The sequence below is a fragment of the Salvelinus namaycush genome, chromosome 3 (genome assembly GCF_016432855.1).
Source record: "Salvelinus namaycush isolate Seneca chromosome 3, SaNama_1.0, whole genome shotgun sequence".
NCBI lineage: Eukaryota > Metazoa > Chordata > Actinopteri > Salmoniformes > Salmonidae > Salvelinus > Salvelinus namaycush.
Window position 1 is genome coordinate 20998944 of NC_052309.1, and position 144179 is coordinate 21143122.

The following is a 144179-nucleotide window of genomic DNA, read 5'->3' on the forward strand; positions in this document are numbered from 1 at the left end:
TTTTTGGTGCAAAATTATCATTATCTGGCTAATAATAGAAGCCTCAAGGGAGGGAGGAAAAAATGTGGGGGCCTCAAGAAAAAAAATGGGCCGGTGTGTTAGAAATGTCAGGGCCGATTTTTCTTCCCTGTTGTCCCTGCAGCAAAAAGGAGGAAGCATGTAAACCCCCCCCCCCCCCCACCCACCCCCACCCACCCACCCATCCCAAAAAATACTACAAGCCAAGAGCATTTTGGGGCGGCAGGTAGCCTACTGGTTAGAGTGTTGGGCAGATCAACCAAAAGGTTGCTAGATCAAATCCCTGAGCAGACAAGGTAAACATCTGTTGTTCTGCCCCTGAACAAGGCAGTTAACCCACTGTTCCAAATAAGAATTTGTTCTTAACTGACTTGCCTGGTTAAATAAATAAAACATTTTATATTAGAATGTGCACAAAATCGTATCACTACAAAAAATCCCCCACCAAAACACCGAAATGAAAGCAGTGATTGGAGCGCGGAACATTACCCCAGCTTGCCCTCCCAAGACACTTTGGGGTGGTGGCTGACTAGAGGGGAACAGACAATCCACAAGATTAGCGCAAAGGAGCGAGAGCTGTGATAGTTGGCTACAGGAACAGAATCTATCTGGGCAGCACTGTTAATTCAAGCATTGAAAACATACACCATTCAGTCACACATCTACAGTGTATATATGCATACTCTAAAAGGAAATAGTGTTTGGTACACGCTTTGCAAGCCCTGTACATGCCCCTAGACTGGCTCCCTTTTCACCATCCCTCCTATTGGTTTGGAGCTACGAGATGAGATAAGGGCCGAGTCCGGCCGTGTTCTGGATCGGACGATTCCCTGGCATACCCTAAACACAAGATTGGATTCATTCACATTACAAAGCTTTACACGTTGCAACATAGAAAATGTATGTAAATACAATATCTCGACTGCAGATCTACACACACAACCCCAGCACAGCAGCACATTCCCTCGCTCTTCTTTATGGCGGTCAGCAAACAAGCATTAGAGGTGCATGCCGCCCCCTACTGTACGAGTGGTAAATTATAGAAATAATATCCATTGTAGGAAAACCTGACATCATACAATAAAAAAACGAAAACAATTATAGCCTAAGATCCCACTCCTTAAGTCACATCCAATTCAAGTCACATCACTTCCTCTTCAGATGAGGAAGGGGAGGGCCATCCTCCTCAGTGAATTTCATACAAATAATGAAACATTTTAAAAGTATTTTTTTTAGATAAAACAATACTAAATATATTCAGATGTCCCCAAATAATGATAATTGATTAAAACACACTGTTTTGTAATGAAGGTCTACAGTATCCTCAGTATCACTCTCTAAGGGAGCACCATGGTGTAACTGGCTAGCTTCTGTCTTCCTCTGGGTACATTGACTTCATTACAAAACCTAGGAGGGTCTTGGTTCTCACCCCCTTCCATGGACTTACACAGTAATTATGACAACTTCCAGAGGATCTCCTCAACCCTATTAGAGCTCTTGCAGCATGAACTGACATGTTGTCCATACGGTCCCGTGTAGCTCAGTTGGTAGAGCATGGCGCTTGCAACGCCAGGGTTGTGGGTTCATTTCCCACGGGGGGCCAGTACAAAAAAAGTATGAATGTATGTACTTGTAAGTCGCTCTGGATAAGAGCGTCTGCTAAATGACTTAAATGTCCACCCAATCAAAGGATCAGAGAGTGAATCTAGTACTGAAGGTATAAGCTACAGCTAGTGCATAAAATGTGGTGAGTATTTGATTCAAAGAGAGAGAAAGACAATATTTGAACAGTTTAACAAATTAATTTCTTCCAAAATTAAGGAGAAGCAAGAGAAAGAAAGAGATTGAGAGAGCTATATATTATTATTTGGTTGTATTTTAAAAAAACTTTCACTTAGCTAGCTGGATGCAGCTAGCTAGTTTAGCCTGCTCAAACACCCAGCTCAAACAGAGAGGGATGTTATGTTAGCTAGCTGGCTATATAACACTGGAACTCTTACAAGTCAAGGTAAGCTTTTGATTTTATTACATTTATTGCCGTCGGGGCCGTCCGGTGTAACTGCTAAACTGCTTTCTGACTGTACACTGTACTAACGCGTTAGTTATAGTAGCTACACTTCATGAACAAAAGTAGGTGGACACCTACTCATCGAACATCTCATTCCAAAATCATGGGCATTAATATGGAGTTGGTCCCCCCTTTGCTGCTATAACAGCCTCCACTCTTCTGGAAACAATTTCCAATAGATGTTGGAACATTGGTGTGGGAACTTGCTTCCATTCATAAGGGCACAAGGTGAGACCCTAATGCAGACACAGGAGGCAGATGGTAGACCTCCGATATTTATTATAACAAAGGGAGTAGGCAAAGGTAGGTCGGGGACAGGCGAGAGTTCATAAACCAGGTCAGAGTCCAAGCAGTACCAGACGATAGGCAGTCTCGAGTTCAGGCCAGGCAGGGGTCAGAAACCAGATCCGAGTCCAAAACAGTACAAGGGGATAGTCAGAACAGTACAAGGGGATAGCTGGTAGTCAGAACAGGCAGATTGGTCAGGCAGGCGGGTACGGAGTCAGTACAGGCAAGGGTGAAACCAGGAGGACTAGAAACAAACAGAGACTGGGAAAAATAGGAGCAAGGAAAAACGCTGGTTGACTTGGCAAACAAGACGAGCTGGCACAGAGAGATGGGAAAAACAGGGATATATACACCGGGGATAATAAGCGACACCTGGAGGGGGTGGAGACAATCACAAGGACAGGTGAACCAGATCAGGGTGTAACACCATTCAGCCACAAGAGCATTAGTGAGGTCAGGCACTGATGTTGGGCGATTAGACCTAGCTCGCAGTCAGCGTTCCAATTCATCCCAAAGGTGTTTGATGGGGTTGAGGTCAGGGCTATGGGCAGGCCAGTCAAGTTCTTCCACGCCGACCTCGACAAACCACTTCTATATGGACCTCGTATTGGGCACGGGGCATTGTCATGCTGAAACAGGAAAGGGCCTTCCCCAAACTGTTGCGACAAAGTTGGAAGCACAGAATAATTTAGAATGTCATTGTATGCTGTAGCGTTAAGATCTCCCTTCACTGGAAGGGGCCTAGCCCGAACCATGACAAACAGCCCCAGACCATTAATTCTCCTCCACCAAACTTTACAGTTAGCACTAGGCATTCGGGCAGGTAGCGTTCTCCTGGCACCTGCCAAACCCATATTAGTCCTTCGGACTGCCAGATGGTGAAGCGTGATTCATCACTCCAGACAACGCGTTTCCCTTGCTCCAGTGTCCAATGGCGGTGAGCTTTAGACCACTCCAGCCGACATTGCAGCATCCGGGTGTCCACTACAGAGGACATTTCTTGATAATCTCTTATTTAGCTCTTATTTAATGTGAAAAAAGTATTACACTGTCCCGGCAACTCACTTAACTATTCCTGGAGATATTCACTTACTAGAAACACTTTGAATACCAAACACAAAAATTATAAATAATAATTGCACACTTATTTTCAACTTTCCATAACATTTTCTAAAGTTGTCAGGGTCACACCCCCACACATATTACCACAGAAAAGCAAAACTTTAATCTCGAAGGGACAACAGTGGCTTGTATGGCCTCAGAGATATGACCAAGAACTGATGGACAAAAATGTATTGCTGGGTCTCAGGAAGAGCTCTTAATTGCCAAGAAACATTCACTGATGCAGTCTCAATTACCATTGGGTCTTCAATGCCACTTGCTCCTCCCACTCTTCTCACTGCCTCCAAATAGGAGACCCACTGGACAACCCTTTTTCTCACCACCTCTGTCTCCTTCACCCTAACAAGGCAATTTGGGGATTCGGGCGCATGTTCGTCAACACAGTTGCAGGATATAACCTCAGCTGGTATACATTCAAAACATTTTGAAGAATCTTAGGGTTCTTGGCACTGAAAATGGCCCCCAAAAGGTTGTTCCAAGAACCCCATAGGAGGTGGGGTTCAACGAGGAACCTCCTTAGTTGGTGGGGGTTCTTGCAGGAACCTAACTTCCCAACTGAAACATTTGGATTTTAAAGGACAGCAGTTGCAGGCACTTAACTGAAAAATGTAAAGATCTCCTCAATTTAAGGTAAGGTTTGTCACTTATATGATCTAAATTGATATTGTTTTATGATGATACCATCTATCTTTTCATATTTGTGCAAATCTTTCGAAAACAGAGAATGGACACAATTCAATGGATATGAATCAACAAAGAGGTAAGAATATGTAGGTTATATGTAGGCTATATCCAGGCTGTATCACAACCGACCGTGATTGGGAGTCCCATAGGGCGGCACACAACTGGCCCAACGTCGTCCAGGTTTGGCCGGTGTAGGCCGTCATTGTAAATAAGAATTTGTTCTTAACTGACTTGCCTAGTTAAATAAAGGTTAAAAAATAAATACAAATTTGAATATGTTGAAGGCTAGCTGTACTGGGTGCAGATGACTGAACTGTTCACTTTTCTGTCTGTGTCTGCAGGTATACCGACAAGGAGGCATACAAAGGTATGTCAATTGGTATTGGTATGTTATGCAGATCACATTTACCATCCTCCTCCTTTACCTCTTCAATGACTATCCCATATGCCTCTACATTATGGACAATGTGTGTGTATGAAAACTATTATCAAAACAGTTTTTTTCATTCACATTCACCACAAATACCAAAGGTATGAATACTGTTGTGTGTTTTGTTAATCATCTGTATAATTATATTTTGTGGATTTCCAGACTTCACCCTCTCTACATCTCTGATTAATATAACAGGAAACCTGTTCAATCACCATGCACTGCAAAATCATTGTGGCTATGGATACGGAGAACATCAAGACATTAACATGCAAGAGGATATAACCATTGGACTTGGGGCTCTGCTGGGAGTTTACATCATATTAGGATTTTTAAATGCTGCTTTGCCACTAAAATCATAATAAACACTGAGAACTAAAATATTGTGTTATTGTTGTTATTGTTATACATATTATTATAATTAATAATAACAGAGGGGTAGTTTAAAAATTAACCCCAAAAGGTTCTTCAAAAGGTTCTTCGAGGATCCATTAAAAGGGGTTCTTTGAAGAACTTATAGGGGTTCCCCCACAGTTTCAATTTGAAGAACCCCTGAAGGATACTCCAGGAACCTTTTCTTTTTAGAGTGTACATTATTCTTCCCTATCTGCATACACTGGATACATGCCCAAATATTTTGCATTTATAACACTGGAGGGGCTCGTTGTAACGGTCGTCGTAATCCTCCTCCTCGGACGAGGAGGAGAGGCGAGAAGGATCAGACCAATATGCGGAGTGGTTTGTGTCCATGATTATTTATTAACAAAAATAACCGGAACACTAATGAAACAAAATGACAAAAGAGAAACGAACCGACAAACAGTCCCGTGTGGCACGAATACAGACACGAGATACAAACACCCACAAAACACACGTGAATCCCAGGCTGCCTAAGTATGATTCTCAATCAGGGACAACGATTGACAGCTGTCTCTGATTGAGAATCATACCCGGCCGAACACAGAAAATAACACATCGACAACCCACCCCAACTCACGCCCTGACCAACTAAATAAATACAAGAAAAAGGAAAAACAGGTCAGGAACGTGACACTCGTGCACAAAAGCTCTTGCAGGGTATCTCATAAAGCCTAGCTTTACATGAGAAAACAGTAATATGGACAGAATGGGATTCCTTACTCCATCCACCATACAGTCGACGTGCACCAATCACTTCATCTACTTCTTCTGCGTACACTTCATGCGCAACCCCAAAAATAGCCCCCTTGAGAGGGGCTCTGCTTCGGAAATCCATACACAAAATATTCCAATCGCAAAGCATGCTACTTCTGTTCCGCGGACACGCAAAAAAACTGAATAAGAACACCTCTTGTGACTCTCACCCAAGCCACCTTACCCAACGCCTCCATGATACTCTTTGAGACTTCAAACAGATCCCCCAGGTAGCATTGAACATTGATCCAAAACCCTCACTATAAACAAATCTAGGAATTTCTTAGTTTCAATCACAACTTTACTTCTTTTGTTTCCTTTCTTTTTCACAACTGTAACCCACTCGTTCTGAAGCTCTGTACTCTCATCGTCGCCCGACCCACCATCAATTTCCAACAGAATATCTGTTTCCGCCATCTTCCCTGAGAGGCGTCACTCCATTACCTCTCTCTCAAACCAAAGCAGAAATGCCTTTCAAATACTCGACACTGCCCACTCACTCACACATCTAGGCTATTGGGTCTTGGGTGTCTTCTATGGGTGCACTACTGTGTGGGGACTGTAGGTGTCAGCCTGGACTGGGCTTCTTCTTTGAGGTTTTATTGCAGACCTATTGGTGTATTGCCACCAACTACTGTACACTACAAAGTCCACTTTCTTAACATGCAACATGTCAGGGTCCTTCTGTTGACAGGAAATATTCTCTGGTGTCTACTCCTACCACCATTATTTATTCAACATCACTCCTTTCATTGACTCTTCTCACAACCGCCAGACAGGAGACATGCTGGACAGACTATTTCTATTTAATTGAATTAACATTTAACTATGCAAGTCAGTTAAGAATAAATTCTTATTTACAATGACAGCCTACCAGGGAACAGTGGGTTAACTGTCTTGTTCAGGGGCAGAACAACAGATTTTTACCTTGTCAGCTCGAGGATTCGATCCAGCAACCTTTTGGATACTGGCCCACCGCTCTAACCACTAGGCTACCTGCCACCCCTTTATTCTTTCCACTTTTCTCCTTCACTCTAACAGGGCACCTCAGGAATTAGGGCGCATGTTCGCCACCACAATTACAGCATTTAGGCCCCGTCTACATACCTTGACACATGACCAAATACTGTAATTTGCATTTATCACACTGCATGGGTTTGGGCCCAAAGGCTCTTACAGGGTATCTCACAAAACCCAAATACACGTGCGAAAGGAGAGACTCTTCTTAAAAAAACAATAGAATGGATGGAGTCAGTCGGTTTGCACCAACCACTTGATCTAATTCTTCAAGTTCATCCTGTGCATTGTACGGATACAAAAATATAAGCCCACTTCTCGGTACTCTCACATACGCCACGTCATCCAACGCATCCACAATTCTCATAGACACTTCCAATGGATCTCCCAGGTAACTCCATTGATCCAAACCCCTCACTCTGACCAAAAAATAATCAGCACTAAGCTTGGATTTACTAGATACCACTATCACTTTATTTCTCTCATTTCCTTTTGAATTCGTCACTGCAATCCTTCTTACTCTCATCTCCACTCGACGCGCCATCTTATTCAAACTTCCAATACCTCCCCTCCCTGGACTGGGCTTGGGCACCACACTTAGCTTATTACAGAGTTATTACACCACATAGATCACATCCCTGTAGCAAGGACTATTTATAATCGCATTTATAGCAATCCTGGTAGGTAGACTGCTCTAAAGGTTTCACCCCGTAAGATGATGGGGAACAGGAAAAAATTACTGATCAATTAGACAGACAAGGTATTGCAGTGTCTGTAGTCACCCAATTGGCAATATATCTGATCTTACCATAATATGTCTGCTGGCTCTGGGTAAGTCATTAGGGTCAAGGCTGCATGTTTAGTGGAGACACAGCGGCCTGTGGCCAGCCAAACTGTGGTGCATCAGCCATGTGGTTCCAAAGTACAGTTCAGGTTCTGTAAAGAGTAGGACAAAGGGATAAATACACCAGGGAAAATAAGCGACACCTAGAGGGGGTGGAGACAATCACAAGGACAGGTGAAACAGATCAGGGCGTGACAGTACCCCCCCTCTAGGGACGCCACCTGGCGTCCTACCTGCGCGCATACCTGGCTGACCGGGGTGTCAGCAGTGAAAATCAGCGATGAGGGCCGGGTCCAGCATGTCTTTCACCGGAACCCAGCACCTCTCCTCCGGGCCATAACCCTCCCAGTCAACCAGATACTGGAAACCCCTGCCCCGTGGTCGAACGCTCAGGAGGCGTCTCACCATATAAGCTGGCTGGCCATCGATGACATCGGGGGAAGGGATGGGCCTAGAAGCAGAAGACAGAGGACAAAGAGACAAGGGTTTAATCATGGAAACAGGAAAATTAGGGTGAACACGGAGGGTACGGGGCAACAGCAAAAGGACAGCAGTGGGACTAATGACTCTAGAAATGGGGAATGGACCAATGAAACAGGGGGAAAGTTTTCGGGATTCTACCCGGAGGGGTAGGTCCCGAGTGGACAGCCATACCCTCTGCCTGACCCGATAGCGAGGAGCCAAAGTCCGGTGCCGGTCCGCTTGTCGACGATACCTGGAGGTGGTCTTGAGAAGAGCCGCCCTAGCTCTTTTCCAGGTACGCTGACAGCGGCGGACGAACATCTGGGCTGAAGGTACGTTGACCTCAACTTCTTGCTCTGTGAAGAGCGGGGGCTGATACCCCATGGGGCATTCAAAAGGGGATAGTCCAGTAGCCGAGCAAGGGAGAGAGTTTCTGGCATATTCCACCCAGACCAATTGCTGACTCCAGGTGGTGGGGTTACTGGCAACCAGACACCGGAGTGCCGTCTCCATATCTTGATTGGCTCGCTCCGACTGGCTGTTAGATTGGGGATGAAACCCACAGGACAGGCTGGCTGACGACTCAATAAGAGTGCAGAACGCCTTCCAGAATTGGGACGAGAACTGAGGACCCCGGTCCGAGACAACGTCAACCGGGAGGCCATGGATATGGAAGATGTGCTGCACCATAAGCTGGGTCTCCTTGGCTGAAGGTAACTTAGGAAGAGGGACGAAATGGAGGGCCTTGGAGAATCTGTCCACCACCGTCAGAATGGTGGCGTTGCCATCTGACAGAGGAAGCCCAGTGACGAAATCCAGAGAAATATGGGACCAGGGGCAATGAGGGACAGGAAGTGGCTGTAGGAGGCCAGACAGAGCTTGCGGCGGAGTCTTGATTTGAGAAACCATGATAGGCCACCAGAAGCGTTGACAGCGGAAAGCTTCTTCCGGTCTGACGAGTACCAGCATGACAGGTAAGCCTGAAGGAGTGAGCCCATTCCAGGATCTTAGACCGGACCGCATCAGGGACAAACAGACGGTTAGCCGCCGCTGCCCCCCCCCCCCCCCCCCCCCCCCCTCCCCAAACAGAAGTCATCAAACAAGAGGCAGGGAGGATGGTCTCAGATTCAAAGGGAGTGGCAGAGGAACTGTATAGACGGGAGAGAGCGTCCGGCTTCACGTTTTTGGACCCTGGTCGGTAGGAGATGGTGAAATTGAACCTAGTAAATAAGAGCCCATCGTGCCTGCCTGGAATTAAGGCGCTTGGCTGTGCGGAGATATTCCAGATTCTTGTGGTCGGTCCAGACCAAAAACGGATGTTCAGCTCCCTCTCCACTCCTCCAGTGCCATCTTGACTGCCAGGAGTTCTCGGTTACCCACGTCGTAGTTTCTTTCTGCAGTGTTGAGTTGATGGGACAGGAAGGCACAGGGATAAAGCTTTTGGTCCTGGGCAGATCGCTGGGACAGGATGGCCCTCACTCCAACATCAGACGCATCAACCTCAACCACAAATTGACAGGACGTGTCCGGATGGATGAGGATGGGTGCTGTTGTGAACCGATGCTTCAGGTCCACAAAGGCTTTGTTGACAGCTGGAGACCATGTAAACGGTACTTTGGGAGAGGTGAGTGCAGAGAGGGGGGCCGCCAGGGTGTTGTAACTAGAGGTCGACAGATTAATCGGAATGGCCGATTAATTAGGGCCGATTTCATAACAATCGGAAATCGGTATTTTTGGAAACCTTTATTTAACTAGGCAAGTCAGTTAAGAAGACATTCTTATTTTCAATGACGGCCTAGGAACGGTGGGTTAACTGCCTTGTTCAGGGGCAGAACGACAGATTTTTACCTTGTCAGCTCGGGGATTCAATCTTGCAACCTTACAGTTAAGTAGTCCAACGCTCTAACCACCTGCTTTACATTGCACTCCACGAGGAGCCTGCCTGTTACACGAATGCAGTAAGAAGCCAAGGTAAGTTGATAGCTAGCATTAAACTTATCTTATAAAAAAACAATCAATCACTAGTTAACTACACATGGTTGATGATATTACTAGTTTATCTAGCGTGTCCTGCGTTGCATATAATCGATGCGGTGCGCATTCGCAAAACAGGACTGTCGTTGCTCCAACGTGTACCTAACCATAAACATCAATGCCTTTCTTAAAATCAATACACAAGTATATATTTTTTAAACCTGCATATTTAGTTAATATTGCCTGCTAACATGAATTTCTTTTAACGAGGAAAATTATGTCACTTCTCTTGCCACAGAGTCAGGGTATATGCAGCAGTTTGTGCCGCCTGGCTCGTTGCAAACTAATTTGCCAGAATTTTACGTAATTATTACATAACATTGAAGGTTGTGCAATGTAACAGGAATATTTAGACTTATGGATGCCACCCGTTAGATAAAATATGGAACGGTTCGGTATTTCACTGAAAGAATAAACGTTTTGTTTTCGAGATGATAGTTTCCGGATTCGACCATATTAATTACCTAAGGCTCGTATTTCTGTGTGTCATTATGTTATAATTAAGTCTATGATTTGATAGAGCAGTCTGACTGAGCGATGGTAGGCAGCAGCAGGCTCGTAAGCATTCATTCAAACAGCACTTTCGTGCGTTTTGCCAGCAGCTCGTCGCTGTGCTTCAAGCATTGCGCTGTTTATGACTTCAAGCCTATCAACTCCCGAGATTAGGCTGGTGTAACCGATGTGAAATGGCTAGCTAGTTTGCGGGGTACGCGCTAATAGCATTTCAAACGTCACTCGCTCTGAGACTTGGAGTAGTTGTTCCCCTTGCTCTGCATGGGTAACGCTGCTTCGAGGGTGGCTGTTGTCAATGTGTTCCTGGTTCGAGCCCAGGTAGGAGTGAGGAGAGGGACGGAAGCTATACTGTTACACTGGCAATACTAAAGTGCCTATAAGAACATCCAATAGTCAAAGGTATATGAAATACAAATCATATAGAGCGAAATAGCCTTATAATAACTACAACCTAAAACTTCTTACCTGGGAATATTGAAGACTCATGTTAAAAGGAACCACCAGCTTTCATATGTTCTCATGTTCTGAGCCAGGAACTTAAACGTTAGTTTTCTTACATGGCACATATTGCACTTTTACTTTCTTCCCCAACATTGTTTTCGCATTATTTAAACCAAATTTAACATGTTTCATTATTTATTTGAGGCTAAATTGATTTTATTGATGTATTATATTAAGTTAAAATAAGTGTTCATTCAGTATTGTTGTAATTGTCATTATTACAAATAAAAAAAATAAAAAAACGTCTGATTAATCGGTATCGGCTTTTTTTGGTCCTCCAATAATCGGTATCGGCGTTGAAAAATCATAATCGGTCGACCTCTAGCTGTAACCACGAATGAAACAGAGGTAGAAGTTAGCAAAACCTTGGAAACGTTGCAACTGCACCCTGAACGTGGGTTGAGGCCAATCCACCACTGCTTTCACCATTCCAGGATCCATCTGGACATTTCCCTCAGCAATGACATATCCCAGAAAGGAGATGGTAGAGTGTTGAAACTCACACTTGTCGGCTTTTACGGACAATTGGTTCTCCAGAGGCATTGAAGGACCTGTCTGACATGCAGACCATGTTCTTGGGCGGACCGGGAAAAAAACAGGATGTCGTCAAGGTGAACGAACAAAAACTGGTTTAGCATGTCCCGGAGCACATCGTTTACCAGGGCCTGGAAGACAGCGTTGGTGAGTCCAAACGGCTTGACCTGGTGCTTATAATGTCCGCTGGCTGTGTTGAACGCTGTCTTCCACTCGTCTCCTTCGCGTATCCGAACCAGGTGGTAGGCATTCCGAAGGTCCAGCTTGGGAAAAATGGTGGCCCCCTGGAGAGGTTCAAAAGCCGAGGATAGGAGTGGTAGGGGTTAACGATTCTTAATTGCAATCGTAATCATTAAGACCCCGGCAGTCAATGCACAGACGCAGGGTATTGTCCTTCTCCACAAAGAAAAACCCTGCGCTGGCAGGAGAAGCAGATGGACAGACAGCCCCAGTAGCCAGAGACTCCTCTATCTACTCCTCCATGGCCTTGGTCTCCGGCCCAGATAGAGAATATAACCTACCACAAGGTGGTGTGGTGTCTGGGAGGAGATCAATGGCACAATCACAAGGACGATGCGGGGGAAGAGAAGCAGCCCGTGCCTTGCTGAAAACCTCCAGGAGGTCGTGGTACTGTGTGGGGACGGTATAGAAATCCGAGACTTAACTTAAGCCCTGAGGAGGCTGTCTCGGGGAAGGCTGCTTTGCTTTGAGGCAATGGGAATGGCAAAACGGACTCCAACCCAGGACTGAACTTGTGGTCCAATCAATAACGGGGTTGTGTTTCTTAAACCAAGAAAATCCCAAAACAACTGGAACATGGGGAGACTCAATGAGAAGCAGTTGTATTGCCTCACTGATTTCCTGAAACCCGTAGATTAACAGGAACAGTGCTGTGGGTAACTCTACCAATAGATCATCCATCCAGTGCTCTAGCGTCCATGGGAACAGAGAGAAATTGAGTGGGAATAGCTCATTCAGAAACTAGAGTAGCATCCATAAAACTCTAATCTGCCCCAGAGTCAGTGAGCACCCTTAGAGATTTAGACTGGTCTCCCCATAGCAGTATAACAAAGGAGGAAGTGCGGTTATTAATGGAATTAAGAAAACTCCCAGTCTGGCTCACCAGAGTACTTGTGCCTACTATAGAGATAGGTCTCTTAACTGCGCGGGTGGCTATATAATGTCCTGCAGCCCCACAGTACAGACAGCTGTTGGAACTCAGCCTATGTGAACATTCTTTCGGCGATAATCTAGCTCTGCCCAGTTGCATAGGTTCCAGAGTACATGACTCACCCGTCGCTGATGATTCTTGAGGGAGCTCGGGTGGCTTCGGATCCTCTCTGAAAAATAGCCTTCGGGGACTTCCGGATTCCTTCGAAGGTGAGCGAGCCACTGCGGATGAACGAGTGTGACCCAGGCTAGACCTCTCACTCCTGCGTTCCCTTAGCCGCCCATCAATTTTAATGGTGAGGGCGATGAAGGAATCGAGGTCCACCGGCAATTCCCGAGTGGCTAGCTCATACTTTTTCTCCTCAGATAGTCTGTGAAGGAAGGTATCAAAAAGGGACTCCGGATTCCAGGCACTCTCGGCGTCCAGCGTGCGAAAGTCAACAGCGTAGTCTGCCACACGACGAGAATTTTGACGTAAATCCAGCAGTTTATGGGCCGCCTCTCTGCCGGATACCGGAGAATCAAAAACCTTCCTCACCTCTGCCATAAAGTCCTCCAGATGACGACAAACAGCGGATTGTTGCTCACAAACTGCCGTCGCCCAGGAGAGCGCCCTTGCCGACATTAGCGTAATAATATATGCTATTTTAGATCAGTCCAAAGGAAACAAAGATGGCTGTAGCTCAAAAATAAGGGAGCATTCAGAAAGAACCCCGGCAGGTACCAGGATCCCCAGAGTATCGCTCAGGAGGAGGTAAGCAGGGGATGGTCTAATTTACTAATGGGATGGTCTAATTTACTCAACAATCAAAAACTGTATCTGTTTAGATTTCTTAATGAACCAAAAAAATATATAGTTATTTCCAGTGGTGTAAAGTACTTAAGTGAAAATACTTTAAAGTACTACTTAAGTAGTTTTTTGGGGTATCTGTACTTTTACTTTACTATTTATATTTTTGACAACTTTTACTTTTACTTCACTACATTCCAAATGAAAATATTATACTTTTTACTCCATACATTCTCCTTGACAATCAAAAGTACTCGTTACATTTTGAATGCTTAGCAGGACGAATTCAAGCACTTATCAAGAAGACATGTGGTCATCCCTACTGCCTCTGGCCTGGGGGACTCACTAAACACAAATGCATCCTTCTTAAATAATGTCTTGTGTTGGAGTGTGCCCCTGGCTATCCATACATTTTCAAAACAAGAACATGTGCTTAAGGAATGTTGAATGATTTACACTTTTACTTTTGATACTTAAGTATATTTTAGCAATTACATTTACTTTTGATACTTAAGTATATTTTAGCAATTACATTTACTTTTGATACTTAATTATATTTAAAACCAAATACTTTTAGACTTTTACTCAAGTAGTATTTTACTGGCTGACTCACTTTTACTTGAGTAACTTTCTAGTAAGGATATTATTCCCATTTTATTTGGTGTACCCCTGCTGTCGTGGGTACACCAAATAAAAAATGTGATTCACATTTTAAAAATATATATATATAAAAACATTTTTTTTATCTGCAACTATATTCAATGTGTGGGACAAAATTGAGACTATGACTAAGAAGTTGGAGCTCTTTTCTGTCTGCATTAACAAGGACAACACACAGGTCTTTCCATAATTGTATGATTTTTTTTGTGTGCAAATGAACTCAAGCTTACAGACAATGTCAAATGTGATCCTGTGAAGCACCTGAGTGAGCTGGGTGCGCAATTACGCAGGTACTTTCCCGAAATGGACGACACAAACAACTGGATTCGTTATTCATGCCCTGCCTCCAGTCCATTTACCAATATCTGAACAAGAGAGCCTCATCGAAATTGCAACAAGCGGTTCTGTGAAAATGTAATTTAATCAGAAGCCACTGCCAGATTTCTGGATAGGGCTGCACTCAGAGTTTCTTGCCTTGGTAAATCGCGCTGTTAAGACACTGATGCCCTTTGCAACCTCGTACCTATGTGAACTCGGCCCTCACTAGCATGCAAACTAAATACAGGCACAGACTGTGTGTGGAAAATGATTTAAGACTGAGACTCTCTCTAATACAATCCAACATTGCAGAGTTATGTGCATCCTTTCAAACACACCCTTCTCATTAACATGTGGTGAGTTATTCACAATTTTTGATGAACAATAAGGTTTTATATGTAAGATGGCTAAATAAAGAGCAAAATTATTGATTATTTTTATTATATTATTTGTGCCCTGGTCCTATAAGAGCTCTTTGTCACTTCCCATGAGCCGGATTGTGACAAACTCACACTCATTCTTATTTTTAATAAATGTATCATATAGTGTGTGTGTTGCAGGCTTACAATGATGGCAAAAAACAACATTTGAGAATGCACTGACCCTGGTGCAGCTGGAGGTTGAAAGTTTGAAGGGGTACGGGACTATAAAAAGTTTAGGAACCACTGTATTAAGGTATCTATACTTTTACTCAAGTATGAAAATTGGGTACTTTTGACCCATTGATTCTACTATGTAGTATACCACCCCAGGCCATACTGGACCAAACACGTGGGACAGTACAAAGGTTTTCTCATTGGGCACACCTCCTCCCAGTCAGTTCCAGTTATGGCTCTTTCTGCCCTCCTCCTGAAATCGTCGCGCAATCCGATTGGTCCTCCGCTGCAGCGTGAGGCCAGAAGTAACCCATCTTCGTATCACACTATTCGTTGCTGTCAAAAACGTATCTTGTAGTTGCGTTAGGTCATCATAGTGTGATTTTTGTTTGGAAATGCATGCCTGAACCAGAGTGAATAAATAATCACCCATCCTTTGGGATAAAATATCCAGGATTGCTTGTCGGTTTATTTCACACGGTGAGTATCTTAATTAAGCTCATTACGAGTACACTGACTGCCTGTGTACAGTATAACGCTAACTAGCTAGCTGCCTGTATATAGCTACACCTTGCATGCCATTGTGCTAGCTAGCAAGATGCCGGTCTGACTAGCTAGCTTGGTGCAAATGTCAGTAACCAACACTTTCTTATATGATACGCATTCACATCCACCAGATTTGTATTGAGACGATTGCGTTTTGATGAATTTGATTATGGTAGTTAAACCATAACGCGACACAGAATTAGTAGTTACTAGCCTGATTTGATGTAGCTAGCTAGCTAACGTGTGTTACTTTGCTCGACATAGGATTCCCATCCATAAGATTCACCAGTTTTGGGCCAGTGCGGGGGAGACATTTATTTCCCATCATTAGAGTCAACATGGACTCGGGGGTAGACGTAACATAGTAAAATAAATCCGGAATACTCCATTTAGTTTGCTGTTTCGTTTAGTTCTTATGGTATGTATTAATATGTGGGTAATCATCCAATTTGTATGCTATGCTGCAAATGTCAGTTTGTGAGCTATGCTCCAAATGTCAATTCGTTTTGGCTAATGTTTATTAGGCTAGGAGTTAAGGTTAAAGGGTTAGGGTTGGGCAGTGGTTTCTACTAGTTCTGGGTACTTTTTAGCCGTGTACTTTGTCCACTTAAATTAACTATGCTACTTTTTTACAAGTCAGCCAAGCCCTCTCCCGCTTGAATGAATGATAGGCATTAACTAGGCTACTTTTCAATTGTCAAGTCTTCAGCTGAGCGCTCTCTCGTTAGAATGAACGATATGCATCTTCTAGCGGTCTATTGATAGGACAAGCGCTTGTCAGTCACAAAGTGAGCGATGACATGGAAACACTACTGGTTTGACAGTCTGCTGTCTGTCACGCCTCACTACCTGGGTGTGTGTTGTGTACGCTGTGGTTGCAGTCAAATTTCTTTACATGGATGGAGAGGGCATGATGTTCTTTTAACGTCTGTGAGTCCCGTATAATGTAGTAACAATGAGTCCAAATCCACTTAGCCTATTGTTTTTTGGCACATTCATTTATTTTCTTTTGCGTGTTTCATATGCAGCCACGAAATGCTGGTGCGTAGGCTTAGTGTGATTTGATTTACGAACGGCAAACTTTACTAGTATATAAGTTATAGTTATAAATGGGTTCGAACTGATTAAATACAGTCTCATATCCTTGCCATTCATAAATAATAGAACGTAGTTATGTCTATGGTATCGTAACAGGACAAGTAAACGAAAGATCTTGTTTGTATTTTTGATATGAAGTCCATCAGGACTTTCCAGACAGACGTTAAAGTGAGTGACTCGTCAGTAGCCTACCAAATCGCATTGGTAAGAGCCATTCATTTGACTCTCTAATTTGTAGCCTTTTTGGTGATTTTATCTGCAGATAAATTATGAAAACATTAGATGAAGATGAGTCCTCCTCACTGCAGTAACATAAGGTAGGTTAGTGGAGCAATAGCCTCACTCTGGCCCAAAATATGATAAAATAGATTGAATTGTATTAAAAGCTAATGACACTTATGGTATTTTCAGAGATATTGATATAGGTCTACTGATTTAATCAAAGTGTTGACAATGGACTGCTGTTTTCAGTGAAGGAAGGCCCATGATTAACACCTGCTTCATTCTTCATTCATACCTGTATTGCAGATAGCTGAGAATTCCTCTTAAAAGGAAGTTTGAAGCCTGTGGAAGTCAGCAGACTCTTAAAATTATTTAAGAAGGAATCTGTGGGTCAGTTGTTAAACAATTACTTTTTTTGAATAAATGACATACTGCAGTTCACTTGTTGAAATTCTTTCAATAATTTAACTGATGTTCAATCTTTTCTCTTAACATGTATGTACCCAAAACTTAATTGAGCATCTCTTCTGTTTATTTTAGAGACCAATTTTTCTGTTGGTGAAAAATCAGGTCCTATTAAAAACCTACTTTATGTAAAGTTGTTGGTGCTATAGCTTGCAAAATAAACAAATGTGACTGTAAGTGACATACTGTTTGTTTCTAACAACTGTTTTCCTCAAAGTAAAATCTGCTTCATGTTTTATTTCCTTGCCACGATACTTCAGAGTATTGCAACAACACTGCAATAAAGTGTTCAATAATTTCACTGTGTATTTAGGATGGAATCAAGCTAAAACACTGAAGTTGTCCGTGATGAGATTTGAACACACAACTTCCTATCCACCCCGAACCATCGCCCTACTTTAGTTTTTGCCTTAAGTAAACTTCTTTCTTATGTAACCATATCAAACGTAAGATATCATACTAATTTGAGTGTCCCTGATTTACATTTACTATGTTATGTCTTGTCTATGATACCAGGCTGTTAGAGCCCTGTTGTAAAACATAATGTATTATCATGCTGGGTAGCTATGTCTATGATCAGTGCTGTTCACTCACCTTCACTTAAATTATGTCTGCGATGCTGGGCTTGTTTTTCAGGTCCAGCAGCTAAAACTGCTGCTGATAAGGTGTGTCTGTCTTCTGGTGGCTCTGCTCATGCGCAGTTGCAGTTTCCAGAAATTATACCCCCTCAAAGACTAATATCAAGGCAGACCATGCCTCTCAAACCAGTCAACTAGCAGTAGTTGACTACGTGGTTTTGGATTGGAGTTTGTTGTAGCTATGAGATATATTACAGTAAGCACTTTATTTAAGAAGGATTGGGAGGTATTGCAATCTGTACCATTCTTTTGCAATATGAATGCAGCGTCAGCATAATTGTTGTGCAACTCAACTCACTGATGAAATCTGACTAACAGCAGCCCATGCCAGGATGACCCTGTCATCATGCTGTGACCTCACTTACTTGAGGACTCAGTCCTATCTCCTGCTTTATAAATACATGTGGTTTTGAATCCCCTCCTCTCCCTCCAGTGTTCACAGCCTGCCAGGGTGGTGACAGTCCAGTCATGGCACAGCAGGACACGCCTGCCAATAAGGCCGCTGCCCCGAACCTGGCCGTGCTGCACTCCAATTTTATCATCGGCTCTGTGTCAGAGGAGAACTCTGAAGATGAGTTTTTGGGGAAGCCAGACCTGACGCTGGGCCTGGAGGAGAAGGAGCGCTCCATATCCCCCACCTCTAGCCTCAGTTCAGAGAACAGCAGCTACGAGATGGGCTTTGACAACATTGACGGACCCCACATGAGGTCAGAACCCGGGCTTTTCTTTCTTGTGTTACCTGAGTCTCTCTGTTTGGTTTGTATTGTGTATCCAGGCATGGCGACCGCACAGGTGTTTAATCATAGCATGATCTTTACGGAGGTGACCGTTATCTCAATAGATTATACAAGATGGTACTGCACTAGTTTTGATTGCAGCAACAATCTGGCCCCAGTCATATGGGATGAAGAAACCTCCAATACAGACCTGTCTCCATCAGATGAGTCTGGAGGGGAGTATTCTGAAATGGCAGCAGCAGGAGGAGAACACTGGGTTCAGTTCAGTGCTAACCCCCTGGCTGGCTCCCTCTTCTCTGCTGTGTGTGTGTTTAAAAACGTGGCCTGGCCAGCTTCACACCCTGCCTATCTGCTATAGAGGAGCTGTGTGTTCTGGGAGGACTGGCCTCCCTGATGCTGCTGTCCTTCTGCCAACAGCCTCAGCCCAGAGCTCTCCCTGGAGCCTGGTTTCACCAGCTCTCCTTTGTATTCAGTGGCTCTTTTTTACAGCTACTGGGACTACAGCCACACTCATTGTGAATGAGTGTGGCATACATCAGACTTGATTTGTATGATTAAGTGGCAGATATGGTGCTGGCAGGAAGAATATGGCTACATTTGTACACATAGTAGGCTTTGGCTGTTCATTTAGAATGGTGTTCAGATTTGTTTCTCACTGTTTTTCTTGTTGCAAACTCTGTTTTTTTTTTGTGTAAGTTATTTGGTCTAGTGAGGTTAAGCTAGAGTATATGCCTGCCTCAGGTCTGGGTTGTTGTTGGCGATTGAAGCATTGTAATAGAGACTAAAGCTGTGACAGTCATGGAATTTTGGATGACAGTTATTGGTCAGCCAAATGATCGCGGTCACCGTTATAACTGTTTGAATAAATAAAATGCTATATACATTATATTACACATTTTCTCATATCATCTGTGCCTGATTGCATGTGGTCCTGCTGCAGGGAGGGGTGTGTTGCCTAGGCAACCAAAAACTTGTTAACTACAACACCTTGCTTGTTTCAATAAGGAGCAACACATTTTCATCACGTTGTAGAGCAGGGATCATCAACTAGATTCAGCCGTGGGTGGACTTTTTCTTCTCTTCTCTTGAGTGGATTGTCAGGGGGCAGGAACATCGTTGCAAATAATTTGTATACTGCAAATGGACCGCAAGAAGTCCAAATATATATTAATGTATTTATTTAGGCTTTTTGCGGTCAATTTGCAGTATACAAGTTATTTGCAACGATGTTCTGGCCCCCCCTGACAATCCACTAAAGAAAACAAATCGGCCCATGGCTGAATCTAGTTGATGATCCCTGCTCTACAATGTGATGAAATATTATATTTGACTAGAACATATTCATTTCAAACCTTGCTTATGTTTGTGTACGGTCACATACACTGAGTGTACAAAACATTAGAACATGCTCTTTCTGTGACAGACTGACCGGGTGAATCCAGGTGAAAGCTATGATCCCTTATTGATGTCACTAATCCACTTCAATCAGTGTTGATGAAGGGGAGAAGACAGGTTAAAGAAGGATTTTTAAGCCTTGAGACAATCGAGGCATGGATTGTGTGTGTGCCATTCAGAGGGTGAATGGGCAAGACAGATTTTAAGTGCCTTTGAACAGGGTATGGTAGTAGGTGTCAGGCGCACCGGTTTGTGTCAAGAACTGCAACGCTGCTGGTTTATTTTTACGCTCAAGTTTCCCGTGTAAAATCACTGAATTTGGCCAGCAGGCCACCAGCTGGGGAACCCTTTTTTAGAGTCCATGTAAAAGCAGAAACGGACTCTACCGCACAATTGCCCGGCTGTCCAGTCTTCAGTCAGCTTTTTTAGAATATGTAAATGGTATCATGGTTATTTTATTTTCATGCTGGTTTTCATCCATAATCATCGGTTACAGTTATACGGTAATTGTTCCAGCCCTAATAGAGACTGGTGAGTCAGGCCTACAGTCACTCTAGCAGTAAGGTTTTAGTGTTGTAGTTGGCCAATACCCTGAAGTAAATATTCACACTGCTGTTCACCTGTCAGCTAGGCCTAACTCTTTCATACACCTCGGGCTACATGCCATAGCCATGGTTGTACAATAGCAGTGTACACACTCCTATATTAGCCTGTTGGCAATCGTTTGGTGGGAGGATAGAAAGAAAACAATTGAAATGTACATCAGATATCAAGTTAAGTTTAACTAAACATCATGCCAAAGTATTTACCTACAGTCTATTTGGTATTGACAAAGCTTTCAGACTGTTATGATGTGCCAGTTTGACAAAGCTTTCAGACTGTTATGATGTGCCAGTTTGACAAAGCTTTCAGACTGTTATGATGTGCCAGTTTGACAAAGCTTTCAGACTGTTATGATGTGCCAGTTTGACAAAGCTTTCAGACTGTTATGATGTGCCAGTTTGACAAAGCTTTCAGACTGTTATGTGCCAGTTTGACAAAGCTTTCAGACTGTTATGATGTGCCAGTTTGACAAAGCTTTCAGACTGTTATGATGTGCCAGTTTGACAAAGCTTTCAGACTGTTATGATGTGCCAGTTTGACAAAGGAGGCATGTTTTTGTTGTTGATCCTTTTTTAGTGATCAGTTGTAGTTTCACAGCTCTCCACAGCTGCCCTCATGTCTGGTTGGGCTTCAGGGGACAGGGGAGGATGTGATGAGGGAATGTGAGGGTTGATGGTGAAACTGGAATTACTGGACAGTGGGAGGGGAGACTCTCCTCCCCCACCCCTCTCTCCTATAGGGCAAGGGGGAGCTCAGCTTAGCTCTGTAACGGGAAGTGCCATTCTCTGGGGGGCTTCATGCAGAAGCCTCTGTCTGTCTGCCTGTCTGAATGTAACATGCCTGCTGAGGAGAGCACAGATCTCGCCAATATCCAACAGTGCAACAGTGCAGTGTCAGGCCACAGCAACCAGCCAAACGCAGACTGGGGGCTCTGCCTCTGCCACACCCTCCTGGGTGAATGGATGCCTGCTCATCCTCCCACTGGCTCTCTGGGTGGAGCCTAGTTTATTTTTCCCTCAGTGGAAACGCAAGAGTGTGCAAAGCTGTCATCAAGGCAAAGGGTGGCTACTTTGAAGAATCTCAAATATAAAATATATATTTTGATGTGTTTAACACTTTGGTTACTACATGATTCCATGTGTAATTTCATAATTTTGATGTCTTCACTGTTATTCTACAATGTAGAAAAACTTTGGACTGAGTAGGTGTGTCCAAACTTTTGATTGCTACTGTACATTTTTATGATAGATTGTGTTATGTTTATGCTGGGAAATGGTGAACCTCATCAACTGTACACTCTTAATGCGGAAATAATGTTAGTTGTTCACACAGACCAAGCATGTCTGGGCTGCACCTGGTCAAGCAGGGACGAGACCGCCGCCGCATCGACCTGCAGAGAGATTTCACTGTGGCCTCCCCCGCCGAGTTCGTCACCCGCTTCGGAGGCAATAAGGTCATCGAGAAGGTAAGACCAGGGCTTCTTTAGCGTCTGTTTCCTAGTTTTACCACATTATTGACCACATTATTGAGTATTTCAGAGACTAGTCCCTCACTCACATCTCTTCCTGTCTCAGGTCCTCATTGCCAACAATGGCATCGCGGCGGTTAAGTGCATGCGCTCCATCCGCCGCTGGGCTTACGAGATGTTCCGCAACGAGCGCGCAATCCGTTTTGTTGTCATGGTAACCCCCGAGGACCTGAAGGCCAATGCAGGTGTGCTTTACATTATGGTAGCATCACCACTAGTAGCAGCAGAGTGACTCTAGTCTCTACCCATCCTCTCCTAACTCTGCTTAATAAACAAGCAGACCCTCGAGGCTCCCAGGGATGGACCAGAGCAGGCTGTCTGTTGGTTTTGTCCTGCAATGCACTGAACAGCCAAGCATGACCTAGTTCAGAAGAAAATGCTCTGTCTGATGGTGTAGAAAGACAGTGCATTCTGAAAGTGCTATCTTGTGTAAATAGTTTGACACTGATGGTGAGGTTTAGATGAGATGATATTGAGAGACGAAAGGTCAGATTAAATGTTGGACTGTTATACACGCTATCTTATGTGCAGAGCGAAATGGTTTTCACTCCACGATCTTCTACAGAGTACATAAAGATGGCCGACCACTATGTGCCGGTGCCAGGAGGGACCAATAACAACAACTATGCCAACGTGGAGCTCATTCTGGACATTGCCAAGCGAATACCTGTGCAGGTACTGCTAGACATTCATTTATTTAGGCCTAGAGTAGACCTTCTTTTAAATAATGATTGAACTTTCTTGAAATCTGTATTTGAACTTGTGTGTGTAATGCTTGTCTTGTGTCTCCAGGCTGTATGGGCTGGGTGGGGCCACGCCTCAGAGAATCCCAAACTCCCAGAGCTGCTCATGAAGAATGGCATTGCCTTCATGGGTAAGACTGTGTTTTCTACTGAGTCTAGTTCTTCTTCACACACAGAGCCATGGATACTGCTTTTTGCCCTTCTGTCCTGTGCCTGAGTTGGCCTGTAAGATGTGTTCTGCGGCCCACTTCCAGGTCCTCCTAGCCAGGCCATGTGGGCTCTCGGGGACAAGATCGCCTCATCCATCGTGGCTCAGACAGCTGGCATCCCTACCCTGCCATGGAGCGGAGCAGGTATGTCCGTGCACTTTAAAATATATATATATAATTCTTTAACCTTTTATTTAACCAGGCAAGTCAGTTAAGAATTAAGAACAAATTCTTATTTACAATGACTGCCTACCAAAAGGCCTCCTACGGGGACGGGGGCCTGTGATTAAAAAAAAATAATAAATACAATATAAATATAGGACAAAACACACATCACAACAAGAGACACAACACTACATAAAGAGAGACCTAAGACAACATAGCAACACATGACAACACAGCATGGTATCAACGCAACACAACATGGTAGCAGCATAAAACATGGTACAAACATTATTGGGCACAGACAACAGCAAGAAGGTAGAGACAACATTACATCACACAAAGCAGCCACAACTGTCAGTAAGAGTGTCCATGATTGAGTCTTTGAATGAAGAGATTGAGATAAAACTGTCCAGTTTGAGTGTTTGTTGAAGTTCCTTCCAGTTGCTAGCTGCAGCGAACTGAAAGGAGAAGCGACCCAGGGATGTGTGTGCTTTGGGGACCTTTAACAGAATGTGACTGGCAGAACGGATGTTGTATGTGAAGGATGAGGGCTGCAGTAGATATCTCAGATAGGAGGGAGTGAGGCCTAAGAAGGTTTTATAAATGTGCATGAATACTTCTGACGTCTTAAGAAGTAAGTGTGTTGTCAGACTGCTCCCATAGTGTGGGTTAGGCTTGGGCGGTATACCGTATACCGGGGTATTTTGAAATACCCACGGTGCATATATTTTTGTTCAATAATTGTTTTCACAAAAATCTAATTGAGCCAGTCACATGGTGTTTGTCTCAAAGAGCACACAGAAGTTTTGTGATGTGATGAACCAGTGCGAGAAAGGTGATCAAGTTATACTTGAAATTCACTAGCTACTAATGTTTGGCAGCTGAATATCTTATAACTAACTATAAGTTAACTATCTAAGATGTGCCAAATAAATGTTTTCCAGCTCAGGGCTCCAGCTATGCATTTGGTTTGCTAACTTGCTAGCTATAGGTGGCTAACTTGCAAGATCAAGCTTCTTGGTTACAGCAGAGACGATCAATCCCCTCCAGGATGAAGTGCGAGTAGCCCGTTGAGTTAGTTGTAATAATTTATGAGCTGGGTTTTCTGTGCTTGCAATTACTTTATGTCCGCTTGCATTTGTTAGCATTTAGCTAGCGTCCGCTATGGGAATTCGCTAGTACTTTGTTTACATTTGTTTGCATTTGTGAGGGGTGAAAGAAATAGAGCCCCTTGTGTGCGCTGCCGGTAATACCAAACACACTGGTATGGTACAGGAATGGTATGGAAATCTGGATACCCCCCAACCCGTGTGTGTGTGTCTCAGGACTCACAGTGGATTGGACAGAGAGCGATCAGAAGAAGAGGATCATCAACGTTCCCCCTGATCTGTATGAGCTGGGCTGCATCCATGATGTGGAGGCAGGACTGAAGGCTGCGGAGGTGGTGGGCTACCCCGTGATGGTGAAGGCCTCCGAGGGAGGTGGAGGAAAGGGCATCCGCAAAGTCAACTGTGCTGATGACTTCCCCAACCTCTTCAGACAGGTGAGAAGTCCAGTCTAATTCCAGTATCAGTAGAAGGTTATGATGAGCTGAAATACATGATCAGTATGTGTATAATTATCTAAACTACGTGATCAGTATGTGTATAATTATCTAAACTACGTAATCAGTATGATTATGATGCCTTCTCTCCTTGGCTCCTCAGGTCCAGACCGAGGTTCCAGGCTCACCCATCTTCGTGATGCAGCTGGCCAAACACGCTCGTCACCTGGAGGTCCAGCTCCTGGCTGACCAGTACGGCAACGCCATCTCCCTGTTCGGCAGGGACTGTTCCGTACAGCGGCGACACCAGAAGATCATAGAGGAGGCGCCCGCCACCATCTCCACCTCAGACGTCTTTGAGGACATGGAGAGGGTATGGCACAATTTGTGCTATTGGATGGGAAGAGCTATGCCAATATGTTTAATTTGAGAGAGACTGACCAGAGGGAGTTGTTGACCTGTGGTTAAGTTGCCGGGTTGTGACAGTGTCTATTCCTCACTCCTCAGTGTGCAGTGAAGCTAGCTAAGATGGTGGGCTACGTCAGTGCTGGCACAGTGGAGTATCTCTACAGCCAAGATGGCAGCTTTTACTTCCTAGAACTCAACCCTCGTCTGCAGGTGGAACACCCCTGTACTGAGATGGTGGCCGACGTCAACCTGCCTGCTGCACAGCTACAGGTCTGTGTCTTTTTGGTTTTACTATCCTTGTCGGTACCAGAAGTCTTCACAAAGATAGTAAAATAAGGACAATTTGGGTATTTTAGGCTTAGGTGTTAGGTTTAGGGTTAGGGAAGCTAGGATTGTGAATGGGAATCAATTGTTTGGTCCCTACATGGATAGTAAAATAAACACGCGTGTGGTGTCCTGCCCTGCTCATGTTCAGTCTGTTGTACATCTCTGTTGATTAGGCACACCTCACTGTTCTCGAAGGTGAGTTTTATCCCAGGCCTCTGTCTCCATGGTAACTGGCTAGGTTAGAGCGAGCTAAGCTACTCCGCAGCGTGTAGACAGACAGAGCTGTTGCTGAAGAAGGCAGGCGTCTGTCTGTGCTGTGGTGGAGGGATCTGCTCTCTGTCAACCTCTCTGCAGCATAGACATGATCTAATCTCACTAGGCAGGAAGGTACAGACAACAATGGGATACAACAGCGCTTGGACTCTGAGTTACACAAAGGAGAAACTTCATAACCGTGTTCTAAGTGAGAGAAAAATATCTGTTTCATTCAAGATACAATGTTCCTCTTGTCAGCCAAATAAAACCCTAGCACCATTTTGGAAATAAAAGGGACATTTTCCTTTGATAAAATTGTTAATAATGATCATGTCACTTCTAAACATTGGACTTTTCTCATTTCTTTAAAGTCCAATTAGTATGACAGAAAATCCTTAGTTCTACAGACTATAATGGTCTTCCTCCTCAGATTGCCATGGGGATCCCCCTGCACCGTATTAAGGACATCAGAATGATGTATGGGGTCCAGCCCTGGGGAGACTCTATGATTGACTTTGAGGGTCTGTCCACGGCCCCCTCCCCACGTGGACACGTCATCGCTGCCCGCATCACCAGTGAGAACCCGGATGAGGGTTTCAAGCCGAGTTCGGGCACGGTGCAGGAACTGAATTTCCGCAGTAACAAGAATGTGTGGGGATACTTCAGTGTGGCAGCGGCCGGAGGCCTGCATGAGTTTGCAGACTCCCAGTTTGGCCACTGCTTCTCCTGGGGAGAGAACCGAGAAGAGGCCATCTCGTGAGTACACACGCGAGCCAGTCCGCACACACACTTTAGAAATAGTCATGTAAAGTTTGTTGTCAGTAACACCCAATGATGTACTGTATGGTAACACCTCTCCTGTGTGTGTGTAGTAACATGGTGGTGGCCCTGAAGGAGCTGTCGATCAGAGGAGACTTCAGGACCACAGTGGAGTACCTCATCAAGCTGCTGGAGACTGAGAGCTTCCAGCACAACACCATCGACACAGGCTGGCTGGACAGGCTCATCTCCGAGAAGATGCAGGCGGAGCGTCCTGACACCATGCTGGGCATAGTGAGCGGGGCTCTCCACGTGGCTGATGTCAACCTGAGGAACAGTGTCTCCAACTTCCTGCACTCTCTAGAAAGGTCAACACTATTTTAAGCATTGAAGAATGTTACAACTTTAGTCCAGCGAGAAGCAACAGTGCTCCGGTGACTTTGGGATTGCTATTGATTGTGACCCTACACATCTCCACACACACACACACACACACCCCATCTCTCCCTCCTCTCTCCCCCTCTACAGAGGTCAGGTGCTGCCCGCGCACACTCTTCTCAACACCGTGGATGTGGAGTTGATCTATGAGGGTACTAAGTATTGTCTGAAGGTGACGCGTCAGTCCCCCAACTCCTATGTGGTCATCATGAACAGCACCTCTGCCGAGGTGGACGTCCATCGCCTCAGCGACGGGGGCCTGTTGCTCTCCTACGACGGCAGCAGCTACACCACCTACATGAAGGAGGAGGTGGACCGGTAGGATGGATGGATGGATGGAAAGAAAGAAAGAATAAATGCGTTATTTTATTAAAAGGAATATTGAGGCGTTTGCTTGGGGTTGATTTTAGAATTGGGCAATAGACTGAAAGAGAATTTCTCCCAGGTACCGTATCACCATTGGGAACAAGACGTGTGTGTTTGAAAAGGAGAACGACCCGTCGCTGCTTCGCTCGCCCTCAGCAGGGAAACTCATCCAGTACACCGTGGAGGACGGAGGGCACGTGTTCTCTGGCCAGTGTTATGCTGAGATAGAGGTGTGTGTGTGACATATGGTTGAGGTTTGGTTATATAGGTGAGATGTGGTTTGGCCATGGTCACACACTCCATTAGTGGAGTGAACAGGCATGTAAACCGTGTGTTTGTGTCTCTGTTTCAGGTGATGAAGATGGTGATGACTCTGACGGCGCTGGAGTCCGGCTGTATCCACTATGTGAAGAGGGCTGGTGCCGTGCTGGAGCTGGGCTGTGTCATCGCCAAGCTGCAGTTGGATGATCCTGGCAGGGTACAACAGGTCAGTGTGGCAGGGTGTGTCTGACACTGGGGAATTTAGCAATATTTGACTAAATATGCTCCTTGTATTTTGTACTGGAAATATGGAGTAGGTATACAGAACGTTCCATGTGAGACTTTAGAAGTATTTTGTAACGTGCGTGTCTCTCAGGCGGAGCTGCACCACGGGGCCCTGCCCGTCATCCAGGCGGTGGCGCTGAGAGGAGAGAAGCTCCACAGGGTCTTCCACAGCACCCTGGACCACCTGGTGCACATCATGAGTGGTTTCTGCCTGCCTGAACCCTTTTTCAGTGGAAAGGTAAGTTGTCCACTACTACTGTACATACAGACACACTATTATCCGCCCAAAGATATACAAACAAAAGATGCCAATATTCTGTGTTCATACATTAATCTGTTTAAATTGGTAATATTGTGTGTTTCCCCAGCTAAAGGAATGGGTGGAAAGGCTGATGAAGACTTTTCGGGACCCCTCCCTGCCGCTGTTGGAGCTGCAGGACATTATGACCAGTGTGTCAGGCCGGATCCCCCTCGCTGTGGAGAAATGCATCAAGAAGGAGATGGCCCAGTACGCCAGCAACATTACCTCTGTGCTCTGCCAGTTCCCCAGTCAGCAGGTACACACACACACACACACACACACATTATTCAGGTTGGTTATTACATTATTTATGGTTATATGAAGTTGTTGATATGGAGAGTGCATGGGGAATACACCAGACTGATTGTGCATGTTCTTTGGTCCAGATTGCCAACATCCTGGACAGTCATGCTGCCACTCTGAACAGGAAGTCGGAGAGAGAGGTGTTCTTCATGAACACTCAGAGCATTGTACAGCTGGTGCAGAAGTGAGTCCTGCCCTCAGCTTCAAGGATTTAAATTGCTGATGATAAATACACATACTGTGTTCACACTGATTCTCTCTGTGCCAGACCATGTCCATGTTGTCTCTGTCCAGGTACCGCAGTGGCATCCGTGGTCACATGAAGGCTGTGGTGATGGACCTGCTCAGACAGTACCTCAAAGTAGAGGTGCAGTTCCAGCATGGTGAGGAACATTACACTCTACTGCCAACATTTGCAGGCTATGTTAAGCAATGGGTATCCTGGGTTGGTATAGGGGGAAAAGGAAAGGATGAGCCTTTGTTTTTTTAGTCCTGTTGGTCTTTGATTTATAAATAGGATTCAAAGGTCTTCTCTCAGGACTGCAGTTGATCTATTTGTCCATGTGAGGGCACTGTTACACAACACACATTTCATTTGCGCCTTACTTTGGGCTCCGGTTGATTTTCATTTTCCTCTGAATCCTGTATACTGTGTGTGTGTGTGATTCCAGGACACTACGACAAGTGTGTGTTCACACTGCGTGAGGAGAACAAGGGCAACATGGCCAACGTGTTAAACTACATCTTCTCGCACGCCCAGGTCACCAAGAAGAACCTCCTGGTCACCATGCTTATTGTAAGTCCTTCCCTCTTTAGAAATACATTGGTCATGATTAATTGCTAAGTGTTTGTGTGACACAGTTGACTGTGTGTGTTTTCCTGTTTGTCTAAGACCAGAGTTTGTGTGTGTGTTGTAGGACCAGCTGTGTGGTCGTGACCCCACCCTGACTGATGAGCTGATGGCCATTTTGACAGAGCTCACCCAGCTCAGCAAGACAACCAACGCCAAGGTGGCACTGCGCGCCCGCCAGGTCAGCACTCATCACTTCCTGTCTCTCTGAAGGGTCTCTTCCTGTTTTTGTGATTTATCAAGGTATGAGTTATCTTCTCACTCCCGTCTGTTTCCCCCTCAGGTGCTGATTGCCTCCCACCTCCCCTCCTACGAGCTCCGCCACAACCAGGTGGAGTCCATCTTCCTCTCTGCCATCGACATGTACGGACACCAGTTCTGCATCGAGAACCTGCAGGTAGGGACAATGGCCATTGTTGACTTTTTATTGGCATTGCTGAAGGCAGTAAATTGAGGATCTTTGTTACTTTTTCACAGCATTTAAGATTCTGAATTCTCTCTCGTTCTTTGTAGAAACTGATCTTGTCTGAGACGTCCATCTTTGATGTGCTGCCCAACTTCTTCTACCACAGTAACCAGGTGGTCCGGATGGCTGCCCTGGAGGTGAGAGGAAGCAGACCGTGGTTTTTGGATTCAAAGCCACCGTAGCTGGTTGCCCAGAGAATTTAACCGTATTTGCCAATGAACTAAGAGGGACATTTCAGGGGATTAAAGGTAACGATCCTCCACTGTAGCCAGATCTCTACTGTGTTAACTCTGGTGTCTGTGTTCCCCATCCCAGGTGTACGTACGTAGAGCCTACATCGCCTACGAGCTCAACAGCGTCCAGCACAGACAGCTGAAGGACAACACCTGCATTGTAGAGTTCCAGTTCATGCTGCCTACCTCCCACCCCAACCGGTACGTACGTGTACACACACACACACACACACACACACAGGAGATGGTTCTATATAGGAGGTGGTTCTACGGTGCTTTCGGAAAGTATTCAGACCCCTTCACTTTTTTACATTACAGCCTTTTTCTAAAATTGATTAAATTAACTGTTTACCTTATCAATCTACACACAATACCCCATAATGACAAAGCGAAAACAGGTTTTTAGACATTTTTGCAGATTTATTAAAAATAAAAAACAGAAACCTTATTTACATAAGTATTCAGACCCTTTGCTATGAGACTCGAAATTAAGCTCAGGTGTATCCTGTTTCCATTGATCATCCTTGATGTTTCTACAACTTGTTTGGAGTTCACCTGTGGTAAATTCAATTGATTGGATTTGGAAAGGCACAGCGCTCCAGAGATCCTCTGTGTAGATGGGAGACCCTTCAAAAGGACAACCATCTCTGCAGCACTCCACCAATCCGGCCTTTATGGTTGAGTGGCCAGACGGAAGCCACTCCTCAGTGAAAGGCACCTAAAGGAGTCTCAGACCATGAGAAACAAGATTCTCTGGTCTGATGAAACCAAGATTGAACTCTTTGGCCTGAATGCCAAGCGTCAAGTCTAGAGGAAACCTGGCACCATTACTATGCTGAAGAATGGTGGTGGCAGCATCGTGCTATGGGGATGTTTTTCGGCAGGGACTGGGAGTCATGATCGAGGGAAAGATAAACAGAACAAAGTACTTGATGAAAACCTGCTCCAGAGCTCTCAGGACCTCAGACTGGGGTGGAGGTTCACCTTCCAACAGGACAACGACCCTAAGCACACAGCCAAGAAAACACAGGAGTGGCTTCGGGACAAGTCTGAATGTCCTTAAGTGGCCCAGCCAGAGCCCGGACTTGAACCCAATCGAACATCTCTGGAGAGACCTGAAAATATCTGTGTAGCAACGCTCCCAATCCAACCTGACAGTACTTGAGAGGATCTGCAGAGAAGAATGGGAGAAACTCCCCAAATACAGGTGTGCCAAGCTTGTAGCACAATACCCAAGAAGACTTGAGGCTGTAATCACTGCCAAAGGTGCTACTGAATAAATTGTCTGAATACTTATGTAAATGTGATATTTCAGTTTTGTATTTTTTATACATTTGCAAAAATGTCTAAACCTGTTTTTGCTTTGTCATTATGGGTTATTGTGTGTAGATTGATGGAAGAAAACAATTGAATCCATTTAGAATAAGGCTGTAACCTAACAAAACATGAAAATAGTGAAGTGGTCTGAATACTTTTCCAATGCCCTTTATATGGGAGGTGGTTCTACATGGGAGATGAGCACTAACAGAGACCAGAGTTCTAAGGAGAGTACTGTCTTTCACCATCTCCAGAAGGGTCCAGTTCTCATCCATGGTGCCATGCTTCTTTTACCCACATTCCACTGTGTTCAACCCCTGAACGCTCCTCATGTGCAAAAGCAGGTGTTCTGTGAGAGCTCAAATACTTTCTCTGGTTTACAAAAAATGTGTGAGTGGAAACTGTAACTAGTCTCCTGTCAGCATAAGAGTCCCACTTTTGTCGATCTGTCCACTGGATGACTACAAGATGTACATTCTGTTTCAGTAACACACAACCAGAGAGCGACTCAGGACTTGTACCGTACAAGTTCAGCGTTTGTGTCGACTGCCTGTTACAGATCCCAGATACATAGATGTTCTGTGTGTAATGTTGTGGATGATCATGTCTTTGCTTCTTGCTGTTGTACCCATGTACAATTTGATATGTATGGCAATTTGATATGGCTGATAAATAACTGTGATCCAGTGTGTTGACCCCTCAGACATGAGGGGTCATCTCCCATTGACTGCTATGCTCAGATTGTTGCATGCACCTGCTTTAACCTATTTTAAAATGTGTAACCCGGTTGCATTAACCAACCATGATTGGCTTCCTCATTGGAACTAAGCTAGCTGCGTGCATGTCTCCCACCTCGGGAATGAACCAATACCCTGAACAAATAATAGGCTTCTCTGGAGGTTTAGGACTATTGTTGCATTTCTGGAGGATCAATCCTAGAGTGCAATGTGTATGTTTATGAGACAATACATTCGCTGTATGACAGTGCCCTAGGGTGTCACATTAATGTCTTGTTGTAAAAGGGACAGGATCTGACACCACTGAACATCCAGCCCATGTGCTGCCTGCCATTTGTAATACATTGTTAGTTCATGAAGCCCTTGAAGTCAACAATAAGGCCTATGTCATGAGAGATTGTTACTTCTGACAACCTAACAAATTATAACAATGTTCAAAATGTACCATATGAGACGCCAGCCATATCCATAATACATAGTCTCACACTTGTATGATTCACACACACTTCTCTGAGCCCAGACTGCTTCCTTAAACTGATGCCTGCCTGCCTGCCTGCCTGCCTAACTAACCAATCAGTGTTGTTTGATTGCAGAGGGAACATCCCAACTCTAAACAGGTATAGTACACATTCTTCTTATTGCAACCAATATGTAGACCTCAGTGGAGGCTGGTGGGTGGAGCTCTAGGAAGACGGGCTCGTTGTAATGGCTGGAATGGAATGGGTGGAACGGTATCAAACATATGGAAACCACGTTTGACTCCGTTCCATTTATTATATTCCAGCCATTACAATGAGCCGGTCATCCTATAGCACCTCCCACCAGCCGCCTCTGGTAGATTTGAGACGCTCTAGAAAGCAGCAGGGTCAACAATCTGCAGAGAAACGTTACTGAAAGCCTTAATGCCTGCAACATTTAGAATTTAATCGAATTGTAATTCTACCATTTACACATAACAAAAATATAAACGCAAGATGTAAATTGTTCTTTTTTTTTTCATGAGCTGAAATTAAAGAACACAGAAATTTTCCATATGCACAAAACACTTATTTTTCTAATTTTGTGCACATTTGTTTACATCCCTGTATGAACTGTAACTAAGTAAAATATTTTAAATAGTTTCGTATATATTTCTGTTCAGTGTGGGTGTAGATTATATATAGATAGATTGCATCTTGTGGCAAGACAAGATAACGTTGGGCATTATTGAAATGTTTGGCTAGACTGCTTGTTCTGTAAAGTGTTAAGTTATTACAAAAATAAATCAGATTTTTACAATTGGAGCTGAATATGTTTGATCATGGATCATTTACTAAATCAATGGTAACAGCATGGCATGATGCAGCATACTGAGAAGACTGAGATTCTGTCTTTCTGTGGGTGTATTGTCGGTGTATGTACGCTACCTTGTGTGTGTGTGTGCAAAATCATGGATCTTGTGCTGTTTTCCGGTGAGAAATGGGGAGTCAAAAGATGTTGGGTACATGTACACTAACTGTGTAATATTCTGGGACAAAATGTTATCAAATAGTGCTCTGTGTGAGATCAGATGTCCTGTTTTGTGTTGTGTTAGCTGTGTTCTGAATGTGCTGCTACTGTCCTCTCAGGAGACTGTCTGCCCTGCCCCTGCCTCTTCTACTTAAGCCTGTGTCTGTGGACAGTAAAATACAGGACACTAAAGCACAGGATGATAAAACAAAGGATGATTCTAAAACGGAGGAGAATAAACCTCCAGAAACGGATGACTCTGTGGACAGGTTGTTCCCTATAGCAGCCTCTAGGCTGTATATCATTCTGTGGGCTAACAGACTTCTGGGCTTAACCTCTCTAAAAGGGGACTTGGCCTCTGTGTGGAGGGGAGAGGAGGACCTCTGAATACTAAAAACACCTGGGGGAACTTTGGGTCTTTCTACTATGTTTGGCTGAGGGAAAATCTGCAATGCTTCCATGTCCACTAACATTATACAGATGTGCTCTTCCACATAATCTACAGTACCACTTAGCGTTTGAACACTTCTGCTGGGCTGCTCCATGAGTATTACATCCAGATCTATAAGAGGCATATTTAGTTCTTATATTCCGATCCTCATTCACTGATCTCTGTGAGAACACGGTGCTATATTACTGTTATTATGGAAGTGAATGAGGAGTCAATGTTCCTTCTGTCCCAGCAGCTTATCACAGAGTTAATAAATACTGGTGTGTGATAGAAGTGGCTGGTGGGGGGCTCTTAAAGGTGACTCTCCTTTGGGCCAGAAATGGGCTCTGCTCTGGGTGGGTGAGTGAATGTGTTTGCTGCAGGACCCCAGTCTAATGGCTGTCTATTGTGACCCCAGGATGTCGTTCTCGTCCAACCTGAACCACTACGGCATGGTGCACATGGGCAGCGTGAGTGACGTCCTCCTGGACACTTCCTTTACCCCACCCTGCCAGCGCATGGGAGCCATGGTCTCCTTCCGCTCCTTCCAGGAGTTCACCAGGTGAGGGCTGGGCTCTTTGACCTTTTCAAAATCATTACATTATAACTTTATTATTATCCCACATTGGGAAATGGCGTTATTGAATTAGAGCTGTAAAACCTAGATTTTACCTTAAGTGTCTGTTTGTGTGGTGTCTTAACGGTGGTCCTTTCCACTCCCTCAGGAACATTAAAGACGTGATGAGCTGTTTCTCTGACTCTCCTCCTCACAGCCCCACCTTCCCAGAGGGAGGGAACCCTGTGCTCTATGGAGAGGAGGACACCAAGGTCAGAATGTTCTGCTTCTACTGATTCTGAGCTGTATTGCAACACTAGAGTATTATGACTGAGAGCCCTTTGTTCACTGCTACAAAGTAGAATGACCTTGCTTTTCTTCACATAGTCGCAATATTCACGACTGAAATGATCGACACCCTTGATAAAGATGTGCAACAAAGACTGTGTTAAATAAATAATACAAATACTGAGCTACACTGCTCAAAAAACTAAAGGGAACACTTAAACAACACAATGTAACTCCAAGTCAATCACACTTCTGTGAAATCAAACTGTCCACTTAGGAAGCAACACTGATTGACAATAAATTTCACATGCTGTTGTGCAAATGGAATAGACAAAAGGTGGAAATTATAGGCAATTAGCAAGACACCCCCAATAAAGGAGTGGTTCTGCAGGTGGTGACCACAGACCACTTCTCAGTTCCTATGCCTTCTGGCTGATGTTTTGGTCACTTTTGAATGCTGGCGATGCTTTCACTCTAGGGGTAGCATGAGACGGAGTCTACAACCCACACAAGTGGCTCAGGTAGTGCAGCTCATCCAGGATGGCACATCAATGCGAGCTGTGGCAAGAAGGTTTGCTGTGTCTGTCAGCGTAGTGTCCAGAGCATGGAGGCGCTACCAGGAGACAGGCCAGTACATCAGGAGACGTGGAGGAGGCCGTAGGAGGGCAACAACCCAGCAGCAGGACCGCTACCTCCGCCTTTGTGCAAGGAGGAGCACTGCCAGAGCCCTGCAAAATGACCTCCAGCAGGCCACAAATGTGCATGTGTCAGCATATGGTCTCACAAGGGGTCTGAGGATCTCATCTCAGTACCTAATGGCAGTCAGGCTACCTCTGGCGAGCACATGGAAGGCTGTGCGGCCCCACAAAGAAATGCCACCCCACACCATGACTGACCCACCGCCAAACCGGTCATGCTGGAGGATGTTGCAGGCAGCAGAACGTTCTCCACGGCATCTCCAGACTCTGTCACATGTGCTCAGTGTGAACCTGCTTTCATCTGTGAAGAGCACAGGGCGCCAGTGGCGAATTTGCCAATCTTGGTGTTCTCTGGCAAATGCCAAACGTCCTGCACGGTGTTGGGCTGTAAGCACAACCCCCACCTGTGGACGTCGGGCCCTCATACCACCCTCATGGAGTCTGTTTCTGACCGTTTGAGCAGACACATGCACATTTGTGGCTTGCTGGAGGTGATTTTGCAGGGCTCTGGCAGTGCTCCTCCTTGCACAAAGGCGGAGGTAGCGGTCCTGCTGCTGGGTTGTTGCCCTCCTACGGCCTCCTCCACGTCTCCTGATGTACTGGCCTGTCTCCTGGTAGCGCCTCCATGCTCTGGACACTACGCTGACAGACACTGCAAAACTTCTTGCCACAGCTCGCATTGATGTGCCATCCTGGATGAGCTGCACTACCTGAGCCACTTGTGTGGGTTGTAGACTCCGTCTCATGCTACCACCTAGAGTGAAAGCACCGCCAGCATTCAAAAGTGACCAAAACATCAGCCAGAAGGCATAGGAACTGAGAAGTGGTCTGTGGTCACCACCTGTAGAACCACTCCTTTATTGGGGGTGTCTTGCTAATTGCCTATAATTTCCACCTTTTGTCTATTCCATTTGCACAACAGCATGTGAAATTTATTGTCAATCAGTGTTGCTTCCTAAGTGGACAGTTTGATTTCACAGAAGTGTGATTGACTTGGAGTTACATTGTGTTTAAGTGTTCCCTTTATTTTTTTGAGCAGTGTATATTGGATGCAATTTTGAAAGAAATGATTAATACAATTGCTCAGAGAAAAAGATTTGGTAGAACAAGTAATATTTTATTTTCTCAAAGGTAGGGGTCAAAATGATTGGCACCTCTGTTTTCAGTACCTGTGGTTTGAATTAAAGGGGGGATAGAGGGATACATAATGAGTTGTCCAACTGAATGCATTCAACTGAAATGTGTTTTCCGCATTTAACCCAACCCCTCTGAATCAGCGAGGTGCTGGGCCTGCAACCTTTAGATCCAGCAACCTTTCAGTTACTGGCTCAACGCTCCTACCCGCCAGACTACCTGCCGAGCAGTCCATAAGTGCAGACTAAGGATATCAAGGATATGGAAAGATGCTGTTTTCAACTCTCTAGAGATAGCAGGAGCGGTAGAGATACTCTTAATGATCGGCTATGAAAAGCAAACTGACATTTACTCCTGAGGTGCTGACTTGTTGCACCCTCGACAACTACTGTGATTATTATTATTTGACCATGCTGGTCATTTATGAACAGTTGAACATCTTGGCCATGTTCTGTTATAATCTCCACCCGGCACAGCCAGAAGAGGACTGGCCACCCCTCATAGCCTGGTTCCTCTCTAGGTTTCTTCCTAGGTTTTGGCCTTTCTATGGAGTTCTTCCTAGGCACTGTGCTTCTACACCTGCATTGCTTGCTGTTTGGGGGTTTAGGCTGGGTTTCTGTACAGCACTTTGAGATATCAGCTGATGTAAGAAGGGCTATATAAATCAATTTGATTATGTATGGAGGAATGATCTAAGATCCCTCCCAATGTGTTCTCCAATCTCATAAAACATTTTAGAAAAAGTCTGTCCCATTATCCTTGCAAGGGGAAGGTGCTGGAGTATTGAAAACAGGGGTGCCAAAAATGTTGACCCCTATCTTTTTGGGAGAAAATAAGTATTACTTGTTAAACAAAATCTATTTCTCTGAGCAATTGTATTAGTATAAAATAATACGTTTTTCAAAACAAATTTGAGCTGACAATATAGCTCAGTGTATGTATTGTTTATTTCATGTAGTATTTTTTTTGCTGATCTTTGGTTGCGTTCCCCTGCTCAGGCATTGCATGCGTCAACCATTGAGTGCGTGCCACGTCATCGACAGTGTCATCGACTGACGGATTTCTGTAACATATGTGGTTAGCTGATACATAAAATACCTATCCAGGCATTGTAAATCTGGCAGGTGTCCGCAACGCCTAGGCAGAGGAACGCGCCCAATATCAAGGGTGCCAATAATTTTGGTTGTGACTACTTTCTCTTTGAATTGTATGACTGAGGTTTGCCTGCATGTGTTTGTGTCCCAGAGTATCCAAGATGAGCCCGTTCACATCCTCAACGTGGCCATTAAGACTGACAGTGACATCGACGACGACGGCCTGGCCGCCATGTTCCGGGAGTTCACCCAGTCAGAGGTCAGATGAGCCTTTCAGGAAATACAACTGGACACATTGGCATTTGAGTCATTTAGCAGACACTCTTATCCGGAGTGACTTACAGGAGCAATTAGGGTTAAGTGCCTTGTTCAACGGCACATCAACAAAAAAAATGTACCTGGTCTGCTCGGTGACTCAAACCAGCAACTTTTTGGTTACTGGCCCAATACTCTTAACCGCTACGCTACCTGCCTCCCAGTTGCTCACACTTTCTCTTCCTCTGTCTTCGTTCCCCAGAAATCCCTGCTGTTTGAACATGGCATCCGCAGGCTGACCTTCCTGGTTGCTCAGAAGGTGAGGACTAAGAGTCCCACTCTTCTACTCTACCCTCGGTTTTCTAAGCAACTCTCTGCCAGTCAACTATCTTATCTTAATCACAGTGATACTGGTTGAATCTCCAGACGGCATGAGAGAGTCACTTTTAATTTGGAATGGCCTATAATTTGACAAATTTGTATCTCAAATTTGGCTGTTTGTTTGCTTGCAATCTTTTCCCCCTCTGTATCCATGTCTTGCCTTTGCTGTGGTGTTTGTGCTGACAGGATTTCAGGAAGGCAGTCAACTATGAGGTGGACCAGAGGTTTCATGTGAGTAGCCTGGGAGGATGTGGATGACTGAAACAGTACAGTTTGTCTTCCTGTATTGTCAACTCTTTCCTTTAAGCACTCAAAGTAGCTTTTAGATTCTGAGAGAAAATGAAAGCATTTGAGACTAAAGGCATTTGGGTAAATGCCAGGTTCCCTTCTCTCTCTCCCCGCATCGTGACTTCAGCCCTTTGACTCTGTCGTCACTAGTTAAAACAGCTACAAAGTCATCATAATGGCTAAACCCTGCTCATTTATACATTTTATTTTCTTTAAATCTGATTTTAAACCTAACCATAACCTTATGCCTAACCTTAAATTAAGACCAAAAAGACAATTTGGACTGTCGCTGTGGAATCTGACTTTGTGGCTGTGTTATCTACTGGAAACCCTTTAAGAGAAGAACGGGTCCCGATGAGAGCTAATTACTGCCATTGGTGTGGCTGCCCTCGTTATGTGGGTTTGTGTTGGTGTGGCTGCCCTCGTTATGTGGGTTTGTGTTGGTGTGGCTGCCCTCGTTATGTGGGTTTGTGTTGGTGTGGCTGCCCTCGTTATGTGGGTTTGTGTTGGTGTGGCTGCCCTCGTTATGTGGGTTTGTGTTGGTGTGGCTGCCCTCGTTATGTGGGTTTGTGTTGGTGTGGCTGCCCTCGTTATGTGGGTTTGTGTTGGTGTGGCTGCCCTCGTTATGTGGGTTTGTCTCATACAGGGGAGACACATCCTCTGAATATTTGTATTTATTTAACTAGGCAAGTCAGTTAAGAACAAGTTCTTATTTACGACATCCTACACCAGCAAAACCCGGACGACGCTGGGCCAATTGTGCGCCGCCCTATGGGACTCCCAATGACAGCCGGTTGTGATACAGCATGGATTCGAACCAGGGTGTCTGTAGTGACGCCTCTAGCACTGAGATGCAGTGCCTTAGACCACTGCGCCACTCGGGAGACCAAGTAGCCAACCCTCTTCAGACTATACAGACCAGTGTATTCGCACATATTAAATTGTGTATTCTCTGTTATAGATAGAATAGGGGATGTGATGTACTAACACCATTGTGTTGTCATCAAATCAGTCCTGTATACAGGCTTGTAGTGGGCATACTAGAACACAGCTCTCTGACAGCTCTCTTGTTACCATGTACACATTGAGTTGATGAGTGTTTGCAATTAGGCCAGTATTGTTTGGCCAAGTGGGGTACGATCATCAAAGACAAACCTGCCAACCAGGCTTCTAGCTTGAGCATTCAGAAATACAAAGCACTCCCTGTTGGAAAGATGTTTTATTCATTGGTTAAGATGTGACTGCTGCATGTTGCGGTCTGTCATTATGTAAAAAGGCAGTTTTGGGAAAATACACTGTAATTTCACCCTCGGACACCAGGCCAAATAGGAGATTAGGGCTGTTGAATGTTAAACAGGCTGTTGCTGATCACAGACTGATGCCATAGTGTTCCTCTTCAAGCTCACAGCAATTCACATGATAGCGCTCATCACAGCTTATTGAGGGAGAAATGTAGACCCTTAGAAGGAAATGTAGCCGCTTAGTCTTGTTAGAATGTCGCTGTCATTTTCACCTGCAGTCATTGGGTTCTCTAGATGTCATGTCTATTTTTAGTCTAGATGGTTCTGTAACTTTAGGTTTCTTTCACACTTGGTCCCTTTCAGACAAAACATGTTTTACCCCAGTGCGGTATGCTTAATTTTTTGGTGGAGTGTACAATCCAAAGGAACTCCGACGCCTCAAAAGAGCCCCCAAAGAGAACCGAACTGAGGGTTTTTTCACATATAGTCCTCTTTAAAAGAACCAATCTCATTCCTCTTTAAAGTGAACTCTGGGGCAAAAAACAGCAAAATAACTCTTATCTTTGTATTCACACTGCCCTTGCCTTTTTGCCAGTTCACTTTACCTATGTTGTGGTCCGAGTTCTCTTTACATTCACATTGCTATCTAGAAAGGAACCAAGATCTTTTTCCAACATTCACTCAATGCCATTCCATCAGAATGTGTTATCAGACAGCTAGATATACCTACTTACATTTGGGAAGCTAATTTTGGAAGCTTTTAACTGCGTTTAGTTAGAAGATGAGACAAAATACTTTTAATCAGAAGATGCTATTAACAGGTTTTAATAGTGTGAACATATTTGGTGATAATAGGGCACAAAATCAATTATTGTTCTTAAAGGGGCAGTAGCCTACATTGGGTGTACAATTGTCAATTAGAGCATTATTTAATCTGTAGTTATTTGCGAATAAACAGTTTATGAAGCTCTCTTAGCCTATAGATCACATATTGCAAACAAATAATCTGAACCTGCACGTTATCATCTTCTCTCTTTTGTGGCACCAATGTGAGGGGTTATGGCAGGGGAAACGGTGTTACAGTAGTCTAGTGTGAGGGGTTATGGCAGGGGAAACGGTGTTACAGTAGTCTAGTGTGAGGGGTTATGGCAGGGGAAACGGTGTTACAGTAGTCTAGTGTGAGGGGTTATGGCAGGGGAAACGGTGTTACAGTAGTCTAGTGTGAGGGGTTATGGCAGGGGAAACGGTGTTACAGTAGTCTAGTGTGAGGGGTTATGGCAGGGGAAACTGTTGCAGTAGTCTAGTGTGAGGGGTTATGGCAGGGGAAACGGTGTTGCAGTAGTCTAGTGTGAGGGGTTATGGCAGGGGAAACGGTGTTGCAGTAGTCTAGTGTGAGGGGTTATGGCAGGGGAAACGGTGTTGCAGTAGTCTAGTGTGAGGGGTTATGGCAGGGGAAACGGTGTTGGAGTAGTCTAGTGTGAGGGGTTATGGCAGGGGAAACGGTGTTGCAGTAGTCTAGTGTGAGGGGTTATGGCAGGGGAAACGGTGTTGCAGTAGTCTAGTGTGAGGGGTTATGGCAGGGGAAACGGTGTTGCAGTAGTCTAGTGTGAGGGGTTATGGCAGGGGAAACGGTGTTGCAGTAGTCTAGTGTGAGGGGTTATGGCAGGGGAAACGGTGTTGCAGTAGTCTAGTGTGAGGGGTTATGGCAGGGGAAACGGTGTTGCAGTAGTCTAGTGTGAGGGGTTATGGCAGGGGAAACGGTGTTGCAGTAGTCTAGTGTGAGGGGTTATGGCAGGGGAAACGGTGTTGCAGTAGTCTAGTGTGAGGGGTTATGGCAGGGGAAACGGTGTTGCAGTAGTCTAGTGTGAGGGGTTATGGCAGGGGAAACGGTGTTGCAGTAGTCTAGTGTGTGGTGCGGGAATGACAAGCGAACCTGGGGAGCTTTGTGTTCACATTGCCCTAAAAAAGGGAGCTGGACAGAGGATTTCAAGCGAACCAAACTCAGACCACCTCTCAATGGGTTTGCTTCGGGGGCTCTTTCGAGAGGTCTGAGTTCCATTGGAGTGTTCATACTGGATAAAAAATTAAGCAAACAACACCGAGTTCACAAAAATTGTCTGAAAAAGACCAAGTGTGAAGAGGACTATATGTGAAAAAACCCTTAGTTGCAGCATAGCAGGGATCCTTGAATTCCTGGACTCAAAGCCCTAACTGTCATTCTTAGCCGGTCTTAACCAGTAGAACTGGTAGGTTGGTAACGTGTGTTCTTCGTAGCATGAGAATCTGTTTAACTGTACTCTCTCTCCTCACCTGTCTGTCTCCCACACAGAGAGAGTTCCCCAAGTTCTTCACCTTCCGGTCCAGAGACAAGGTTAGTGTCATCACACTGTCTGTGTGTCAATATGAACACTGGCTTTATGGGCTACCATCAAATAATAGGGAATGGTCTTCTCAGTGGTAGTGGTCAATAAACTGGTTGAATCCATCCCAAAAAGATAAGGGAATTCATATTTGAAGTGCAAACGCAGACTGAATATATTACTGAGATGAAATATGAGCCCAAATGACCATGTTTCTCAATGTGTAGACTAGAGTTACAGTGGAAGAGGTAAGCCAGTTTCAACTAGGCAAGTGTCAATTTCACATAATGACTACAATTGAGGTGAGGCAATTTGAATAAGATAGTTGCAGAAGTACCTTCCCGCTGTCCTTCGTTGGCACTGAAAGTCTCTCTAACATGATCAATGACGGCTCATCCCCTGCCTAGGCCCCTGATAGTCTCACTACAATGGCACCACAAACTCATTACCGTAATTATCTATTTAATGACGTCTCCATTTAAGAGAAATTACACCCATTAGCAGGCTGAGATTGCCTTTGATTTAATTTACTTAATGCAGTGTATGGCTGGCGGGCACCCTCTACTCTTATATAAACCCAATGCGCCTGAAACAGCCAAGTTCCCTGAGTTCTGCAGTTATTAATGTTGGGGATGATGGTAGAACAGCCTTAACTGGTTAAGTCATTTCTAGGCCTTGAGGAAAGATCATTCCCATCTCTTGAACCCTCATTGGTTGGTGTGACCGTATCTTGCTGTGGGTGGCTGTGTCCTGCTGTCTGTGACGATGTCTTCTTGTGCGACTGCTTTGCTATGTAACGGACTGTCACCATGCGTCTCCAGTTTGAGGAGGACAGGATCTACCGTCACTTGGAGCCAGCGCTGGCCTTCCAGCTGGAGCTGAACCGCATGCGTAACTTTGCCCTGACTGCCATTCCCTGTGCCAACCACAAGATGCACCTTTACCTGGGCGCTGCCCGTGTGGAGGTGGGCACAGAGGTCACAGACTACCGCTTCTTTGTCCGGGCCATCATCCGTCACTCAGACCTGGTCACCAAGGTGAGCGCAATAATGACACACTGCTTTGTGTGTGTTTTGATTGTTACACCTGTTCAGTTTGTATATGAAAACGTGCCCCTCTCTGACCTCTGCTTCCATCCTGTGTCTTATCTTCAGGAGGCGTCTTTTGAGTACCTCCACAACGAGGCCGAGCGTCTGCTGCTGGAGGCCATGGACGAGCTGGAAGTGGCCTTCAACAACACCACCGTACGCACTGACTGCAACCACATCTTCCTCAACTTTGTCCCCACCGTCATCATGGACCCCTCCAAGGTCAGTGGCAGCACACCCAAGACCTGTACATGCACTGTGTACATTGGTTTTGTACACTGTACATGTAGTGATGTGTTTTGGTATTGTATATGTTTAAAACAAACTTCTCTCTGTGTAACCATGCTCAGATTGAGGAGTCGGTGCGCTCTATGGTGATGCGTTACGGCAGTAGGCTGTGGAAGCTACGGGTCCTGCAGGCTGAGCTGAAGATCAACATCCGGCTGACGCCCACAGGCAAACAGATACCCATCCGCCTTTTCCTCACCAACGAGTCAGGCTACTACCTGGACATCAGCCTGTACAAGGAGGTCACCGATTCCCGTACGGGACAGTTGGGGCCTAAAGACCGACAGGTGGGGCACTCGCACATCCCTCACGCTCCTCACTCCCATCCAATCACAGGCCGGGGAAGCAGCTTCATTCATAATCCTCAGCTCCCAAAATGCACCTTTAATGGGCCACTCTTGGTTCTTGCTCAAGTATTTTCAAGTTTAGCTAAGAAATAAATTACATGCCAACTGTGGATCAGTCAGTCCACTGTGTAAAGTGGAGCTGAGGGTTCTATAAGTGGTCTGGCCAGCCTGTTGGACAAGACTAGCAGTGATCATGATATTTTCCTTTTATATAGGAGAACAGGTAAGTTACAGCCATCTATATGTCATCCCATTCCAGGGTAAATGATCCATAAATCAAATAGTCATTGGCAGAGAGCATATGCAGAAGCTAAGAGTGGTTAAGAAAAATAATACCCCCACTACTACAGTCTGTGGACCATAGTTGAGAGAGGAATACTGAAATGTAACGCTTCCCATTTGTATTCTGGGCAGGTACCTTTATTCATTTAATGAATCTGGGTTCTATTTTGGAGGTGGTAGATGGTGCTAAGTGAGGATCCGGTGCATTGAGCTTAGCCTTATTCGTTAACACTTAAGCACCGGTGACGCCAGACCTATTCTTACCTTATGCTACTGTAGGTCCATGAGAACCTCTCAATAGCCAGATGTGTTAGATTAACACTTTTCTTTAAAAATTACTTCTATTGTGTTCTCATTCTGAGTCGTCGATATGCTCCTGTCTCTAATGTGAAATGACTGCTTATGTTGCCAGGTCTGGTCAAAGAACCTAATCAGACGGATGTGCGATGTGCACAGCTGATTGGGATTTTAAAGAACATGTTCTCCTATGTAGATATAACTGATTCCACAACTCTAAACACCTTTCTCACCATTTCATGTTTATCTTGGAATACGGTCCGTGCCTGATGTCTGTCCTCATTACATTACATATTGGGTTCTGTGTTGTTTTTGTAGATGTGTGTGCTGCAAAGGGCAGCTAGTGTCTGTGTGTGGGGAGTGACTGTGTCCCCTCTCCTCCAGATCAAGTTCCAGGCATATGGGGACAAGCAGGGTCCTCTACATGGCATGCTCATCAACACCCCATATGTGACCAAGGACCTGCTGCAGTCCAAACGCTTCCAGGCCCAGTCCCTGGGAACCACCTATGTCTATGACTTCCCTGAGATGGTCAGACAGGTACGGACCGTGACACAACGGCCCACAGTGGTCTCCGTAGATGGTAAACATACAATCATGTGTTTTTGTTTCATTTAACTAGGTAAGTCAGTTAACACATTCTTATTTACAATGATGGCCTACCCCGGCCAAACCTTAACCTGGACGACGCTGGGCCAATTGTGCACTGCCCTATGGGACTCCCAATCACGGCCAGTTGTGATGCAGCCTGGAATCGAACTAGGGTCTGTAGTGACGCCTCTAGCACTGAGATGCAGTGCCTTAGACCGCTGCACCACTCGGGAGCACTGTTTGGGGTCAATTGCATTTCAACTCGGTCAATTCAGGAAGTTAATTGAAATCCAATGCATGAAATTAAGATTTCACATTGTAAAATAATGGGAAATGTCCAATTCATTAATTAAAATGTCGAACCTGAATTGAAATTTAATTGATCTCAACCCTGCATGTTATCACTTTCCAGTACGTTTGTTATATTAAGAGTGAGCAGCAGTCCCTCGTGTCTCTGGCTCCTCTTTCCTCCAGGCTCTAAAGAAGCTGTGGCAGTCCACCAAAGCCTTCGCCCACCTGCCCAAATGCCCTCTGCCCTCTGAGCTGCTCACTTTCACTGAGCTGGTCCTGGATCCACAGGGACAGCTGGTGCAGATGAACCGTCTACCAGGAGGGAACGAGGTGAGAAGTAACTCCTTTTAAAGTTGCAGTTCCATTTCTGATCTGTAGGTGTCTCTGTGTTTCTTTGGCAGGATTGTTCAGTAACTGTTTGCCAGGTTATTGTATTGCATGGGTATTGTCTTTGTGAAAATGCATACAACAGTCATGTCTCGACTACATAAATGAATGTGAACCTGTGTGTGTGTCCCTCTAGATTGGCATGGTGGCCTGGCGGATGACCATCAAGACCCCGGAGTACCCGGCAGGGCGTGAGATCATTGTGATCAGTAATGACATCACACACAAGATTGGTTCGTTTGGGCCGCAGGAGGACCTGCTGTTCCTGCAGGCCTCAGAGATGTCCAGGGAGAGTGGCATTCCTCGTATCTACATCTCTGCCAACAGCGGTGCCCGCATCGGCCTGGCAGAGGAGATCAGACACATGTTCCATGTAGCCTGGCAGGACACGGCAGACCCCTACAAGGTCAGCTGGCAGAAGGGGGCATGGCGGTGTAGACCTTCTATTGAAGAATTGAAACTATTTTGATTTGGAGATTAGTGTTGTAGGTCTCTGTTAGCAGATGGTTCTATTGTGATGCTGTTTTGTACTGTAGGGATTTACTGTTGTTTTGTCTGTATTGGTGTATTCCATTGGGGACCACGTTGGAAACAAGTGATATTAGCTTTAACGTGGAATCCCCTGGGTTGTACTCGGTGCATCTTTTTCCCGCAATAAATTAATCAATCAAATCAATCTACCCAAGTATGTATGTATGCCCCTCAGTCTGCTGATGCAAAGTCTGTTTCTTGCCCCAGGGCTTCAAGTACTTGTACCTGACCCCTCAGGACTACAAGAAGGTGTCAGCCCTGAATTCTGTTCACTGTGAACACATAGAGGATGAGGGAGAGTCCAGGTGAGTCCAGACCTTACCTCTCAGCCATATTATTATTCACTGTCACCCTATTCAATACAGATAATACATCCAGCTCACTGGATTAGGCCAATGGAGAAACTGTAAATCTACAAATTAAGAGAATCAATGGACTGTGCATGAATACACATGACAAGCCCCTTGTACAATGGGAGAAGTGGAATAAGGAAAAGGATGACGTGATGATTTCCACTGAGAAAGTGTGATGTCTGACTGAGCCTTTCCTTCTTCAGGTACAAGATCACTGACATCATCGGGAAGGAGGAGGGTCTGGGGGTGGAGAACCTGAAGGGCTCCGGGATGATTGCTGGAGAGTCCTCTTTGGCCTATGACAAGGTCATCACCATGAACCTGGTACGCACCGACGCACTGGATGTTCCGACACACACAGGCCTACGCACAGCACTTATAGGAATGGTGGACTTAACACCTCTTTAATTCGAAACTGTCTTTCATGTCTAAGTTACTACTTAAAGACAAGCTCCGGAACTATGGCGACTACGAAGTATATTTTTAAACATGGATTCAGACGTGATGGATGTGTCAATGTGTAGTTCATACATGTAGAATATATGAGCAGAATTACTGTCTTACATCAATTTGCAAAGAAATCCCTATATTGAAAGCGGATGTTTTTCTGGAAGCTGTGACGTGCCATTTTCCCCCACCTGGGCCAGCCCCTTAACAATTCGAGTTCTAGCCAATGGGCTTCAGTCCTTTGCCATTTGAGTAACAGCTAGCAAGATGCACACACAGCAGAGAGAGAGCAATGACATGGTGCACGTATATCTGCAGATATGAACTTTGGCTATTTTTAGAACTACTGGCTGAAAAGTATACAGAAGTACCGGAGAATCTGAGGCAGAGGATGGCAAATCTAAGAATTGGTTTACCCTGATCACTAACATGCACTTGACCAGTGGTTTCCTAACCAGGCTGTGTGCACTTCTCTCTCCAGGTGACTTGTCGTGCAATTGGGATCGGAGCCTACCTGGTTAGGCTGGGTCAGAGGACCATCCAGGTGGAAAACTCCCACATCATCCTCACTGGGGCTGGAGCACTCAACAAGGTAAGGGCCAGTATCACTCCCCCTGTGCTAGCTGTACCTCATGGCACACAAAACTGAAATACTGAGAGAGATTCTGCTTGGATGCAGTGTTGAAATGAAACTTTATTTGTCACATGCGCCAAATACAACATGTGTAGACCTTAACGTGAAATGCTTACTTGCAAGCACTTAACCAACAGTGCAGTTCAAGAAGAGTTAAGAAAATATTTACCAAATAAACTAAAGTAACACAATAACATAACAACAACCAGGCTATATTCAGGGGGTACCGGTAATGAGTTAATGTGTGGGGGTACAGGTTAGTTGAGGTAATTTGTACATGTAGGTAGTGGTGAAGTGACTATGCATAGATAATAAACAGTGAGTAACAGCAGTGTACAAGACAAATGGGGAGGGGGGGTGTCAATGTAATTGGCCATTTGATTAATTGTTCAGCAGTCTTATGGTTTGGGGGTAGAAGCTGTTAAGGAGCCTTTTGGTCCTAGACTTGGCGTCCTGGTACTGCTTGCCGTTCAGTAGCAGAGAAAACAGTCTATGGTGACTGGAGTCTGACAATTTTATGGGCTTTCCTCTGACACCGCCTAGTATATAGGTCCTGGATGGCAGGAATCTTTGCCCCAGTGATGTACTGGGCAGTACACACTACCCTCTCGTGCTTTACGGTCATATGCTGACCAGTTGCCACACCAGGCGGTGATGCAATTGGGTCAGGATGCTCTCAATGGTGCAGCTGTAGAACTTTTTGAGTATCTGGGGACCCATGCCAAATCTTTTCAGTCTCCTGAGGGGGAAAAGGTGTTGTCGTGCCCTCTTCACAACTGTCTTGGTGTGTTTGGACCATGATAGTTCGTTGGTGATGTGGACACCAAGGAACTGGAAACTCTCGAACCCGCTCCACTACAACCCCGTTGATGTTAATGGGGGCCTATTCGGCCCGCCTTTTCCAGTAGTCCACGATCAGCTCCTTTGTCTTGCTCACATTGAGGGAGAGGTTGTTGTCCTGTTCACTGCCAGTTCTCTGACCTCCCTATAAGCTGTCTCATCGTTGTTGGTGATCAGGCCTACCACTGTTGTCGTCAGCAAACTTAATAATAGTGTTGGAGTCGTGTTTGCAGTCGTAGGTGAACAGGGAGTACAGGAGGGGACTAAGTACACACCCCTGAGGGGCCCCAGTTTTGAGGATCAGCGTGGCAGACGTGTTGTGTACCCTTACCACCTGGGGATAGCCTGTCAAAGTCCAGGATCCAGTTGCAGAGGGAGGTGTTTAATCCCAGGGTCCTTAGCTTAGTGATGAGTTTTGTGGGCACTATGGTATTGAACGCTGAGCTGTAGTCAATTAACAGCATTCTCACATAGGTGTTCCTTTTGTCCAGGTGGGAAAGGGCAATGTGGAGTGCGATTGAGATTGCGTCATCTGTTGGGGCGGTATGTAAATTGGAGTGGGTCTAGGGTTTCCGGGAGGATGATGTTAATGTGAGCCATGACCAGCCTTTCAAAGCACTTCATGGCTACCGACATGAGTGCTATGGGGCGGTAATCATTTAGGCAGGTTACCATCACTTCCTTGGGCACAGGGACTATGATGGTTTGCTTGAAACATGTAGGTATTACAGACTCTGTCGGGGAGAGGTTGAAAATGTCAGTGAAGACACTTGCCAGTTGGTCTGCGCATGCTTTGAGTACACGTCCTGGTAATCCATCTGGCCCCGCGGCTTTGTGAATGTTAAGCTGTTTAAAGGTCTTGCTCACATCGTCTAACGAGAGCGTTATATCACAGTCACCCAGAACAGCTGGTGCTCTCGTGCATGCTTCAGTGTTGCTTGCCTCGAAGCGAGCATAAAAGGCATTTAGCTCGTCTGGTAGACTCGTGTCACTAGGGAGCTCACTTCTGGGTTTCCCTTTGTAGTCCGTAATAGTTTTCAAGCCCTGCCACATCCGACAAGCATCAGCGCCGGTGTAGTAGGATTCAATCTTAATCCTGTATTGACGCTTTGCTTGTTTGTTGGTTCGTCTGAGGGCATAGCGGGATTTCTTATAAGCGTCCGGATTAGTGTCCTGCTCCTTGAAAGCGGCAGCTCTAGCCTTTAGCTTGATGCGGATGTTGCCTGTAATCCATGGCTTCTGGTTGGGATATGTACGTACGGTCACTGTGGGGACGACGTCGTCGATGCACTTATTGATGAAGCCATGACTGAGGTGGTGTACTCCTCAATGGCCGTTGGATGAATCCCGGAATATATTCCAGTCTGTGCTAGCAAAACAGTCTTGTAGCGTAGCATCCACATCATCTGACCACTTCTGTATTGAGCGAGTCACAGGTGCTTTAGTTTTTGCTTGTAAGCAGGAATCGGGAGGATAGAATTATGGTCAGATTTGCCAAATGAAGGGCGGGGAGAGCTTTGTATGCATCTCTGTGTGTGGCGTAAAGGTGGTCTAGAGTTATTTATTATAATTCTTTCTTCCTCTGGTTGCAGTGCAGCGTCTGCAAAGGGACATTGGTTCTTTGTCTGAATAAAAGGTATATTCAGCTGTAGCACTCACCACCATGCATCACTAACAACAAGACTACACATAATTAAATGAACCATTTATAAAACAGTTACCGTGAAGGTCATTTTATACTCTTTTAATTGTCCTGTTTTTTTTAAGAATAGGCAATGTTCATGTGTGCTTTATGCACTGTGCTCTGTCATCTGTGACACACATAGATTGTTCCTTAGTTGATGCAATTAACGCATTTTCATTTTAATTTGGAATTTCACTATTAATATGTATTACTCGGTCATGCCATTTATTTTGCAGTTAATTTAAGGAAGAGGACAAAGTGTGTAGTTTTGTTACTGTATACTGTAAGGACAGAGCGTTGGCCATTGGATAGATATCCCGTAAGAGATCTCCCTCTGAAATAGTATGGAGGCAGGAAGACTGCATCACGTCTGAATCTAACAATACAAATTATAATGGTGTTTTCTGATCCCATATTATTCTCTCACTCAGTGTGCAGTTTTCCACCTCAGTGATCAGCCCTTTTTCGCCCTTGTTCTGTGGTTGAACCCCCCCCCCCCCCCCCCCCCCCTCGTCTCCCCAGTCACACTGCTGCAGCTCCTGGTGGAATAATAGAAAGAGAAGCGTCAAGTTGTTGTTGGCATAGAAATAGCAGCGTGATGCCTGAGGCTGCTGCTGGGGCGAAGGACACCCTTATCATTTCTCTCCAATCAGAATGAAAAGTTTTGCTGAGGCAGATTGTTTTCTCTCTCTCTCAGGGCTCCACTAGCACTGACTACCCACTGCTTTCCCCATCTCTCTGCCTCCGTCTCTCTTCCCTTTATTTCTCCTCAGTCTCAGCATTAACATGACTTTATAACAAATTACATGACAAATCGCCGCATGACTAAACACAACATGCGAGTTTCCATTTGCAGGTTTTGCTGCAAGTTCGTCTGTGTGTGTGTTCGGATGCTAGAGAAACATCAGAAGATTATGTAATATATCACAATTTTACAAATGTATTGTGTTACAGTAAATGTTTAAATGGGAGACTATAGATTTACTGAGAAATGTATACATTTACCAGTGCAGCGATAAATCTATAGTTTTTCCCAAATGGATGTCACTTTGATGGACCGTCCATTCAACAATAATATGGCAGTTAAATGTACCAAGACATTCACTATAACCTTGCCTTCATATTATATCCCCATAGACTCCCTGGTTCACCAAAGCCGTAGATAGTCTGTCATCTAAAGACACTCATTTCATTCACTGATGGACATCTTTCTCCTATTTGTATGGTGACTGGATAGTAACTACTGGTACAAATATCCCAGTCGGCCACTAAAAGAGCCTACGTCCCTCTCTCGTGCCTCCACCCTACCTCTTTTCTCCCTCTGCTGTGGAATGTTAATGAACCAAGGCCCAGCCCGGTGGCACAGAGCCCCTGTGTCTGCCTGTCAAGGTGACTGCAATGCTTCCCGGGGCCACGGGCTGGCCTGACAGCTTTAGGAGAGCACCCAGGATTTGTAGCCAGGGACATATCCATTAATGGGAACAGAGAAAGTAAATGATGGTGAAGAGGTAAGAGCTGAGTGATCAACGAGCACCTCTGTGTTTTACGGAACTGTGTCCCCTGCACGGCCGCCTGTGTATGTGTGGGGAGGTTAATGGGTCCATGCCATCCTTCATTAGCCTCTCACACCAGGAGAGACGCACAATAAACCAATATACACGCACACATACAGGCAGTCTCATACACATGCTATTCACTGTGTGTGTGAGCATGTGTGTTTTTGTATGTGTGTGCGTGCTCATAAACCGGCTGTGAGGCAGTGTGCGGGCGGGCAGCTCTTTGTCACAGCTCCTGTCGATTGTGTCGGGGAGGAGAAACCTCGGGTATTAATTCACTCTGGAGGTTACAAATAACCCCTGGGAGAGAGAGCGCTGGATGCTAGCGGCCCCCCGTGACCGCCGTGATGCAGTGATCCCTAGCCACCGATCGACAGTATTGACGAGGCGGTGCCACGGTGGGGAGCAGGGGGGTCCCTGTCCCCTTTCAGATGTGTGTGTCATCCTATTGATCCACAACCCCAGGGACCAGAGCCCTGGTGACACCACCCTTTATCCTCAGCCCTAAGCCTCAAAGGGCTTGGTTCACTATGCCCTGTAGGGAGAAGAATGGGTGTCTCAACATAAAAATACCCATTATTGTATATCTAGTGTCTACATATGGTTGGAGGTCTCTCGGCTTGTAGTTTGTAGGGAAATTGGCTTACATGGTTTGATACTACCAAGGAAGAATTAGCGATTATTATACAGAATATGACATCACCCCCATCTTCTTTCCCGTAGGTGCTGGGTAGAGAGGTATACACCTCCAACAACCAGCTGGGTGGGATTCAGATCATGCACAACAACGGTGTGACCCACAGCACTGTGTGTGATGACTTTGAGGGAGTCCACATGCTGCTGCACTGGCTCTCCTACATGCCCAAGGTAAGCATCAGCTGTTACTGTCAACATGTATTCCACTGTCCATTCATTTAGGCTTAACCAATGCAAATGTACCTTTATGCTGTTAGCTACTCACAGTGAAGCTGTGTTAAATTCAGAGGCAATGTTTACATTTTTTCTACGAGTTCTTGATTGTTTGTCCCCCATAGGACCGATCTAGTCCTGTGCCCATCATCAATGCCAAGGACCCCATAGACCGGCTGGTGGAGTTTATGCCCACCAAGGCTACCTATGACCCCCGCTGGATGCTGGCAGGACGCCCCGGCCAAAGTAAGTAACCCCCTTTTCTTTTCTTTTTTTCTTTTTTTCAAATTAATATTTCTTCAACATTTTACAGTACCCCACAAATGAGAAATAACTACTTTTCACTTACAACATATTGTAAACTTTGTACCTCACTCATCACCAACTCTATCTAATCTTTCCATCGCTGTGCAATAAAGGATCTTATTATTATTGTTATATTAACAATAACAACTCACGTGTACAGTAGTCATTCATCCTCTCATCCAGTCTCACTAGTGCTGCCTCAGCAGGTGTGAAACAGCAGCTGATTGTCATTTAAAGGTTGACATGCGATATGCGCTGCTATCATTTTGGGCAGATCTCCTTGAGGTCAGGGGTTAAACTAATTCCTGACTGTTAGAGAGGGTTATAGGCTTGCTGTAGGGGGGATATTCCTCATTCAGACAGTGTGCGAGACACTGAATCCTAGGCTCGCTGGATGGATGAAGAGGTGGAGATAGCAGGGGAATGGATGGCTTAGGTTTTACATGCATGGACAGGCCCGAGCAGATTCCATATCAGTGTAATTACAACTTTGGGCAGAGGAAGCGACTGAGGGGCGGTGCGCGAGGCAGACCAGTCCATGTCTTTAGCTGTGATGAGCGGGGAGCCTTAATTGAATGGTAACCTCTTGGACTAGCCCTGTAGCTCTGTCGCTCTGTCTGCCAGGAACAGCAGAGCTGAGCAAGGCTCTTTACAGCCTCATTCGTCTGAAGATTAGAGATCTCTGTTCAAAATATAAAACAAACTCTGCTTTTGGCCGCATGGATATGACATGAGTGTATGGTCAGCATCTGGAGGGGAAAATGTATTATTCTGCCAAATAAGGGCAAATGGTATTTCTCATTTACAGATGTTTACTTTGTAATAATCAAATATTAAAACTCTTTCTCGCTCTCTCTCTCTGTCTTTCTGCAGCTCCAAAGGGCCCGTGGCAAAGTGGGTTCTTTGACCATGGCTCATTCATGGAGATCATGCAGCCTTGGGCTCAGAGTGTGGTGGTGGGCAGAGCCAGGTAAGGAACCACATCACTCCACTATTTCTAAGCAATATAGACACTATTAGTCCTTTGTCAAACATACCAGAGCATTAAGACCAAGTCATTCTCGCGTGTCCGCAGAGCTTCAATGGTCATCTTGGTCACAACATAATTTGTTGAGAATGTATGTAGTTATAGAACAGGATCTTGTTTGAGCCATGCAGGAAATATATTAAGTGGCCTGAGATCTTTCCTCTGTTGAAGGTCATGCAAGTCGATCTACATTCTCCAGTACTGAAACCCCTCTAGCCTTTTTTCACATGAACCCATGGATACCATTTTTATGCATCTGTGTCCAGCATGAGGGAAGTTGAAGTTAGTTTTGTCAGCCAATGCTAATTAGCTTAGCACAAAGGCTAGAAGTCTTTGGGTACAGCTAGCATGTGCTAGTTAGCATTGGCTCGCGAAACTACCTCTAACTTCATACTGGATACAGATACATACAAATGGTATCCATGAGTTCATCTGACTCTGGGAAGTAAATAAAAGGATTCCTTGCCAAAATCCTGAACTATCCGTTTAAAAGGCACCTACTATAGTGTTTTTTTTTTAATTTAAGCTCTTGAGATGGGGAAAACATACTTTTTAATAAGTTGAACATGTGCTCTTTATGACAGAATGTTCAAATGAGGGGACATGTTTTTATTTTTTTTACAAAGTTACACTACCAGAAGGTACTCGTTTGGTGGAGCGACCCTCCTATCAGCCCTCAGTGTCATAGTTGTGTGTCCTGTCCTGATATGACCCTCTTCTCTCTCACAGGCTAGGTGGCATACCTACTGGAGTGGTTGCTGTGGAAACTAGATCTGTGGAGCTGTCAATCCCAGCCGATCCAGCCAACCTGGACTCTGAAGCCAAGGTAACATCCTTTCAATACCTACAATACGTTGTGTCCTAATTCAGATTGTTTTACATGAACACAGAGAAATACATGCTTACTGTTACCCTATGTTGTCCTATCCTCAGATCATCCAGCAGGCAGGCCAGGTGTGGTTCCCTGACTCTGCTTTTAAGACGTCACAGGCCATCAAGGACCTGAACCGCGAGGGCCTCCCTCTTATGGTGTTCGCAAACTGGAGGGGCTTCTCTGGAGGCATGAAAGGTACCAGATAACAGATGTTTTGTACATATCTTAGTTATACCTGTGTCTGTGGGTTTTCAGTCGCTGAAATAAAATCCCACTCCTGTGCCTCCCTCAGACATGTATGACCAGGTGCTGAAGTTTGGAGCCTACATCGTGGATGGGCTGAGAGAGTACCGCCAGCCTGTTCTGGTGTACATCCCTCCCCAGGCAGAGCTCAGAGGAGGGTCCTGGGTGGTCATAGACCCCACCATCAACCCCCGCCACATGGAGATGTATGCTGACAAGGACAGTCGGTGAGTTTCACTGAACATAACCCAGGTGGTAAGGGTAAGCAACAACACATCTGCCAAGCTGATCCTCAACACTGGGGCCCCTCAGGGGTGCGTGCTCAGTCCCCTCCTGTACTCCCTGTTCACCCACGACTGCGTGGCCACGACTTCAACACCCTCATTAAGTTTGCTGACGACACAACAGTGGTAGGCCTGACAATGATGAGACAGACTATAGGGAGGAGGTCCGAGACCTGGCAGTGTGGTACCAGGACAACAGCCTCACTCTCAATGTGAGCAACACAAATGAGCTGATCGTGGACTACAGGAAACGGAGGGCCGAACAGGTCCCCATTTAACATTGATGGGGATGAAGTGGAGCGGTTTGAGAGTTTCAAGTTCCTTGGTGTCCACATCAGCAACGAAGTATCATGGTCCAAACACACCAAGACAGTTGTGAAGAGGGCACGACAACACCTTTTCCCCCTCAGGAGACTGAAAAAATTTGGCATGGGTCCCAAGATCCTCAAAGTTCTACAGCTGCACCATCGAGAGCATCCTGACCGGTTGCATCACCACCTGGTATGGTAACTGCTCTACATCTGACCGTAAGGCGCTACAGAGGGTAGTGCGTGCAGCCCAGTACATCACTGGGGCCAAGCTTCCTGCCATCCAGGACCTACTGTTGAAGTCGGAAGTTTACATACACTTAGGTTGGAGTCATTAAAACTCGTTTTTCAACTACTCCACAAATTTCTTGTTAACAAACTATAGTTTTGGCAAGTCAGTTGTGTCATGCACAAAGTAGATGTCCTAAGTAATTTTTCCAACAATTGTTTACAGACAGATTATTTCACTTATAATTCACTGTATCACAATTCCAGTGGGTCAGAGGTTTACATGCACTAAGTTGACTGTGCTGTTAATTTTCAGGAATTTTCCAAGCTGTTTATGTCATGGCTTTAGAAGCTTCTGATAGGCTAATTGACATAATTTGAGTCAATAGGTGTACCTGTGGATGTATTTCAAGGCCTACCTTCCAACTTTGTGTCTCTTTGCTTGACATCATGGGACAATCAAAAGAAATCAGGCAAGACCTTAGAAAAAAAGATTGTATACCTCCATAAGTTTGGTTCATCCTTGGGAGCAATTTCCAAACGCCTGAAGGTACCACGTTCATCTATACAAACAATAGTACGCAAGTATAAACACCATGGGACCACGCAGCCGTCATACCGCTCAGGAAGGAGACGCGTTCTGTCTCCTAGAGATGAATGTACTTTGGTGCAAAAAGTGCAAGTCAATCCCAGAACAACAGCAAAGAACCTTGTGAAGATTCTGGAGGAAACAGGTTGAAAGTATCTATATCCACAGTAAAACGAGTCCTTTATCGATATAACCTGAAAGGCCGCTCAGCAAGGAAGAAGCCACTGCTCCAAACCTGCCATAAATAAGACAGACTACGGTTTGCAAGTGCACATGGGGATAAAGATTTTTGGAGAAATGTCCTCTGGTGTGATGAAACAAAATTAGAACTGTTTGGCCGTAATGACCATCGTTATGTTAGTAGGGAAAAGGGGGAGGCTTGCAAGCCGAGAACACGATCCCAACCGTGAGGCACGGGGGTGGCAGCATCATGTTGTGGGGGTGCTTTGCTGCAGGAGTGACTGGTGCACTTCACAAAATAGATGGCATCATGAGGGAGGAAAATTATGTGGATATATTGAAGCAACATCAGTCAGGAAGTTAAAGCTTGCTCGCAAATGGGTCTTCCAAATGGACAATGACCCCAAGCATACTTCCAAAGTTGTGGCAAAATGGCCTAAGGACAACAAAGTCAAGGTATTGGAGTGGCCATCACAAAGCCCTGACCTCAATCCCATAGAAAATGTGTGGGCAGAACTGAAAAAGCGTGTACGAGCAAGAAGGCCTACAAACCTGACTCATTTACACCAGCTCTGTCAGGAGGAATGGGCCACAATTCACCCAACTTATTGTGGGAAGCTTGTGGAAGGCTACCCGAAACGTTTGACCCAAGTTAAACAATTTAAAGGCAATGCTACCAAATACTAATTGAGTGTATGTAAACTTCTGACCCACTGGGAATGTGATGAAAGAAATAAAAGCTGAAAGAAATCATTCTCTCTACTATTATTCTGACATTTCACATTCTTAAAATAAAGTAGTGATCTTAACTGACCTAAGACAGGGAATATTTACTAGGATTAAATGTCAGGAATTGTGAAAAACTGAGCTTAAATTTATTTGGCTAAGCTGTATGTAAACTTCCGACTTCAACTGTATATACTAGGCGGTGTCAGAGGAAGGCGCAAAAAAATGGTCAGACTCCAGTCACCCAAGTCATATAATGTTCTCTCTGCTACCGCATGGCAAGCAGTACCAGAGCACCAAGTCTAGGACCAAAAGACTCCTTAACAGCTTCTACCCCCAAGCCATAAGACTGCTGAACAATTAATCAAATGGTCACCCAGACTTTTTACATTATCTTTGCATAGTCACTTTACAAATTACCTCAACTAACCTGTACCCCCTGTATATAGCCTCATTATTGTTTTTTCATTTGTTACTTTTTGTTTTTAACTATTTTATTTTTTATTATTTGGTAAATATTTTATTAACTATTTCTTGAACTGCATTGTTGGTTAACGGCTTGTAAGTAAGCATTTCATGGTAAGGTCCACACCTGTTGTATTCAGCGCGTGTGACAAATACAATGTGATTTGATTTAGCAAAGCACTTTCCAGACCGATTTATGCTTCTACTGTAATAGTGTTCAGGCAGTGACGTTAGGGTGCTGTGTTGAAGATGTCCTCTGTCTGTTCTACAGTGGTGGAGTGTTGGAGCCAGAGGGAACAGTAGAGATCAAGTTCAGGAAGAAGGACCTGGTGAAGACTATGAGGAGGGTGGACCCGGTCTACATGGGCCTGGCAGAGAGACTGGGTCAGTAAGATACTCTCGCTTTATTCCCATTTTCTCTCAATCACACAATGCCGTTCTCTTTTGTAAATAATCAAGTCTTTCACAACTGCTCTTCTCCCTTTCTCATTCACTCTTTTTCGGTTTGTCCTTTGCGTTCTCTCTTTCTCATTCTCTCTCTGTGAGGGAGGGATGGTAATATCTAGCGGAGTATGTGTGCTGTAATTCCCTGTCACTCTTGTTCTTTATCTGAGGGTGATCGTATCGTCCCTGCTCTGTTCCCTGGGGAGATGTGTCAATCATGGCAGGGCCAGATCAATCAGCAGGGCCTGCTCTCCCCCCACCCAACCCGGGCTTATTGATTTTCCTCTGGGCTCACAGGAGCACCATGGAGCAATGGGCCAGCGCCGGGCCTCTAGGGGCTATGGTGGGGATGCTGACCGATTGGCTTTGACAGAAATCAATCTCTGCTGACAGGTAGCACAGCAGCCAGAGGTTCTGGAGAATAGTGTAGCAAAACAGACAGTGAAACGAAGAGCTGAGCTGAGCCTGCACTCAGTCATAAAGCACCAACCAACTCAGGGATAATGAGTGGCGCTTACACACTATTGCATAAAACCAACACCATGCTAATGGAGTGTAGCTTCTTACCTAAACACTCCTGTTGTCATGCGGTCATCACCGTTAACTCGGACATCAGCCAGCCTCAGCCCGGTCAATTCCTGCCAGTATGCACAGCACGATATCAACCCAGAGCATATCGGACTGCTTTTTCTCTACCACATCTCCGGATTCCTACCGCAAGCTCCAAACCTTTACACCGGATCATCGCAGCTAGCTAGCTACTCCTGGCTAGCGTCTCTGTCCCGACGCAAGCACCGGTTAGCCTGGAGCTAGCCTCAAGCTAGGCGCATCTCCCGGCTAGGCGCATCTCCCGGCCAATTCTTGGGCAACAATACCTATTTTGCCAATTGGCCTGGACCCTTTTACTGCTAACACGGAGCCCCGCCAATCCATCACGACTGGTCTGCCGACGTAACCGTTCGAGGGGGTTTCAACAGGCTTTCCGGCTGCAACGTCCCCCTGAGGCCCATCTGCTAGCCCCTGCCCGCTAGCTGTCTGAATCGCCGTGACTCCAGCTCGCCTAGCTACTCACTGGACCCTGTGATCACTCGGCTACACATGCCTCTCCCTAATGTCAATATGCCTTGTCTATTGCTGTTTTGGTTAGTGATTGTCTTATTTCACTGTAGAGCATCCAGCCCTGCTCAATATGCCTTAGCTAGCCCATTTGTTCCACCCCCCACACATGCGGTGACCTCACCTGGCTTAAATGGTGTTTCTAGAGACAAAACCTCTCATCATCACTCACTGCCTAGGTGTACCTCCACTGTATTCACATCCTACCATACCCTTGTCTGTACATTGCCTTGAATCTATTCTTCCGCGCCCAGAAACCTGCTCCTTTTACACTCTGTTCCGAACGCACTAGATTACCAGTTCTTATAGCCTTTAGCCGTACCCTTATCCTACTCCTCCTCTGTTCCTCTGGTGATGTAGAGGTTAATCCAGGCCCTGCAGCGCCTAGTTCCACTCCCATTCCCCAGGCGCTCTCATTTGATGACTTCTGTAACGTAAAAGCCATGGTTTCATGCATGTTAACATTAGAAGCCTCCTCTCTAAGTTTAGTTTATTTCTCTGCTTTAGCACACTCCACCAACCCGGACGTCCTAGCCGTGTCTGAATACTGGCGTAGGAAGGCCACCAAAAATCTTGAAATTTCCATCCTTAACTATAACATTTTCCGACAAAATACAAATGCCAAAGGGGGCGGAGTTGCAATCTACTGCTGAGAGAGCCTACAGAGTTCTGTCTTACTATCCAGGTCTGTGCCCAAATAATTCGAGCTTGTTCTTTTAAAAATCTACCTTTCCAGAAACAAATCTCTCACCATTGCCGCTTGTTATAGACCTTCAGCCCCCAGCTGTGCCCTAAACATCATATGTGAATTGTCCCCCCCCCATCCTTCTTCAGAGTTCGTACTGTTAGGTGACCTAAACTGGGATATGCTTAACACCCCGGCCGTCCTACAATCTAAGATAGATACCCTCATTCTCACACAAATGATCAAGGAACCTACCAGGTACAACCCTAAATCCGTAACCATGGGCACCCTCTTAGATATCATCCTGACCAACTTGCCCTCTAAATACACCTCTGCTGTCTTCAACCAGGATCTCAACGATCATTGCCTCATTGCCTGCATCCGTAATGGGTCTGAGGTCAAACGACCACCCCTCATCACTGTCAAACGCTCCCTAAAACACTTCAGTGAGCAGGCCTTTCTAATCGACCTGGCCCGGGTATCCTGGAAGGATATTGACCTCATCCCGTCAGTAGAGGATGCCTGGTTGCTCTTTAAAAGTGCTTTCCTCACATCTTAAATAAGCATGCCCCTTTCAAAAAATTTAGAACTAAGAACAGATATAGCCCTTGGTTCACTCCAGACCTGACTGCCCTCGACCAGCACAAAAACATCCTGTGGCGGACTGCAATGGCATCGAATAGCCCCCACGATATGCAACTTTTCAGGGAAGTCAGGAACCAATAAACTCAGTCAGTTAGGAAAGCTAAGGCTAGCTTTTTCAAACAGAAATTTGCATCCTGTAGCACTAATTCCAAAAAGTTTTGGGACGCTAATGTCCATGGAGAATAAGAGCACCTCCTCCCAGCTGCCCACAGCACTGAGGCTAGGAAAAACAAATCTACGATAATTGAGAATTTAAGTAAGGATTTATCTACGGCCGGCCATGCTTTCCACCTGGCAACCCCTACCCCGGCCAACAGCTCTGCACTCCCCGCAGCAACCTGCCCAAGCCCCCCCACCCCCCACACTTTTCCTTCACCCAAATCCAGACAGCAGATGTTCTGAAAGAGCTGCAAAATCTGGATCCCTACAAATATCTACAGTTGAAGTCAGAAGTGTACATACTTAGGTTGGAGTCATTAAAACTAGTTTTTCAACTACTCCACAAATTTATTTTTAACAAACTATAGTTTTGGCAAGTCGGTTAGGACATCTACTTAGTGCATGACATAAGTAATTTTTCCAACTATTGTTTACAGACAGATTATTTCACTTATAATTCACTGTATCACAAATCCAGTGGGTTTTGTTGACTGTGCCTTTAAACAGCTTGAATATTCCTGAAAATTATGTCATGGCTTTAGAATCTTCTGATAGGCTAAGTGACATCATTTGAATCAATATGTGGTGTACCTGTGGATGTATTTCAAGGCCAACCTTCAAACTCAGTGCCTCTTTGCTTTACAACATGGGAAAATCAAAAGAAATCAGCCAAGACCTCAGAAAATAAATTGTAGACCTCCACAAGTCTGGTTCATCCTTGGGAGCAATTTCCAAACACCTGAAGGTACCACATTCGTCTGTACAAACAATAGTACGCAAGTATAAAAACCATGGGACCACGCAGCCGTCATACCGCTGAGGAAGGAGACTCGTTCTGTCTCCTAGAGATGAATGTACTTTGGTGCAAAAAGTGCAAATCAATCCCAGAACAACAGCAAAGACCTTGTGAAGATGCTGTAGGAAACAGGTACAAAAGTATCTATATCCACAGTAAAATGAGTCCTATATCGACATAACCTGAAAGGCTGCTCAGCAAGGAAGAAGCCACTGCTCAAAAACCGCCATAAAAAAGCCAGACTACGGTTTGCAAGTGCACATGGGGACTAAGATTGTACTTTTTGGAGAAATGTCCTCTGGTCTGATGAAACAAAAGTAGAACTGTTTGGCCATAATGACCATCGTTATGTTAGGAGGAAAAAGGGGGAGGCTTGCAAGCCGAAGAACACAATCCCAACTGTGAAGCACGGGGGTGGCAGCATGTTGTGGGTTGCTTTGCTGCAGGAGGGACTTGTGCACTTCACAAAATAGATGGCATCATGAGGCAGGAAAATTATGTGGATATATTGAAGCAACATCTCAAGGCATCAGTCAGGAAGTTAAAGCTTCGCAAATGGGTCTTCCAAATGGACAATGACACCAAGCATACTTCCAAAGTTGTGTTAAAATGGCTTAAGGACAACGAAGTCAAGGTACTGGAGTGGCCATCACAATGCCTTGACCTCAATCCTATAGAGAATTTGTGGGCAGAACTGAAAGTGTGTGAGAGCAAGGAGGCCTACAAACCTGACTCGATTACACCAGCTCTGTCTGGCTAAGGTGTATGTAAACTTCCGACTTCAACTGTAAGTATTTTTATGTTTGGAAAAATAACGTTCCCAAAGTAAATGGCCTATTTCTCAGGCCCAGATGCTAGAATATGCATATAATTGGCAGATTAGGATAGAAAACACTCTTAAGTTTCCAAAACTGTCAAAATATTGTCTGTGTATAACAGAACTGATTTTGCAGGTGAAGCCCTGAGGAAATCCAACCAGGAAGTGCCTCTTATTTTGAAAAATCCCTGTTCCATTGCCTGCCTTTCCTCCATTTTAAAGGGATATCAACCAGATTCCTTTTCCTAAGGCTTCCACATGGTGTGAACAGTCTTTAGACATAGTTTCAAGCTTTTATTCTGAAAAATTAGTGAGATTTATCACATCGCGTCAGTGGACTGCCAGATGTCCTTCGATTAGTTCATGCGCGCGACAGTGGTAGCTCGACATTTTCTTTCTCTCTTGTATTGAATAGTTTACCGTCCGGTTGAAATATTATCAATTATTTATGTTAAAAACAACATGATGATTGATTATAAAAAACGGTTAACATGTTTCTACGAACTTTACGGATACTATTTGGAATTTTCGTCTGCCCGTCATGACCTTGCATGAGCCTGTGGATTACTCAACAAAACGCGCCAACCAAATGGAGGTTTTTGGATATAAAAATAATCTTTATCAAACAAAATGAACATTCATTTTATTGCTTTTCTGACTTTCGTGACTTTCGTGACCAAGCTACTTTGCTGCTAGCTGTTTGTAATGTTTTGTCTACTGATCGATGTCCTCACACAAACGCTTGGATTGCTTTCGCTGTAAAGCAACTTTTCAAAATCTGACACGACAGGTGGATTAACAACAAGCTAAGCTGTGTTTTGGTATATTGCACTTGTGATTTCATGAAATTAAATATTTTTAGTATTTTAGTTTAATTAGAATTTGGCGCTCTGCAATTCAGCGGATGTTGACAAATGATCCCGCTAAAGGGATCTGTGCACCAAGAGGCTAAGGTATATGTCCCAGACCTGCTGTTTTCAACTCTCTAGAGACCGCAGGAGCGGTAGAGATACTCTTAATGATCGGCTATGAAAAGCCAACTACATTTACTCCTGAGGTGCTGACTTGCTACACCCTCGATAACTACTGTGATTATTATTATTTGATCATGCTGGTCATTTATGAACATTTGAACATCTTGGCCATGTTCTGTTATAATCTCCACCCGGCACAGCAAGAAGAGGACTGGCCACCACTCATAGCCTGGTTCCTCTCTAGGTTTCTTCCTAGGTTTTGGGCTTTCTAGGGAGTTTTTCCTAGCCACCGTGCTTCCACACCTGCATTGCTTGCTGTTTGGGGTTTTAGGCTGGGTTTCTGTACAGCACTTCGAGATATTAGCTGATGTACGAAGGGCTATATAAAATAAACTTGATTTGATTTGTAAACTTCCGATTTCAACTGTAGGTGTCTGGTTAGACTGTAGACTCTTCTTCCAGACTCACATTAAGCATCTCCAATCCAAAATGAAATCTAGAATCGGCTTCCTATTTCACAGCGAAGCCTCCTTCACTCATGCCGCCGAACATACCCTCGTAAAACTGACTATCCTACCGATCCTTGACTTCGGCGACATCATTTACAAAATAACCTCCAATGCTCTACTCAGCAAACTGGATGTAGTCTGTCAGTGTCATCCGTTTTTAGTCTGTCAGTGTCATCCGTTTTGTCACCAAAGCCCCATATACTATCCACCACTGCGACCTGTATGCCTTTTTGGCTGGCCCTACATATTCGGCGCCATACCCACTGGCTCCAGGTCATCCATAAGTCTTTGCTAGGTAAAGCCCCGCCTTATCTCAGCTCACTGGTCACCATAGCAACACCCACCCATAGCACGTGCTCCAGCAGCTATATTTCACTGGTCACCCCCAAAGCCAACACTTCCTTCGCTGCCTTTCCTTCCAGTTCTCTGCTGCCAATGACTGGAACGAATTGCAAAAATCACTGAAGCTGGAGACTTATATCTCCCTCTCTAACTTTAAGCGTCAGCAGCTTACCGATCACTGTACCTGTGCACAGCCAATCTGTAAATGGCACACCCGACTACCTCATCCCCATATTGTTACTTATCCTCTTGCTCTTTTGCACCCCAGTATCTCTACTTGCACATCATCATCTGCACATCTATCACTCCAGTGTTAATGCTCAATTGTAATTATTTTGCCTCCCATGGCCTATTTATTGCCTTACCTCCCTACTCTTCTCCATTTGCACATAGATGTTTCTGTTGTGTTATTGACTATACGTTTATGTGTAACTGTTGTTTTTGTCGCTTTGCTTTATCTTGGCCAGGTCGCAGTTGTAAATGAGAACTTGTTCTCAAATGCCTACCTGGTGAAATAAAATTTTAAAAACAATTCAGTGAATAAGGAAGTGTAGCCCATCCCAAACGTTCAGCATCACATTGACACAATATCCTTGGCGTGTTAGTTTCTGATGTTACATAAATGTTCTCAGCATGCAGCTGGCTTGAATCATACCTCCGTGAATAATCCCTGCCTCACCATAACCTGCTCAGAATAGTTTGTGTTGTAGCCCTCCTGCTCATTTTGGTCCCCCTCCCCAGGTACCCCAGAGCTGGGCCCGCCAGAGAGGAAGGAACTGGAGACCAAACTGAAGGAGCGGGAGGAGTTCCTGTTACCCATCTACCACCAGGTAGCCGTGCAGTTCGCCGACCTCCACGACACCCCAGGACGCATGCAGGAGAAGGGCGTCATCACGGTGAGACGACACTGTCACAAAGTCACGCTGAAGCAAAAGTGATCACAACAGAGATTGTGTCAGAACACTATGAAAATGAAGGGTGCAATAGGGTCCCCCATAGCTATATGAGAAGAAATGTTACAAAGTTTTTCTTTGATAAAATCTAACTCATACACACACAACTGTGTCTATGCGGTATGTGAGTAACCAAGCCTGTATTACCCAGGATGCAGTAGCCTGGTACAGTTGATGAGATGCCTAGGGAATAGTGTGTTCGGTAGAGGCCTAGGGTTTAGTGTGTTCGGTAGAGGCCTAGGGAATAGTGTGTTCGGTAGAGGCCTAGGGAATAGTGTGTTCCAATCTCTCTCAGGCTGTGAGACGTGTCTTTATAATTATCTTCTGATGACCCGGCCCATCACCTCAGCAAGCACAGAACAGCCCCAGGCAGAATTACAGGCTCTCTCTATCACATACACGCTCACACACTTGAAACACACACTCGTGTACGCACAATGGGTTACTTCATGAGAGAGGACTGCTGGGGCATTTCTGTATAAGAGATGACAATCTCTCTGACGCTCTCAAGATGCATGCAAATGTAACAGCACAATAATCTGTGATTGACAGACACACAGATTCCCATTAGAATACCAAGGACCAATGGATTTCTCTGGAGGGTCTCTTGCACTCAGTGGCGATTTTAGCATGTTAATCTTGGTGGGGCAACAGCAGAGCTTTATTTCCAGCACCATGGAGGGAATCCTTACCACAGCTACACCTGGCTATCAGCGGATCCTTCTGGGAACGAAACAATTCATTCAGCCTCGTTTACTACCTTTTAAAAAAACATGGCTGACCATATCTCCCTGGCATATTACATAATTTATGCAGCAGCATATAAGACATTGTTGTGCGCGGCGGTTACAATTCCGAGTTGGATGACCGTTCAAAACATATTTTCCCCATCTGACTTCCCAGTTGCAATGCTTGTGGTTAGCCACTGTCACCGATTCCTTCCAAATTTGCAATTTCCAACTTGTTGTGTAATGTTTATGTCCAATGGTCGATGAGCACTGATACGTTTTAGCTATATTTTCTCTTCATTATTTCTCTTCATATGACCATATCCTTTAAAAAGGATTTGCCAGTAGACTTGATTCATGACGATGACTGCTAGCTAAGATTGTGAAAGTAAGTAAGATGTTGACATGATCAGTCCAATCAAAGCTACTGTACATATGTGATTTGATGTCATTTAAGTGCCCTTCCAAGAAGGCTCGTAATATAACTATGGTAGGACCCAAAGGGCTGAAATTTTGGCTGTACAAAAGGACTGAAGCTAGGCGATTGCACAAGGTCCCCATGAGTGACAGAATACTGAGCCAATCATGGTGCAATGCTCCTCATTTCTGCTGGCCCGCCCCACCACCACAGAAAGCACTGAGTTAGACTGAAACACCTGCATTTTGGAGCTTCCTTACTCAAGAAAACAAAATAGAGACCATGGTTGTATACGGCTTTATTAACTCAATTATATATTTTTTCCCCACATTGCTTTCAAACTGATATGTGACACGTATTAATGCCAAAATAAAAAAGATATACCTCAAAGCAGGTGGGGCTCAGCCCAAATAAATGACAGGATGCCACTGCTTGCACTCATAAGTTCTCATATCATGATGAACAAATATTTTATTCAGTTCAAAATAAAAAAAATCTATGTAAACTAAGTATTGTCAGATATTAGATCATGTTTTGGTGAATAACTACACATTATACGATTCTATTTAAATGTTAAAAAGTACAGTGTCAGCCAGTATGGCTTGTCTGTGAGACATATCCTCTCTGAAGCGCTGGTGTGTGTGTGTGGTTGGTTTCCCAGGACATCCTGGAGTGGCGGACATCACGTCACTTCTTCTACTGGCGTCTGAGGCGTCTGCTGCTGGAGGACACGGTCAAGATGAAGATCCAGGTGGCCAACAGCGAGCTGACTGATGGACAGATTCAGGCCATGCTGAGACGCTGGTTCGTAGAGGCTGAGGGGACCGTCAAGGTGACTGTCCAGTGCCTGCTCCTCTACTTTCCTTAATCCAGCCCACCACAGCACCGAGACACTGACGGTCACTGTCGGCTAGAGGCTGCAGAGTATATCTATACCTTCCTTTACAGCCTCATAATTAAAGTCTGGTTTTAGTCATTTTCAAAACAAATACATTCCGATCAGTTAAATTTCAAACCAGGCGTTGTGGTGTCTTGGATATGGCTAGGTAGAAATAACCTGAAGTGATGGTGATCGAAGAGATGTCCCTCAGCACAGACTGCTGCCTTCAGGGGTGACTAGAAAAAGCCCAGCTCCTGAGGTACATTGAGAGTATATCTTTAGAAGCGGCCGTCTTGTTAGCTTAATACATTACTCCAATCAGGGCCGGCTATCTTAAGCTACAATTAATCCAAGCCCTGGCACGTGCAGATAGGAGTGCGACACGCTGTTTCTTAATTAAAATCAAACGGATAAAAAATGATTAATAAGGGCATTAAATGTTCTTGCGGACTACAAGCAGGAGCGCTCTTAAAACGGCGTGAGGTCACGCCCTCCCAATCTGCCTAAGCCCCCCCGTCTGCCTTTGTTTGGGATCAGAGACTGGCTGCGCACATGAATAGGGATCTCTCTATCAGGTCCAGTCAAAAAGGCATCAGTGGTCTGCTTTGTAGCTCTTTCACTTCTGATAGGATATTATTTTTTTTTTAATCACTTTCTTGGGTTGCTAGTTCAAACAAGCAAGGCTATGAGAAAATTGTAGTACTCTCCTGCTCGAAAATGGGTAAATTTAAGGCCCAAAAAAGTAATGTTCCTCTCTTCTCTCTGTGGTATGTGTGCAGGCGTATCTATGGGACAGCAATGAGGAGGTAGTGGAGTGGCTGGAGAAGCAGCTGAAGGAGGAGGAGGGGGCCAGGTCTATCGTCGACGAGAACATTAAGTACATCCGCAGGGACCACATCCTCAAGCAAATCCGCAGGTGAGTCAGACAGCCTGTTTAACAGGCAGATCACTGGGAACTTACCGGCCACTTACCGGCCTTTATGATGTCCGGTAGCAGTCAACTCAAAGCCTTGTATAGTACCATCTGTTTATGCAGTGGGATATTTCGTGGTGTCAGGAAAGTGTGATGTCACTGATTACCACAGAATCAATTTATTCCATGTAATCTGTTTTACTGTGCATTGCCTTAATTTCACTCACAATCTCTCATCTCTTTTCTTAGCCTGGTCCAAGCCAATCCTGAGGTTGCCATGGATTCCATCGTGCACATGACCCAACACATCTCCCCAACACAGCGTGCTGAGGTGGTCCGCATCCTGTCTACCATGGATGCTGCCCCGGCCGCTACCTAAGCCTCATTTATACCTGGTTCTAACATGCGTCCTTTGTCTTGATCTTGTCCACATTTTTAGTGAGGTATAGATTATTGTGGTCATATCTTCCAGACCACCTCTGGAGGTAGTCAGGGACCCATTGTATTTGGATATCAATCCATTGTAAACAGATCTGGATGGTCAATCCATTTAAATCATTATACCGGTATCTAAAACCATTGACAGGTAGCTCCATTGACTTATGGCATCAATAATTGTTTAACACAAAATATATATATTTTTAAAGAATCTGTCACATAATTTGCATACAGGGAGGCACCAGGAAATCTGGTCACAATGGTTGGTGGATAAGAGACACATTTTACTACCATGTGTAGATCTAATTGTATTTGTCACATGCGCTGAATACAACAGGTGTAGACTTTACTGTGAAATGCTTACTTACGAGCCTTTTCCCAGCAATGCAGAATAAAAAAAGGAAGTAATAACACAATCAATTAACAATATCGAGGCTATATACAAGGAGTACTGGTACAGAGTGGATGTGCAGGGGTACGAGGTAGTTGAAGCAATCAGGAAAGATAAGTGTATCAGCAGCGTGTGTGTGTGGGTAAAGTCCAGTGAGTATGCAAGAGAGTCAGTGGAATTCTTAAATAAAATGGTATTCATCAATGTGGGCACAATCAGAATGTGAATATGACAACATGGCAGCCGATGAGTTTGTGCTGTTACTGATGAAACTGTTGGCAATGATTCTGGAGGGAGGGGGGGGAAGAGTGGAGACACACGGGGACTGATGTCCAGGGTAATGAATTTACACAAGTCTTACAGAATGTGTGTTCGTGTTGATAAACTCCTTTTTCTCTGAGAATAGCCTCAATTTGTTGGGGCATGGTGTTGAAAGCATTCTTACAGGGATGCTGGCCCATGTTGATTCCAATGCTTGCAACAGTTGTCAAGTTGGCTGGATGTCCTTTGGGTGGTGGACCATTCTTGATACACACGGGAAACTGTTGAGCATGAAAAACCCAGCAGCGTTGCAGTTCTTGACTCACTCAAACCGGTGCACTTGACACCGGTGCACAGCTTGCCTGTTCAAAGGCACTTAAATATTTTGTCTTGCCCATTCACCTTCTGAATGGCACTCATATACAGTCCGTGTCTCAATTGTCTCAAGGCTTAAAAATCCTTCTTTAACCTGTGTCCTCTCCTTTATCTACACTGATTGAAGTGGATTTAACAAGTGACATCAATAAGGCATCATACTGTAGCTTCCACCTGGTCAGTCTGTCATGGAAAGAGCAGGTGTTCATGTTTTGTACACTCAGTGTATCTAATATATGTGTATATGTAAGTGCAATTTGAAAAATTATCAACAAAGCAGAGACCAGAAATGATATACTTGTATAGCTAACATGAATGAGGCCAAGCTTAGGGACTACACAATTGACCAAAGTGGAAGCAGCTCTTCATACATTTGCAATCATAAAGAGCCTCTGTCCTATGGGAAAGGAAAACATGCATTGGGTTTTGGGGTGTTTTGATGGTGATCTTGAAAATAAGATGCCAGCCGACTGCTGGGAGGGTTCACTAGGGTGGGGGTGTTAGTACACATTTTGGAGGGAGCACTTATTTACTGATAAAACCCATGGTAGTGAGTGTTGCATGGCGCTACCGGGGCATTGTGATTGGGAAAGTGGGCTGATCTTCCCAGGGCCTGGAGTGCTGGAGAGGAGTCCAGCAGGAGGAGAGGCCAATTCAGACCAACCACACTGGCCCTGGGGTGAGCCAAGGCAGACACATGCTGAAGCAGATAGACGAGCAGTTGTCGCCTTACACACATTGCTTTGAATGGACCTTACTGTTCTATTACTTACATTAGGCTTTAGTGCAGCACAGCTTGCTCTTTAGTATACTAAAAGTCTGACACACAAGCAAACACTATCAATGGTAATTGTTGCCATAATGGTTAAGAATCAATAGTTTTCTACCGTGGTGTATATTTTTGGCTATTATTGTGGCTTATTCCCACCAAAAAACATGTTGAAAATGTGTTTTTTCTGTATTTGTTTTTGTTGAAAATGTGAAACATTTGGGTGACTAATTTATTAAATGGCAATCATGTTAAAGAGACCTAGGTACTGTACACTGGAGTTATACAGTCAGTATTACAGGTGTGTTTTAAAATGTTCACTGTAATTTTGAGTTAATTATTGATCCGCAGTTCTTTCTCTCCATGAAGTCATTGGGATTGGGGTTTGCTATTAAAAAAAAAAAAGCTCTTTGCTTGCTCACTCAAACTCTAGGCCTAGGTCCTATTACTACAACATTCAAATGTACAAAAAAGTATCTGAAATGGAGCATACACAACAACTGTTTTATATAGTTTAATAACTAGTGGTGTAAAAATACTTTAAAGTACTATTTAAGTAGTGTGGGGTATCTGTACTTTACTATTTATATTTTTGACAACTAATGTACTTTCAACTCCATACATGTTCCCTGACACCCAAAAGTACTTGTTACATTTTGGATGCTTAGCAGGACAGGAAAATGGTCCAGTTCACATACTTCAAGAGAACATCCCTGGTCATCTACTGGCAGACTCCTCTGATCTCTGGCAGACTCACTAAACACACATGCTTTGTTTGTAAATGATGTCTGAGTATTGTAGTGTGCCCCTGGCTATCCCTAAATAAAAACTAAACTGCTGTTTGGTTTGCTTAATATAAGTCATTTTAAATTATTTATATTTTTACTTTTGATACTTAAGTATAAACCAGACTTTTATTCAAGTAATGTTTTACTGGGTGACTCACTTTTCCTTGAGTAATTTTCAATTATGGTATCTTTACTTTTACTCAAGTATGACAATTGGGTACATTTTCCACCACTGTTAATAAAAGATAGATATTGATCTCCACTAGGCTGATGACATACAACTGTATACAAAGGTCAAACTTTAGTCCAATTGTGGCCTGGGGTGGTCAAGCTGTTAGGGCTACTGGCTTCAGCACGCACATATAGGCCTACCATGTTGGTGTGGGTTCGATTCTGGCACAAATACAGTGCATTCGGGAAGTATTCAGACCCCTTGACTTTTTCCACATTTTTGTTACGTTACACCCATTTTAGAATAAGGCTGTAATACATTATTTTACTGCATCAATCTACACCCAATACCCCATCATGACAAAACAAAAACAGGTTTTTAGATCATTTTTTTGTGTATAAAAAAAACATTTGAACTACATATTCACATACTGTACCAGTAAAAAGTTTGGACACACCTACTCATTCAAAGATGTTTATTTTTACTACTTTATACATTGTAGAATAATAGTGAAGACATCAAAACTATGAAATAACACACATGGAATCAAGTAGTAACCAAAAAACTGTTAAATCAAAATCGATTTTATATTTGAGATTCTTCAAAGTAGCCACCCTTTGCCTTGATGACCGCTTTGCACCCGTTTGGCATTCTCTCAACCAGCTTCATGAGATAGTCACCTGGAATTAATTTAAATTAACAGGTGTGCCTTAAGTTAATTTGTGGAATTTCTTTCCTTAATGCATTTGAGCAAATCAGTTGTGTTGTGACAAGGTAGGGGTGGTATACAGAAGATAGCTCTATTTGGTAAAAGACGAAGTCCATATTATGGCAAGAATGGCTCAAATAAGCAAAGAGAAATGACAGTCCATCATTACTTTGAGACAGGAAGGTCAGTCAATCTGGAACATTATAAGAACTTTGAAAGTTTCTTCAAGTGCAGTCACAAAAACCATCAAGCGCTATGATGAAACTGGCTCTCATGAGGACCGCCACAGGAAAGGAAGACCCAGAGTTACCTCTGCTGCAGAGGATGTTCATTAGAGTTACCAGCCTCAGAAATTGCAGCCCAAATAAATGCTTCACAGAGTTCAAGTAACAGACACATCTCAACATCAACTGTTCAGAGGAGACTGTGTGAATCAGGCCTTCATGGTCGAATTTCTGCAAAGAAACCACTATTAAAGGACACTAATAATAATAAGAAACGTGTTTGGGCCAAGAAACACGAGCAATGGACTTTAGACCAGTGGAAATCTGTCCTTTGGTCTGATTCCAAATATGAGATTTTTGGTTCCAACTGCCGTGTCTTTGTGAGACGCAGAGTAGGTGAATGGATGATCTCCGCATGTGTGGTTCCCACCATGAAGCATGGAGGTGATGTGATGGTGCTTTGCTGGTGACACTGTGATTTATTTAGAATTCAAGGCACACTTAACCAGCATGGCTACCACAGCATTCTGCAGCGATACGACATCTCATCTAGTGTGCGCTTAGTGGGACTATCATTTGTTTTTCAACAGGATAATGACCCAACACACCTCCAGGCTGTGTAAGGGCTATTTGACCAAGAAGGAGAGTAATGGAGTGCTGCATCAGATGACCTGACCTCCACAATCACCCGACCTCAACCCAATTCAGATGGTTTGGGATGAGTTGGACAGCAGAGTGAAGGAAAAGCAGCCAACAAGTGCTCAGCATGTGGGAAGTCCTTCAAGACTGTTGGAAAAGCATTCCAGGTCAAGCTGGTTGAGAGAATGCCAAGAGTGTGCAAAGCTGGCATCAAGGCAAAAGGTGGCTACTTTGAAGAATCTCAAATATATTTGGATTTGTTTAACACTTTTTTGGTTACTACATGATTCCATGTGTTATTTCATAGTTTTGATGTCTTCTATTATTCTACAATGTAGAAAATAGTAAAAATAAAGAAAAACCCTTGAATGAGTAGGTGTGTTCAAACTTTTGACTGGTACTGTAAGTATTCAGACCCTTTACTATGAATCTTGAAATTGAGGTCAGGTGCATTTTTTTCCCATTGTTCATCCTTAAAATGTTTCTACAACTTGATTGGAGTCCACCTGTGGTAAATTCCATTGATTAGACATGATTTGGAAAGACACACACCTGTATATATAAGGTCCCACAGTTGGCAGTGCATGTCAGAGCAAAAACCAAGCCATGAGGTCGAAGGAATTGTACATAGAGCTCCGAAGGAATTGAACATAGAGCTCCGAGACAGGATTGTGTTGAGGCACAGATCTGGGGAATGGTACCAAAACATTTCCATCACAACCCATATTTTTTTAGGTATATTAGTATATTATGTATACTTTACATTGATTGATTTGTTTTAGATATGGAAATCATTTGGTTATCATAATTTCACAAAAAGTTTGGGTGGAAATATCTTATTTTTCATGATGTTTTCAGCTGTGACCAAGGCAAGTTTAAACATTCAGGGATAGGGTTGAAATATTAATATTAGGAAAACCATAAAAATCACTTAAAACAATATTCAATACAAGGTCATGTACAAATGTGTTAAATAAATTGTATGATATTTCATTTTCAACTAAAATGGATGTTTAATGACGATGGAAATTACCTTTGTCTCTGGCTGTCTGGGGAAAATGACAAATATATACATTCCTAAATAGTACGATCGCAGCCATTATCAGATATTGTTTCTGGACAAATCAAAGACAATTATAATACTGGTAAAATGGTGTTTCAATAAGTTTTATTTCTGAAAGCTTGCAGGGCCAAAGTGCCCGAAGTTGCAGAATCACCCAAATAGGACATGAATAAAATAATAATAGGTTACACAAGCATTCATTTCCATTCATAGAAAGCGTCGGGTGAATTGCCACAGTAGATTTGACATGGTAAATAAGGAAATACTGTACGTTTTTATATTGAACGGAATGCTTGTAAAATGAATACATCTCCCATAGGGCTCTATTCAATCTATTCAAACTAAAGCGTTACAGATTCCGTGATAAAAATGTAAAGGTAATTTCCGTTTGAGGCGACATATGCGGCGTTGAATACAGTCTCTGCTAAAGTGGGAACACTACCCTTTACATTTGTGTCATGCTGAAAAGCTGAACTTCTGCGATGCGGATTGAATAGAGCCCTTAGTATGTTCAAAAAGGACACTACATTGTTCCGATTACAATACCAACCAGAGGGCGAACATATCTTGAAAGACGTTGGTTGCAAGCAGGACTAACTTTAAGGTAACACACACATTTTAGGGAGCGGTAATGAGGTGACCAATAATGGTTGCAACTGGAGATCAGCTGTGCGGGTGAATTTAGCATGTAGGCCTATTAATGTTTGAATGACATCAACTGGAGATAATCTAGTGTTATTTGACTATATTCCAATAGGCTACCCGTTAGCCTATCCATTGTCACGTAATGAAAGGTGAGAAAACCGATGAAAGGCTAGTCCAGGGCTTCCCAAACTCGGTCCTTTGCTGAACTAACGCTACTGGACTGGTCACTACTCATGAGACTGCCCAGCACTCGTGAGGCTTGGAGCTGGAGCGCGCTGCTTAGACCACTGCGTTATGGCAATTCACAATGCTCTCTAGCAAGCACCAAAATAATACTGAGACATAGACACGTCGTTTTTTTATCATTTTGTTTTTAACCTTCCCGAACCATAGCACTAACCTTAAGGACTCACTAACCTTAACTGTTAACTTTTGAGTTGTGTGATGGGTCAGTGACTGTAACCGCAAGTTCACACAGGCACTGAGGTAACCAAAAACATTTATTCTACCTATTGCTTGCCTTCAACATATGAAACCATTGATTAATTAAAAATAAATCCCTAACGAAAAATACATCTACCCCTTACAAATGTCAATTTATAGTTAACAAAAATATAAACACATGATGCAGCAATTTCTAAGGTTTTACTGAGTAACAGTTCATTTAAGGCAATCAGTCAAATGAAATACATTAATTAGGCCTTAATCTATAGATTTCACATGACTGATAATACAGATATGCATCTGTTGGTCACAGATATCTTTTTAAAAAAGATAGGGGAGTGGATCAGAAAACCAGTTAGTATCTGGTGTGACCACCATTTGCCTCATGCAGCACAACACATCTCCTTCTCATAGAGTTAATCAGGCTGTTGATTGGGGCCTGTGGAATGTTGTCCTACTCCTCTTCAATGCGAAGTTGCTGGATATTGGTGGAAACTGGATCATTCTGTCGTACATGTCGATTCAAAGCATCCCAAACGTGCTCAATGGGTGACATGTCTGGTGAGTATGAAGGCCATGGAAGAACTGGGACATTTTCATCTTCCAGGAATTGTGTGCAGATCCTTGCGACATGGGGCCGTGCATTATCATGCTGAAACATGAGGTGATGGCGGCAGATGAATGGCACGACAATGGGCCTCAGGATCTCATCACGGTATCTCTGTGCATTCAAATTGCCATCGATAAAATGCAATTGTGTTCATTGTCTGTAGTTTATGCCTGCCCATACTCCACCATGGGGTACTTTGTTCACAACGTTGACATCAGCAAACCGCCCACCCACACCACGCCATACACGTGGTCTGCAGTTGTGAGGCTGGTTGGACATTACTGCCAAATACTCTAAAACGATGTTGGAGGAGGCTTATGGTAGATAAATTAACATTCAATTCTCTAGCAATAGCTCTGGTGGACAGTCCTGCAGTCAGCGGGCCAATTGCACACTCCCTCTCAACTTGAGACATCTGTGGTATTGTGTTGTGTGACAAAACTGCACATTTTAGAGTGGCCTTTTATTGTCCCCAGCACAAGGTGCACCTGTGTAATGATCATGCTGTTTAATCCGCTTCTTGATATGCCACAACTGTCAGGTGGATGGATTATCTTGGCAAAGGACAAATGCTTACAAACAGGGATATAAACTAATTTGTTAAGAACATTTAGGAGAAATAAGCTTTTTGTGCGTATGGAACATTTCTGGAATCTTTTATTTCAGCTCATGAAACATTTGACCAACACTTTACATGTTGTGTTTACTGTATATTTTTGTTCAGTGTATTATAATCCACATAAAAATATCTTCATGGCAAAGTGAAGGTGGCCTAGCCCCTGGAGAAATAGATCATCCATGATAGATTATCACACCACCATCATACTTCAGCAATTCTGCCAAATGCAGTGAGAGAAGTATAATACTTGGGGGGAGACATTCTGATTACTCTGAAATGATATTCTCTTCTCATGCCTCAACCCACAGATGATCAGTGGCATTTTTTTAAATGTATGGGCTTTTAAACTTCAACCGTCTTAAGAGGGATGAGACGAATCAAACAAATAGTGAGGAATCCATCTCATCCCTTTAGTTTTTTTCCTGTCTCACTTTCATATCGTCCCCTTGGCTCCGTCAACTCTATTACCATCCTACCAACAAATATGTAAGACAAATTGAGTTGCATACACCCAATACCCATCACAATTATGGGAGACCCAATAAGAAAATGAGTCATTTGGTGGTATAATTGGAAATGCGCCTTGCCTGGCCTCTCCGGTCTCCCAGAGGGCTTTGCTCATTTGTAGAGGCACGCTAGGCTGGCTAATTCCAGCGCTAATCACTGACAAACTGCAGCATCAGACCCTTCCTCCACTACTTCTACTGAAGCGGAGAGAACGGGATTGTTTAGAGAAAGTTACGAGGAATTGCTTTGTTATGTTTGGCATGGCTGCTTGTTAGGTTTTTAAGTGTTTTTCCCCCCATAATAAGTTTAAAAACAACAATACATTTAATCACCAACCAACTCTGGGGTGGGTTAATTTCCCTCCATTGGTCAGCAGACAAATCACCTGACAGACATAAAATGGGGATAATAGAAACAACTTTTTATTGATTTCTTTTTATTTAATCTTTATTTAACCATTTACAATTTACAATGATGGCCTACCAAAAGACAAAAGGCCTCCTGCGGGGACGGGGGCCTGGGATTCAAAATAAAAAATAAATACAATATAAATATAAGACAAAACACACATCACAACAAGAGAGAGAGTTTGAGTGTTTGTTGCAACTTGGCAAAAAATAAATAAATCTGATAGTATCAAAATCACATATTTAAACCTAATGAAGAAAACCGTATCTTCAAGTCAATGAGGCCGATTCCAAACCAGTCAGGTCCATTCTGAACTAACATCTAGACTGGTGCTGTTCATAAGCCTTTAGAGGAGAGGGCCAGACCACAGGAAGAGGCATGTGTTTATCTCCTGGGTTCTGCCTTCTGTTCTGCTGTGCATCTCTCCTACTAGCTCAGAGCATGTCACTCCCGCACTGCACCTTCAGCAAATTGTATTTTTTATTTAACATGGCAAGTCAGTTAAGAACACATTCTTATTTACGATGACAGCTTACCCCAGCCAGACCCGGACGACGCTGGGTCAATTGTGCGACCTCCCTATGGGACTCCCAATCACAGCTGGATGTGATACAGCCTGGATTCGAACCAGGGACTGTAGTGACGACTCTTGCACTAAGATGCAGTGCCTTAGACCGCTGTGCCACTCGGGAGCACAATGCATTCTTCCTGAATAGTGAGCGATACAACTCAGTCCTACACCATCAAGGAGAAAAACATTTGAAACATCACTTTTTTCAATAACAAGAATGGCAAAATTATGGCAAAATTATGATCAAACCTGGCTTCGCCACAGACTTAACATTTTAATGTGACAAAAGAGGAAATCAGCGGATGACGGAGGGATGAGACAGAAAAGAAGGAGAGGTCTCAATCATGCATCGGGAGCAGGAATAATTCCACATTCATGCGTCTCAATGACTTGACGGTACTTGAGAGATAATGCCAGGGACCCAGTTGCAGGATTCCAATTAGGGAGGTATATGCAATAGGCCAGATGAGACAGAGAAGGGTCTTTACGGAGCCCAGTGCCGTCTGATTACGGCCTGAACACAAGTGTCTGTCACTGTCTTTGACAGGCCTGTCCATGACAAAAAGCAGACCAACACAGGCAGGCAGGGAGGGAATCAGGGAAAGGCCCCAGCTGCTCTCAATCTCCATCTCGCTGGGCTGCCTCCTCCTTCCCTGACCAGCTCAGTCATTTCAATCAGTCAAATATTCCAGCCAAAGTGGCTCTACTCAGATAGATCGGCCAATAGAGCCTAATTTTGAGACAGGGCTAGTTTTGTTTGTGTACGACTGTCTGCACATAGATCACAACTGTTTTCTACATCCATAAAACATAATGTTCAGCATTTACATACAAATGTACAGCATGTAAAGCCTGTGTGCGTCTGTCTGCATATAGAATAGACACTAGATGGCAGTATGTGATGCCACCAGAAGTGACATGTCTCCGTTAATTGTGTTGAGATTATTAGAGAATCAAGGGAGCCAGTTGACCTGTGCTACTCTGGTGCAGCCAGTTGACCTGTGCTACTCTGGTGCAGCCAGTTGACCTGTGCTACTCTGGTGCAGCCAGTTGACCTGTGCTACTCTGGTGCAGCCAGTTGACCTGTGCTACTCTGGTGCAGCCAGTTGACCTGTGCTACTCTGGTGCAGCCAGTTGACCTGTGCTACTCTGGTGTAGCCAGTTGACCTGTGCTACTCTGGTGCAGCCAGTTGACCTGTGCTACTCTGGTGCAGCCAGTTGACCTGTGCTACTCTGGTGCAACCAGTTGACCTGTGCTACTCTGGTGCAGCCAGTTGACCTGTGCTACTCTGGTGCAGCCAGTTGACCTGTGCTACTCTGGTGCAGCCAGTTGACCTGTGCTGCTCTGGTGCAGCCAGTTGACCTGTGCTACTCTGGTGCAGCCAGTTGACCTGTGCTGCTCTGGTGCAGCCAGTTGACCTGTGCTGCTCTGGTGCAGCCAGTTGACCTGTGCTACTCTGGTGCAGCCAGTTGACCTGTGCTACTCTGGTGCAGCCAGTTGACCTGTGCTACTCTGGTGCAGCCAGTTGACCTGTGCTGCTCTGGTGCAGCCAGTTGACCTGTGCTGCTCTGGTGCAGCCAGTTGACCTGTGCTGCTCTGGTGCAGCCAGTTGACCTGTGCTGCTCTGGTGCAGCCAGTTGACCTGTGCTGCTCTGATCTGAATGCAGCCAGTTGACCTGTGCTGCTCTGATCTGAATGCAGCCAGTCATACCAGAACTGCTGTGGGTCCACTTCCATGGGAAAAGGCAAAGGACCCGACCAACTATAGGTAGCCAGAGGTAGAGTCCCAGAGACATCACTGCAGAACATGAACGGGACAACCATTTCTCCCACACTGCACTGCTCTTTACTGCAGTGGTGTCAAACAACCTATAGTTTGTGTTGGCCAGGGTAGAGAAGTAACCACTCCTACAATAGCATGCTATACAGATTATAACCTATTACAAATCTGTGTCCACTACAGCATAACAGTCAGTGCAGGGTCCCAGTCCCTGTATCTGTGTAATGTGTTGTGATAAAGAGGAGCCTTGTGTTGTTCTCAGGGGGCAGGGAGCCAACGTGTCTGTCAGCCAGCCACAGGGGCTTAATCCCCAATCCTCATTTGAAATGCGCCACCAGGGTCAAGGATTACAATACATTCTGATCATCACCACATAATGCATAAATTCTCATTCTGCCTGAGCTCGGTAAATATCGGCTGGGGAATACTGAGGAGCGCCGGGAAGACAGGGGAGGAGGAGAGGCTCAGAACCCAGCCTAAAATAGGACTGACTGACTGTGTGTCTCTGTGTGTGTGTGTGTCTCTCTCTGTGTGTGTGTGTGTGTGTCTCTCTCTCTCTCTGTGTGTGTGTGTGTGTGTGTGTGTGTGTGTGTGTGTGTGTGTGTGTGTGTGTGTGTGTGTGTGTGTGTGTGTGTGTGTGTGTGTGTGCGTGTGCGTGTGCGAGGGAGAGAAGACGAGAGACGAGGAACAGGGGAGCTGAAGTGTGGTTGGAGGTGAAGCCTGCCTCAAATCTCATCTCCTATATATTACATGCAGAAATGTGCCATGATGAATGTCTAAATACCTTCTAGAGGACTTAAATGTGCACAGGTGTGCAATGTGCATGAAATGTATGCATGACACTTGCATGTGTGTGTCAAGAGTGATCAAATGCACATCCTTTAGTGGGTGCAGGGCCGGAAAAAGTCAGTATAAAATAAAAAGAGCCTACTCACTCATCAGCTCCACCACGCACCTTTATTAATAAACAAACAGCGTTTAGATCCTGCATTGTATGTGGGACCTGTCTGTGACAGCCCCCCTCCCCCCTCACATTAACATTCATGGAGCCAGTGGAGCATTGCGGGCTGCGTCCGTGAAGCCAGCGCAGCGTTGAGATACGGTGGTGGGGGAGAGAGATAAGAGGTCCGGGAGGGAGGGTGATATAGAGGGTGAGGAGGGCTGTGCCGGGGCATTCATTCCAAAAGGTCACCCAGTGTGTCTCTCTGAGAAAGGTCAGTGAACAGCCTGATGCAACGGCCATACATCACCATTATTACTGTAGGCCATTGATTGCTATGGAAATGAGGTGGGCTGTACACACGGCAGGGCAAGGTCACGCCATTGGTCAGTTATTACCGCGTTTAGAATACCTGTCATCTCACAGTAAACACAACCTCAGCCTGTACTACCCTGCCTACCTACAGTATGTACTGGACGAGGACAGATAAGGAGGACAGTCAGGGGACTAGCCATCTACTGTCCTCTCTGTCTCCAGTGTGTGCTTGGAATCAATATGGACCCACTAGCAAATGGAAGACTACAACACTCCTGCTATGGCATTTGTAAACTCACATAATAGGACAATCAGCAGTCTACAACTGAAGAACCTGTTCTTCTCATTTAGAAATCACACTGACCAACTACAGACGTTGGTAACAAAAAAGCTAAAAGGGGAACAACGTCTGTGTGTGAGTGCAGGAGAGCAGGCGAGCAAAGCAGCATTCAGAGATTTATGGGAGGGTAGCCGTTATAGGGACAGTCATTTCAGGTTTGTGAGTGAGGCTGTGTGTCAGATGGCTGTGACAAGAGGACAGGACAGAGGAACACTGAGCTCTGTGATTTCCAGCCCCAAGATAGAGGAGGTGATAGGTTGAAGAACAGGTCAATATTGGCATGTCAGTGAAAAGTGCTGCCTTTACTCATGTAATGCGTGAACAATAAGAGACTCGCCGTGCGTTATCATTCATGGAGCTGTGGTCGATGGGGGCCATGATGTTCACCAGCTTACTGTGGATGTGGAACCTAGACAGATACGCACGCAAGAACAAACATCATCAAAAATAGGGAATACACACCATTTCAATTATGTTGTAATTAACTCTGGATAAGAGTGTCTGCTAAATGACTAAAATGTTAATGCAATGTACATGTGTGTAACTGTGGTTTGTCCGTTAATAAATGTGAGTATTTGAGTCCATGTGTTAGTTCAGTGTGCCTGCGTGTATAAGATAAACACAGAGAAATACAATGGGCACAAAAGGCCCCAAATAAAAGGCTGACCTTTCCACAAATAGCGTAGTTGAAAAAAAAGAGTCTATATAAATGGAATTTACATTAACAGATGGGGACATTTTCTATAAAAGATCACTCAAATAACTGAAAGGACATTAGACAAACTGGCATTAGAGGAAGTGAAATCTATTTGTTTTTTCATAAACGAACCAAGGGTAATACATGCGGTCATTGGGGCCTCCACGGACAGAGAAACACAGATTGTTCTGCAGTGGATGCTAAAAACAGACCGACTGCACCTAATACTGCTAACGGACATAAATGGAACAAGACGTACATGGAAACAAGGGCACTCAATTATTGTCAGAGTTTTAATGTGGAGAAAAGGAAATATTCTAGTGAATCAATATTTCCTCACTGTATACCTTCGCTGTTCCCTCCACTCAACTGACTTTGCGGCTCTTGCTCGCCTTGGTGGCCACTTTCTTTTCGATCTTACTGCGAAGCTTCTGAATGGCTAGCCATTGTCTGGAAGAGTAGGAGAGGAGAGGACCCCTATCAGACAAAGCCTAGAGGGGTAATCCCAGATCTCAGCACCACACACACAGACGCATGCACACACACATCACTCACCTCCCCATAGCCACCTGGTCGTTGGGGTCTGCAGCACTTGTCTTACGTTCAATAAGCACCCGCAGAAGCTGTTTTAAACAGAATAAGGTGAGCGGAGGAAAAAGAGACCAAAAGGGGAGACTTAGTGTTTCCTGTGTGTGTGTGTGTGGATATATTTATCCCCCCTGCTCATTCACCAGAGTACAGAGCTCCCTCTCTCCCCCTCCTCTCTGCCCTAGCAGCAAATCCATTCACTTAACCTGGACCTCTTCAACAGCGTCAGCCCAGCAGCCAACCACAGAACCTAGGCCCAGACCAGCCAGGCTCTGCCAGAATGAACCACCGCTGGGCATCAGCCTCAGTTAGAAGAGTAACACAGTGCCAGGACCCCAGAGGATCATCAGCACTGGACCTCACAGTACAACATCTTAATGAGGACAGTTCTCATTGATTCACACAACTGACTCTGACTACACATAACCCCACACACAGCCCCACATTACAGGGAGTAGTTTCATTACTCAGCCCTGTTCCTTTGTGTTCCCCCCAGAGATAATAACGTCTCGTCTTGACTGACTGGACCATTTCGTTTTAAAATCGGCCACCATGCAGCCCTCTCCCTGACCCCTATCAGGAGAGAGAGAATCTTCATTAATGTCCCCAATTAACCCCTCTGGCTCTCCCTCTATGGGGCTCTCTCTCTGTATGGCCAGCTTCCAGGCTCTGAGACAGGGAAAGATAGCGAGAATGGGCACTACCAAGTCACCAGCAACACAACATGCACACTACAGTGTGCATGTCCCCATAGCTTTCCTCATCCTTGATCAGGACGTAGGTTAGGAATGTGCATATCTTGCAGTTCCTTGGTGAATGTAACTGTTAAAGCTCCATTGGTGCTACATAATGACTCTAATCCAGTGTGGGAGTGATCGCTCTGTTCACAGACATGGTTAATGACTACGCCTCAGCTGTACTGAGCGGTGTAGAGAGAGCCATTACAGTACTATAGGAGTCAGCATCACACACACAAATGCACAACAGTGATTTATGGCATGCACAGAGTTGCTGACTAAAAAGGTTTCGGTGGATGCAAAGATCAGTCCAGCTCTGGCCTGCTGTGAGAGGTTAACCACATTAAAACCATGTATTACTGGAGTATTACTGGAGCAGGCTTAGTCCCATAGGGAACGGCTCTGAGCTGCACTTCCGGAGCCCTCAGACTGGGGGAGACTCGAATGACAGGACATTGTCCTCTGAAGGACCAACTATAATAACAAGGGCAGTCTTGGTACTTCACGCGACACAATGTAGATCCAGGCACCATTCCCAAGAGCACAGCATCGCTTACTCCTGATATGCTGCCTGTAATACACGTCCACTTTTGTAACAAAATGGAAGTGTGGTATCAAACAATAGATCTTTTTAGGAATGCTTCAGCCCTTGTGTGATGATTGTTTCATGCAGAAGGGTTGATATTTACCTGGTGATAGAAATCATCATCATCAAAGATCTCCTCGTCCAGGTCTTTCAGACATGTGTTAGCTTTCAGCAGCTGCTCTGTCCCCCGAGAGAGAAGAGAGAGGAAGAGGAGGGGAGAGGGAGGGAGGGAGGGGTGAGAACGAGGTAGAGAGTGGGAGAGAGAAAGCTCTCTGTCATGTAGCGATGCAGGAGGTGAAGCCATAAACTCCAGATGTAGCACCCCAGATAAACAGGCTGCTATCCAGATAAAGTGGCACCTCTGGAGGAGGGAGAGGGATGGCTGAGCTGCGCGGGTCCTAATCTAAAACAACCCCTCTATCTCCCGTAATGTATTTAACAACCTACAAATGCTCCTTGCTTGAAATCATTTTGGGCCGTGACATTGCCTACATTTCAGGTTAATAAAGTTCAGATGCTGCATTTGCTGACTAGATTAAGTTAAGATACAGAGCTTAACGTATCTCACTCAGTTAATGCTGTAACAGATGAACGCTTAACAAACTAGAAGGAATCTGACTGAAGAGAGGGTTTCATGGTGAAAGCTCCCACCAGAGATATATTCTTTAAAGGGCCAATGCAGCTGTTTTTATCTCAATATCAAATCATTTCTGGGTAACATTGAAGTACCTTATGGCCTAAATTCACCAAAGGTGAACGTATGAGGCATGTGTGTGATTTATTTTAGAATGCATTGTTTTGAATTATTATGACCCAACCGAAGTAGGGCGGGCGGGTTGTCCGCTTTCACGTCTCGCTCAATTAGAACGTGTCTCTATTTTTGCGTTTTATTGCTGGCGCTGCAGTCAAATGTTTTTATTTTAATGTTGTCATTATTACAATTTTTTTTAGCTCATTTGAATTGGGAGAGATAGCTAAGGGTTTAGGCTTTAGCATACATACTAAATTAGGCCAATTCATCCACTTTTGGAAACACAACATTGCTCTCAGCAAAGATTATTGGCGATATGGACTATCCTGCTAGCATACAGTCACTGCTCTGCCTGTCCCATTCTTTCCACCCGCCTCCCTCTGCTTGCTCCACCCGCTCGCTTCTGGTGAGTTTTTAGCTTCTTAGCAAATAGCAATTTCTCAAGCACCTGGGTGAGGATGTTTCTGTCAAACGCCCAAAACCCTGAGAGAAGAGATAAAGAACAGTTAAAAACAATACCTTAACTCAGTTTGTATTATTTTTATTTCACCTTTATTAACCAAGTAGTCCAGTTGAGAACAAGTTCTCATTTACAACTGCGACCTGGCCAAGATAAAACAAAGCAGTGCGACAAAAACAACAACACAGAGTTACACATAAACAAACACACAGTCAATAACACAATAGAAAAATCTATGTACAGTGTGTGCAAATGTAGAAGATTAGGGAGGTAAGGCAATAAATAGGCCATAGAGGCAAAATAATTACAATTTAGCATTAACACTGGAGTGATAGATGTGCAGATGATGATGTGCAAGTAGAGATACTGGGGTGCAAAAAATCAAAAAGATAGATAACAATATGGGGATGAGGTAGTTGGGTGTGCTATTTACAGATTGCCTGTGTACAGGTAAAGTGATCGGTAAGCTGCTCTCACAGCTGATGCTTAAAGAGAGAGGGAGATATAAGTCTCCAGCTTCAGTGATTTTTGCAATTCGTTCCAGTCATTGATAGCAGAGAACTGAAAGGAAAGGCGGTCAAAGGGGGTGTTGGCTTTGGGGATGACCAGTGAAATATACCTGCTGGAGCACGTGCTACGGGTGGGTGTTGCTATGGTGACCAGTGAGCTGAGATAAGGCGGGGCTTTACCTAGCAAAGACTTATAGATGACCTGGAGCCAGTGGGTTTGGCGACGGATATGTAGTGAGGGCCAGCCAACAAGAGCATACAGGTCGCAGTGGTGGGTAGTATATGGGGCTTTGGTGACAAAAAGGATGGCACTGTGATAGACCACATACAGTTTGCTGAGTAGAGTGTTGGAGGCTATTTTGTAAATGACATCACCAAAGTCAAGAATCGGTAGTATAGTCAGTTTTACGAGGGTATGTTTGGCAGCATGAGTGAAGGAGGTTTTGTTGCGAAATATGAAGCCGATTCTAGATTTAATTTGGATTGGAGATGCTTAATATGAGTTTGAAAGGAGAGTTGACAGTCTAACCAGACACCTAGGTGTTTGTAGTTGTCCACATATTCTAAGTCAGAACCGTCCAGAGTAGTGATGCTAGACGGGCGGGCAGGTGCGGGCAGGTGCGGGCAGCGATCGGTTGAAGAGCATGCATTTAGTTTTACTAGCATTTAAGAGCTGTTGGAGGCCACGAAAAGAGAGTTGTATGGCATTGAAGATCGTTTGGAGGTTTGTTAACACAGTGTCCAAAGAATGGCCAGATGTATACAGAACTTGTCGTCTGCGTAGAGGTGGATCAGAGAATCACCAGCAGCAAGAGCGACATCATTGATACAGTTGAAGTCGGAAGTTTACATACACCTTAGCCAAATACATTTCAACTTAGTTTTTCACAATTCCTGACATTTAATCCAAGTAAAAATTCCCTGTTTTAGGTCAGTTAGGATCACCACTTTAAGAATGTGAAATGTCAGAATAATAGTAGAGAGAATGATTTCTTTCAGCTTTTATTTCTTTCATCACATTCCCAGTGGGTCAGAAGTTTACATACACTCAATTAGTATTTGGTAGCATTGCCTTTAAATTGTTTAACTTGGGTCAAACGTTTCGGGTAGCCTTCCACAAGCTTCCCACAATATGTTGGGTGAATTTTGTCCCATTCCTTCTGACAAAGCTGGTGTAACTGAATCAGGTTTGTAGGCCTCCTTGCTCACCTACGCTTTTTCAGTTCTGCCCACATAACTTTCTATAGGTTTGAGGTCAGGGCTTTGTGATGGCCACTCCAATACCTTGACTTTGTTGTCGTTAAGCCATTTTGCCACAACTTTGGAAGTATGCTTGTGGTCATTGTCCATTTGGAAGACCCATTTGTGACCAAGCTTTAACTTCCTGACTGATGTTGCTTCAATATATCCACATAATTTTCCTTCCTCCTGATGCCATCTATTTTGTGAAGCGCACCAGTCCCTCCTGCAGCAAAGCACGCCCACAACATGATGCTGCCACCCCTATGCTTCATGGTTGGGATCGTGTTCTTCGGCTTGCAAGCATCCCCCTTTTTCCTCCAAACATAACAATGGTCATTATGGCCAAACAGTTCTATTTTTTCATACTTTTCATGACTCTGTACTGGTACCCCCTGTATGTTACTGCTGCTCTTTAATTATTTGTAAAGAAAAAATTGTACTAAAATCTATTTTTTACTGAACACTTATTTTTCTTAAAACTGCATTGTTGGTTTAGGGCTTGTAAGTAAGCATTTCACTGTAAGGTCTATACCTGTTGTATTCGGGAAATGTGACAACATTTGATTTGAATCTGGGTAACAATTAATAAGAACCTTACTGTAATAGTTTTCCATTCAAATGGTCAAAGAGAAACAAAAATTGCTTTTTAGCAAAAAACTATTTCTCAAGCAAAAATGTTGTTAGGGACTGTCTGAGAGTGTTCTTAGTGGAGAGGGGGAGGTATATGTAATCTTGAACATTAGCTGTTATTGGCAGAGTTTTTATATTAATTTATTGTTTTGGTACATTTTACCCCTTTTTCGTGATATCCAATTGGTAGTTACAGTCTTGTCTGAACGCTGCAACTCCCGTACGAACTCGGGGAAGGCGAAGGTCGAGAGCCAAGCGTCCTCCGCAACACGACCCCGCCAAGCCGCACCGCTTCTTGCTTAACCCGGAAGCCAGCCGCACCAATGTGTCAGAGGAAACACCGTACAGTTGTTCGCCACCTCATGGGTCTCCCGGTCATGGCAGAGAGGTTTTGAACTCGCTTTGTTATTGGTCTATATCAACTTATACCGCCTGGTGATGTCAGCAAATGTATTCACACTTTTTCAGTGTTAGTTTCATCAGCTGTTGTACAATATGATACAAAACACAGGAAAAAAAGTTTGACTACACTGGGCCTTTAAAGCCGGAAGTAGGTTGAAATTCAGAGCATTTAATGTTAATCAGGAGAGTGGTCCATGTAGCAGAGTACAACGTGTGCTGTCTGTGGGTGTGGAGGAGAGACAGTGCTGACCTGTGTGCTCCCCAGGTCGTGCCCAGGGAGATGGGCCTAGTGTCTGGGTTCTGATGGAGCAGCTGGTCCTGTAGCTCCAGTGGAGACTCTGGAGAGCCTTCAGGGCTTTGTGACCTTACAGAACATCATAGAGAGAACATGCTGTCAGGATGTAATATACTAACAGAGAGATATGGGAACCAAGAGGGTAAAGATAGAGGGAAACATGCTATGAATATGGTGTTGTCTAAAGTAAACTTAACATTGGTCTTTGTCAAACTCTGAAATGACAATTAGTAGTAAATATGATTACACAAGACCCTGCTAGGTAAAGTCCCCCCTTATCTCAGCTCGCTGGTCACCATAGCAGCACCCACCTGTAGCACGCGCTCCAGCAGGTATATCTCTCTGGTCACCTCCAAAGCCAATTCCTCCTTTGGCCGCCTCTCCTTCCAGTTCTCTGCTGCCAATGACTGGAACGAACTACAAAAATCTCTGAAACTGGAAACACTTATCTCCCTCACCAGCTGTCAGAGCAGCTCACAGATTACTGCACCTGTACATAGCCCATCTATAATTTAGCCCAGACAACTACCTCTTCCCCTACTGTATTTATTTATTTATTTTGCTCCTTTGCACCCCATTATTTCTATTTCTACTTTGCACATTCTTCCACTGCAAATCTACCATTCCAGTGTTTTACTTGCTATATTGTATTTACTTCGCCAACATGGCCTTTTTTTGCCTTTACCTCCCTTATCTCACCTCATTTGCTCACATTGTATATAGACTTATTTTTCTACTGTATTATTGACTGTATGTTTGTTTTACTCCATGTGTAACTCTGTGTTGTTGTATGTGTCGAACTGCTTTGCTTTATCTTGGCCAGGTCGCAATTGTAAATGAGAACTTGTTCTCAACTTGCCTACCTGGTTAAATAAAGGTGAAATAAATAAATAAATAAAAATGAATTAAGGAAGTATGAGTGTAAATGGCATAACGGTGCAAGTCAAATCCTCAATATTAGCTGGGTGGAAAAGGGAAAATAATAAAACAAAGTTATACCGCATAACAATAGAAAATATAACTTCACTTGTCAACCAATCTACAGAAAGTATTCCCCTCAAGCATAAAATGTTTTGGAGCAGATCTGCCTCGGCTGTTGTTAGTCCACATCTCGTCAACATCCATTAAAACATGCCACAAATCTTCGAGACTTTGCCCTCCAAATCACAGGGTGTAGGAAAAGAAAGGAGGTGGGGAACACTTATGATTCCTTCCTCTTCAACTTTAATCAAAAGTACACTGGCACGCTGGAGCCCCCTCCCTCCCTTTCATAATAATGGGCCGCTAAAAATTCAGGAGGCAGGCTCCACATCAATCACTCGCCAGATTTGAGTCCAATGTAATAAATATGCAAATGAAGAGAAGCCAGTGTCTCGTAGCTTTGAGATCAGCGCGGGGAGAAAGAAAGGGAAAAACTGTATTAATTGCCCATGGCCAGAGGAATCCTATTACTGTGGGCATTGATTATAAAATTGTGTGAGTGATTTTCATGAGGGAGGTGGACTACCATCACGCCTTGAGAAAAATAGTATTAGAAGAATCACGACAAATCTGTCAGGTTTAAACAATAATGAGAGAAAAGCAAACTAGCGTTTCACATATGATTCCACTGTGGAATTAAGGATTAAGATATTCTTATAAGAAAAGACAGAAAATATGATTTCGTTATGACAATCTTCCTGTAGTGATGTTTTTACCGACAGCCAAGCCTACTTCAGATTCTAGTCACATAGTTTGAATTATTTTCTACTCACCAAATACTAAACCATAACACTAGCTCCAGCCTTGTCCACCAAGATTAAAAATTCATGTTTCAAATGCCATTGCGTTTAAAGTAACTTATGTTACGCACTAATAATCACTGCATATGCAGGCAAGCAATACTAATTTTCTAAATCTGTGTCTGGGAGATAACATGTCTAGACAAAACATTCAGTATTATCACCACATCATTTATTAACTTTGTAATGTGTGTTTTTGTGTAATTTCCCTTTTTTCTCAATTTCCCCCTGGGGATCAACAAAGTTAAATTAATTTAATATTCTTGGTAGCTGTCAAATAAAATGTAGTTTAAAATATAACCAGAAACAATGCACTCACTATTCTTCAACGCTCCAGCAAACTCTGCTCCACCCCTCTTCTTGAACTATGGGAAGGTATGTGTTTGTGGCAGCTTATTGGCTGTCAGAAGAGCTTTCTGCACTTTAATTTGCCCCTCAAGTAGCTGGTCCCAAAGAGCTGTGAAGATTCAATAAAATAATGACACGGTTGTCTACTGAGAAAAATAGATGACAATATGTGCTTAAGTTGGTTCATCATTGTGAAGAATATACACTGCTCAGAAAAATAAAGGGAACACTTAAACAACACAATGTAACTCCAAGTCAATCACATTTCTGTGAAATCAAACTGTCCACTTAGGAAGCAACACTGATTGACAATAAATTTCACATGCTGTTGTGCAAATGGAATAGACAAAAGGTGGAAATTATAGGCAATTAGCAAGACACCCCCAATAAAGGAGTGGTTCTGCAGGTGGTGACCACAGACCACTTCTCAGTTCCTATGCCTCCTGGCTGATGTTTTGGTCATTTTTGAATGCTGGCGGTGCTTTCACTCTAGTGGTAGCATGAGACGGAGTCTACAACCCACACAAGTGGCTCAGGTAGTGCAGCTCATCCAGGATGGCACATCAATGCGAGCTGTGGCAAGAAGGTTTGCTGTGTCTGTCAGCGTAGTGTCCAGAGCATGGAGGCGCTACCAGGAGACAGGCCAGTACATCAGGAGACGTGGAGGAGGCCGTAGGAGGGCAACAACCCAGCAGCAGGACCGCTACCTCCGCCTTTGTGCAAGGAGGAGCAGGTGGAGCACTACCAGAGCCCTGCAAAATGACCTCCAGCAGGCCACAAATGTGCATGTGTCTGCTCAAACGGTCAGAAACAGCCTCCATGAGGGTGGTATGAGGGCCCGACGTCCACAGGTGGGGGTTGTGCTTACAGCCCAACACTGTGCAGGACGTTTGGCATTTGCCAGAGAACACCAAGATTGGCAAATTCGCCACTGGCGCCCTGTGCTCTTCACAGATGAAAGCAGGTTCACACTGAGCACATGTGACAGACGTGACAGAGTCTGGAGACGCCGTGGAGAACGTTCTGCTGCCTGCAACATCCTCCAGCATGACCGGTTTGGCGGTGGGTCAGTCATGGTGTGGGGTGGCATTTCTTTGGGGGGCCGCACAGCCCTCCATGTGCTCGCCAGAGGTAGCCTGACTGCCATTAGGTACCGAGATGAGATCCTCAGACCCCTTGTGACACCATATGCTGGTGCGGTTGGCCCTGGGTTCTTCCTAATGCAAGACAATGCTAGACCTCATGTGGCTGGAGTGTGTCAGCAGTTCCTGCAAGAGGAAGGCATTGATGCTATGGACTGGCCCGCCCGTTCCCCAGACCTGAATCCAATTGAGCACATCTGGGACATCATGTCTCGCTCCATCCACCAGACTGTCCAGGAGTTGGCGGATGCTTTAGTCCAGGTCTGGGAGGAGATCCCTCAGGAGACCATCCGCCACCTCATCAGGAGCATGTCCAGGCGTTGTAGGGAGGTCATACAGGCACGTGGAGGCCACACACACTACTGAGCCTCATTTTGACTTGTTTTAAGGACATTACATCAAAGTTGGATCAGCCTGTAGTGTGGTTTTCCACTTTAATTTTGAGTGTGACTCCAAATCCAGACCTCCATGGGTTGATTAATTTGATTTCCATTGATCATTTTTGTGTGATTTTGTTGTCAGCACATTCAACTATGTAAAGAAAATGGTATTTAATAAGAATATTTCATTCATTCAGATCTAGGATGTGTTATTTTAGTGTTCCCTTTATTTTTTTGAGCAGTGTATATTACACATAGCAGGTCTATCAAAATACATACCAAGTTGATCTTTCCAAGCTTTCCCTTTCTCCACCTCTTCATCCACCTTCTCTTAAGAAAATATCATCACAGCTCCCACATCGTCAGCTTCATCCTCCATCTCTTCATCCTCATCTTCCTCGTTCTCTCCATCATCATCGCCACTTTCTTCATCATCATACTCCTCTTCGCTCTCTTCAAAGTGATCCATCCCCTCTGTTAGCTTATGTAAGTCTGTCTCTGAGGGAAGTGTCATGTCCGTCTCCTTCCGCTTAGATACCAAGCTTTTCTTCTTAGCAGTGTCACTCTCAATCTCTTCATCATCATCATCATCTTCAGCCTCTCCATCCTCCAGATCAGCATCATCAACATTGTCATCTTCAGCTTCCTCCTCGTTTTCATCATCATTGTCCTCGTCCTCTCCTAAAAACCCAAATCGCAATAGAATGATAAGACCAGGATTCAATATTACATTTGAAAAAACCAAACAGATGTTCATTAACAACCATACGGCGATAAAATGTAGCATTTCTAACTAATGCAAGCAGTTAAGGCTGTAGATGGCCTTCCACTCAGCAGCTGAATAATAGTAGTGCATGCCGTGTACACAACAGCTTAATGCTGTAATCGGTTGTCTTCTAAGTTTAAATTGATTAGCTGCATGGCCCGTGTTTGACTTGCAACTCTTTGCCTTAATCAAGGCATTTTGTTTGGATAAACAGGGATTAGCTTGATTAACAACAATGCAATTTCTCCATTTAATAGCCAAAAAACAGCCCACTTGAAGATGTAGGCCTAAGCTATTCTATGTTACATGCTTATTGTAATTAAACGTCTACACATGATTTGACAATACACAGCTGAGCATAGATTAAATTGGAAATAAGGAACCTACATCAATCTATTAAAGCTACGGTATCTTGTTCACCAGCAATGTGTTATGGTAATAATTATAGGAGACATTAACAAGATTATAAGAGAATCTAGTGTGGCGTGAGAGGCACATTTACTTGTAGTTTATTTTGAACTGAATGATGGACAGTTACTAAATGTAAAGGTGTCCCTTGCAGAACCACAAGAGGGCAGAATTCTACAAAATACCATTTTCAAATGCAGTGCCTTGATGAAATTGCTTTTGAAATACACTGCTCAAAAAAATAAAGGGAACACTAAAATAACACATCCTAGATCTGAATGAATGAAATATTCTTATTAAATATTTTTTTCTTTACATAGTTGAATGTGCTGACAACAAAATCACACAAAAATTATCAATGGAAATCAAATGTATCAACCCATGGAGGTCTGGATTTGGAGTCACACTCAAAATTAAAGTGGAAAACCACACTACAGGCTGATCCAACTTTGATGTAATGTCCTTAAAACAAGTCAAAATGAGGCTCAGTAGTGTGTGTGGCCTCCACGTGCCTGTATGACCTCCCTACAACGCCTGGACATGCTCCTGATGAGGTGGCGGATGGTCTCCGGAGGGATCTCCTCCCAGACCTGGACTAAAGCATCCGCCAACTCCTGGACAGTCTGTGGTGCAACGTGGCGTTGGTGGATGGAGCGAGACATGATGTCCCAGATGTGCTCAATTGGATTCAGGTCTGGGAACGGGCGGGCCAGTCCATAGCATCAATGCCTTCCTCTTGCAGGAACTGCTGACACACTCCAGCCACATGAGGTCTAGCATTGTCTTGCATTAGGAGGAACCCAGTGCCAACCGCACCAGCATATGGTCTCACAAGGGGTCTGAGGATCTCATCTCGGTACCTAATGGCAGTCAGGCTACCTCTGGCGAGCACATGGAGGGCTGTGCGGCCCCCCAAAGAAATGCCACCCCACACCATGACTGACCCACCGCCAAACCGGTCATGCTGGAGGATGTTGCAGGCAGCAGAACGTTCTCCACGGCGTCTCCAGACTCTGTCACGTCTGTCACATGTGCTCAGTGTGAACCTGCTTTCATCTGTGAAGAGCACAGGGCGCCAGTGGCGAATTTGCCAATCTTGGTGTCCTCTGGCAAATGCCAAACGTCCTGCACGGTGTTGGGCTGTAAGCACAACCCCCACCTGTGGACGTCGGGCCCTCATACCACCCTCATGGAGGCTGTTTCTGACCGTTTGAGCAGACACATGCACATTTGTGGCCTGCTGGAGGTCATTTTGCAGGGCTCTGGCAGTGCTCCTCCTGCTCCTCCTTGCACAAAGGCGGAGGTAGCGGCCCTGCTGCTGGGTTGTTGCCCTCCTACGGCCTCCTCCACGTCTCCTGATGTACTGGCCTGTCTCCTGGTAGCGCCTCCATGCTCTGGACACTACGCTGACAGACACAGCAAACCTTCTTGCCACAGCTCGCATTGATGTGCCATCCTGGATGAGCTGCACTACCTGAGCCACTTGTGTGGGTTGTAGACTCCGTCTCATGCTACCCCTAGAGTGAAAGCACCGCCAGCATTCAAAAGTGACCAAAACATCAGCCAGGAAGCATAGGAACTGAGAAGTGGTCTGTGGTCACCACCTGCAGAACCACTCCTTTATTGGGGGTGTCTTGCTAATTGCCTATAATTTCCACCTGTTGTCTATTCCATTTGCACAACAGCATGTGAAATTTATTGTCAATCAGTGTTGCTTCCTAAGTGGACAGTTTGATTTCACAGAAGTGTGATTGACTTGGAGTTACATTGTGTTGTTTAAGTGTTCCCTTTATTTTTTTGAGCAGTGTACATTCTTCCTTCCTCCCGTCCTATTTATTTATTTTTATTTAACCACGCAAGTCAGTTAAGAACAAATTATTATTTACAATGACGCCCTAGGAACAGTGGGTTAACTGCCTTGTTCAGGGGCAGAACTGCAGATTTTTACCTTGTCAGCTCGGGGATTCGATCTAGCAACCTTTCGGTTACTGGCCCAACGCTCTAACCACCTGCCGCCCCAAAAGGGTGAGCATGTATCTGATTAAATAAGTAAAATCAAGGTTACTACCTTATCGTTTCACCAATCCAACCTTATCAGATCAATTCCAGGGATAGAAGGACAAAAATATGCATTTCAAGTACTTGAACCCAAACTACCAGCTCTCATCCAACTTTCTAGACAGGTTCCTTATTTCCTTTTCCCTGTGGTCAGTTGCATTGATTATCCAACATATATGTTTATCATTATTATAAATGACACATTCATGTTCCAACTCACCAGAACCTTCGATCTCCTTTAGCATGTCTTTACGAGAGGTTGCCTTGGCCAGGTACCGTTTGTCTGTCTCTTCCAGCAGAGTTATAGCTTTCTTCCGGAGCCCACTTAAGGCAACCACATCATCACCACCACCCTCAAATGCCTCTACCACCTTGGCTTTCGTCTCTGGGAGGTATCCAAACATTGAGATTGAATGATTGAAAACTGCAAGTTTATAGTCATATCTGATCAATATACAAAGTGGCTGGCAATAATAGCTTACTGTTCAGGATCAGAATGTTACAATTAAATCAGAAGAATTCTTCAGGAGAAAGACAAGTCAAGTGGAAAAACTGACAGGATATTGCCCCTCTCCATAAGGTCATGTCAATGTTGATTTGTATCTTCAGCATCGAGCCGACTTGCTAGCAATGACAATGAATATAAGAGGTTTGGAGAGATAAGAATACTAGCTAGTGATAATATTAAAATTGTCATCATAGCTAGCTAGCAGCACCAGTAGCAGAATCATATGTTATTGGAACTGGTGCAGTGGGTGTTCATCCTACAACGTGCTCAGTTTGAAAACCTCACAACAAATACATGTCTAAGTGGTTGGTTGCCAGTACTGCATCATAATCGTTTATAGAGGTGTTTCGTGCTTTCAGTGTACTACTAGCCTGTTAGCTAACTGGCTAGCTTAGTTTTACATGCTACCCGGCGTGTGTGTAACGAGTTGATACATGAAAACGGAAACATTGTCCTCAAATCGAAAACAAAATATACCTATAAAACATTACAAATCGTGTAAATCATTATCATCCCCTGGATCCGTGAACTTGGGCAGAGGATTTAATAAATCCTCGAGCTGTTGTGATTTGTAGCCAGCCATCGTTCCATGCACTCACAACTCACACGTGTTAATCCCTACGTCATCAAGAGGCGACTCAAAGATAAAAATAGATTAACGAAATAGATCTGCTACAGTTTAACTTCAAGCAACCGGGGGTTGTTGTTTAGGCTATTGATTTTGGATTATTAAAATAATTAAACCAGATAATGTCGGGTGGACGAATACTATCCGACGTAATTGTTGTTCAGCATAATACACCGTAAACCCTGCAGGTAAAGTGGGTTATAATATATGGTAAATGAATAATATACTTTCTATATGTTGTAGGCCTACTTCAATAATTAGTGCCACAGGGATGTGAGTGCAATTTTTTGGTGCCAATTCATACATGTAGGATCTCATTGTCATATTTAAAAAATCTTATTGCATTTGAGAAATATGTAGATCTACCGTTATATCATATTTTCTTAATTTATAGGCTTGATCTTCCTCTTTCCAAACTCTAATCCCCTTATAGGAGAGGCCTGTACCTGCTCAGACATCCTCATGTCAATTTATCTGATGATGGAGAGCTGAGCAGCATTGTAGACGTGGATGTGGCCCTCTGTGTACTGTAGTCTAATCAGTGAGTGGATTCTGTACATCAGACACACCCAATGTCAGCGATTTAAATAACATAACACTAGGGCCTAGGGGCAGTTGGGTAAACTGTACTTTAGGTCGACTGTTTAGAAATCAAGAAGTGTGCAGAAGGTGTGTTAGAAGTGAATGAAGAAAGAACAGTAGCGTCCATCTTTTCAACCTAAAAATGTCCACCCCTTTATCGTTAAAAATGCTTGCAGTTTTTTTTTTACATGTTTTATTATACAGTGAATGGTCTAATATGCACTAGAGGTCACATAATCATATGAGAGTTGATATTTCAAGAATATAGCAGCTGCTGGTAACATATTTGACCATCAATGTTTAATCATTTGGACTTTCATGTAAAGACACAAAATAAAGCCTTTCGGACACAATAGACAGCCTCATTATATAATTAACTATAATTTAACACATTCTGTTAAAAATGCTACTATGTTTCTTGTAGTATGTTCAGCAATTGATGACGCAAAGCACTAACGAATTGTGCTTTTATCCTTATTTGGCAACGGTCTATTTGTGTTTTTATATGTTCTTCGAAGTAAACACAATAATACAATCTAGCACAGTGAGGAACCATGACCATAATATAAATAGAATAAATACAAAAGTTTGGTTTGTTGCTTGAACGATGTTCACATCTGAATCAAGAGGTTTCAAACAATGCTCATATTCAAACCCCTGAAGTACTGTAAATATATACGTAAACAGTTGACTGTTCTACTGTATGTCCACCTCAAACCATTGTCCATTGATTTTTAGAAGGTTGACTTCATCTTCAAATTCAAGTTATTTTCAATTAAATAAAAGATTATACAACTTTTTAAAGTTTTCCTTTTGAAGGCAAACTCTCTAGGATTTGGCAAAACACAGACATATACAGAGAAACAAAAACAAATTGAGAAATAAGCACGACTACCAAAGCCATCATAAAAGCTTTAGGTAAAAAAAAATCATTTTTATCTGATATGGTAGAAAAAAGCAAAAGTTCTGCTGAACGCTTATACAGTATTCACCATTATATGACTGCTTTGGAGTCTGCACTGTTACTGTGTGAATCTTTAAATAAAACTGCAACAATCAAAACAGCAGTAAAGGTAGTTAGAGACAAGTAATAAATTAAATGCGTATATATTATTAAGTATAAATGAATTGACGAATAAATAAATAAATAATATAAATAAAAAGGGATACTCGCTCAGGACTTCAGTTGCCTCCTAAGTCAATAGTTAGCCTTGGCTTCATAATGTCCTGTGTGCTACCAGACAGTGCCTTCGCTCATCTCTGAGGAGGGGTGTGACAATTGGTTGCTGTATCCACTGCCGTTGATGGACAGTGAGGTGAAGGGTGTGCTGACGCCACACATCTCACTGGAGATGCTGTGCATTGACCCGGGTCCGTTGGGCTCGGGGCTAGGCGAGTCCGCTGGATGGTGAGATATGATGTCAGTGAAGCACTGCACCTCACCAGATGGGTGGTGCCCAGCCAGGTGATGGTCCATGCCCCCTAAAGGGGTGCCAGCGGGGCCAGAGGAGAAGCCTAGGTCCACTGGGGTCTGGGCCTGCAACAAGGGGGGGCCTTGGGTGTAGTACTCAAAATTTCCTCCAGGTCCATAGTATTCACTCTGATAATCTACAAACATATACACCAGAATTATTATGGGAAATGCTTATGTGGTGAAAATAAAAAATATAACAAAATGTATTGTACCGGTACAATGAAACTATAGGAATGCCATTTAAATTACAAAAAAAAGTACAACTATTACATTTCCAGTAGTATAAAGGGTTAATTTGCCATAATAGTGATTTGGAGGATGACAGTATTGTAATTAGACTTAAAACAATGACAACTATTGCCTATTTTTTCTCTTATTTTTTTCACTTCACCCCAAGAATGTTTAAATGTAATTCATACAGTAAGCCTAGACCTATTGCCATTTTTTTTAATGAAATAAAACACCTGTGAATTATGAGTGAAATTGGGAATTTAAATAAGGTAAAAAGGCCTGTGCATGGCGCTCATAATCAAAATGCATTTCGGATGATCTTTAAACACAAATGTGTTATTTGGGTGGACCATGGTGAATATAAAATACCTTACCACCATAGTATGAGAAATGGCCGTTGGGGATCAGCTCCCCGGGTTCGAGTCGGTCCACCAGAGTTCTCATTCTCCTTGGACTGCGGAAGAACGAGTGCCTTCTCGCCCCCAGTGCACTCAGCTGCTTCATGCGCCGCTCTTTAGACCGCCGATTTTGGAACCAAACCTGCACACCACATATTACATGGAAATGGCTGATTGAAATTGAGCCCCGGTCAAATATTTATTTTGTGCATCAGAAATGTGTGCAGCATCTCGAGGTCCCAGATCTGATGACATGTTGTGAAATGCCCTTTTAATAACCATGACGTGATTAGCCTATAGGCCTATACCTCTAAATGGGTCCTTGGCTCAACTGTCAAATGTTTAATGATCTTTAACCCAGTTTAGCGTATGTTTCGTGAATACCAGGGACTTAACAGCCAGGGACAACCCCCCCACCCTTTTACTCCACAATTGCCACATTCTCGTAACATATGCTAAAGCCTAATAGTCCAACATATAGCCGCTATTTTCAAAATGAGAAAACAAAGACCTTTGCATTGATATGTATAGACTATAGATAGCCTAGAGGTCATGGTGTGAAAACATTGTGAAGTCATGACAATATGTGCATCTGCACCACTTTCATGGTAAGCAATCTGCATATCTTGCCATCTGCCATTATTGACCTAGGTGCCATTGAATTGAAAATACTTTCTCACAGACCCGTTTCTCACAGACCCGTATACTGAAAATAAGCATATTTTTTTATTGTTCGTGTGATACAGACTTAAACGAAATGGACTCTTACCTGGATCACTCTCATGTTGAGACCTGTCTCCTGCGCCAGCTGTTCTCGAATGTGTCTTGTGGGTTTTGGCGTGGCCGTGAAAGCAGCTTTGAGGACCTCAAGTTGCTTGGCTTTTATAGTTGTTCGAGGCCCACGTCGTTTCCCCCCTACGTTCTGCTCATCGTTTTCATTGCTACCCACCTCTTTATCAGATAAAGGCCCGATTTCCGAATCTTTACCATCATCCTGTGGGTCTTGGGAATCTGGAGATAGACTTGGGTCACTGCAGGTCGTGACTGTGAGATGAAAGAAACACGAAATGAAATGACTTTAAATGTATTCTTATGACTTTATAGCATATTCATTAACGAATATACAAAAAATAATCGACAAGAATACCATATCATTAGAGTATTATTAGGCTACTATTGGGCCAATTAATATTGTTATTATTAGTATTATGCACTAGACATATTAGCCAACTACTTTTACACATATTATTATTGGTGATGATAACATGAATTAACAATCAATTCTAATCCCTATATTAATATTTTATTCGTCATCAACGCTATTGTTTAGATTTGTACTGTTATTAAACCTATCAAGATACTGTTATCATAACTGTTCCCCCCGCCCCCCAAAAATATATATTTTTTATAAATGGAATATAAAGCAATAGCAAAAAGTTGAAAATAATGATTCACAAGAGGCTATAGAATTATATAGAATATACATATATATTAACGCTTTATGGTTGAAAATTGGGATGTGGTTCAAGTCATGTTCCATACCTGAGAGGAGGGTTGTGTTCTTTCCGTTGCTGTTGCTTAGGTAGTCCTCTTTACAAACAAACTTAAATTCATCTAGAATGTACATTTCCTCTCCAGTAGATAGCTGTTTGTTACACATCATGCACGTGAAACAGTTCAGGTGAAACACTTTGCTCTTTGCTCTTCGAACCAAATCGTTGGGCGAGATTCCCTGGGCGCAACCTCCACACTTTGTGCCAAATCTCCTAAAAGAAAGAAAAAATAAATACCATCATTGATCAAACAAAGCAGGGCTGACAGTGTACCAGCAAATAGCCACAGAAAATATTCACATCAGATTACCAATAACATGAAAATATTATTGGCAACATTATAGATGTTTACACGAAGGGATACGCGTTTTTCATGAAGCAAAATATTTAATTTTCAGTATTTTGATGCTTAATATATTTTTGGTGAGATTCCAAGTGAATATAACTATATATATACATTTCGTATGCTTTTTCTTTTCAAGTTTGTTTGTGAATCTGTAAATGACATGTTGGGCCTGCACTAGCTTCACCGCCACTATATTCATTTTACGTGGGCCTATTCACACAGATAACAAGTTATTTAGCAACCATAAATATAAGATAAGAATTATGTTTTTTAGGCTAAATACATTTTTATAAATAAATATAAATGTATCTTATATTTAGGCCTAGGTTTACGTGTTGCAGAACTCTTAAAAAAAACTATAATTCAAGAAAGGCCACGCCGTTTATTATTAGGTTATTGAATGGCGAGAAGTCAAACATGCATAAAAAAACGGTCCATTATTGAAATATATCCTATTTAATGCTTGAAAATAACAAAGCCACAGTTAAATGTTCAATGTTGCAATGTAGCCTATATTTATGTAAATAGTTGTGTATTTAAATAGTTAACAAACGTGTGGACTGGAGTTCTGTGATTGCAGTATTGGTTTTCTCAAGATGATTTATTATTCAAATCCACTTATCACATTTTCACTAGAGTCTCAGCAAACAAACGGGTGTGCGCCGACTGATTGAACGCAGAATACATTTCCGTCAAGAATCCTGGCATAATTTTAATCCCCGCGGCTTGTTTGACAGCCTTTCCTTGTAAACAAAGGACGCGTTTCTTTAATCCGTCACAGAACATGGTGATATATGCTTATAATGTATCAGCTTTTCCTGGATCACCACTCATAATCTGGGTTTCCTGCCTCTGGTTTGTTCAAATTATGTCGCTCATGAGGATAGATTAAACAAGATTGACACGAGGCTCTGTTGCAAAAAAAAACAATCTTGCAATATAATTTTTTTATGATAAAACTTGCATTTCACATAATCTGTTGTACATTTGCATAGTTCTGCTTAATTGGATACCCAGTAGAAGCTAAAGCTCTTCCGCACAATACTGAAAGGCATGTGCCCAGGTGTGCTTACCTAAAAAAGTCGTTTTTGCAGTACAGTCTCCCTTCCCGTGAAAAACATTTTTCTGTCAAATTGCATTTACAGTCACAGCACTGTACGCACTTGATGTGCCATGGTCTGTCCAGAACATTGAGTAGAAACCTGTCCAGAATAGGTCTTTCGCAGCCGGCACAGTGAACCATATTTGGATAATTCCAGCTATTCCAAGTGAATGTCTTTCTTTTTTGTCCCAAACGAAAGCGATGTGTCTGTCTCCTTAGTCGCTTTGTTGATTTAGAGAATGACCTGCTCTAGTCCACTCCTACAATCCAGAGGATGCAGCTCATCCAGACGAATCTCTCAACAATGAGCAACAATCATCATATCCCTTGAGCTCAAATATTATTGCATTCCTCCTGCATGGACAGAACAAACTTGGCTATAAAAAATGGTATAAAAAAAACGAAAACGAACAATTAACTTATCAAAGTGAATACATTTCACAAGCAAGAATGCAAACTTGAGAGGAGCAAGGCCTCTGCTTGTCCATCAATATGAGCCAAGAGGTGCGATAGTAGGCTAATGATTTTGTGAATCTGAACAAGGCATCATGCCACTACAATTACGCACGAATACATAACTGCCACACAGCCAAATAATTATTGCCAAAGCCGAAAGTTAACACAAATATGATAAAAATCTGTTCAATTTCTTGTCGATTCTGTCATAATCCTTCTATTCTTCGAGTATGATGCACTCTTTAGTCCAAGCTTCAGTATCCGTACCTCTGAAAGCGCACGAGCTAGCCTTATTAGGAGCCTCCTGACGTCATGTTGAATCGACACCTATCAGCAGCTTGCTGTTGGAGTGGCAATTACTATGCCCGCTAAACTTGCCGGACGGACCCACTAAGGACTAGGGAACAGAGAACGACTATTGCCTCGTATCTTTGAAACGGTCGTATTGTTTTAGAAACTCGTAAATTCCAACTCGATACAGCAGGCATATAGCATATTTCAGGTCGAAGCGGAGCTAGGGTCTCCGGATAGGATACATTTAATAAGGTACAGTATTTCATGAAAAAAACAACTTTTCTTGTAGTTTAAAGTCATTTTGGCAGAGGAAACTAAGTTCGTTTACATCTAACATTATTCATCTGAAATTGGAAATATAACTTATAAGGCTATCATTATGGATAGGCCTTCCTATATCATTTGTTTGCAGGTCTTAGGAGAGGAGAGAAAGTGAATGACACGGACGCACTGAAGTTCACAGATCGATTAATCAAACGGAAATGCATCTCTGACACATGCATGGATATTTAAATAGTTAAATCAGAAACGTACGGATAAACACCCAACATATGTTACTTTATTTGAAAGGAAACCACCACCCTCAAATGTGGAAGAAGGGCAATGCAAAACGACAGAGTTAGGTTAACTTGCAATTATAGAGTTTGATGTTGTCAGACTTGGACGATAATGATGATGATGAAGATTACATATATTTTATAATTACAAAAGTGGGCTATTAAACCCCATGCACATTAAGAATTCGTTTGGATGGCTTTGACAGACATTAAAAACTCACAAAAAAGATTTTAAAATGAATTGTCTTAATTTATGTTTCACTCTATGGCTCTTAATTTCAAACAGGACAATATGCCTGTCTAAAGGTATCTGGCCCTGTATATGGTATGCTTACTTATTTCCGTATTGTGTTCTTCATGTTTCTTCTTATTTCTTGTGTGTTTTTTGTCTAGTATTACATTGTTATTGATTATTGCATTGTTGGTTTTGAGTTTGCAAGAAAGGCATTTCACTGTACTTGTGCATGTGACATTAAAAACTTGACACTGGATGTTTTTCATAGAATAAACCAATTTTAACCTCCAGAAATGTACATGGTCATTTATGACTGTGTTTTGATGTCTTAATAATTTAGAGTAGCCTACATTTTCGCTAACTAGAGTTGAACTAACATAATTGTTATAACCTTGTCAACAACTATAACAATTTGTCAATTATTATAGTCAATTATTTTTCACTATTTAGGCCTACTCTGTATACAGGTCTACATTTTACTAGCCTACATTGTTTTCCAAAGTGTATTTTTATAATACTGTATTAAAGCAACATAGCGAAAGAGTAGGCCTGAGAATAAGACTGTGGAGCCGTGACAGAAATGACAAATCATCATGACTTCATCATCTGCAGATGAGGGGAGGGAAGGGCTCTGGGAAGTCTGAATACAAGCTTTCTCCATAGATTAATGTTTCCCTGCGCTTATTCTACATTTTGGGTGAAAGGGCAAGGATAATCATTATAATATCATGTCTAGCGATAGGCGCTCCCTGAAAGATAGTATCGCGCAGTGGGCAATGCACATGGGACAGTCTGCAGGGCTGGGAACGTGGAGATAGCGGATTTTCATGCCCATTTTCTCCCACAGGCCACAGCTCTGCGTGCCGCTGATATCTGTTGCCCGGGGAAATGTATAAACAATCAACCGTGTGGACGACTGAAACTGTTGTGATATAGTCCCATTCAGACTCTGAAATATAAATCCAGGTCTATTCTTGTAGGCCCAGCTCCTCATATGATTTATTTATTTGTATATGTGCAAAGCAGGCTTCCCACTGGGCACAGACGTCAATTCAACGTCTATTCCACGTTGGTTCAACATAATTTAATTGAAATGACGTAAAAACAACGTTGATTCAACCAGTGTGTACCCAGTGGGTTTAAAGGCCATGGTGAGCCATTTTTATCTCAATGTCAAATAATTTCTGCTTAACAATTAAGTAATACCTTACTGTGATTGTTTTCAATTCAAATGGTCAAAAAGAGCAATTTCTAAAGCAATAATTTTGCTAGGACTGTCTGGGAGTGGCCTGACGGGGGAGGGGGAAATTATGTGTTATTGGCAGAGAGGTTTGGAACTCTCTTTTGGTTTATTAACTAATTTAAACAGCTCTTACACTAAAATTGCATTATCATAATTTTCACAATTTCACACTATTATGTCAACCTCATAGTGTGGAAATATATATATGTTTTAAAAACACAGGAAAATCGTTTTGACTGCACTAGGCCTTTAAATTGATCAAATACAGTTTATCATAACACTGGGGGGAAAATCAGGTTGGAAAATTAGATTAAGATTAATTAAATCCGTGAGGAAAAAAAACTGTATTTGCTTAGCAACCACTGAGTCTTCAGAAAAAATAGAGCCACAAGAGAACTGATTTCATTTGAGTAGATTATAGGGTGGCTTGCGCATGAGAATCACCACAATCTATTCCATTCGTCTGATTGTCTTCATAGCCTTTTGTGTGCGCAAGTGCAGCTCTTGTTGAAGATAGAGCCACCACCGGTGGACGGGTTTAATTTTATAGCACATAGATCAGGAGAGAGGCAACGCTTTACTTTCGCCAGGAGAGAGATAGTTCACCACTGCCTTACGGTTTTATGTTGGGGATATGTCAAGCAGATGAAAATAATGGCTAATGCATAAGCAAAACTCGGTAGTCCCTGCACTGCGCGCATTGAGATAGCGTATGGTCCTTATTTAGGGTCCTTACCATGCATGTGCGAGGCCCATGCATTTTGAAATCAAGGATGTAAATTGATAGTGTAATTCTCACAAACACGCACACGCACACACACACACACACATAGACACACACACGCCATACAAAAATATATAGAATAGGCCTAATTTTGAATACACAACAGGTTTACAAATTCAGCAGTCAATATTTAATAGTCTAAAATTAAAATAGACGTTTCGGATAACTATTTTCATGCCCGTGTAAAATAATTTTTCTTGCAGTCTCGGGTTAACTTAGCCCTAATAATAAAACCATTGGGTTAATTTATGTTTCCTATTTTTGGACCAATCATCCCTTGCACACAGCGTCTATTCAAATTACAATGTGGCTGTAGCTGATGGATGGCTGAAGTCTACCTCGTCTATCCTATACCCAGAGGCTGTGAGAATCTGCAAATCACCCAAAACACAGTACACATAGGCCCCATCATTTCAAACACATTGTTGTTCCCCTGGTTACTTCATATTTTAATAGATGTGAGATGCAGGCAGAGAACAGGCCTGAGCAGAGGGTGATGGGAAAGACCTGGCTGTCAGACCTGCTTTAAGTACCAAAACACGCAATGCATGCAGTTCTTATATGCTTTCAAATGCAATATTATTCATGAACATATGAAGATCCTGTTCCCACAAATGATCTGTTGATGAACACATATCATCAAAAATAAAGGGCTACATTTCAACTATATACAAAGATATACACTGAGTGTACAAAACATTAAGAACACCTGCTCTTTCCATGACATAGACTGACCAGGTGAATGCAGTTGAAAGCTATGATCCCTTATTGATGTCACTTGTTAAATCCATTTCAATCAGTGTAGATGAAAGGGAGGAGACAGGTTAAAGAAGGAGTTTTAAGCCATGAGACAATTGAGATATGGATTGTGTATGTGTGCCATTCAGAGGGTGAATGGGCAAGACAAAACTCAACATTAGGAAGGTGTTCCTAATGTTTGGTATACTCGGTGTACATTTAGGCTACTAAGTTGTTCAATTCTAAAATTCACCCTTCTCCACCAAACTGAAAGACACCGATCTCTCTGCATCGTAAAGCCCAATAATACTACCCTTCTCCCATCCATACCCCTCTACCCTCTTACAATACCCTTTCCACTCCCCCTAGAATCCTAATGTTGCCCCTCCTTTGCCCCTGTAGAAAGCTCTGCATCACAGTAGGTTACTGTTACTAGGAATAATCAGACTCTTCCCCACAGTGAGCGAAGCCTCCTTTCCTGTACCACTCTGATCATTCTATTTCACCAGGGAATTTCTCTACTACAGGGGTATTCAACCGGAGTTACTGCAGTGGGACCGTGGAAAAGTGTATACAAAACATGTATCAATGTTTTTATGAATATCTCTAGTAACAACAGAATAAACACATTTTGAATTACATACCGACAGTAGAAAAGAGGAGAATATCTTCTTTCTAATGATGTCAACTTTATTTCCTAATATTGAGCAAATTACTCATTGGAGCCCATTAAGCTTACTGAAGTATCTGACATAAGCTTTGAAAAAGCACCCATGAATAGGCTACTAGTGCAGCAAGTGTTGCTCACTGCTGGTAAGCTTTCTTCACTTGGACTTTATTTTTTGCCAACACATGGCTAACCTTTGTTTAACAGCTGCTCTTAGCAAAACATTTTTGGAGTTACCTTTCCAGCTAATAGGCTTAGAGTTTACACTTCCTCTTCCAGTTCTAATGTGAGGAGGTCAAAATAATGAAAAATGATCTACCAAATGTATTAATTTTAAGATGTTGATTACTTCTCCTTGCCATTTATCACTCACCTGATGATAACATAGGATGGGGGTCCCTTGGAAAGAAATGGCTGAAGACCCCTGCTCTAATATATCCAGTAGAGTAAGTAAGAATTCTTTCTCCCCTCTGTTTCTGTCCCCACCACACTACTCTCTATCCCTGAGAATGTTACCGAATTGGTGGGAGAGAGTGTCTGATACAGTGTGAGCTGATGTTGTAAAAGACGTATTTGCTAGCCACCATGTGGTTCTGTATACAAAATATTTTCAATACAACCTACTTAACTACAATAGGTAGGTAATGGCATTTTCCATGAATTATCCATTAATCCATTTTCCATTCTGCTGAGGATCATGTAGCTTTGTCTAGCTCAACAAAATGTTCATTGTTGGACATAAAAAACTGTAAAAAAACTGTCAAAACACCAGAAAATCAGCTCCAAGTGATTTTAATTTGGGAAATCTGTTCCCAAATATTTCCACTTATAATAGAGAGAAACGTGATCTTATACAAATGTAAGCAAGGTCTGAAATTATTATGTTTTAGTAAAATATTATATCTGTTTGGGCTTCTTGCAGTCAATTTACAGTCTACTTGTATTTTTATTTATTAGGGATCCACATAAACTGCTTCCAAGACAGCAGCTACTCTTCCTGGGGTCCAGACACATTAAGGCACTTACATCACACATAAAACAAAAGATAACACAGTACATCATACAACATAATTACACAACTACATATCTACTCTACAAAGTGTATAACACCACCATACAACAATATTACAATGTACATGTGTAGAGTGCATGTTCTAGCGTGTGTGCGTATGTGTTTGTCTGTACCTGTGTGTATCTCTTCACAGTCCCCGCTGTACCATAAGGAGTATTTTTATCTGTTTTTTAAATCTGATTCTATTGTTCGCATCAGTTACCTGATGTGGATTAAAGTTTCATGAAGTCATGGCTCTGTGTAGTACTGTGCGCCTCCCATAGTCTGTTCTTGACTTGGGGATTTTGAAGAGACCTCTGGTGGCATGTATTGTGGGATATGCATTGGTGTCCCTGCTGTGTGCTAGTAGTTTATACAGACACATCTGTGCATTCAGCATGTCAACACTTCTTACAAAAACACATAAAATCAAATCAAATGTTATTTGTCATATGCGCCGAATACAACAGGTGTAGACCTTACAGTGAAATGCTTACATACAAGCCCTTAACCAACAATGCAGTTTTAAGGGGGAAAAAAGTAAGAGACAAGAATAACAAATAATTAAAGAGCCGCAGTAAATAACAATAGCAGGGCTATATACAGGGGTTACCGGCACAGAGTCAATGTCCAGGGGCACCGTTGTCGAGGTGATTGAGGTAATATGTACATATAGGTAGAACTATTAAAGTGACTATGCATAGATAATAACAGAGAGTAGCAGCAGCGTAGAAGGGGGGGGGGGGCAATGGAAATAGTCTGGGTAGCCATTGGATTAGCTGTCTTATGGCTTGAGGGTAGAAGCTGTTTAGAAGCCTCTTGGACCTAGACTTGGCACTCCGGTCCTACTTGCTGTGTAGTAGCAGAGAGAACAATCTATGATTAAGGTGGCTGGAGTCTTTGACAATTTTTAGGGCCTTCCTCTGACACAGCCTGGTATACTGTAGAGGTCCTGGATGGCAGGAAGCTTGGTCCCGATGATGTCTCTGTAGTGCCTTGCGGTCGGAGGCCAAGCACTTTCCATACCAGGCAGTGATGCAACCAGTCAGGATGCTCTCGATGGTGCAGCTGTAAAACCTTTTCAGGATCTGAGGACCCATAATAAATCTTTTCAGTCTCCTGAGGGGGAATACGTTTTGTCATGCCGTCTTTACGACTGTCTTGGTGTGCTTGGACCATGCTAGTTTGTTGGTGATGTGGACGCCAAGGAACTTGAAGCTCTCAACCTGCTCCACTACAGCCCCGTCGATGAGAAAAAAGTCCTCCTTTTCCTGTAGTCCACAATCATATCCTTTGTCTTGATCCCGTTGAGGGAGACATTTTTTCCTTGCACCCCACGGTCAGGTCTCTGACCTCCTCCCTGTAGACTGTCTCATAGTTGTCGGTGATCAGGCCTACCACTGTTGTGTCATCGGCAAACTTAATGATGGTGTTGGAGTTGTGCCTGGCTGTGCAGTCATGAGTAAACAGGGAGTGCAGGAGGGGACTGAGCACGCACCCCTGAGGGGCCCCCGTGTTGAGGAGCAGCGTGGCGGATGTGTTGTTACCTACCCTTACTCCCTGGGGGCGGCCCGTCAGGATGTCCAGGATCCAGTTGCAGAGGGAGGTGTTTAGTCCCAGGGTCCTTAGCTTAGTGATGAGCTTTGAGGGCACTATGGTGTTGAACGCTGCGCTGTAGTCAATGAATAGCATTCTCACATAGGTGTTTCTTTTGTCCTGGTGGGAAAGGGCAGTGTGGAGTGCAATAGAGATTGCATCATCTGTGGATCTGTTGGTGCGGTATGCAAATTGAAGTGAGTCTAGGGTTTCTGGGATTATGGTGTTGATGTGAGCCCTGACCAGCCTTTCAAAGCATTTCATGGCTACAGATGTGAGTTCTACGGGTTGGTAGTCATTTAGGCAGGTTACCTTAGTGTTCTTGGGCACAGGGACTATGGTGGTCTGCTTGAAACATGTTGGTATTACAGACACAGACAAGGAGAGGTTGAAAATGTCAGTGAAGACACTTGCCAGTTGGTCAGCGCATGCTCGCAGTACACGTCTGATTATCCATCTGACCCTGCGGCCTTGTGAATGTTGACCTGTTTAAACGTCTTGCTCACAACGGTTACGGAGAGCGTGATCACACAGTCGTCCGGAACAGCTGATGCTCTCATGCATGTTTCAGTGTTACTTACCTTAAAGCGAGCATAGAAGTTATTTAGCTCGTCTGGTAGGCTCATGTCACTGGGCAGCTCTCAGCTGTGCTTCCCTTTGTAGTCTGTAATAGTTTGCAAGCCCTGCCACATCCGACGAGCGTCGGAGCCAGTGTTGTACGATTCGATCTTAGTCATGTATTGATGCTTTGCCTGTTTGATGGTTCGTCGGAGGCATAGCGGGATTTCTTATAAGCTTCCGAGTTAGAATCCCAATCCCGCTCCTTGAAAGTGGCATCTCTACCCTTTAGCTCAGTGCGAATGTTGCCTGTAATCCATGGCTTCTGGTTGGGGTATGTACGTACAGTCATTGTGGGGACGATGTTCTCAATGCACTTATTGATGAAGCCAGTGACTGATGTGGTGTACTCCTCAATGCCATCGGAAGAATCCCAGGAACATATTCCAGTCTGTGCTAGCAAAACAGTTCTGGAGCTTAGCATCTGCTTCATCTGACCAGCTTTTTATAGACTGAGTCACTGGTGCTTCCTGCTTTAATTTTTGCTTGTAAGCAGGAATCAGGAGGATAGAATTATGGTCAGATTTGCCAAATGGAGGGCGAGAGAGAGCTTTGTACGCGTCTCTGTGTGTGGAATAAAGGTGGTCTAGAGTTTTTTTACCCTCTGGTTGCACATTTAACATACTGATAGAAATGAGGTAAAACTGATTTAAGTTTCCCTGCATTAAAGTCCTAGGCCACTAGGAGGGCCACCTCTGGATGAGCATTTTCCTGTTTGCTTATGAAGGAATACAGCTCTTTGAGTGCGGTTTTAGTGCCAGCATCGGTCTGTGGTGGTATGTAGACAGCTACGAAAAATACATCTGAAAACTCTCTAGGTAGATAGTGTGGTCTCCAGATTATCATGAGATTCTCTTCCTCAGGCAAGCAAAACAGCTGCCCTGGGGAATACCTGATTCTACCTGGATTATGTTGGAGAGGCTTCCATTAAAGAACACCCTCTGTGTTCCGTTAGACAGGTAACACTATATCCACAATACAGCAGGGGGTGTAAAGCCATAACACATACATGTTTTCCAGTAGCAGACAATGATTGATAATGTCAAAAGCTGCACTGAAGTCTAACAAAACAGCTCCCACAATCTTTTTATCATCAATTTCTCCAATATTCAGTCATATGTGTAAGTGCCATACTTGTTGTCCAAAGTCCCTCCTTATAAACATGCTGAAAGTCTGTTGTCATTTTGTTTACAGTAAAATAGCATTGTATCTGGTCAAACAATTTATTTCTCAAAAAGTTTATTAAGGGCTGGTAACAGGCTGATTGGTCGGCTATTTGAGCGAGTAAAGGGGGCTTTACTATTCTTGGGTATCAGAATTACTTTTGCTTTCCCCTATCATCCTCAGTAATTTTCCATCCAAGTTGTCAGACCCCGGTGGCTTGTCATTGTTGATAGACAACAATAATTTTTTTAACCTCTTCCACACTCACTTTACGGAATTCAAAATTACAATGTTTGTCTTTCATAATTTGATTAGTTATTCTTGGATGTGTGGTGTCGGCATTTGTTGCTGGCATGTCATGCCTAAGTATGCTAATCTTGTCAATTAAAAAATCATTAAAGTAATTGACAATATCAGTTGGTTTTGTGATGAATGAGCCGTCTGATTCAATGAATGATGGAGCTGAGTTTGCCTTTTTACTATAATTCTTCATATCATTTAGCTTTGTTTCATACTACAGTTTCTTCTCTTTATTCAGTTTAGACACATGATTTTTCAATTTGCAGTATGTTTGCCAATTGGTTGTGCAGCCAGACGTATTTGCCATTCCTTTGCCTCATCCCTCTCAACCATACAATTTTTAGCTTTCTCATCACTCCATGGGGATTTAACAGTTTTTACAGTCCTTTTCTTAATGGGTGCATGCTTATCAGTAACTGGAATAAGAAATTTCATAAATGTGTCAAGTGCAGCGTCTGGTTGCTCCTCATTACACACCACAGACCAGCAAATATCATCAACATAGGAATCACAACAAAACTTCTTGTATGACCAGTTATACACTATATTAGGTCCAGCCTTTGGAACTTTGGTTTTCCTAGATATGGCTACTATATTGTGATCACTACATAAAATTTCTGCAGCATTAGTAAAGATGTGATCAATACATGTTGATGATTTCATTCCTGTGCTGTTTGTAACCACCCTGGTAAGTCTACTTCCGGCGCCGACCGAGATGGCCGCCTCGCTTCGCGTTCCTTGGAAAATATGCAGTATTTTGTTTTTTTATGTGTTATTCCTTACATTGGTACCCCAGGTAATCTTAGGTTTCATTACATACAGTCGGGAGGAACTACTGAATATAAGAGCAACGTCAACTCACCATCGTTCCAACCAGGAATATGACTTTCCCGAAACGGATCCAGTGTTTTGCCTTCCACCCAATACAATGGATCTGATCCCAGCCGGCGACCCTATGCGACGCCGTAAAAGGGGCAAACGTAGCGGTCTCCTGGTCAGGCTTCGGAGACGGGCACATCGCGCTCCACTCCCTAGCATACTACTCGCCAATGTCCAGTCTCTTGACAATAAGGTTGATGAAATCCGAGCAAGGGTAACATTCCAGAGAGACATCAGAGATTGTAACGTTCTCTGCTTCACGGAAACATGGCTAACTCAAGAGATGCTAACGGAGTCGGTGCAGCCAGCTGGTTTCTTCACGCATCGCGCCGACAGAAACATACATCTTTCTGGTAAGAAGAGGGGCGGGGGTGTATGCCTTATGATTAACGAGACGTGGTGTGATCATAACAACATACAGGAACTCAAGTCATTCTGTTCACCTGATCTAGAACTCCTCACAATCAAATGTCGACCGCATTATCTACCAAGGGAATTCTCTTCGATTATAATCACAGCCGTATATATTCCCCCCCAAGCAGACACATCGATGGCCCTGAACGAACTTTATCTGACTCTTTGTAAACTGGAAACCACACACCCTGAGGCTGCATTCATCGTAGCTGGGGATTTTAACAAGGCTAATCTGAAAACAAAACTCCCTAAATTCTATCAGCATATCGATTGTGCTACCAGGGCTGGTAAAACCTTGGATCATTGTTATACTAACTTCCGCGACGCATATAAGGCCCTCCCCCGCTCTCCTTTCGGAAAAGCTGACCACGACTCCATTTTGTTGCTTCCAGCCTACAAACAGAAACTAAAACAACAAGCTCCCTCGCTCAGGTCTGTTCAACGCTGGTCCGACCAATCTGATTCCACGCTTCAAGACTGCTTCGATCACGTGGATTGGAATATGTTCCGCATTGCGTCCAACAACAACATTGATGAATATGCTGATTCGGTGAGCGAGTTCATTAGAAAGTGCATTGACGATGTCGTACCCACAGCAACGATTAAAACATTCCCAAACCAGAAACCGTGGATTGAAGGCAGCATTCGCGTGAAACTGAAAGCGTGAACCACTGCTTTTAACCAGGGCAAGGTGACCGGAAACATGACCGAATACAAACAGTGTAGCTATTCTCTCCGCAAGGCAATCAACCAAGCTAAGTCCCAGTACAGAGACAAAATAGAGTCGCAATTCAACAGCTCAGACACAAGAGGTATGTGGTAGGGTCTACAGTCAATCACGGATTACAAAAAGAAAACCAGCCCCGTCGCGGACCCGTCGCGGTCTTGCTCCCAGACAGGCTTAATAACTTTTTTGCTCGCTTTGAGGACAATACAGTGCCACTGACACGGCCCGCTACCAAAACCTGCTTCACTGCAGCCGAGGTGAGTAAAACATTTAAACGTGTTAACCCTCGCAAGGCTGCAGGCCCAGACGGCATTCCCAGCCGCGTCCTCAGAGCATGCGCAGACCAGCTGGCTGGTGTGTTTACGGACATATTCAATCAATCCTTATCCCAGTCTGCTGTTCCCACATGCTTCAAGAGGGCCACCATTGTTCCTGTTCCCAAGAAAGCTAAGGTAACTGAGCTAAACGACTACCGCCCCGTAGCACTCACTTCCGTCATCATGAAGTGCTTCGAGAGACTAGTCAAGGACCATATCACCTCCACCCTACCGGACACCCTAGACCCACTCCAATTTGCTTACCGACCCAATAGGTCCACAGACGACGCAATCGCAACCACACTGCACACTGCCCTAACCCATCTGGACAAGAGGAATACCTATGTGAGAATGCTGTTCATCGACTACAGCTCAGCATTTAACACCATAGTACCCTCCAAACTCGTCATCAAGCTCGAGACCCTGGGTCTCGACCCCGCCCTGTGCAACTGGGTCCTGGACTTCCTGACGGGCCGCCCCCAGGTGGTGAGGGTAGGTAACAACATCTCCACCCTGCTGATCCTCAACACTGGGGCCCCACAAGGGTGCGTTCTGAGCCCTCTCCTGTACTCCCTGTTCACCCACGACTGCGTGGCCATGCACGCCTGCAACTCAATCATCAAGTTTGCGGATGACACTACAGTGGTAGGCTTGATTACCAACAACGACGAGACGGCCTACAGGGAGGAGGTGAGGGCCCTCGGAGTGTGGTGTCAGGAAAATAACCTCACACTCAACGTCAACAAAACAAAGGAGATGATTGTGGACTTCAGGAAACAGCAAAGGGAGCACCCCCCTATCCACATCGACGGATCAGTAGTGAAGAAGGTGGAAAGTTTTAAGTTCCTCGGTGTACACATCACGGGCAAACTAAATAGGTCCACCCACACAGACAGCGTTGTGAAGAAGGCGCAGCAGCGCCTCTTCAACCTCAGGAGGCTGAAGAAATTTGGCTTGTCACCAAAAGCACTCACAAACTTCTACAGATGCACAATCGAGAGCATCCTGTCGGGCTGTATCACCGCCTGGTACGGCAACTGCTCCGCCCACAACCGTAAGGCTCTCCAGAGGGTAGTGAGGTCTGCACAACGCATCACCGGGGGCAAACTACCTGCCCTCCAGGACACCTACACCACCCGATGTCAAAGGAAGGCCATAAAGATCATCAAGGACAACAACCACCCAAGCCACTGCCTGTTCACCCCGCTATCATCCAGAAGGCGAGGTCAGTACAGGTGCATCAAAGCAGGGACCGAGAGACTGAAAAACAGCTTCTATCTCAAGGCCATCAGACTGTTAAACAGCCACCACTAACATTTAGCGGCCGCTGCCAACATACTGACTCAACTCCAGCCACTTTATTAATGGGAATTGATGGAAATTATGTAAAAATGTACCACTAGCCACTTTAAACAATGCCACTTAATATAATGTTTACATATCCTACATTACTCATCTCATATGTATATGTATATACTGTACTCTATATCATCTACTGCATCTTGCCATCTTTATGTAATACATGTATCACTAGCCACTTTAAACTATGCCACTTTATGTTTACATACCCTACATTACTCATCTCATATGTATATACTGTACTCTATACCATCTACTGCATCTTGCCTATGCCGTTCTGTACCATCACTCATTCATATATCTTTATGTACATATTCTTTATCCCTTTACACTTGTGTGTATAAGGTAGTAGTTGTGGAATTGTTAGGTTAGATTACTTGTTGATTATTACTGCATTGTCGGAACTAGAAGCACAAGCATTTCGCTACACTCGCATTAACATCTGCTAACCATGTGTATGTGACAAATACAATTTGATTTGATTTGATTTGATTTGAAGTTGACTGATAACCTGAACCAGGTTGCAGGCACTAGTTACAGTTTGAAGTTTTCTCTTGAGTGGGCAGCTTGATGAAAGCCAGTCAATATTTAAATCACCCAGAAAATATACCTCTCTGTTGATATCACATACATTATCAAGCATTTCACACATATTATCCAGATACTGACTGTTAGCACTTGGTGGTCTATAGCAGCCTCCCACAAGAATGGGCTTTAAGTGAGGCAGATGAACTTGTAGCCATATTACAGTATTTAACATGAGATCCTCTCTAAGCTTTACAGGAATGTGGTTCTGAATCTTTCACACCCGCGGCCCAACGATGGTACAGTACCTGAAATAAGTGGCCGCTTTTTGGAATCTTTCAGTGCTAGAATCAGTTCTTTAAAATCAATTTTCATAAGTTCCGAGCTAGCCCTCCTAATGTCGTTTGACCCCACATGGACGACGACAGCGTCAGTTCCTGGCAGCTGTCGTAGAACGGTCAGAAGCAGCCTTGTAATGTCCTGTACTCGTGCTCCAGGGTAGCACAGGGTTTTTCCCTGGGAACCGAGATGTTTCTTACCATAGAACTGCTGATGACGACAGCTGTTGCAATGGCTGAGGAGGTCCGTCCGTTTCGCCTCGAGTGGTTTCGCAAACCCCTTGAGGACTGAGGGGTGGTGGGGCCCAATGGACCCGAGCCAGCTGTAGTATCCATCATGGATGATGAATGGGCCAGAGTCTCAGATAACCTCACGGTCTGTTGAGGATGGAAGCTCTGAGGATCTGAATCTGAGGTAGAAGCCATTGGAGAGGAAGACAGAACAGAGGACGAAGGCGCAGGTACCTCCGGATCCGATCTGAAATCGGAAGCCCCCAGGGAAGAAGGCGCCGTAGCCTCTGCATCCAGGGTGGTAAAGCTTATTCTAGTCTGTGTCCGGTCCGGGCTTAACATCTCCAAGGAGGCCCCCGTTGCCAGAGGCACTGTTTTCCCCAGTAGCTTGTGTAGGTTCGCTAAGTGTTTGTTAAGAGTAGCCACTTTGCCCCTGTAGTCCTCTGAAAGCAAACAGTTGCTACAGTCTAGAAATTATTTGTGAATATGTTCCGACCCCCGACCATCCTCTCAAAAAAAAATCGTCCCCCTAGTTGTTAATCCCTGCTGTAAACATATTAGTGATCTCCATTCACTCGGTCTCCCATTTCAAATGCAACAAACACCAATATGAGAAATATCACAATGAATGAAATCTGTTGCAACACATCAATGGAAAGTGAAAATGATTTGCTTGGCTATATTGAATGCTGCTGTGCGGTGAGGCTGGGAGCCTCCAGCTAGGTTTGTGTTCGTTCCTCTGTGAGACCGAGGTGTTGATTGGAAGCCTGGCCCAGTGCACTTGGTCTCCAGCACCACTCCAACACACAAGAGGTCTGAACAGCTCTGGAATCAGGCAGGGTGCACGTTGTTTGTTTTGGACTCAGAAAGCATCTCATTAGTGCGTGCTAATTGCAGCTAATTGTCTCTAACGAGATGAACAGGCAACCCGGTGGGATCATTCATACAAATAATAAGTAGGAAAAAATAAATGACTAGATGCTAATTGGAGCCAATTAACGCTGATTACGCGATACTGGAATGTGGAAGTAATAGATACAAATATTAAATAGCAAAGAAGCTGAAAATACACAGCATATAATAACAGCCTAGAGCTGCCTGACTCTTTGTAACAAACTGATTCTCACCTGCATGTACAGCACTTCACCAGCTGTAGTTGATATAACAAGCAAACTCCTGTTGCTCTCTCTCTCTCAGCTGATTAATCAGAGAATCTCCTACAGTGCTAATCACACTTCACCAGAGCTTTATCCATTCATCAACCACCACTCTGTTCTGAACTACAGAACGGCTTCACTATAACATTGCAAAATTAAGGGCTCCATTGTGCAGCACCTCAAACAATGGGAAGTGATGTATATAAAAAGAGAGAGAAGAGGAGCGAGCGGGTGAGACTATATCCTCTCACTTGTTGCAGAAACAGGGCCGGGTGACGGGGCAGATGGTTCAGTCTTTGTTGTGGGCAAGCCCCTATCTGGCTCCCAGATAGGGGCTTGTAGCTCAGCCGGCCGTGCTATTCCCAAAGAGGTGACAAATAAAGGTATGAACACTTAATAAAACAAAGACATGCCACTCATAGTGAGTGCATAGAGTGTAGGCTATTCATAAAGAGGCAAGTCCTTGAGCATGGGATAGCTGACAGGCACTGCTGAGACAGAATTTGAAATCAGCACCACCACTATGTGGACAGCTCCATTACTGTGTCCAATGTTGTGAGAAGGCTCTGTTCTGACAAATTCAGAAAAAAACAAAAATACTACTAATTCTAATCAATGACATCATTGAAATAATTGAACCCCATAAAAGTAAGACAAACGGATATGTTTTTATTGGAATTATCTCAACATGCTTGTTACTGTAATGTCAATTGATAGTTACATTTTTTGACACCATTGTCTGATTTTTAGTTAGAGCGGAAGCAGGGTAAATAACACAAGAGGTACCAGAAGGCTACATTGAGAGAGTTAAGCAAGGTTTAAGCCTCCTGACACCACAACACCTGCACCTCCTGTCCTCTCAGCAAGCAGCGCCGAAGGCCATTGAGAAATGACACACTTCAGCAATTTTTTAGGGCAGGGAAGTGGGGCAGCACTAGACCCCTCAGTGTAGCACTCAGCACTTAGAGCACTCAGCAAAACCAAAACACACCACAACAGTCCTTGAACACCTTACGTACATGCACAACACCTATAGCTAGGTGAAATATATGCACATGATTTTGCTGTGTTTTTCCATTCCCAATCATCTACTGAGGTCTTCATCTTATCCAGTTGACTAGTGATTGTGTACCTGCTTAGTGCCTGCCCAGCTGGCAGTGGTTGGTCTGTGTGTGCCAGCACATTGTGACTGGGGAGGGCAGGGATAGGAGTGGTGGAGCTTTCAGGTATAACCGTGTTCTTCACTCTGCCAGTTACGGCCCACCCCCAACCCCACAGAGCAGGGGCTTCTGGGAGAGCCCGTCAATGCCAGGGCCAACAGCCACAAAGAGAAGAGGCTTAGCTGTAATCCGTATCGACCGCCTTTCCCCTTGTCTGCCAATTCATATCATGGATTTGTCTCGCTCAATGATGTGCCTTCATCAAGACACCCCCTGTTAGTCCATACCATTGATAGTCCTCAATGTCACCATCATCATTTAGGACTCTGCCAAAACTACCACAGAGGGAGAGGGAATGGTGCAGACAAATATACATTTACATACCAAAACCACCCAGGGAGAGTACAGCACATTAGGTTAATGAAGCAGTCTTCAGTGTCTCTAATCAAACAGATATGCTCACTATGGTGGGGAATCATTCACACAGATCATGGTGCAGTTTTGTTATGGAATAGACATTAAAAATCATGATTTCTCAGCTGACCCTGAAGATTACATTGAGCAACTGTTAGGTTTCGCAAGCTTACAGGCTATGTGGACATTATTAGTTCATACAATAACCTACCATCCAATATAAGGCAATATTAGGTCATAAGTAATAATTTATATAAATAATTAGTTCAAGACAGGCAACATAATTTGAAACCTCAACTTATTTTGTTTTTCTTAATAGATGGTAAATGTGTGATTTTTTTTGATAAGATGGTAAAACATAAAGGAATTTGACGAATATAATAATGTTAGGGAAAAGAGAGAGTGGTAATATGAGGGAGGAACCAGGCAGTGTGACAGGGGTTGTGTGAGTGATGATGAGAGAGGGTGGAGGAGAGAGGGTTAGGTAGAGGACAGGGGACAAGGGAGAGGAGGAGAGGGGCTCCCCCAGGGGGAAGGGATGCCTGGGGGCCTTGCAGTAAGAGACCCTTAGGGACAATGTGCCTGGAGCCCAGTGATGATGGTGATTGATACAGGCACAACTCAGACACCCCAGACGCTCAGGCAAATTAAAAGGCTATTTTGTAAAGTTGTAAAAGAGCAGAATGGCAGAAGGTCCTCCAAACCCCACTCTGTCGCGCTCACGCTGAGGCTTCTGTTTGGTCTCTTTAGTGTCATCAACCCCTCAGGGAGAGGGGCTGTACATGCCTTTCACTCACACTGGCCACGTCTGTGAAGCATGCCATGCTGCCTCGCTCTCTGTGTATGTGTGTGTATATGAGAGAGAGAGATGTTGAGGAAGTATGTCAAATCTGTACGACATCATAGTAGAGTAACACTCAGTAAAACAGCAATACATTTTGCAAATTAGAATTCTGCAATGTTTTGGGTTATATCGTTTGTCATCTGTAAACACAGTCAATATGCCAATATCAGTCAGGCATTTCCTCTCAGTGCCATGAATCCATAAACACAATAACCCAGACTATATCAGTAAAGTCTCAGTTTTTGTAAACCATAAAGAGGAACTTACCTTGAATTACTCTCTTATTTGTAGATCATTTGCAGATCATTTATCCTCAATTTGAATTTAATTGACCCATGTGACCTGAGGACGCACACAGGCCCTGGATGGCTGCCCTGGCTGTGAGCAGTGTGTTTGGGGAGAGGAGATAGAGAGACAGTCTGTGTCAGGGTGGAGGTGCAGCCTACAGGGAGGACATACACAGCACAGGTCAAACTTGTGTCAAGTGGGGAGTGGAGGCCAGCTGAGCTGCCCTGCCCCATGCTTTGTGCTCATTTAAACAGCCATGGCCAGATACCGGGGATGTGTGATGGGGGTAGTGGAGGGCTGTATGGGGGCTTGATGAAGCTGGAGGGCATGTGGAGCCTGGCCAACAGGACCTGGGGTAAGAGGGACCTGTGGTGTGTTCCTGTCCAGAACACATGCCAACTCTCACACAAGCAAATAGCCTGCCCCATATCCCCAACCTGTCTGGGTTTAATGCTCCTCTCAGATCATCTACACAGACATCATGGAAAATATCACTCAAAGTATGAAAGTTTTAATTTTGCCAAAATTATTTTGAAGGCTCTCATTACTTATTGCACTAATTCCATATCGAATCATTATGTTTTCTCTCTTTCATATCATTGGATTTCTATAAATGATTTAGGGTTCTGTTATGGAAATTACAATATGGCTGTAAGTTCTGGCTATAGCCTCACTACAAACTATGATTTTTCTCCGTAACTAGGGTCAAGCAAACCCCATGACTATTTTGACATATGACATAAAATTATCATTGACATTTAATGATCTGATGGGTGACAAGTATGACATAGTAAATAGGGCTTGACATGAAAAATCACAAACACTTAACATTAACAGCTATCCTTACTCTAACGTAGGGGTCTCCAACAATCTACCCCTAAACTTTGTTTCAACAAGTCAAAATACATTTCTATTTACTCCTCAGATACCCTAACATGTAATTAGACTATAATATTCCTTTCGGAAAGAAGTATGTTCAATAGGAAACAGATTTTAGCAGGTGCGTAATTCCTTTATTGCACACGAAGACATGGATTTCCAAGTCTGTGTCCTCATACTAAAACTGTTATTTCTTATTCCTTTTTGAAGTTACACGCCTGAAACATTGAACATAGACTGCTGACACCCCGTGGAAGTCATAGGAATTGCATTCAGGGAGTTATTTTACAATATTTCTAGGAGAATGGTCTCTCAAACAAAAATAATTCTGGTTGGTTTTTCTTTGGGTTTTCTCCTGCCATATCTGTTGTGTTATATTCTCCTACATTATTTTAACATTTCTACAAACTTCAATGTCTTTTCTTTCCAATGGTACCAATTATATGCATATCCTGGCTTCAGAGCCTGAGCTACAGGCAGTTTACTTTGGGCATGTCATTCAGGTCAGAAATTGAGAAAAAAAGGTGCCTAGCCCTAAGAAGTAAAAAAAAAATATATATGTTGCGAGCTACTCATTTCTTTCTAGATTTCAAATAGGCCCGTTCTTCTCTTCTCACCTGCAACTCTTCTTCAGATCCTTAGTCTACAAGAGAAAGCAATGAACATGTTTTCTGTCAATATACAGAATGGATGGTTCATAAACAACTTTAAGGGGGTCCTATAAAATATTAGATATTCTCAGTTTAATTTGTCACTCTCAAAAATTACAATTGTTTGTAGAGAAACAACAAAGTTGGATGTTCTGAGTCTATGTCAATGCTTAAATCACATCAGAAGACAGTTTTCTTTAGGTCAGAAAGAAAATGAACACATTTAGATTTTTGAGTGTAATTCCCCTTTAATTGCACATCTGGCCCTTTAATCTAGCATGGTTCTGTACTGCTGCTGCTCATTTCATGGAAAAGTTTGCCAATAACAAATAATCGATACAAATGATATACTTACTCATGATATACTTCTGCCAGGTAAGCCTACTTTGCAGTTAACATTTAATTGAGAAGGTTTTTCTGTCAACCAACAAGATGGTTATCACATCAACTGGCTACACTCAGAGTAAGAAACAAATGCGCCCACCACACAGACAGGGGCAAGAGTGCTGTAAATTCCTTGGCAGATATTGTGTTAGGTTTGTTTTTTAAGCCAATAGTGGCTAACCACGGGTGGGATAATGTCAATGTTGCTTGATTAGATAGCAGCTAAGAGCTAGTAGCTCGCGATCGACCTGTTGGAGACCCCTACTCAAACGTAATGTGTGATCTATTGGTTTCTACCATGTTAATGGGTTCCTCCATGGTGTTTGTTGTGAGAATATGTTGCAAGGGATAATATAATGTGCCACTGAGAGCAGAGAGCCAGTAACAATGGGTGGTCCATGGAGGTAATCAGGCTGTTTTGCAGCGAGGTCACGACTCCTAGCTGAGTGATATGACTGGCCTGCTGCAGCTTATCATCTACACCCACACCTCCCCATCCTCTCACTACAGACAACAGGGAGGGAGGCCACTGTATCAATCGATCTGGGCTCACACAGAAATGTGCTTCTCAGGGGTCACTGAGTCTAGGTAATATGTACATTGGCAAGTCAATAAGAAAATATTGGCCAAACTGCTGTGCCTGGAGAGGGAAAAGAGGTGGGAAACATACAGACACAATCTTGGCGCGCACACACATGCATGCACACATCTAGGCTTGTACTATCACCATACACATCTGCACAGGCGCGCACACACACTCAAACACACAGCTTCTGTGTGATTCCCTGTGTGTGTCTAGCAGCAGTGTCTGATCTCTGAGTTGTATGCGTGAGGGGTAGTCCAGGATGCTCCATTAGAATAAGAGAGCACCGTGACACACGGGGAGGAAGGAGCTCCACAGACTGGCGTCCCGAGGCAGCCGCCCACCCTTGTGTTTTCAGCTGGCCCCTCTCACACTCGACCTTTCATCCAGTCCTCTCAGTGGGAACCAGCCCGTTCCCGTGCACCAAACAGATGGGCGCCTCACAAAGGCCCCCGCGCTTCAGCAAGCTGGTGTCCTACATGCCCGATTACACCCCAATACCAAAGTTAGAATTGATACAGTGGCTCGTGGGGCCTTTGTTTGTGCATGTGGGCGTAGGGCACGGAGAACAAAAAAGCAAGAGGTAGTTAGAAAGCCATTTTCCTCTCCGCCGTTATAGTGCTGCATGCGTGGAGGGAGAAATCGATGCTCTGGTGAACCTGTGTGTCCTGTTCTCTAGGGCTGCGTTTGGAGGCAGTGTTCAGGTTAGGTGTGACAGCAGACACATTTGTATGCACTCCATGGATTTATACCCTGCCAGGCGACCATGGAGAATTCAGTCGAGGTAGATTTACCTTTTAGGAGAATATCACAGTATGTTCTCTGAGGAGAAAAAAAACTTTATATACTGTGAGACTATGAGAACATACAGAGGATTACAAAATGTATGAAAATGAACAAAATGAATCATATTAAATCAATGAAAATATATGAAATGTATTATTTTCCAACTATATCTAACAATTCCTTTATTTTGTTCCAAGTACTCCACAACATTCATCATTATAGGTGGGACCAGATAGTGACATAGGGTAGTGGATAAGGTTACATAAATACACTGTTGTACCTTAGGTATTAGGAAACATATAATTTCTAAATACATTGCTGTAAAGTAATGGCATAGAATTCAGTTTCACATGAAGGGCCACCCCACCACAAACCCTTCAGTGTTGCTTCTGCACCTCCAGAATATTACCCAGTCAATATAGTGATTGTATCTACAATGCTGTAAACACCAGCCAAGCGTGCGTTAGGCGATAGTGGATATTGACAGGGAGGAGGCAGATACAGGCAAAATAAACCATGAAGTATGTGTAGATGTAGGTGAAAGAGAGATCAGAGGGACAGAGGGAGAGAGAGAGAGAAAGAGAGTGAGAGAGAGAGAGAAAGACAGAGGGACATAGGGGGAGAGAGAGAGAAAGAGAGAGAGGGAGGGGGGGAGAGACAGAGAGAGAAAGAGACAGAGAGACAAAGAGAGAGAGAGAGAGAGAGAGAGAGAGAAAGTGAGATATACTATATATACTGTATATATATATATATATATATATATATATATAGAGAGAGAGAGAGAGAGAGATAGATAGATATAGAGATAGAGGGATAGATAGAGATAGATAGAGAACCAGAAAACCTGAGCCTACGCCTTCACTATGGTAATCACTAAAACATTACAGATTTACACTACAGAAAAAGAAGGAACAGCACGTCAGAAATCAGCTCAATGTAATTGAAGAATCCATAGAATCTAACCACTTCTGGGAAAATTGGAACACACTAAACAAACAACAAACGAAGAGTTATCTATCCAAAACGGAGATGTATGGATAAACCACTTATCTAATCTTTCCGGCTCTTAAAATGAACAAACAGCAAAAACATATACAGTACATGATCAAATACAAATCTTAGAATCAACTTTTAAAGACTACCAAAACCCACTGGATTCTCCAATTACATTGAATGACCTACAGGACAAAATACAAACTCTCCAACCCAAAAAGGGTCTGTGGTGTTGATGGTATCCTAAATGAAATGATAAAATATGCAGAACACAAATTCCAATTGGCTATACTTAAACGTTTTAACATCATCCTCAGCTCTGGCATCTTCCCCAATATTTGGAACCAAGGACTGATCACCCTAATCCACAAAAGTGGAGACAAATGTAACCCTAATAACTAACGTGTGATATGCGTCAACAGCAGCCTTGGGAAAATTCTCTGCATCATCATTAAAAGCAGACTCGTACATTTCCTCAGGGAAAAAAATGTACTGAGCAAATGTCAAATTGGCTTTTTACCAAATTACCGTACAACAGACCACGTATTTACCCTGCACAACCTAATTGACAAACAAACCAAAACAAAGGCAACATTTTCTCATGCTTTGTTGATTTCAAAAAAGCTTTTGACTCAATTTGGCATGAGGATCTGCTATATAAATTGATGGAAAGCTGTGTTGGGAGAAAAACATACAACATTATTAAATCCATGTACACAAACAACAAGTGTGAGGTTAAAATTGGCAAAAAAACTAACATTTCTTTCCACAGTCCTATGGGGTGAGACAGGGATGCAGCTTGAACCCCACCCTCTTCAACATATATATCAACGAATTGGTGAGGGCCCTAGAACAGTCTGCAGCATCCAGCCTCAACCTAGTAGGATCTGAAGTCAAATATCTACTCTTTGCTGATAATCTGGTGCTTCTGTCACCAACCAAGGATGGCCTGCAGAAGCACCTAGATCTTCTGCACAGATTCTTTCAGACCTGAGCCCTGACAGTAAATATCAGTAAGACAAAAATAATGCTGTTCCAAAAAAAGGTCCAGTTGCCACAACCACAAATTCAAATTCCATCTAGACACTGTTGCCCTAGAGCACACACAAAACTATACGTACCTCAGCCTAAACATCAGCTCCACAGGTAACTTCCACAAAGCTGTGAACGATCTGAGAGACAAGTCAAGAAGGGCCGGCAGGTAGCCGGCAGGTAGCCTAGTGGTTAGAGCATTGGGCCATTGGGCCAGTAACCGAAAGGTTGCTAGATCGAATCCCTGAGCTGACAAGGTAAAAATCTGTTGTTCTGCCCCTTAACAGGGGGGCTAAGGGGCAGAACAATCTGTTGTTCTGCCCCTTAACTGTTAAGGGCTTAGGGCTTATCACCTAAAGACACTGTTCCTAGGATGTCATTGTAAATAAGAATTTGTTCTTAACGGACATGCCTAGTTAAATAAAGGTAAAATAAAAAAATGATACGCCATCAAAAGGAACATAAAAATTGACATACCAATTAGGATTGTGAGGTCTGGGGTCACCAACCAACCAAGAATTCACAAAATGGGAAAAACACCAAATTGAGACTCTGCATGCAGAAATCTGCTAAAATATCCTCTTTGTACAAATGCAGATAATAATTAGGCAGATACCCGCTAATGAGCCAAATCCAGAAAAGAGACGTTCAATTCTACAACCACCTAAAAGGAAACAAAGCCATCACCTACAGAGAGATGAACCTGGAGAAGAGTCCCCTCCTAATCAAGCTGGTCCTGGGGCTCTGTTCACAAACACAAACAAAGCCCCAGGACAGCAACACAATTAGACCCAACCAAATCATGAGAAAACAAAAATATATTTACTTGACACATTGGAAAGAATGGAGAGCCCAACGACAAAAGATACCATGGCCTTTTATAGCAAAGATACACCCCCTTCAGTCTACATGACAAACAACAGATGTATGGAATGGGTCACAAGGTTAAGATTTGTATGAAAGATACTTATAATTCACAGCAGACAGTATCTGCTGTAAAAACAGTTATCATTGTGTGGAGACCAAGGTCTGGCCCTGGAGTCATCTCTCCCTGGTACCTTATAGAACAGAAACATTAACTCATGCTCTGGAATGCGGTCTTGTTAGGCTTATCACCTAAAGACATCGTAAATCTTCTGTCAGTGTTAAATCTCCCAGAGGCCCATCCTCAGTAGAACACACACAGATGAATGTGTTCTAACAACCCCCTATCCTGTTGCATAAAACAACCATTTGATGCAATAACAGCGTTATAACACAATCTTGTCATTTCTGTTCAGACACCACTGTGACTGACCCAAACTTAAGGAAAGTTTTTACTATGTATAGACTCAGTAAGCATAGCCTTGCTATTGAGAGAGGCCGCCGTGGGCAGACCTGGCTCTCAAGAGAAGACAGGCTATGTGCACACTGCCCACAAAATGAGGTAGAAACTAAGCTGCACTTCCTAACTTCCTGCCAAATGTATGAACATATTAGAGACACATATTTCCCTCAAATTACACAGACCCACAAAGAATTAGAAAACAAATCACATTTCAATAATATAATATCTGCCATTGAGCAGACGCTTTTATTCAAAGTGACTTACAGTCATGCGCCCTTACGTTTTACGTATGGGTGGACCCAGGAATCGAACCCACTACCGTGGTCTTGCTCTATCAACTGCACCATGCTCTAGCAACTGAGCTACAAAGTACCACTTATTTATTTGTATTATTTTATATTATTTGTATTTGTAAAAAAAAAAATGACATTTACATTTGAGTCATTTAGCAGATGCTCTTATCCAGAGCGTAGTAGTGAAGTAGTGAGTGCATACATTTTAATATTTTTTAAATTCCCATATCCCTATTCCAATATCTATTGGGTGAAATACCAGTGTGCCATCACAGCAGCAATATCTGTGACCTGTTAACACGAGAAAAGGGCAACCAGTGAAGAACAAACACCATTGTAGATACAACCTATATTTATGTATATTTATTTTCCCTTTTGTACTTTAGCTATTTGCACATCGTTACAACACTTTATATAGCCATAATATGACATTTGAAATGTCTCTGTTCATTTGGAACTTTTGTGAGTGTAATGTTTATTGTTAATTTTGTTATTGTTAATTTCACTTTTGTTTATTATCTATTTCACTTGCTTTGGCAATGTAAACATGTTTTCCATGCCAATAAAGCCCATTGAATTGAATTGAGAGAGATAGAGAGGGAGGGAGAGTGAGTGAGAGAGAGAGAGAGAGAGAGAGAGAGAGAGAGAGAGAGAGAGAGAGAGAGAGAGAGAGAAATGTTGGAACATTGCTGAAGGGACTTGCTTCCACTCAGCCACAAGAGCATTAGTGAGGTCGGGCGCTGATGTTGGGCGATTAGGCCTGGCTTGCAGTCGGCATTCCAATTCATCCCAATGGTGTTCGATGGGATTGAGGTCAGGGCTCTGTGCAGGCCAGTCAAGTTCTTTCACACCGATCTTGACAAACCATTTCTGTATGGACCTCGCTTTGTGTATGGGAGCATTGTCATGCTAAAACAGGAAAGGGCCTTCGCCAAACTGTTGCCACAAAGTTGGAAGCATAGAATCGTCTAGAATGTCATTGTATTCTATGCGTTAAGATTTCCCTTCACTGGAAATAAGGGGCCTAGCCCGAACTGTGAAAAACAGTCCCAGTCCATTATTCTTCCTCCACCAAACTTTACAGTCGGCTGGTAAGGTTCTCCTGGCAAACCCATATTTGTCTGTCGGACTGCCAGATACTGTAGCATGGTTCACCACTCCAGAGAATGTGTTTCCACTGCTTCAGAGTCCAATGGCAGCGAGCTTTACACCACTCCAGCCGATGCTTGGCATTGCGCATGGTGATCTTAGGCTTGTATGCGGCTGCTCAGCCTTGGAAACCCATTTCATGAAGCTCCCGACGAATTGTTATTGTGTTGATGTTGCTTCCAGAGGCAGTTTGGACTCGGTAGTGAGTGTTGCTACCGAGGACAGACGATTTTTACGCCCTACGCGCTTCAGCACTCGGCGGCCCAGTTCTGTGAACTTGTGTGGCCTTACACTTCGTGGCTGAGCCATTGTTGCTTCTAGATGTTTCCACTTTACAATAACAGCACTTGCAGTTGACCGGGGAAGCTCTAGCAGGCCAGAAATTTGACGAACGGACTTGTTGGAAAGGTGGCATCCTATGAAGGTGCCACGTTGAAAGTCACTGAGCTCTTCATTAAGGCTCTTCATATGTGTCTGTCTTTCTCTACTGTCAATGTTTGTCTATGGAGATTGCATGGGTGTGTGCCCGATTTTATACACCTGTCAGCAACAGGTGTGGCTTAAATAGCCGAATCCACTAATTTGAAGGAGTGTCCACATACTTTTCTATATATACTTTCATATATATATAGTACACTGCACATACAGCTGCATGACTAGAATCATCTGTCTCCCTAAAGAAACCTTATCCAAAATGACGATTGTGCTTTCTGGTGTGTTCAGGCTTTCATGTGTCTGTCTTTCTCTATGATCCCTGATGGGGTGTCTTTCTCTCTGTGTTCGTGTGTGTGCGTGTGTGTGTGTTTGTGTGTGTGTGTGTGTGTGTGTGTATCTGCAAGCGTGTGTGTCAAAACAGCGCCCTTAGCCATCCTATCCACATTTTTCATCGACATAAAAAACAAGCCAGTTTCTTATCAGCAGCCACTGTCCTTTCATTTCTCCCACTGCCCTCCCGCCCCTGTCTGTCTGGGCTTCAAGATATGCTAATCGCTGTGTAAGAATATCCTGTTGGATAATTACCATACATTACCCTGTGCTCATCTCCGGATGAATTCTTCACGTGCATAATCGCATTGGGACTTTCTTCCTCGCCCAATGTGAAAGGAGAGCCATGGGTAAATACAATCTATCATTGATTGAATATCAGCCACTACTGTATAGGTAGTATGAATGTGTTGACAACTCTTAGCTTCAGGACGCTAGCTGTCTGAAGACACAAATAAAAAAACACAGTATTGGGGATTATTTCTACAATATGCAGCCCAGAGTATATATGTATGTTACCAAGTGGAACATTTCTAAAGCGTCACCAAAGGCAGTATTAGATAGAGAGGGAGGCCATATTTTATATACAATTCTATATTTCCTTCTGATGGTTCTACTCTCTGGATTGTAGATGTCAGAACAATAAATATTTGTAAACTACCAGAGATCAGTGAGAAATGACTTTGCATGTCTTTATTATATGTAAGAATGTTCTTAATTCACTTACCTGGTTAAATCAAATGGAGTAAAGTACGATTGAGTGAACTTTAGAGCAATTTGATGAGAAACACCACCTTGTGGAGAAACACCAGAGGAGAGGGGAGGACAGGACAGGCAGGGTGAGGGAGAGGAGAGGGGGAAGACAGCCAGGTGGATGGGAGGACAGGACAGGCAGGGTGAGGGAGAGGAGAGGGGGAAGACAGCCAGGTGGATGGGAGGACAGGATGGGAGGACAGGACAGGCAGGGTGGGAGGACAGGACAGGCAGGGTGAGGGAGAGGAGAGGGGGAAGACAGCCAGGTGGATGGGAGGACAGGATGGGAGGACAGGACAGGCAGGGTGAGGGAGAGGAGAGGGGGAAGACAGCCAGGTGGATGGGAGGACAGGACAGGCAGGGTGGGAGGACAGGACAGGCAGGGTGAGGGAGAGGAGAGGGGGAAGACAGCCAGGTGGATGGGAGGACAGGACAGGCAGGGTGAGAGAGAGGAGAGGTTTGCGGAGGACTGTCCTTTACCTGTCCCAGCCAGGGGACTGACAATGGACATTTACCCTGTCCCTCCCAGGAGTGGAGTTCCCACCTCCACTTCCCCTACATAGTCTGTTTTTTATTTTTTTCGTATATATTTTAATCTCACTTTCCATCTACGAACTAAACATACCTTCCTGCAACCCGCCTCACCCAATGTGGTACGCAGCTGCTATTTTTTTATACCTTATAACTGCTGGCCAGCAAACTAATTTCTAGCTATTAGCCATTGTTTGCCACTGCTAGCGGTCTTCACCTTTAGCTTGGACTAGCCAGCTTTCAGACAATTACCTGCCAGTCTGCACAGCACGATATCAACCCAGAGCATATCGGACTGCTTTTCTCCACCACATCAAAAGATTCCTGACGCAAGCTCTGGATCATTACACCGGATCATTGCAGCTAGCTAGTTGCAACCAAGTGGCTCCTGTTGGCTAACGCCTCTGTCCCGAAACAAGCACCAGTTAGCCTTGAGCTAGCCTCCAGCTAGGCTCATCTCCCGGCCAGCTAATTCTTGGGCTACAATACCTCTTTTGCAATTGGCCTGGACCTTTTATTGTCGACACGGAGCCCCGCCGATCCATCACGACAGGTCTGCCGACGTAATTGTCTAATGTGGTTTCAACAGGCTTTTCTGTTGCGATGTCGCCGAAGACCAATCTACGACCCCGGCCCACTAGCTTTCTGAATGCCGTGTCTCCCGCTCACCTAGCGTAGTAGCGACTACCAAACAGCTCCCCGACTCACCTACTGCTGCTCATTGGACCCTATGATCACTTGGCTACACAGCTGATGCCTGCTGGTCTGTTCATTAACCATGTACCTCATTTTGTATTTCTGTCGGCCACAGCCTCGAACTCAGGTCCTGTGTGTACCATTTACCCGTTGTTGTCTTAGCTCTTCCAACCAACACCCGTGATTGCTTTATGCCGATCTCTAATGTCAATATGCCTTGCCTACTGCTGTTTCAGTTAGTTATTATTGTTTTATTTCACTGTAGAGACCCCAGTCCAGCTTAACCTGCCTTAGATAGCTCCATGTATGCGGAGACCTCACCTGGCTTAACTGGTGCCTCCAGAGACGCAACCTCTCTCATCGTCACTCAATGCCTAGGTTTCCATCCACTGTACTCACATCCTACCATACCCTTGTCTGTACATTATGCCCTGAATCTATTCTACCAGTCCCAGAAATCTGCTCCTTTTATTCTCTGTTCCCAACGCACTAGACGAACAGTTCTTATAGCCTTTAGCTGTACCCTTAACCTAGTCCTCCTCTGTTCCTCTGATGATGTAGAGGTTAACCCAGGCCCTGTAGCCCCCAGTTCTACACCTATTCCCCAGGCGCTCTCATTTGATGACTTCTGTAACCGTAAAAGCCTTGGTTTCATGCATGCTAACATCAGAGGCCTTCTCCCTAAGTTTGTTTTATTCACTGCTTTAGCACACTCCACCAACCCTGATGTCCTAGCCTTATCTGAATCCTGGCTTAGGAAGGCCACCAAAAATTCTGAAATCTCCAACCCCAACTACAAATGATCAAGGAACCTATTAGGTACAACCCTAAATCCGTAAACATGGGCACCCTCATACAGTTGAAGTCTGAAGTTTACATACACCTTAGCCAAATACATTTCAACTCAGTTTTTTACAATTCCTTTAAGATTGTGAAATGTCAGAATAATAGTAGAGAGAATTATTTATTTCAGCTTTAATTTCTTTCATCACATTACCAGTGGGTCAGAAGTTGACATATACTCAATTAGTATTTGGTAGCATTGCCTTTAAATTGTTTAACTTGGGTCAAACGTTTCGGGTAGCCTTCCACAATCTTCCCACAATAAGTTGGGTGAATTTTGGCCCATTCCTCCTGACAGAGCTGGTGTAACTGAGTCAGGTTTGTAGGCTTCCTTGCTCGCACACGCTTTTTCAGTTCTGCCCACAAATTTTCTATAGGATTGAGGTCAGGGCTTTGTGATGGCCACTCCAATACCTTGACTTTGTTGTCCTTAAGCCATTTTACCACAACTTTGGAAGTATGCTTAGGGTCATTGTCCATTTGGAAGACCCATTTGCGACCCGGCTTTAACTTCCTGACTGATGTCTTGAGATGTTGCTTCAATATATCCAGATAATTTTCCTTTCTCATGATGCCACATTTATTTTGTGAAGTGCACCAGTCCCTCCTGCAGCAAAGCACCTCCACAACATGATGCTGCCACCCCTGTGCTTCACGGTTGGGATGGTGTTCTTCAGCTTGCAAGACTCCCCCATTTTCCTCCAAACATAACGATGGTCATTTTGGCCAAACAGTTGTATTTTGGTTTCATCAGACCAGAGGACATTTCTACAAAAAGTAAGATCTTCGTCCCCTTGTGCAGTTGCAAACCGTAGTCTGGCTTTCTTTTGGCTGTTTTGGAGCAGTGGCTTCTTCCTTGCTGAGCGGCCTTTCAGGTTATGTCGATATAGGACTTGTTTTACTGTGGATATAGATACTTTTGTACCTGTTTCCTCCAGCATCTTCACAAGGTCCTTTGCTGTTGTTCTGGGATTGATTTGCACTTTTCGCACCAAAGTACGTTCATCTCTAGGAGATAGAATGCGTCTCCTTCCTGAGTGGTATGACGGCTGCGTGGTCCCATGGTGTTCAGGTCTTGGCTGATTTCTTTTGATTTTCCTATGATGTCATGCAAAGAGGCACTGAGTTTGAACGTAGGCCTTGAAATACATCCATAGCTACACCTCCAATTGACTCAAATTATGTCAATTAGCCTATCAGAAGCTTCTAAAGCCATGACATCATTTTCTGGAACTTTTCAAGCTGTTTAAAGGCACAGTCAACTTAGCGTATATGTACATTTCTGACCCACTGGAATTGTGATACAGTGAATTATAAGTGAAATAATCTGTCTGAAAATAATTGTTGGAAAAAGTACTTGTGTCATGCACAAAGTAGATGTCCTAACCGACTTGCCAAAACTATAGTTTGATAACAAGAAATTTGTGGTGGTTGAAAAACGAGTTAAAAAATGACTCCAACCTAAGTGTATGTAAACTTCCGACTTCAACTGTAGATATCATCCTGACCAACTTGCCCTCTAAATACAACTCTGCTGTTTTCAACCAGGATCTCAGCGATCACTGCCTCATTGCCTGCGTCCGTAAGGGGTCCGCGGTCAAACGACCACCCCTCATCAATGTCAAACGTTCCATAAAACACTTCAGCGAGCAGGGCTTTCTAATCGACCTGGCCCGGGTATCCTGGAAGGATATTGACCTCATCCCGTCAGTAGTGGATGCCTGGTTGTTCTTTAAAAGTGCTTTCCTCACCATCTTAAATAAGCATGCCCCATTCATTTAAAAAAAACTAAGAACAGATATAGCCTCTGGTTCACTCCTGATTTGACTGACCTTGACCAGCACAAAAACATCCTGTGGCGTACTGCATTAGCATCGAATAGTCCCCGCGATATGCAACTTTTCAGGGAAGTCAGGAACCAATATACAGTCAGTTAGGAAAGCAAAGGCTAGCTTTTTCAAACAGAAATGTGTGTCCTGTAGCACTAATTCCAAAAAGTTTTGGGACACTGTGAAGTCCATGGCGAATAAGAGCACCTCCTCCCAGCTGCCCACGGCACTGAGGCTAGGAAACACTGTCACCACCGATAAATCTACGAAAATTTAGAATTTCAAAAAGAATTTTCTACATCCGGCCATGCTTTCCACCTGGCTACCCCTACCCCGGCCAACAGCTCTGCACCCCCCGCAGCAACCTGTCCAAGCCCCCCCCCCCCACTTCTCCTTCACCCAAATCCAGATAGCTGATGTTCTGAAAGAGCTGCAAAATCTGGACCCCTACAAATCAACTGGGCTAGACAATCTGGACCCTCTCTTTCTAAAATTATCCGCCGCAATTGTTGCAACCCCTATTACTAGCCTGTTGGCTCCAGGTCATCTATAAGTCTGTGCTAGGTAAATCCCCGCTTTATCTCAGCTCACTGGTCACCATAGCAACACCCACCCATAGCACGCGCTCCAGCAGGTATATTTCACTGGTCATCCCCAAAGCCAACACCTTCTTTGGCCGTCTTTCCTTCCAGTTCTCTGCTGCCAATGACTGGAACAAATTGCAAAAATCACTGAAGCTGGAGACTTATATCTTCCTCACTAACTATAAGCATCAGCTGTCAGGGCGGCTTACCGATCACTGCACCTCTACACAGCCCATCTGTATATATCCCATCCAACTACCTCATCCCCAAATTGTTATTGTTTTTGCTCTTTTGCACCCCAGTATCTCTACATCATCTGCACATCTATCACTCTTGTGTTAATACTAAATTGTAATTATTTCGCCACTGTGGCCTATTTATTGCCTTACCTCCCTAATCTTACTACATTTGCATACACTGTATATAAACTTTTCTCTTGTGTTATTGACTGTACGTTTGTTTATCCCATGTTTAACTCTGTGTTGTTGTTTTTGCCGCACTGCTTGCTTTATCTTGGCCAGGTCGCAGTTGTAAATGAGAACTTGTTCTCAACTGGCCTACCTGGTTAAATAAAGGTGAAATAAAAAATAAAAATACATCTCCCCTTTCTTCCCTAAACAACTGACTGCCCTCTTACAAGCTGCCCTCTCCCTGACCTCACTTATTTTACACCAACACACACTCCAAACTCGTATATCCATAGCCTCCAATAACTGTGTGTAGTTATCTTTAATAAAGAAAAAAAAATTCAAACCTACAGTATGCATCTTTAAACCTACTCTAGCTTACCGTGTAATCATCCGTCTCAGTGGTGTGTAGTGCCACTACGGTGATAGGGAGTGAGCAGTGTCTGCGATCACAGACAGACAGGGATACAGCTGAGACGCTCCCAGTATTGTCTCACCCTGCCCCTGTTTTGCATGTCTCATTAGAATATATTGAGTGGGCCATCTGTAAGCCATTTATCTCATTCAAAAAGCCGTTAGGACTGCTCTCTCCTCCCCCCGATCCTTCCTCCAGCCATGTCAACACATACAAATCAACACATGCATACACACATATGTAGGCGAACACACTCATGCAGAGTCAGGCACATGAACACCAATAGGCGTATGCAGACATACTTGAACAAACAACAGACACAGAGAGTCAGATACTTCAACAACAGACACAGAGAGTCAGATACTCCAACAACAGACACAGAGAGTCAGATACTCCAACAACAGACACAGAGAGTCAGATACTCCAACAACAGACACAGATAGTCAGATACTCCAACAACAGACACAGAGAGTCAGATACTCCAACACCAGACACAGAGAGTCAGATACTCCAACAACAGACACCGAGAGTCAGATACTCCAACAACAGTCACAGAGAGTCAGATGCTCCAACAACAGTCACAGAGAGTCAGATACTCCAACAACAGACACAGAGAGTCAGATACTCCAACAACAGACACAGAGAGTCAGATACTCCAACAACAGTCACAGAGAGTCAGATACTCCAACAACAGACACAGAGAGTCAGATACTCCAACAACAGACACAGAGAGTCAGATACTCCAACAACAGTCACAGAGAGTCAGATACTCCAACAACAGTCACAGAGAGTCAGATACTCCAACAACAGACACAGAGAGTCAGATACTCCAACAACAGTCACAGAGAGTCAGATACTCCAACAACAGTCACAGAGAGTCAGATACTCCAACAACAGTCACAGAGAGTCAGATACTCCAACAACAGTCACAGAGAGTCAGATACTCCAACAACAGGCACAGAGAGTCAGAAACTCCAACAACAGACACACAGAGTCAGATACTCCAATAACACACACAAAGAGTCAGATACTCCAACAGACATGGAGAATCAGATACTCAAACAACAGACAGAGTCAGATACTCCAACAACAGTCACAGAGAGTCAGATACTCCAACAACAGTCACAGAGAGTCAGATACTCCAACAACAGTCACAGAGAGTCAGATATTCCAACAACAGGCACAGAGAGTCAGATTCTCCAACAACAGACACACAGAGTCAGATACTCCAATAACACACACAAAGAGTCAGATACTCCAACAGACACGGAGAATCAGATACTCAAACAACAGACAGAGTCAGATACTCCAACAACAGTCACAGAGAGCCAAATTCTCCAACAACAGACACAGAGAGTCAGATATTCCAACCACAGTCACAGAGAGTCAGATACTCCAACAACCGACAAAGAGAGTCAGATACTCCAACAACAGACACAGAGAGTCAGATACTCCAACAACAGTCACAGAGTGTCAGATACTCCAACAACAGTCACAGAGAGTCAGATACTCCAACAACAGTGACAGAGAGTCAGATACTCCAACAACAGTCACAGAGAGTCAGATACTCCAACAACAGGCACAGAGAGTCAGATTCTCCAACAACAGACACACAGAGTCAGATACTCCAATAACACACACAAAGAGTCAGATACTCCAACAGACACGGAGAATCAGATACTCAAACAACAGACAGAGTCAGATACTCCAACAACAGTCACAGAGAGACAAATTCTCCAACAACAGACACAGAGAGTCAGATATTCCAACCACAGTCACAGAGAGTCAGATACTCCAACAACCGACAAAGAGAGTCAGATACTCCAACAACAGACACAGAGAGTCAGATACTCCAACAACAGTCACAGAGTGTCAGATACTCCAACAACAGTCACAGAGAGTCAGATACTCCAACAACAGTGACAGAGAGTCAGATACTCCAACAACAGGCACAGAGAGTCAGATACTCCAACAACAGACACACAGAGTCAGATACTCCAATAACACACACAAAGAGTCAGATACTCCAACAGACACGGAGAATCAGATACTCAAACAACAGACAGAGTCAGATACTCCTACAACAGTCACAGAGAGTCAAATTCTCCAACAACAGACACAGAGAGTCAGATACTCCAACCACAGTCACAGAGAGTCAGATACTCCAACAACCGACAAAGAGAGTCAGATACTCCAACAACAGACACAGAGAGTCAGATACTCCAACAACAGTCACAGAGTGTCAGATACTCCAACAAGAGACAAAGAGAGTCAGATACTCCAACAACAGACATAGAGAGTCAGATACTCCAACAACAGTCACAGAGAGTCAGATACTCCAACAACAGTCACAGAGAGTCAGATACTCCAACAACAGGCACAGATAGTCAGATTCTCCAACAACAGACACAGAGAATCAGATACTCTAATAACACACACAGAGAGTCAGATTCTCCAACAACACACACAGAGAGTCAGAAACTCCAACAGTCACAGAGTGTCAGATACTCCAACAACAGTCACAGAGAGTCAGCTACTCCAACAACAGACACAGAGAATCAGATACTCCAATAACACACACAGAGAGTCAGATTCTCCAACAACACACACAGAGAGTCAGAAACTCCAACAGTCACAGAGAGTCAAATTCTCCAACAACAGACACAGAGAGTCAGATATTCCAACCACAGTCACAGAGAGTCAGATACTCCAACAACCGACAAAGAGAGTCAGATACTCCAACAACAGACACAGAGAGTCAGATACTCCAACAACAGTCATAGAGTGTCAGATACTCCAACAACAGTCACAGAGAGTCAGATACTCCAATAACAGTAACAGAGAGTCAGATAATCCAACAACAGGCACAGAGAGTCAGATTCTCCAACAACAGACACACAGAGTCAGATACTCCAATAACACACACAAAGAGTCAGATACTCCAACAGACACGGAGAATCAGATACTCAAACAACAGACAGAGTCAGATACTCCAACAACAGTCAAAGAGAGTCAAATTCTCCAACAACAGACACAGAGAGTCAGATACTCCAACCACAGTCACAGAGAGTCAGATACGCCAACAACCGACAAAGAGAGTCAGATACTCCAACAACAGACACAGAGAGTCAGATACTCCAACAACAGTTACAGAGTGTCAGATACTCCAACAAGAGACAAAGAGAGTCAGATACTCCAACAACAGACATAGAGTGTCAGATACTCCAACAACAGTCACAGAGAGTCAGATACTCCAACAACAGACACAGAGAGTCAGATACTCAAACAACAGTCAAAGAAAGTCAGATACTCCAACAACAGACACAGAGAGTCAGATACTCCAACAACAGACACAGAGAGACAGATACTCCAACAACAGACACAGAGAGACAGATACTCCAACAACAGACACAGAGAGTCAGATTCTCCAACAACAGTCACAGAGAGTCAGATACTCCAACAGACACAGAGAGTCAGATACTCCAACAACAGTCACAGAAAGTCAGATACTCCAACAACAGACACAGAGAGTCAGATACTCTAACAACAGACACAGAGAGACAGACACTCCAACAACAGACACAGAGAGACAGATACTCAAACAACAGTCACAGAAAGTCAGATACTCCAACAACAGACACAGAGAGTCAGATACTCCAACAACAGTCACAGAGTGTCAGATACTCCAACAACCGACAAAGAGAGTCAGATACTCAAACAACAGACAGAGTCAGATACTCCAACAACAGTCACAGAGAGCCAAATTCTCCAACAACAGACACAGAGAGTCAGATATTCCAACCACAGTCACAGAGAGTCAGATACTCCAACAACCGACAAAGAGAGTCAGATACTCCAACAACAGACACAGAGAGTCAGATACTCCAACAACAGTCACAGAGTGTCAGATACTCCAACAACAGTCACAGAGAGTCAGATACTCCAACAACAGTGACAGAGAGTCAGATACTCCAACAACAGTCACAGAGAGTCAGATACTCCAACAACAGGCACAGAGAGTCAGATTCTCCAACAACAGACACACAGAGTCAGATACTCCAATAACACACACAAAGAGTCAGATACTCCAACAGACACGGAGAATCAGATACTCAAACAACAGACAGAGTCAGATACTCCAACAACAGTCACAGAGAGCCAAATTCTCCAACAACAGACACAGAGAGTCAGATATTCCAACCACAGTCACAGAGAGTCAGATACTCCAACAACCGACAAAGAAAGTCAGATACTCCAACAACAGACACAGAGAGTCAGATACTCCAACAACAGTCAAAGAGTGTCAGATACTCCAACAACAGTCACAGAGAGTCAGATACTCCAACAACAGGCACAGAGAGTCAGATACTCCAACAACAGGCACAGAGAGTCAGATACTCCAACAACAGACACACAGAGTCAGATACTCCAATAACACACACAAAGAGTCAGATACTCCAACAGACACGGAGAATCAGATACTCAAACAACAGACAGAGTCAGATACTCCAACAACAGTCACAGAGAGCCAAATTCTCCAACAACAGACACAGAGAGTCAGATATTCCAACCACAGTCACAGAGAGTCAGATACTCCAACAACCGACAAAGAGAGTCAGATACTCCAACAACAGACACAGAGAGTCAGATACTCCAACAACAGTCAAAGAGTGTCAGATACTCCAACAACAGTCACAGAGAGTCAGATACTCCAACAACAGGCACAGAGAGTCAGATACTCCAACAACAGGCACAGAGAGTCAGATACTCCAACAACAGACACACAGAGTCAGATACTCCAATAACACACACAAAGAGTCAGATACTCCAACAGACACGGAGAATCAGATACTCAAACAACAGACAGAGTCAGATACTCCAACAACAGTCACAGAGAGTCAAATTCTCCAACAACAGACACAGAGAGTCAGATACTCCAACCACAGTCACAGAGAGTCAGATACTCCAACAACCGACAAAGAGAGTCAGATACTCCAACAACAGACACAGAGAGTCAGATACTCCAACAACAGTCACAGAGTGTCAGATACTCCAACAAGAGACAAAGAGAGTCAGATACTCCAACAACAGACATAGAGAGTCAGATACTCCAACAACAGTCACAGAGAGTCAGATACTCCAACAACAGTCACAGAGAGTCAGATACTCCAACAACAGGCACAGATAGTCAGATTCTCCAACAACAGACACAGAGAATCAGATACTCTAATAACACACACAGAGAGTCAGATTCTCCAACAACACACACAGAGAGTCAGAAACTCCAACAGTCACAGAGAGTCAGATACTCCAACAACAGACACAGAGAGTCAGATACTCCAACAACAGTCATAGAGTGTCAGATACTCCAACAACAGACACAGAGAGTCAGATACTCCAATAACAGTAACAGAGAGTCAGATATTCCAACCACAGTCACAGAGAGTCAGATACTCCAACAACCGACAAAGAGAGTCAGATACTCAAACAACAGACAGAGTCAGATACTCCAACAACAGTCACAGAGAGCCAAATTCTCCAACAACAGACACAGAGAGTCAGATATTCCAACCACAGTCACAGAGAGTCAGATACTCCAACAACCGACAAAGAGAGTCAGATACTCCAACAACAGACACAGAGAGTCAGATACTCCAACAACAGTCACAGAGTGTCAGATACTCCAACAACAGTCACAGAGAATCAGATACTCCAACAACAGTGACAGAGAGTCAGATACTCCAACAACAGTCACAGAGAGTCAGATACTCCAACAACAGGCACAGAGAGTCAGATTCTCCAACCACAGACACACAGAGTCAGATACTCCAATAACACACACAAAGAGTCAGATACTCCAACAGACACGGAGAATCAGATACTCAAACAACAGACAGAGTCAGATACTCCAACAACAGTCACAGAGAGCCAAATTCTCCAACAACAGACACAGAGAGTCAGATATTCCAACCACAGTCACAGAGAGTCAGATACTCCAACAACCGACAAAGAGAGTCAGATACTCCAACAACAGTCACAGAGAGTCAGATACTCCAACAACAGTCAAAGAGTGTCAGATACTCCAACAACAGTCACAGAGAGTCAGATACTCCAACAACAGTCACAGAGAGTCAGATACTCCAACAACAGGCACAGAGAGTCAGATTCTCCAACAACAGAAACACAGAGTCAGATACTCCAATAACACACACAAAGAGTCAGATACTCCAACAGACACGGAGAATCAGATACTCAAACAACAGACAGAGTCAGATACTCCAACAACAGTCACAGAGAGTCAAATTCTCCAACAACAGACACAGAGAGTCAGATACTCCAACCACAGTCACAGAGAGTCAGATACTCCAACAACCGACAAAGAGAGTCAGATACTCCAACAACAGACACAGAGAGTCAGATACTCCAACAACAGTCACAGAGTGTCAGATACTCCAACAAGAGACAAAGAGAGTCAGATACTCCAACAACAGACATAGAGAGTCAGATACTCCAACAACAGTCACAGAGAGTCAGATACTCCAACAACAGTCACAGAGAGTCAGATACTCCAACAACAGGCACAGATAGTCAGATTCTCCAACAACAGACACAGAGAATCAGATACTCCAATAACACACACAGAGAGTCAGATTCTCCAACAACACACACAGAGAGTCAGAAACTCCAACAGACACAGAGTGTCAGATACTCCAACAACAGTCACAGAGAGTCAGATACTCCAACAACAGACACAGAGAATCAGATACTCCAATAACACACACAGAGAGTCAGATTCTCCAACAACACACACAGAGAGTCAGAAACTCCAACAGTCACAGAGAGTCAAATTCTCCAACAACAGACACAGAGAGTCAGATATTCCAACCACAGTCACAGAGAGTCAGATACTCCAACAACCGACAAAGAGAGTCAGATACTCCAACAACAGACACAGAGAGTCAGATACTCCAACAACAGTCATAGAGTGTCAGATACTCCAACAACAGTCACAGAGAGTCAGATACTCCAATAACAGTAACAGAGAGTCAGATAATCCAACAACAGACACACAGAGTCAGATACTCCAATAACACACACAAAGAGTCAGATACTCCAACAGACACGGAGAATCAGATACTCAAACAACAGACAGAGTCAGATACTCCAACAACAGTCAAAGAGAGTCAAATTCTCCAACAACAGACACAGAGAGTCAGATACTCCAACCACAGTCACAGAGAGTCAGATACGCCAACAACCGACAAAGAGAGTCAGATACTCCAACAACAGACACAGAGAGTCAGATACTCCAACAACAGTTACAGAGTGTCAGATACTCCAACAAGAGACAAAGAGAGTCAGATACTCCAACAACAGACATAGAGTGTCAGATACTCCAACAACAGTCACAGAGAGTCAGATACTCCAACAACAGACACAGAGAGTCAGATACTCAAACAACAGTCAAAGAAAGTCAGATACTCCAACAACAGACACAGAGAGTCAGATACTCCAACAACAGACACAGAGAGACAGATACTCCAACAACAGACACAGAGAGACAGATACTCCAACAACAGACACAGAGAGTCAGATTCTCCAACAACAGTCACAGAGAGTCAGATACTCCAACAGACACAGAGAGTCAGATACTCCAACAACAGTCACAGAAAGTCAGATACTCCAACAACAGACACAGAGAGTCAGATACTCTAACAACAGACACAGAGAGACAGACACTCCAACAACAGACACAGAGAGACAGATACTCAAACAACAGTCACAGAAAGTCAGATACTCCAACAACAGACACAGAGAGTCAGATACTCCAACAACAGTCACAGAGTGTCAGATACTCCAACAACCGACAAAGACAGTCAGATACTCAAACAACAGACAGAGTCAGATACTCCAACAACAGTCACAGAGAGCCAAATTCTCCAACAACAGACACAGAGAGTCAGATATTCCAACCACAGTCACAGAGAGTCAGATACTCCAACAACCGACAAAGAGAGTCAGATACTCCAACAACAGACACAGAGAGTCAGATACTCCAACAACAGTCACAGAGTGTCAGATACTCCAACAACAGTCACAGAGAGTCAGATACTCCAACAACAGTGACAGAGAGTCAGATACTCCAACAACAGTCACAGAGAGTCAGATACTCCAACAACAGGCACAGAGAGTCAGATTCTCCAACAACAGACACACAGAGTCAGATACTCCAATAACACACACAAAGAGTCAGATACTCCAACAGACACGGAGAATCAGATACTCAAACAACAGACAGAGTCAGAATACTCCAACAACAGTCACAGAGAGCCAAGATGCTCCAACAACAGACACAGAGAGTCAGATATTCCAACACAGTCACAGAGAGTCAGATACTCCAACAAAACGACAAAGAGAGTCAGTACTCCAAAACAGACACAGGAGTCAGATACCCAACAACAGATCAAAGAGTGTCAGATCTCCAACAACAGTCACAGAGAGTCAGATACTCCAACAACAGGCACAGAGAGTCAGATACTCCAACA

At 43.8% G+C, this 144179-nt stretch overlaps 2 protein-coding genes and 1 pseudogene across 5 annotated transcripts; 1 reads left to right on the forward strand and 2 right to left on the reverse strand.

Annotated features, from left to right (window-relative positions):
• The first annotated feature begins 15628 nt into the window (after positions 1 to 15628).
• acaca (acetyl-CoA carboxylase alpha) lies at positions 15629 to 70101 on the forward strand. Of its 4 annotated transcripts, XM_038989914.1 has the most exons (51): positions 15629 to 15702; positions 18625 to 18898; positions 22259 to 22391; positions 22501 to 22639; positions 23020 to 23129; positions 23247 to 23328; positions 23452 to 23550; positions 24897 to 25114; positions 25278 to 25487; positions 25622 to 25792; positions 26535 to 26860; positions 26977 to 27231; positions 27392 to 27619; positions 27747 to 27897; positions 28020 to 28154; positions 28305 to 28451; positions 28582 to 28770; positions 28901 to 29001; positions 29112 to 29200; positions 29489 to 29613; positions 29735 to 29848; positions 29951 to 30064; positions 30181 to 30270; positions 30449 to 30567; positions 33014 to 33037; positions 34757 to 34900; positions 35064 to 35166; positions 38260 to 38367; positions 38626 to 38682; positions 38931 to 38975; positions 42603 to 42644; positions 43455 to 43670; positions 43788 to 43943; positions 44072 to 44296; positions 45320 to 45475; positions 46001 to 46147; positions 46341 to 46610; positions 46943 to 47040; positions 47292 to 47412; positions 48017 to 48127; positions 52973 to 53116; positions 53284 to 53404; positions 54338 to 54434; positions 55221 to 55317; positions 55425 to 55560; positions 55658 to 55835; positions 58660 to 58772; positions 65617 to 65771; positions 67636 to 67806; positions 68634 to 68770; positions 69017 to 70101. In XM_038989914.1, exons 2-51 carry the CDS (start codon positions 18660 to 18662, stop codon positions 69144 to 69146), a joined length of 7086 nt encoding a protein of 2361 aa, XP_038845842.1. In that variant the 5' UTR covers positions 15629 to 15702; positions 18625 to 18659; the 3' UTR covers positions 69147 to 70101. The 4 variants fall into 4 exon arrangements, with proteins under 4 accessions (XP_038845842.1, XP_038845839.1, XP_038845841.1 ...); XM_038989911.1 differs by lacking the exons at positions 15629 to 15702; positions 18625 to 18898 and having other exon boundaries at positions 22251 to 22391; XM_038989913.1 differs by lacking the exons at positions 15629 to 15702; positions 18625 to 18898; positions 38931 to 38975 and having other exon boundaries at positions 22251 to 22391.
• An 11036-nt stretch (positions 70102 to 81137) lies between these two features.
• LOC120043577 lies at positions 81138 to 96220 on the reverse strand (annotated as a pseudogene).
• A 2288-nt stretch (positions 96221 to 98508) lies between these two features.
• On the reverse strand, positions 98509 to 102519 carry LOC120044262 (LIM/homeobox protein Lhx1-like). The gene is made up of 5 exons (XM_038988869.1): positions 102350 to 102519; positions 100920 to 101143; positions 100147 to 100421; positions 99354 to 99519; positions 98509 to 98882 (listed from the first exon to the last, which is right to left on the reverse strand). The coding sequence occupies exons 1-5, from the start codon at positions 102517 to 102519 to the stop codon at positions 98509 to 98511; spliced, it is 1209 nt and encodes a 402-aa protein (XP_038844797.1).
• Positions 102520 to 144179: the final 41660 nt, after the last annotated feature.

Coding starts and splice junctions, on each gene's coding strand:
- LOC120044262 (XM_038988869.1), bottom strand. CDS start 102,519: ATGGTTCACTGTGCCGGCTGCGAAAGACCTATTCTGGACAGGTTTCTA. Junction 101,144..102,349: donor TGCAAAAACGACTTTTTTAG/GTAAGCACACCT, acceptor TCTTTCTTTTAG/GAGATTTGGCACAAAGTGTG. Junction 98,883..99,353: donor CCATTTCTCATACTATGGTG/GTAAGGTATTTT, acceptor ATATGTTTGTAG/ATTATCAGAGTGAATACTAT.
- acaca (XM_038989914.1), top strand. CDS start 18,660: ATGGCACAGCAGGACACGCCTGCCAATAAGGCCGCTGCCCCGAACCTG. Junction 29,849..29,950: donor TGGCACTGCGCGCCCGCCAG/GTCAGCACTCAT, acceptor TTTCCCCCTCAG/GTGCTGATTGCCTCCCACCT. Junction 47,413..48,016: donor AGGTCATCACCATGAACCTG/GTACGCACCGAC, acceptor TTCTCTCTCCAG/GTGACTTGTCGTGCAATTGG.